Source organism: Haliotis rufescens, unplaced genomic scaffold (genome assembly GCF_023055435.1).
Source record: "Haliotis rufescens isolate VD_foot unplaced genomic scaffold, xgHalRufe1.0.p SCAF_2, whole genome shotgun sequence".
Lineage (NCBI taxonomy): Eukaryota > Metazoa > Mollusca > Gastropoda > Lepetellida > Haliotidae > Haliotis > Haliotis rufescens.
Window position 1 is genome coordinate 40,532,955 of NW_025963890.1, and position 114,171 is coordinate 40,647,125.

Consider the following 114,171-nt stretch of genomic DNA (forward strand, 5'->3'; position numbering starts at 1 on the left):
TTGTGAATATGTTCAGATGTAGCAAGTACTCCTTGCTCCTTACTCCAAAATCAAGCTCCTGTATTTTTACTGGAAAGTTTGAGTATATGCTGCTTGTAAAATGTCCAGTGTGTGTGACCTTACTTTCAAGTACGTTTTTGTCCGTCTTCGGAAAATATTGCTACCTTTAATTACACTTTAATGTCTTAATGTTTCCTTAATCTTTACATGCTTCTTGCATAAATTGTAAAAGTTGTTTCATAAAATAGACATATGATTCATAAACACATGCTCGTGATGTAGTTGGAATAGTACAATCGACTCTGCTTTCGTGTGAATATGGAAAGGGTTTTGTCGATTTTATTTGCTCCACATTTGAGAATGTATCAGTATTATATACGATGAGTAATTCGATACACAATACTTTGTTACATACGTCCGCAATCACGCACCCACTCATTCTCGTGGTATATTATAATGTGCCAACTGATGGAGAAACCTGTGATCACGTATGAACAATTAATGAGCTAAATCTTTGCATCAAGGGTTTGTTATCCACACAAATACAATTACGAAGTTGATCCTCGTGATCTCGGGAACCATCGCTACCAAATACACACGACGTCAAAGACAATGATTGTACCCACTCACAAGAACCAAATTATTAATTCGTGTAGTAAAATAGGTTCAATAGGTTCAATACAATTACATTCTGTTGCCTTTATTAAGTTATTTTTATTGTTCTTCATGCCATTGTTTCGAAGAATCCATTTTGTTACGATCTAATAGATTAGATCATGCTATTAAATTAATTCTTGTTTGTAAGTTTTCATTTCTAACAATACTCACTTCTTACAAGAGTGTTCGAGAAGGAGTGTAGATAGGCATCGTGTAACACATTGAACTGTTTTAATGACGTTAGCATCGATCAACAATGCCAATCAGTGTCATTGTTGTCAGAAGCAGAAATTAACGAGATGGATTGGGTGCGGTTATTTTTAATTGCATTTCTGAGGCATCCATGCGATAATCACGGTATTGAGTTTTACCAGACTCAAATTAATTATATATGATGTTTCGTCACCCTGTCACTTCTTGCATTTGAAGGATCTGTCCGCTTCCCACTGTGCTGTTCAACAGCATCCCATGAGGTCCGTATTAACAGCTTTAAACGGTCCTTCCAACAATGGGCGTGTGAACAAGAGGTCGTGCATCCCCATGATGTTTTCTCCCCTGTCACCATGATGATCAGTGAGCTTCAGACGTTGGTCAGGCAGCAGGAACGGAATGTATGTAGTGGACAAATAGAAACCTGTCACAAACGCATGCAAATGCAAGTCAATCGTTCACCTAAACAAGACACTCGGTCAGAAATGCTTTGTAATTTGATTTATTTAAAGTAAACAATAAGAATTTCATTCAAGCTGATATATACTCTTCCAAAAAAGGAACTTGACACTGACTTTCAAAATGTAATATAATGCGATTGTTTCAAAATAGGACACAGAAACCATAATTGAAACACTGTTTGAAGAGCAATGTACACAATGTTCAAAACATTAATCGTGTCACCTAGACGGACACACGTACACGATACAGTTAATGTCACAGGGGTACAGAAAATGTCAGTATCGGTTGTGCCCACCACGTGCATCAATCACCGCTTGACACCGACGACCCATAGATGCAATCAAGTTGTCAATAACACGCTGTTGGATGTGCTGCCATTCATGCTGAAGTGCATCAAGAAGCGCCGGAAGTGTTTGGGGCGGTGGATTCCTTCTGCGAACGCGTCGATCCAACTCGTCCAACAGATGCTCAATCGGGGACAAATCTGGTGACCGGGCTGGTCAAGGTAATGTCTGGATGTTGTTGTGCTGTAAGAAGTCCTGACAAACACGTGCAATATGCGGTGGAGCGTTGTCCTGCTGGAACTGTCCGCCATGAACGTTGACGTGAGGAAGAACGTAAGGCTGTAGGATCAAGTCTCTGTAACGCAGACCTGTCAATGCACCTGCCACATGTACGAGAGGCGTCCTACCACCGTGATGAATTCCGGCCCATACCATGACACTCCCGCCGCCAAATGGGACAACCTGCTGCACACAGTTGGGGGCGTAACGTTCACCCCGACGTCTGTAGACACGTGCGCGCCCATCAGCAGTAGGAGTAGGAAACGGGACTCGTCAGTAAACAGTACATTTCTCCACCTTGCACGTGCCCATCTAACCCTCTGTTGGCACCAAAGCAGACGGTCCGCCAGATAACGTGGGGTCAATACATGACGTCGAACAGGTCTTCATGCAAAAAGTCCAGCCTCCCTCAGTCTGTTGCGTACCGTTTGATCTGATATTCTGCGCACCCCAGGGATCTGTGTGGTTGTAGACGTGGCTGTGGTAGTGCGGTCTCGGAGGTGTCGCAGCCGGATGTATCGATCTAGTGCTTGGGTTGTCACCCATGGTCTTCCTGACCTTGGTCTGTCGTCAACTCTGTTGGTGTTGTTGTATCGGGTCCGAAGTGCGCATGCGGAGATTGTCTGTCTGGATACGCCAAAGTGCCTGGCCACTTCTTGCTGAGTTGCTCCAGCTTGTAATCTCCCAATGGCGTTGTTCCGTTGAGCTGCATTCAGTCTTGGCATTCTGTCACCGCCTCTACTGCCGTTATAAGGACTGCATGAACAGCCGTTGATGTGGATTTTTATACCCATTCAGCAGGGGGGCCTGCATGCCTAAATGCAGGATCCTGTGCTGCACGTTTTTGATCCCCAAACGCTACGTTTATGTGCTTTGCATGTGTTTTCGCGCATAATAGACACATCATCTTTCTGTTTGACTTATTTGGTTCTCATTTAATGTAATTATTTGGCAAAAAGTGGTTTTACATCTATGTTAAGTTTCTTTTTTTGAAGAGTATATTTTATATAATCACATGGTCTCCAATACATGGTGAGTTACAAATAGTCATTGTCATCATTACGGAAGCTTTTCTAAGTTGGTTTTGGTATCGTGAGTCACGCCCGCACAATGCCGCAATATCACGGTGTGTGTTCCATGTGGGGAATCGAACCAGGGTCTTCGACGTGACTAGCGAACGCTTTCATCATCTGCCCTAGAAAAATGTCCATGACGTTCACTTTGTTTACAGAGACCCTATGCACCAGAGTTTGAATTAATGTGGTTCGTAATTGAAAGATTGCCAAATAATGCTTAGTTGTGTTTTACAAAAGTCCAACTCCCAATACCATGTGTGTTATCAATGTCATAATGTCATATATAGATGTACGTCATAGCTCCACTGAATTATTCGAGGTCACCGTGTTCGTCGTACCTCTACTCAAATATTCGAGGGCAACGAGGTCACCAAAGTGACCTTGTACCTAATGGATCAGGTGGCCAGTCTCGTTGAATTGGTTGATTGCATGTGATCGTATCCCTATAGCGTGGATGGGTGACCATTATGGCAACCACTGACTTGAATATTTTCAGACCAACGTCATTTAGCTTGAGTATGGCGTTCAACAACAAACGGTCAAATTTACAAAAGCGGTAAAAGTGTAAGACCTGCACCATTTCGATTAAACAGGCTAGCTTTGAAACTGTTCAAATCGGCGATATACCAAACTCATTCATTCCTTAATGCCTGGGGAAAGACGTCCATGTACGCAATGTTCACAAGTTAGATAGCTCCTCCCTCCCGCGGTACTGCCTCCAATCTTAACGTGCACCATCGATTGCTTCAACACACGCCACTGTAGTGTTTTTGAACTACAACATGGTTTTAGGAGTATGTCAGACAGACCCTCACATGCGGACTTCCCCAATGTCCCTGGGCCCTAAGTTGGAGTTCAGCCTCCTGTAACATGTGTTAATGGGGCATTTGTGAGCGTTCGTGTCTCTGCTGTTTTTCTTATAAGCTTGCTACCATTGGTTAAGAGGATATACTTTGTCATAACCAATGGGGATTCCGCTTATAGCATTGGTCCCCAGCAACCTACTTTGATTGTGATGGAACAGGTAGTCAGTGACTCAGTGACTCGGGTACGATGACGCACAATCAGCCAAACCATCCAGTGTCACCAACCGATCCATTTGGCCACGTATTATGACATGAGTAGGTTACTTCACGGGTCAGTCCTACCATTGATTGGTGATAAAACGCATCCATTCTAATAGCAAATGGCCTATTTACTACTCTGAACGTAAGTGCTTTCATCACACAGCTTACAACTTCTTGAATTATTCTATATTTGTCTACAGAAGCAAAGGTATCTGCTGAAAGAAGTGTAACAAAGTGATCGACCGAACATTTGATATCGGTACCTAATGAGGAGGTGCTCCAAGATCAGCGACAACGCAGAATCGACGCAGACATGACATCCTTGACAAACCTACTTTATACCATCGTGTGTTTCCTTTTGGAAGCCTTGGAGGTAACAGGTAAGTATTGGCTATGTTTTTGCGCTCAAGTTGAATATGTTACGTTACTCAGAAGTTAGTTGGGTTTTTTAAAGCTTCAACGTCACCTCTATGTTGATGGATGGTTTGTTGCTTAACCCTGCACTCTGCAATATTCCAGCTATATTACAGCGGTCTTAAATAATCGAGGCTGGACCAGAAAATCCAGTGAACAACATCATTCGCATCGACCTACCAGTGTGCGAGTTTAGCTTCAATTGTGTAATTGATATCTTTTCCGGTAATAAACAAGCCTCTTTCTCAAGTGCGACCTACATACATCAAAGATAGTTTGCCTGCTGACGACAGGATAACTATCTAGTCTCTGTCAACTGGACAGACAGAGGTTTTTCTAAAACAACACTTTGTTTTATTGGTGTTCAATGTGACGAAATGTATTCACTAAATATTAATGCTTTTTCACCTGAGTGATAATGTTTATAAATTGCATGATTAAGGCCATCTTTGGTAAGTATTCCCAACTGTATCGGTACCTCTACAGGAACTACATGGGCTACCATAATGATACCATATCTTCTCCTCTTCTTTTGTTTCTACTTTCTACCTGATTTTTTATGACATAAATAGAGGATATGATATGAGTGTTCATGTCATACTACGTTCACGATACGAGTGTCTAAACATAGTATGACATGAACACTCATATATTGTTATACTTAGAAGATGATGTCTACATGTGCACACAGAGACGAATTTTAGTGTTTACCTACAAGGGCAGCATGTCGCAACAGCAGCTGAACCACAATTTGTCGAATGACGTCTTCAGCTATGACGTCGTTTCTAGTGTGACGTCATTCCGACCTCAGGTCACAATATGATTCGAATGACGTCAGCAATGCCGTCCGGATGACAGAAACAAAACACTGTTGTCTCATGACGTGATTAGACCCTAAGGCACATATTATTTTTATTAACCTCGATATGTTTGCCCTCGTAGGTAATAAATGTTCATACATTCACAAGAAACAAATACCATTAATGTTTTAAAGTTCTACATATTAATAATTATAATAATAATGCACACACTAGCTCACATGGTACAGAGGTACTCTTGATATTTTCCACTTGAGAATTCATTAGTCTAAGAGTGGTCGAAATTTCCAATATGTTCATACCTCTACACATTTCCAGTGGTGTTAGTTGGAAGTAGCATGATGACGATAGACAGTGAGTAAAACACATGGTATTCCAAGTAGGTGCCAAGACAATAACAGATACAGCACACAATTTAGCCCTGATTGAGCATAAAAATGCAATATCCAAGGTATAATCCAAAAGGAATAATCCCTAACAGTAACAATGATAATCTGCTACCTACCGCAAACGATAAGTCTGAACCAATCATTTTACTGACTAAGGTCACGTGACTACTTCCGGTGTTGTGAAGGTTTACTATTCCTAATCAAACTAACGAACCAATACATATTTGAGATTTAAGTTCTGATTTATTTAAGCGCAAATGTCTGTTCAGTGTGTAACATTGACAAACCGTGTCCAGACAGCTTAAGACAGAAGGAACCAAATGTCAAACACCACAACCCGTAAACCATCAGTTTAGACCCCCATAAATTAGACCCTCAATGACATATCAGTCAAGACAAATTAAAACAGATGGTATTGAACTGACCTAAAGTAACATATCTGTAAGTGGAATTTGATGGTATCAGTAAGGTGCAAGATTTATTTATTTTCCTTCTTGGTCACTTCGAGGGGGAATCTGGGGAATGTCATTTATCAAATTAAAACATGTTTACAGTTGTAGCTTCTCCTATTTTAGTTGGATTTGGTAAGCTTAATGATCAGTGATTGCAGGAAACGTGGGAATTAGTCCCTCCTCTTCATGAGATAGATAAAACCTGTACTTTTGTGAATGACTTGACCCTGTGAGAGAACATTTTGAGGTCACGTGACTTCAACCAACATGTTCTCACCGCCTATACAGTGTATGAATGGGTTATATTTTGGTATTATTTTGATACATTGACAAATGATGTCATGTGAAATATATGTTTGTATAGGAACTGTCACTTCCTGTGACAGGGGTTGTGACGTCTCTATGGTGCTTTAAGCATGGAATGTATTTATAAGCTATGTGGAGTGAGTGAGTATGGTTTTACGCCGCTTTTAGCAATATTCCGGCAATATCACGGCTGGGGACACCAGAAATGGGCTTCCTACATTGTACCCATGTCGGGAATCGAACCCGGGTCTTCGGCGTGACGAGCGAACGCTTTCACCACTGCGCCACCCGACCGCCCCTTAAGCTGTGTGGAACCGAGGCTTAGCAACCATCCATAATCTGTAAGCGCTGACATTGGCTGAGCCCGCACACCTCGCAATTGGGATACGATGACATGCATTATCCAAATCTGCGAGCCAAGGATTAAATGAGTTTAGTAAAGTGTCTTTTGGCGTTTGCTTTTAATAAAACAATATCCGTCTTCTCACAACCGAGGCAAGTATGGCATACCACCCCTTGCACGTGATGTACGAAGTCACGTGCTTCATGCCTGTTACAAGGTTGTGTTTGGGAGCTTATTTATTTCGGAAATGGTCTTGCAAAAAAATCACTTACTTTCATTGCCAGACATTGGAGTATTTTCATGTAGTTTCACATCAACACAAAATATCCTCTACTCTTTTGCATCTTATTGACGTTATATGAAGCACAGTTACGTTTTTTTCCGTTGTTATATACACCTCTTACCCGCTGTGACCAATGCGCTTATTGTTTTTAATTAATGAGTAAAAAACAATATCTGTTTTACCCAGATAGCATGGTATTTCCTTACGCCAATGCAAGTATGTAGTGTTGTTGGTCTTCAGAGTTGACAATTAACAGGAAATGTACACAATGTATGCAGATAACATTTATTCATAATCACAGCCTGACGACCATCAGTTCATGTATGCATTGGCGAAAACATATTCCGATCGCAAACCAAAAACCCTCTATAATAGCTTCTTAGCGGTGCTTTGTTTGTTTGTTGATTAACGCTGCACTCAGCAATACTCCAGGAATATGACGGCGGCTGTAAATAATCGTGTCAGGACCAAACAATCCTGTGATTGATATAGTGAGCATCGATCCACGCAATTGGCATACGATGACATGCATCAACCAAGTCAGCGAGCCTGACCACCCGATCCCATTTGTCGCATCTTACGACAAGAAGTGTTTAAGTGGAGTTTGTAGACAGCAACACGGCGACGCACTGGGCGACAAACTTTTACGTAGACTTTGCCAGCCACTTACAAGGACTACTTGCAACGTAACTTTATGTGTAGCATTAGCAGAATACGAGGCATTGTTAAAGCGTGTGCACGGTAAAATACTTTGTACGCACGATATAATGTATTTGTCCCAATGATGTCTGATCATTTCGTTCCCACGCTTTAGTATCTCGGGCGCACTATATGTAAAAACTTTTTGCTCCAATTCATGGCCCTTCAGCGCTTCCGTAGGCAACAACTTTGATGCTGGAAACGGCGCCTTTTGGTAGTTTGGTTGTACAAAATATGATTTCCAGTTTCAATTGCAGCAACTTTGACTTTGGCTGGAAATGGCAGTAGTTCCCACTTCAGGAGCAGAGTTTGGAACCGTACAATATTTCTTCACCAAACTTGGCACATAAATGGGTCTGGTGTTGAACTGGTACCTTTTGATAATTTGGGATTTGGGGGATATCGATGACTTTGTCGCCTTGTTAAACTTGTGTCAATGGCAGGTGCTACCAGTAGAACAAGCATGCGTATCCTTGTCGCTAACATCTTGTATCATCACTAATTGTCAGTGATCCTTTCATATAATTTCATGACTATTTTGGATTTTACGCCCAATATAATCTGTTTCGGCAGATAATCTTGACTGGTTATTCTTGCACTGACAATTCATATTTGATAGACATACAGAAAAAAAACCATGCTCTCGTGAACTTTTTTATGGATAAAGAAGTAATGTTGTAATCCATAAGAAGTTCCATGTCTTCATACACCAATGTAACACTTGAATCATATCATTTTAACGAAGACGAACCTGATCACAAGCTAATTAACTACACCCAAAATAGAAACGTAAACACACAACCTTTGTTAAAAGAATAGAACATTGTTGCTGCCGTTATGCTATGGCGGAGATTTTACATTCTCCTTGTTATGGGTAATCTTTTCCATCATTAGTGTAACATAATTACCATTGAGGTGTTAAGTCTTTGAATGATGTTACGGACCAAAGGTTCCTGTTATTCTCAATACGTTTGGATTTAATTGCATACAGGGTTATCAAGGCACACATTAATAGTTTGGCTTCTTATATCTGTATTGTTTGATTACATCCGTTGACGGATGACAAAGTAGACTCAATTTATGGATAACAACTTCTTTCTTTCAACTTATTAAGCAATAATCACCCACCTATGTATTCAAATCCTGTTTAATTGGTTCCTCACGTGTTCTCTGTCCATCATGTTAGTACAATATTATCCTTATTATCCCGTTAAGGATAATACTGTAGCAATATGATGTATCCTTATTATTATCCTGTTGTTGGAAAAGGCGACTATGCTTGTCGTAAGAGGCGACTAACGGAATCGGGGGGTCAGGCTCGCTGACTTGATTGAATCATGTAATCGTATCCCAACTGCGTGGATCGATGCTCATGACATTAATCACTGGGTTGTCTGGTCCAGACTCGATTATTTACAGAGCGCCGTCACATAGCTGGAATATTGCTAAGTACAGCGTTAAACAACAAAACCAACCAACCAACCTATCCAACCATATTGCGCAGATGACATGATATATCCTCCACTACGTACGAGTCTCATCAGGCCATATCTGAATAACGGACATGAAGTAGTAACATATAGTTACATGACGTCATAACATTTAGGAAAACTATGACCTTACGATACCAAGGTGACAATGGAAAAATAACTTACGCCTTTACATTCAACTTATTTAATGAATGAAATGTTGCTCTTTTTGCTACAATTTAGGTTCATGATAAAAATTTAGCTGATATAGCGGGAAAACTAAAAAGTTTCCGTTTCCACATGCTTCTAAATGTTCACTGAGTGGAATCGTGCGGTTGTGTGGCTGCTTTGTTTGTGAACTGTGAAGATTCATTCTTCTTTCAAACACACGATTCCACTCAGTGAACATTTAGAAGCATGTTATGTAGTTATGGCCTGATGATCATGAGACGCGTACGTGGTACGAGTTGAAAGCGCTACCCTATTTAAACTGTGTTCAATCTTATATATATATTCTGTTCCAAGTTTATTATTCACTCTTGGATGATATACAGTACAATGGAGGATATACAGTAATGAGACCACGGGATAATATCTTTGTTTGTTGTTTAACGCTGTACTCAGCAATGTATCAAGCATATAGTGTATGTACCAAGTTCATTATTCACACTTGCTTGACAAAGCTACTGTACCGAAACATCTCCATCCACCACTCTTAGAATCTCCATCTCTTTGTTGCATGGAGTCGCACGGGAATACTCGCACTGCCATACAACGGCAGCTTGTATACAAACCAGACAGTCGAGTGATAACGAATTTCTACATGTCTGTATTGTTCATAAGTTCATAAGTGTTGGACCAGAAAATCAAGTTACACGATGGCGCATTTACTGAATTGATTTTAACTAATTTAAAACGGTATGTTAATTTTGAATAACGTACGCTCTGTACAAGTGAAGAGAGTCTGCTGCTTGTCATTAAAGAAAAAAAGAAGTAAAGAAACTGCAACACAGGCAACAGGTCTTGTGGGTTGTATTTGTGCTTTATATTTAGTTAAGATCAGCTAACACATGTGAAGCTATCAAGCGAGTGGCTGAGTTGCAGTATAAGGTTACGTGTAACAGTATGGCATGATCATCACTGCTTGAAAACGAAATTGGGAAGGACAGATCACAAAGATTTAGCTTGTTTAACCCTAGAAATACAGCGGTATTAAACTGACATTTTGGGTAACTAAGCAAATATATAATATAATATAAAGAATTTCGTCAAGAGGGACAATGCAAAAGTCAGGTCTATAGACGGCAGTACATACAATTGTTGCCACTGTGATCCGATCTTTCATCTTCAAACTCACATTAAGCATGTATCCTAAATAGGTTCGGAGACACCTATCACTTTATCATGGGTCTTGGCCATGCCTCTCAAACTAAAATAGTATAAGAATCGAAGCTGTTCTTGCTGATGAATATTTATTATGCTTCATATATGACTGATGATATATCCAAATCACCAATCCAAATGGCACAGGGCTGTTTAGGATTTGAAATTGAGATAAAAGATGATACTTATCCAGAAATTTATTCATTAATTGATATCCCAGGGAATGACACTATATTTGTAAAATGCGGTTACTCACATGCGTACGCAATATCGGGAGCCATATTGTAAGTTCACCAGACCCGTGAAGACTCCGGGGTAGAATAGGTCTTCAGCAACCCATGCTTGTCGTAAAAGGTGACTATGCTTGTCGTAAAAGGCGACTAACGGGATCGGGGGGTCAGGCTCGCTGACTTGGATGACTTGCATGTATCGATCCCAACTGCGTGGATCTATGCTCATGATATCAATGACTGGATTGTCTGGCCCAGAGTCGATGTTTTACAGACCGCCGTCATATAGCTGGAATATTGCTGAGTGCGGCGTTTACCATCAACCAATGTAAGTTAACCACATCGCATGTTCCTCCATAGAAACTGAATCGAAACATTGTCATATACGTATCTCGAAATATATTCTATGTTTTACAGTGCCCGTTCAGACAAATATAGCTCAAGGCAAACCAACCATTCAGTCAAGCACGTACTACAGTTTTGCTTCATTCTATGCTGTGGATGGTGTAACAGGTGGAAACCTCAATACTGACGGCTGTATGCACACACGTGGTGGTCACGTCTGGTGGATGGTGGACCTTCTTCATGTGTACAATATTTCGAGGATCACTGTTTTCAGGAGAACAGGTTCCCTGGGTAAGTTGGGAAGATTAGCAAACATTACAGTTTAGCTTCCATGAAATTAGTACAACTTGTCTTCGGAAAGGATTAATTGGGGCAAAAATAAATAATATTTTTTGCAAATGAAAGTAAATATAAGCAATAAAGCATTTCTCCATAATCTTAAGAAATCTCTTCTGAAATAAGAATTCCATTTACAATTCCGACTATTCCGTGATCATGTGAATTTGATATGGACAAAATACTCTTGGTATTGAACTTTTTCATAGGGATATTGCGGATGATGCCGTCTTATGTAAACACTGTCATGTAATTGAGGATGAACTTCATGTAATATATTATTGTCCTCCTTATGCAAGTCGGCGGGAAATGTATATCCCATAAACAGTTAATCTTCATTATTTTTGTTTAGAAAGACTCTGTCAGTTATCATTATGATACAATGATTAACTTTTATACATTCTAATGTAGGTGTTCTAAAAAAAGAAGTATGAATCAGGTAACTCTTAGACAAAAATATATAATGTATTTACAATGAACAATGGGTCAATTGGCCTTCGTACAAATATATCTGTCTGGCTGTGTTTATGAATTGCTATCAAATAATGCTGATACCATGATAATAGGTCACCGCTCACAAAGACACGCAACGGTAAGGCCATTTTCACCTATAAAAGCATGGGAACATATGGTACCAGTCAAAATAGGGAATTGCATCGGGCATACTTTTGGTCAGTTGATCAGATAACGACCAAACATTAGTTGGACGCATAGGGAGGAATTCGTATGAAACTATTTGCTCGAGATAACACTCCGTTGTATGAATCATATGTTTTTTTAGGTCGCCCAGATCTTTTTAAAATCGTCGGCTTTGATCTGCATCCTACACTCTGTCCTCTGTCATCCCCGAAAGTCTGCGTCAACCAACTCGGCAGTTTCACAGGTCCATCAAAGACTGTGTCTTGTGAACAGGAGGTCATGGCCAGATATGTAAAAGTTTCCTCCTCTACTCACATGATGATGTGTGAGATGCAAGTGTTTGGACAGAATATAGGTGAGACATTTATAAATGGCACTCTGGAAAATTTAAACTTCCCTGAAGACAGGACCAAATGTTTCTTTTACAAAATCGAAATGTATTTTATTTCACTTTCAAAATCGGGACAATGAAAAAAGATCAGAATAAATGTTATTCTAAAAAAAGGTTTGACCACAGTGACATTTAGGTAACTATAAAGGATACTATTAACTAGGGTGTGGCTGTTTATACTACTTGTATCACATCAACGTTAACTAACAAGTAACATAAGTCGCAATAGAATAATGCTAAGATTGGGACCGGATGGGACGCTTCTGGCTGCTTGAGTGTCATCGATCAGTGTTCTTCAGAAACTGGTTCAGAATGTCCTGGTGAACATATTTCCATGACTGAGCTGGAAGTGTGCTGAATGGCACAATGAGTCATTAGATATACAAATTTGTATACGAATTGAAAATTACAGGTGGATGCTTGAGGAATAAGTTACAAGTGAAAGAAGGCCACAAACTGGATGACTCCTCTATCACCATGCTACGTGGTAATGCCTCAAGTCTCGTGGAGTGCAGCATCAACTGTTACAGACTCCACAACTGTCTGTTCTTCAACTTCAACAGACTGACTGGAGAATGTCAGACAGGAAGTGGCCAGGAAACTTCCGCTTCTTCCTCGGGAGCTGGCTGGGTCTTCGGCACATTTTGTTAAAGGGTTGTTTGTCCTACCTCTTTTCGATATGTGTCCATATGTTATGTGTATGATCTGGGCAGGAGAGGCGTGTGACTACTGAATTTTGTCAGATTTGGAACTTATACAATCCAACATCAAATTAAAATCTCAAACGATGTTATATATATGATTGTGATTATTAATATGTTCAATGAAGTTATACAGGCCATATGTATATGAACAGATGTTTAATAAGTCATGGAGAAACATGGTATTCAACATACCTATAGACATTCATTATATGGACGATAAAAATGCTTGTGTTCTTATGTGTATCTTATAAACATATCTAAACACTTTCTCTGATTTTAGAGATGAATGTAGACCTTGTGACTTTGCTCAGGCCTTAGGAGTCTTCAGAAAAATAACCTGAAACTTTCACAGTTCTTATCTACACATTTTTGTATTACCGCGTTCGTGAAATGGCAAAATGCAAACACTAAGTTGATCAAGGTCAGATATTCAAGTACTGATCAATGTCGTTGCGATAGGTTGTTGTCGCTCTTTATTGCACGGCCTATTCCTACACCTGTATCCAAAATTCTATACGTTCTCAAATCTCCAAATTGGACCCGTTTGCCGACACAGCTTCGTTTCGGAAATGATGACGCCAGCTTCAATTCTAGATCTCTTATCACGAAGCACATTTTTCGGTTTCAGTTGTCATGTCGACTGGTATTTTTATCTTACCAATTGTTTCAATCATAAGAGAAAAGTGTGAAGTGATTGGGCGTCTATTACAAGACTCAAAAGAAATGTATGGTGACCAATGGGTCCAGCGTATGTACAGTAATAGAATTAAGATTAAATATACTGGATGATCACTTCTTTAATTTCAGTAATCTTAGTTGATATAGCATCAGATTAAAAAACATTTTTAGTTAGAAACGAATCTCAATAATCATCAAACGTGACAAAAGACATTTCCATTATAAAAAAATCTTTATCACTGTCCAGAGTACGATTCCTACCAAATCATAGTATGTATTAATGAAATGCTATCAAATAATGATGACACCATGTGTTCGCGAAACGGTGAGTGGATCTAAATATGAAAAAGATGAGGTGGTGTCTCTGGTCTCTTTTATTTCTAGTTCAGTGGGTAAATCAGTGGAAGGGAATTGGCTATTTGACTGTTACTGAACGATATGAGATCAGGTCTTTGAAAGGCATTAAGAAGTGATACACATGAGGAAGAGAATATTCGGATGTCAACTTCTTTATTATGAGGAGGTCCCCTGGGATATATTAAATCACTGTGCTACAGCCTACTGCTTCATATTGATGTTGTACCGTTGTGCTTCGGAAATACTTAATAGATAATATAGGTGTTAAACCCCTCACACGGTTACACGTTTAAATGACAAGGACCTGCTCGACCTGCCCCACATCAACCTCGCCATGACGAAGCGGGTTTGTTAAACCCAGTCCCCTCACACATTTATTCACTCTTAAAAACTTTCTACCATTGGTCACGTTGGTGTAATTTGTCATGTTTTAAGCATTATGACCTGCAGACACTGATAACACATGTATCCAAACCCATTCAAACAGCTTGTGAATATTTCTCTTTTTCAAATTATTATTAAGAACTATCTCACTTACTATTGCAAAGGCTTTTGAAGGATTGGCACTGTATGCATGTAGAAATTGGTCGTTTTTGTAATAAACATTGCTTTTAAAACAACAACACACGATCTGTCAATAACGTTTGTCATTCCTGAGTCCATTACTCACTGAAAATGGCGACTGTAACTCATCGAGGTCATGGAAGTATGGGATTGGTGTTGATAAAAAGAGATGTATCATTAACAGAAGAACTATTCAATATTCGAACAACTGTAGTGAATATAGCTTCAAGCAGCAATCTTGGGCTTCAAGTGCTGCTTCCATATATTTGATCATTCAGTTTGACACGGAGGTCTATTTGGAGGGTCCAGTTTTGGAAAACACATGCTTACCTATTAGCTGTTAAAGCAGAAAGTCTCATATTTCAATTAAGCCCCCACCCAATAAAAAGACTAGGAAAACAAAGATGCAACATACCATGCTGATATATAATGTCAACTTTCAAATGTATAGAATATAGTCATAGCTTACCTCAAAATCAAGCTTGGTCGGGATCTTATGGACGCATGTTCTGCCTTACCCTGTTGGCTTTCCTTGCCATGTTGTCTGGTCGTGAGAGGCTGATGACATCTGCATCTCTTTGTGTCATCAGAGTGTCTTCCACGATGTGCATCGCCCCCTGGTGCAAGTAGGTACAGGACAATGAAATTCCGTTAAAATCGAAATGTCTGACTCACTGCTCGGTAACTGGAACTGGGTCCGTAAAACCTCTTTGGGTGAGTTGAAAGGAGGACGATTCGTGTGATACTTCAACTGTCAAAAGGAGAAATAAATATTCTATAAATACTAACACAAAAACCTATCAATACCAATCGCACACAAAAACTCATTGAGTGAAGATCTGGGTTAGAATAGGTCTTCAGCATCCCATGCTTGCCGTAAAAGGCGACTATGCTTGTCGTAAGAGGCGACAAACGGGATCGGGTGGTCAGGCTCGCTGACTTGGTTGATGCATGTCATCGATCCCAATTGCGTGGATCGATGTTCATGTTGTCAATCACTGGATTGTCTGGTCCAGACTCGATAACTTACAGACCGCCGTCATATAGCTGGAATATTGCTGAGTGCGGCGTAAAACAACAAACCAACCAACCAACCAATCGCTTCGAACGACTACCAAGTGTCTAACTGTACAATATAAGCAGTCGTGTTCATCCCTAATGTATCACCGAATCACGGAACATATTTTTCAGGACATGACTAAAGATACATCATTGTTTCGGCAAATAGATATACTGTCCATACACCAGCGTGAACGATAGAGGTGGGGCCTACACTAGTTAACAGTCTAGAGGTGTGATAGTAGCACGTGCCGCTCATATCGCGCATACAACAGTTTAAAATTGAACCGACCGGAGCAGCGCACCAAGGGGATTAGTGAAGGGAAAATCAATTGAAAAAGATCGCCCATGTAGGAATATGAACTTTGGCATGCGTGATTTGCTTATGATGACATAATATTTCCTTTAAATCATTATCTCTCTCCTTACTCTCCTTAGATGGTATATAAGCATCAGTTGAAGCTTTAGGAAACGTAAATATAGTTGTTGTGTTTTGAAAAAAATAATACATTTCTCTACATTTTTCAACAGAATGGATAATTATTTCTATTCCGCAAAATGTTTCGACTGTTCAGTTGCCAGTCAACTGGCTAGATTGTACATATTGTTTGCAGCTGACAGTGTGCTTCTGATGTTCGCGTTTAACGACAACAAAACATGTTAAACACATTAGACAAAACAATAATAGTTTCATTCGTTTATAGGAGGTAGTTTTCGTTCTCGGGTTAAAATCCACGGTTATCTCATCGAGTGCCCCGACAAAAGTGATATTGTCAATGGCTCGAATGAATGACCTGTATTTCCACCAATGATTTAGAGTAGTACATGCAGTTACATTACATGTGATTCTTTCATATATCTGAGTCTAAAAATCATAATATCAATGTCGTATGCTGAGGTATACCGGTGTAGGACGATCAGGTCACTCCTCAGGTAACGCAAGACTGATTTCATCCTAGGACCAAATCACTCCCCTGAAGATCATAACGCTCCCCCTTTGTAGGATAAAAACACTCCCCTTATACTTTCTGCATACTGTATTGGCGATACACGGCGCCTTCCCCTAATTAATCACTTATCCAAACCTTTAAATTGGGTATATATATACACAGTTTAAGTACTTCATTCATACGTCAAAATGTAATACACAAATTCAACCCTAACATGAAAGCTCTATTAAATGTTATGCGCAAGAAAATAAGTATTGAGAGATATTTATTGATTAAAGGTAATAATAAAAATTCCTTGCAAGAATGGACATTTAAGTAAGCTGTTGTCATGTCATCTAATCTATATACTTATAAATGTTATGTATTAAATGAATACCAGTGTTTCATAAAACATTGTTCAAATCAAATAAGTCAGTCGTTTAGATTAACAATGATGATGGCTTGCTATACATAAATGCATAAAGTGTCTTTTCAGTCGAGTGAACCGTCGATTACCATTTCCAGATGGTTAACAACATACTAAAGAGAGGATATTTTTATTTTCATGACCATTAACTTCATTAAATCTCGTCACTTGACATTTACATTAACGACGCAGCCACGAGTGAAATTATCAACTTTTTTCAAGTGACAATCTTCTATTTATTACAATCTATTATTTATTCTTTAATTGGAAGTAATAGTAACAAATAAATGTCAATGAGGCACGCTGAAAGACCTTCGGAAAAAATATAGCTAATGTAATTCACTTGAAAGTATTAAAGAGACGACGCTGCACTTGTGTGTGTATCTCTCCGACAATGACCATGCAATGGAAGCATACAAGTATCAAGAATTCAACTCCATATTTTTTAAAAACTATATTCAACACTTGACAACACGTCTTCATGCAATTGATATTTACCATTAACCAGCTACCCCGCCGTGCATACCGAAGTTCACGGAGTCCATGAAGGGTGCAGAACTTGAGAGGTGACTGGGTGCTTATTGCGAAGTAAAAGGCAAACTGGAGGTGAAAATTACATGAATGGATCACTGAAAAGCAGTGATGACACCAGGTGTTCGCGAAAAGGATAAGTGTGTCCTGCTCAACTGGTAACACCCCAATCTCATTTAAATCAGGTCTTAGTTCTTGCTATCGCTAAACAAAGATCTGAGGACATCCCATTACGGGTCACGTCAGAACTACCCTTCATCCAACCAATCAGAGCGGAGCTTATCAGATCATGAAAGTGACAGTCGGAATGTGTTTTCTAATCATGCAACCACGATATAATTAACACGGGGTATTCCGGACGACAGTTACGGGTTTTATTATTATATCCATACAATCTAGGACATCTATAAGCCATTCCAGAATGTTCTTCTTATCAGTTTTAAAATTTTTAATCGAGAATACGTCAAAATATGTTTCGAAGCGTAGTCGCCAGTTTGAAACTTGTGTCGTAAAGCTCGAGAAAGCTACCTTCTGATAGGCCAATGTCGGTTTCTTGTCAGTCATTTCATTGGTCGATCAAATGCAAAGGTCGTTCTGACGTGACCGGTAATGGGATGTCCTCAGATCTTTGTTTAGCGGTAGCGGTTTCTTGTCAATCATTTCATTGGTCGATCAAATGCAAAGGTCGTTCTGACGTGACCGGTAATGGGATGTCCTCAGATCTTTGTTTAGCGGTAGCGGTTTCTTGTCAATCATTTCATTGGTCGATCAAATGCAAAGGTCGTTCTGACGTGACCGGTAATGGGATGTCCTCAGATCTTTGGTTAGCGGTAGCGAAAACTAAGATCTGATTTTAAAGATATTGGTAACATCCGCCACTCACACAATTTGCATGAGAAAGTAAGTGGAATAATGTCTACTCATGTTTGGCGCGACAGTATCTGGTTCCCGGGCGGTGACAGTGACCCTGGGGTAGAATAGATTGGGCAGTAGCTGACGTTCCAACCAGGCAATGAACACATCACCATTCAGATCCTTGTGGTAATCACCAGTTTTCCCTTACGCCTTGAAAACTAGCTCACGTCCACCAATAAGCCCCAGATCACGGGTCCAGGCGTGAAAAACAATGACACGATGGCCTATATTTTATGGTACCATGGGTGCTTTTCGTCCATCTGAAGGTAGTCACATGTAGTCAGTGGAATGATTCTTATTCACCCAAGTTTTATCAAGGTAAATGATCTTTTTAAATGATATTTTCCCCTGAAAACTGCTCCGTCATCGCCTCGTGCAATGTATCGAAATCCAATCTAGTGGAGACCAATAATGAATGTAGTCCTGAAACATCAATTGTGTCTATAATTTCCTCCCGAATACTACAAGTCGGGAGTACCTTCTGCTCATAGAGCTTGTACCCTCGACGCCTAATCACCCCTTATTAAAGCTGTCTTATATCCTTTGACGTTCCGCTTTTGTTTTCGAGACAATCACTACCATCTGTTTTTTTTTATCATACAGCAGACTTGTTGGTATGATGTGATGTCATGTTTGTTGTTTAACGCCGCACTCAGCAATAAGCCAGCGGTCTGTAAATAATCGAGTCTGGACCAGACAATCCAGTGATTGACATCATGAGCATCGATCCACGCAATTGGGATACGATGACATGGTTGACCTACTGGGATGGCCTTTTGGATTGAAACGTCGCATTTTAATAATATAGAATAGAAATATGTCACGTTGAAATCCACGATTCACACTTATCGTCAAAAATGTAGAGATAAGTGTTTCATCTTGATATTTTGGAAAAACAATGCGGAGGAGGATACGTTGATCATGACCTATCATCTCTATATTCCGGTGATCCTATCAAATATCTTTGTTTGTTTGGTGTTTTATGCCGCACTCAGCAATATTCCAGCTATATGACGGCGGTCTGTAAGTAATCAAGTCTGGACCAGACAATCCAGTGATTGACATCATGAGCACCGATCCACGCAATTGGGATCGATGACATCCATCAACCAAGTCAACTTGCGGTTTTCGTTCGTTTTTTTCTCCTGTACAAATTGACGATGGGACACCTTGTGACTGAAATACTTGACACCGCAGGTAGGTAGATCGGCAGTTACTCGATATTTCAATAGCAAAAGTCTGTGAAAAATTCTATCATGTTTTAACGGGCAAAAAGCATTTTTCTAGCATTTCCGACAGTAATTTACCAGGGATGATCCACATATTTATTGATGCTTCTTGTCATTGTGTCTAAAGAAGCGTCAATAAAATATGGATCACAGCATCGTTCAGCTCCTCTGTAGGCTACGGAGGATCGGAGCTACACAAACAAGTGTTTTAAACCAGTTAACAGTTACTCCTTTCAGTTTTAAGCGGTTAGAAAGCTTAGTCCAAAACAGCTGCCAAACCACTGAAAAGAACAAAGTTAGGTAAGTATTTTGTTTATATTATTAGTCATATCAGTCCATAATTTTAGTGTTTACTAGATATACACAGGGTACATACACATTTGATACTAATGTCTATTTGAGCTAACACAGATCGCAAATACAGTCCACGGAGGTCAAGGGTAATTTCATGTTTTCAAAATTATACACCCACTGCAGAAGAGCTTTGCCACAACGTAGGCACGGGTGACCCAGACGTCTTAGGCGCCGCGATTCGCTGTGCAGAACTGTAATACTGTTAAAAGCGGCGTAAAACACAACTCACTCACTCACTCACTCACTCACTCACTCACTCACTCACTCACTCACTCACTCACTCACTCACTCACTCACTCACTCACTCACTCACTCACTCACTCACTCACTCACTCACTCACTCACTCACTCACTCACTCACTCACTCACTCACTCACTCACTCACTCACTCACTCACTCACTCACTCACTCACTCACTCACTCACTCACTCACTCACTCACTCACTCACTCACTCACTCACTCACTCACTCACTCACTCACTCACTCACTCACTCACTCACTCACTCACTCACTTTGCCACAACACCGTGAGGGCAGAGAAGGGGGCTATTCGTACATTTCTGTTCGGCGTCTTTCGGTATCTTCACTGAGTGTTTCAGATAAACAACAGCTGACTGAAACACCTCAAATACAGTCGCCAATCAACGTTACTTTTGACATGCACCCAAGAACAAAAACATATAATGTTGACAAACAATTTCAGCTTTGTTTTGTCCCTACACAGATAAGAGGACGATTATATTATACGTCGCATAAGAGCCATAATATCCTATCCATCTCAACTTTCGCAAGTTTTGATATTTTATAATTTGAAGTGCTGTATAATATTAACTTAAAGAACACTATGCATATATTTCACAGCGAACAAATACACATTAATTCATATATTTTTTAACGCAAAAGTAATTATCCTTCTTCTCATTTACAGAGAAATATTATTTTTATGTAAGAGTATGTTCTGTTCTCCATCAGTAAATTAAGTTGGCGTATTCTGATTATTCTTGACTAAAGTTTTCACCGAAAGGAGGGATCACATACTTGAGTTGGTTGGTTGGTTGTTTAACGCCGCATTCAGCAATATTCCAGCTATATGACGGGGGTCTGTAAAACTTCGAGTCTGGACCAGACAATCCAGTGATTAATATCATGAGCATCGATCCAGGCAATGGCGATACGATGACATGCATCAACCAAGTTCAGCGAGCCTGACCACCCGATCCCGTTAGTAGCCTTTTACGACAAGCATAGTCTGAGCTGAGATCATTTCGCATTTCAAATTATACATATGGACGGAATGTTGAAATTTTCTCACTATCTACTTAAATATAATTTAACAGTACAGACATATGTGCTTTTATAACAATCCACGTATTTCTGCGTAAAAAAGAATTGATTGATGTTTGGCCCTATTTACCTATTGGATCCCCCGCCCCTAGGCCAAGTTATCGAAACAAATAGCAAATGACACCGCTCAATAGTGCTAAGTAGTACGTACTTCCTAAAAGGCAATAGTGTTTTCCTACAAACAACGCTTATATCAATGCTTATTCTGTTTGCGGAGTAGATGTAATCAAAGTGGACGTCCTCACCCAAGCAATGGTAATACTACCGGATGTCCATTATGTAATTTCTAGTTTTTGGATGACATATTGTTCTCAGTAACCGTAATGTGGAAATAGATAGTTGATTGGTTTTATATTCAAGTTGGTATTTCCGCTATTCAAAGTGTTCAGTGAGGCCGTCTTATCAACAGTCATTTCTGAGACATAAATGCAAAGTATAATTGCCGTATTCGACGTAATAAGCGCCCCGCTCTAATAAACGCCCACGGCAATATTTGCTAATATATTGGCTGGTGAACAACCCCAATTAGCACCCCTTCCGATTGATTAATGTACACAGGACTTATTTATTCGCGTATAATAAGCACTCGTTATATGCACACTTAATTATGGGCAATTAAATTCGGGAAAAATATATCTGTCGTGCATAAACATTTCTGGCTGTCAGTATAAACCACGAAATTCATCTTTCAACTCAACTTTTTTTTTACACCAAAATAATATCCTGGGCGCTTATTACGTCGAATGCGATAATTAAATCTACGCTAATTTGTTTGCATTTTTTATTAACTCTAACGTTAATTTCAAGATTTACAGTACATACTATTCAAAAGAAGTTAAAGAACACCCGATTCCTTCATATGGCTATGGTTAGTCAATAGAGGAAGCGATAGAGCGGGAAAGCGATAGAGCGAGAAAGCGATAAAGCGATAAAGCGATAGAGCGAGAAAGCGATAGAGCGAGAAAGCGAGAAAGCGATAGAGCGAGAAAGCGATAGAGCGAGAAAGCGATAGAGCGAGAAAGCGATGTCCGCTCTCGGCCACCATACAGATCACAACATTCATTCCCTTAGTTCACATTCTACAGTAAATAAATGACCTAACGGTTCTATCTCTAAATGATTTGGTACTATGTGGTCCTGTCTCCTTGTCACATGATCTGTGTCAAGAATTTGATTGGACACATGGACATTGACATGGTCATAGAACAGCCTGGTTCGAAGTAACAGGAATTTTTGGACATTGAATCACTCAAAAACTACTTTCTAACTAGGTACAGGGGATTCATAAAATTTACTACAATATTAGAAAAGCACCCATTTGGAAAGAAAATGAAAAACATCATTTTTGGTCAAATGTGGACATATGACCATCTGGTTTTTACACTTTTTTAAAGCGAAAAACAATCTGCAGTAAAATCCAGTTGGTCACCAAACAAAGTCAGATCATAGGTTGGTGAAGGACGTATTGAAACCATATATAGAAAGTATGGAATCATTTCAACAAGTATGTTGAAAGGAGGACAGTGTTGATACATGTACAAACCTAAAATACAAACTAACAATCTTGAATCAAATGTGGCTTCCGAAGTACATAGCTGTAACTGGAAACTGGTGATACTAACATTTGTCATGGCTGTCAATTTTTCAGTGAGCAGTTGAGGAGCAATAGGTTCAAATTAGTTGTTCTCAATTAATTCTGTTTTAATTGTTTCCTCTTTGTCATGCGAGTCATATTTCTCAATGCACTCAACAACCACATTCTACTGTTACGTGTTGATGCCCAAATTGAAACTCGAAGTTTAACCTAGAAATCGGAACTTACAGAACTAGATTGTGAAATCAGCAAATAACTACACAAGATCAATGAACGATTGACAAAATTTATTGATATACACAGGATAAAGATTACAACCATGTTAGGCCAATGGGTGAGATACATGACACACTGGTCAAAACATATCAGACAGCAGTAATATACAATAATAAACCCTCGTCACTAAGTGCACGCACGAATGTCCAGTAATTGTCACACTTGAATAGACTGGATGAGGCACGAGGTCCCACTTGAAACTAGGAAGTGCCGGAAACAGGCAGAAACATCAGTCTTTTCCAATAGCTATCTTGTCCCCGATGTCAGGTCGTGGAAGGTTGGTTGGTTGGTTTGTTGTTTAACGCCGCACTCAGCAATATTCCAGCTATATGACGGGGGTCTGTAAATAATCGAGTCTGGACCAGACAATCCAGTGATTGATATCATGAGCATCGACCCACGCAATTGGGATCAATGACATGTTTCAACCAAGTCAGCGAGCCTGACCACCCGATCCCGTTAGTCGCCTTTTACGACAAGCATAGTCACCTTTTACGGCACGCATGGGTTGCTGAAGACCTATTCTACCCCGGGTCTTCACGGGTAGGATCTATACCGAAACGTCGCTTTTCACAGTATTAAAGAAGTTATTATCCATTAAATTGTGTCTACCTTGTCATCCGTCAACTTCTAAGTAAATCCTATCAAACAATTTGAATAGATTGGATGAGGCACGAGGTCCCACTTGAAACTAGGAAGTGCCTGAAACAGGCAGAAACATCAGTCTTTTCCAATAGCTATCTTGTCCCCGATGTCAGGTCGTGGAAGGAAGGTCTCGAGTCTTCCTCGTCTTGCTCTTATATAGGCCCAGGGGGCGTTCCAGAAGGTACTGTCCATGGAAGAGACTGGAAGGTAGCCATATTTGTGGAAATGACGACACAATAGTGGCGTTCACTCATACCTGAAGGGTAGCGACGATGTCAAGTTTTAAATATAAACAAAAGACCTAGAGATCTCTCTGTATATCTAGGTCACCACACAACAGTATACGAGTTGCCATGGGAGCCTCACCAAAGCCAAGCAGAACTTGTCATTCTATGAGCGCATTCACAAATTGCTGTCAGCTAGTCCTTATAAATACAGTTAGAATATACAAAATACAATATTTATTGCCAAACAATCAAGCAAGCAAGCAAGCAATCTCCCATGGGAATTTGTAGTTTTTGCAATAATAATATTATTATTGAAATACGTACGTCTTACAAAAACTTTCCAGTATTAATGCATCAAAACAACGTCTGTCTCTTCCCATTTCAGACACCGCATGCACCGCATGCACCGTGAAGGGGTGAAAAGCAAGAAATCCTTATGGCCCTCGCTTTGTTGGTGACGTTCCTACCCGGATGCTGTCACTTCCGGTGTAGCAAAACTGAACACATATATCTTGTTTCAGGAACTAAAGAGCATTTCCGGTTCAGTTCCTGTTTTTTCCTGGTGCGAAAAAGAGTTGAACAGTTTATGACATAGTTATTGCAGGAACAAGGACAAACTGTAAGACAAATACGAGAACCTTTTGGAACACAGTACCAATAAGGAGATTGTCTTAGGCTGACATTTTTCCATTTTTTTTTATATATTACTGTTTTGGAGTTATTTCAAACGTTTAGGGGGGGGGGGGGGGCACGAGTGGCACAGTCGTCTAAGGCGCCGCGATTCGCTGTGCAGAGTTGCGTCCCTTGGGCACGACAGAAAGCTATGACTGTGGGTTCGAATCCCGGTTCGCCCCGATTATGTTTCTAGGTTTGTCAGCACCATACCCGTGCTCGTGGGTTTCACCCAAGTGGAAATAGTCTGAGACCTGCATCATTTCGGGCTTTCCTCCCTCATTAAGCTGACATGCCGCGATATAACTGGAATACTGTAAAAAGCGGTGTTAAACCCAGCTCACTCACTCACTCACTATTTAAAACGTTTGGGCACGCAGGTTTATCAATAAATCTATTCGTACAGAACTAAATTGTGGAATCGGTGAGCGGGTGAGTGTGAATGGATTGGACGCCACTTTTAGCAATATTCTAGCAATGTCACGGCGGGCGACACCAGACATTGGCTTCAAATAACCAGGCCAATCGGGAGTCGGGTTCGAAGCTGCCAGGATGTCAGTGTTTTTATCCCCCGCCCAACAAAGTTGGCGGGGGATATAGAAACGGGCTCCGTCCGGCCGTCCGGCCGTCCGGCCGTCACGTTTCGTTTCCGGAGCATTACTCAGAAAACTTTCAATATATTTTCATGAAACTTTGCAGGTTTGTCAGGTACATGCTGACCTGGTGCCTTTTGCTCTTTAGAATTTTTAGAAATTTATATTTTTTACGTGTCCATGGCAACAAGATGGACTTAGGTTCCAAACTCTTCTTTTTTTTACAATTTCAATGACAAGTTCCACCTCGGTTAAAAAAGGTTAGGGTTTGTTTGGATTTAATTGTGTGATAAATTCTGCAACAGGGGCGGGGGATATAGCCACGTTAATGGCAAACTCTTGTTAGATTGGTATCCCATCCGCGCAGGGCAAGTATATAAGACGCATGTCAGGTCGGTAAGGCCTCGAATCCTCCAGGCCTTCTATGCCTTTTAGAAATTTCCCATTCCAAAACTTTCGAATAACAACGAAAATGAAGTAATCCTAATTTACTAAAGCACACTTCCAGTGGAGGTATTGTACGACCACTTCATTCATTTGCTGCTACTCACAGTGAGTGAGTGAGTCAGTGAGTATGGTTTTACGCCGCCTTTAGCAATATTCCAGCAGTACCACGGCGGGGGACACCAGAAATGGGCTTCACACATTGTACCCATGTTTGGAATCGAACCCGGGTCTTCGGCGTGACGAGCGAATGTTTTAACCACTAGGCTACCCAACCGTCCCTCATCACTACCTGCAACACTATCTATTGCCACATAACGTTACCAAGAACACGGAAAGTCCAATACCACATATTCATACACCATGAATCATGCAGATTTACTGTTGGGAACGGTTGCAGAAATCAAACTGTCTAGATACTTAAAGAGAAACTGAGGCCAATAGTAGAATCCAATATAGCCGCTGTTGAGAGTGAGAGAGAGTGAGTGAGTGGTGCTGTATTTAATGTTGCTCATATTACGGGCACTAGCATAATGATGGGGGGAAATATAATAACGTATGTTACAGATGTGTGCCACCTTGGCAGATCAAGGACCCTAACAGATGTGACTCAAAACCACGACAACCAGATCCTGATACGGCTAAGGGGCGTAACTCTCCATTGTTCAATCTGTTCCTCAAAACGAGTAAGCTACTGACACTGGGTTCTTGTTCTCGGGAAATAACTCATGATAAACAATATTGAATACTGGAAATAAGTAATATTGAGTAGAGTAAGGAGGCTTGTTGTTGTTACAGACATCAGTCATCAATGTTCCAGCTATACCACGGCGTAATTTAATAATCGAGTTTGGACCAGGCAAACGAGTTGTTGATATCATGAGCAATATCTCACGTCGTCAGGTACGATGACACACGATCAACCGCGAGCATGGTACTTGTTGTTACCCTGCCTGACGCTCGATATATAAGGGGTTAAAACCAGGACTGATCGCCTCGGATTCAGTATTCTGCGTTTCAGTGTGGTATTCATATTAAACTGCACCATGGTATCTCAGTGGGCTAACACTATAAAATCGGCACTCGCCTGGGCTAGTGCAATCAGACACGCACGCACGCACGCACGCACGCACGCACGCACGCACACGTCGTTACGCGACGTTAAACCCAATTTCACCTCACCTAATGTATGTACTGAAAAGTAAATCAAAACGAGATAACATAGTGTTACCAATGATGTTACCATGTATATCACACACTTAAAAATACATCATCTTCATGAGAGCTTAGGTTGATATACATGTTCCATAAATAAAAACTTAATGACTTGTATTGTATATACTAATGAGGCCTGAAGTTGCAACACAACAGACCATCTGACAAGTAAGTGTACTATTAACCGGATGTCCTAAGTGTTACCGCATGCGCCTAGCGTGGTGTTTGCCCTGTCAGATAACGGCAGTTCCGGTCACAGGACGAACGCCAGCAGTAGCCTTCCTCGTAGCTGTACATAGCGACTGGGTCGGGCAGGGTGAGTACATGTAATAGAACACGCCATGTTGTAACGAACAGTGTCATCTCACTGACATATATTGTTCAATGATGGAAAAGAACGGGGCCATCTTTAAAGTCAAGCGTTTATATTTAAGAAATAAACGACTCGTGGTGGTTCTTTATCGAACAATAAAACACTGCTGCGTTCCTCGTGGTTTATTCACCCGGTGTTTAATTGTACGATAAACAACGACCACGGGTCGTTTGTTTCTTATATGAGATATCAACATTATGTACAGCCTCTTCAAGGGTGTTGATAAAATGTACAAGCTTTAAAAATAGTTTCCCATATTTTAATAATGATGACTCACTTTTCTGAATCCGAACCGGACATGTCGGACTATTCCATTTTAAGAACAGGCGGGTTAAGTTTGGGTTTAATCTCCGGAAGTGACGTCATGATGGAACAATGTTTTATCGTGAAATAAGCCACGCTTCGTTATTCATTGTTCTTTGTGATTATCGCGTACTTATCTTATATAATCATTCAAACAGCGATTGGCTTGCTCTGGCTTATTGTACGCAATCTAGGTGATCGGAACTGAAGGCTGAAACATGACGATGGTGGTGAATATATCTGCATCATGTTCGAGGACATGTCCGTCTCTCATTTCAATCCTGCACTTATATCCCACTCTTCACAGGCTTTTCTTGTTCCCTGTGGATATATTGTGCCGACATAAGGCATGGTTGCTTAAACTGATGGTAAAAACCAGAAGGTTTGTACATCGTTACCGTAAAGACGCTCAAAAGATACAGTATTAATAATTCATATATTTCTGAGCCGTATTTTGAAGCTGTAGTAAAAACTAAGACTGGATTGACCTTCAGGGTTGACCTTCGGGGTTGACCTACTGGGTTGACCTTCGGGGTTGACCTACCGAGTTGACCTTCTGTCTTGACCTTCAGGGTTGAACTACTGGGTTGACCTTTTGGATTGAAACGTCGCATTTTAATAATATAGAATAGGAATATATCGAGTTGAAATCCACAATTCATAATTATCGTCAAAGATGTAGAGATAAGTGTTTCATCTTGACATGTATATGTGAAAAACATCGTGGAGCAGCGAACCCTCACCTATCATCTCTCTATTCCCGTGATCCTATCAAATATCTTTGTTTGTTTGTTGTTTTACGCCGCACAATATTCCAGCTATATGACGGCGGTCTGTAAATAATCGAGTCTGGACCAGACAATCCAGTGATTAAAATCATGAGCATCGATCCACGCAATTGGGATACGATGACATGCATCAACCAAGTCACCGAGCCTGACCACCCGATCCCGTTAGTCGCCTTTTACGACAAGCATAGTCGCCTTTTACGGCACGCATGGGTTGCTGAGGACCTATTCTACCCTGGATCTCCACGAATATCTTTGTAAACGTTCTTGTATATAACAGTAATGTCATATCAACATGTATCATACACCTCAGGTAAAAGGAATCATGGGGAACAAAATTACAAGAAAGAAAGGGAAGTCAAAGGTCAAATCGAACCCTACTTCGGAATGTTCCTCGGCTCATGATCTGGAGGCAGCTCGCAGAAGCCTGGAACCCAACATTGGCGATGGTATCGAACGTACTAGTTTTTGTTTGTTTGTTGTTTAAAGCCGCTCTCGGCAATATTCCAGCAATATGACGACTGTCTGTAAATAATCAAGTGTGGACCAGACAATCAGGTTTTTTCCATCATAAATATCGATCTACGCAATGGGGATACGATGACATGCATCAACCATGTCACCGAGCCTGACCACCCGATCCCGTTAGTCGCCTCTTAAGACAAGCATAGTCGCCTTTTACGGCAAGCATGGGTTGCTGAAGACCTATTCTCTTCCCGGTTCTAACGTACAAGTATACGTCCTAGTATACCAATAATAAATATTGTACAGCTAAGTTATGTATTTAATCGTGTTTACATATGTGATATGAATATATTATATATGTATAATCTTGTATACATTTGTGATATAGCAGTAGTATATGTAATATATGTACAAAAGAGGGGCAGTATGCCGAATTTGTTATGTAACTGAAAATTGAGAAATGTTGTTAAATTTGATTATGTCTATTTTACCATCACTCATCCCTGCAACAGGTTGTAAAATAGAATCTGTGTCTGGGTAATTGTGCGTAAAATGTGTTGGTTCAATGAAGACAGGGGTATGAAATGAATTTGCAACCACGTTGAAATGTTGTATATTTGACCCGAAAAAAATGAAATTGATTGGTTTTCAAAGATAAGATGTCTAGATACCCATCAACAGGTGTGTATTATGCGAATTGTCTTTTTTAAATTTTTTAAAGTTTTAGATCAAAATATATATGGGTTTTTTAAATTAACATTTAGAAGTATACTTTGAGTGCTGACTCAGTGCTAGTACAGTTCATGTTTTGGATATAACATATGATAAAATGAACTGAGAGGTATAGTTTCTTTCACCCCTCGTTATAATCTCGTTACATATGTGATACAGCTTTGGTATGCGTGACATTAAGTATACATGCGTGACATTGCTTTTATGTTACTCCTTATTCACTCCAGGGCCCGCTTGCACAAAGCGATCTTAGCGCTAAGATGATCGTAACTCCCATACTTTAACATAGGCTTACAATAGTCGTAACACTAAGATCGCTTTGTGCAAGTGGGCCCAGGTCTATACAAAAATACTGCATGTGCCTATAAACATCTTTGTTCTTTGCTGAACTTCTCACAAAGCAATCTATTAAACCAATACATTGAACTATCGTGTAAACTGTTTCTGCATTTTATGAAAAAACATTTTGAGTCCGAAAGCGCAATTAAATATCATTTCAGAGATTAAAGACTGTACAGCACTATTCGACTTTGAAGGCTATCATGAATGCGACTTGGCCTTCAAGAAGGGGGATCACTTCTACCACGTCCGCTCTTTGCGGTAGGTCTTGCTTGTGTAGCAGGGCGTGGAGTCGTCCGACAGATGACATCCTTACCTTGTCAGCTTGTTGACGGTGTTAACCTTTTTGGTCATGTGGACAAGGCGTCCGACCTCGGATCAGAAGGTCCGTGGTTCGAATCCCATCACGGGACTCGGAAATTTTATGGCCGCTCACTTGGCGCCCGTCGGGTACCATACATTGGCGCCCAACGTGGGCCTGAGCCTGTTCATATTACATGAGCAAAATAAGCCTCAGTGCCCTACTTTGCGGCCCGGGACGTGCCTTCTGTTGACGGGGTTAACCTCTTTGGTCATGTGGACAAGGCGTCCGACCTCGGATCAGTGGGTCCGTGGTTCGAATCCCATCACGGGACTCGGAAATTTTATGGCCGCTCACTTGGCGCCCGTCGGGTACCATACATTGGCGCCCAACGTGGGCCTGAGCCTGTTCATATTACATGAGCAAAATAAGCCTCAGTGCCCTACTTTGCGGCCCGGGACGTGCCTTCTGTTGACGGGGTTAACCTCTTTGGTCATGTGGACAAGGCGTCCGACCTCGGATCAGTGGGTCCGTGGTTCGAATCCCATCACGGGACTCGGAAATTTTATGGCCGCTCACTTGGCGCCCGTCGGGTACCATACATTGGCGCCCAACGTGGGCCTGAGCATGTTCATATTACATGAGCAAAATAAGCCTCAGTGCCCTACTTTGCGGCCCGGGACGTGCCTTCTGTTGACGGGGTTAACCTCTTTGGTCATGTGGACAAGGCGTCCGACCTCGGATCAGTGGATACGTGGTTCGAATCCCATCACGGTACTCGGAAATTTTATGGCCGCTCAATTGGCGCCCGTCGGGTACCATACATTGGCGCCCAACGTGGGCCTGAGCATGTTCATATTACATGAGCAAAATAAGCCTCAGTGCCCTACTTTGCGGCCCGGGACGTGCCTTCTGTTGACGGGGTTAACCTCTTTGGTCATGTGGACAAGGCGTCCGACCTCGGATCAGTGGGTCCGTGGTTCGAATCCCATCACGGGACTCGGAAATTTTATGGCCGCTCACTTGGCGCCCGTCGGGTACCATACATTGGCGCCCAACGTGGGCCTGAGCATGTTCATATTACATGAGCAAAATAAGCCTCAGTGCCCTACTTTGCGGCCCGGGACGTGCCTTCTGTTGACGGGGTTAACCTCTTTGGTCATGTGGACAAGGCGTCCGACCTCGGATCAGTGGATACGTGGTTCGAATCCCATCACGGTACTCGGAAATTTTATGGCCGCTCAATTGGCGCCCGTCGGGTACCATACATTGGCGCCCAACGTGGGCCTGAGCATGTTCATATTACATGAGCAAAATAAGCCTCAGTGCCCTACTTTGCGGCCCGGGACGTGCCTTCTGTTGACGGGGTTAACCTCTTTGGTCATGTGGACAAGGCGTCCGACCTCGGATCAGAAGGTCCGTGGTTCGAATCCAATTACGGGACTCGGACATTTTACACTTGTATTCCCATGTTTTAACAACATACAAAACCTACAGGTAGAACAATACTGAATGTGAAACTTGACACATACATATCATATTCATATGATTGATGTTGATAACTTCCTATTTTAATTCTAAGTGAAATATATTTTCCAGGGATCGAGATGATTGGCTGTTGGCGACACATTCGAATAGGCGAGATCGAGGCTTCGTACCACGTGACTACGTCTCTGAGGATTCCGTGCCAAGGTAAAGACACATGAATTCAGATCTGCTAAGCCACGTGACAATATCACAAGGTGAATGTTTGGCTCTAAGGAGTTGGTGTTCTCCGAAACGGAGACCCAAATATTAGTTGACTGTCAAGCAGTCTACAATCTGTGCATTACACAGTCTACTTAACTATACATATTTTAACACTACATGCCCCCTCCTGTTAGATACATGCCTGCATGTGCCACCTTTTGAACGAACGTTAGGTTATCAATTGTAATATAATAGTTGATAAGACAGTGATAACATTCCTACCAGCTTATATTCTCATGAAACTGTATAGTTGGTTTGTTGGTTTGTTGTTAACGCCGCACTCAGCAATAGTCCAGCTATATTACGGCGATCTGTAAATAATCGAATCTGGACCAGACAATCCAGTGATTAATATCATGTGTGAAGCCCATTTCAGGTGCCCTCTGTCGTGATATCGCTACATTCCGCGTAAAACCCAACTCTCTCACTCACAATTACAGATATGTTATTTTTAATTATTATTATTTCATTAAGTATGTCATTAGGAAATGAAGAGGCGTTGGGGTAGCTTAGTAGTTAAAGCCGAAGACCCGGGTTCGATTCCCCATATGGGTACAATGTGTGAAGCCCCTTTCTGGTGTACCCTGCCGTGATATTGGAATATTGCTAAAAGCGGCGTGAAACCATACTCACTCACTCACTATTAAGAAAGGAGACATAACTGTAAAATTATGGACCACAGACATCCTTGACACGCCACGCAGGGTTAAACTGACTTACTAGGAAGACGCGAGGGACTATCGGATCCGTGATGGGAGATGGAGAGTTATCTCCATAGATTTTGTCTTTGCAGCTACTACAGGACAATGGGAAAGCTAGAACGAGAACGACTCTTGCTGAGTGAGGGTGTATCGGACGGAACATACATCATCAAACAGGCTTCAAGTAGGAAGATGCATGTTATTAAAATAATATTATTTAGCAAATTCAAAATACCATGCGGAGAACATCGTATTATTTCCAATGCTTTAATTAATACTTCACGTGGTATTAGTATCTCAGTGGAGCGGAACTTCACATAGGACAGACAAGCTCTGGCTAAGGAGATAATATACAATATAGTTTGATTGTTGATATAAGTTCCTGTGAACCTGCCCTCACGCTGCTCATAATGTTATCTTGACACTCCCGCTGTTCATGTCGTCACCAAAGTTCTTTCTTGGTGTTTATTCACTGAGGATGTTCGATCGAATTCTTGATGTTCTGACATTTTCAGTGTTTATTGTGTCATCTCTACAAGCATCTTCCCGAGGCAAGGGCGTTATCTGACTATAAAAGACCAGTTTCAACCCTTCCCGAACCAGGCTGGAATTCCTGGGCTCGATCGTAGCGCCACCAGTGGCTATTACGAGTTATGTCCCTTCTATGCCTCTCCTATGGACCAATCAGATTCCATCTCTCGTTTCACTTGGCGTGGTCTGGTATCTGTAGACCTTGGGGTGACGTAATCTGGCATCTGTAGACCTTGGGGTGACGTAATCTGGCATCTGCAGACCTTGGGGTGACGTAATCTGGCATCTGTAGACCTTGGGGTGACGTAACCTGGCATCTGTAGACCTTGGGGTGACGTAATCTGGCATATGTAGACCTTGGGGTGACGTAATCTGGCATCTGTAGACCTTGGGGTGACGTAATCTGGCATATGTAGACCTTGGGGTGACGTAATCTGGCATCTGTAGACCTTGGGGTGACGTAATCTGGCATATGTAGACCATGGAGTGACGTGATCTGGCATCTGTATACGTTAGGGTGATATAATCTGGCATCTGTAGGCCCTTGGGTCATGTAATCTGGCATCTATAGGCCTTGGGGTGACGTGATCAGGGATCTGCAGACGTTGGGGTGACGTAATCTGGCATCTGTAGGCCCTTGGGTCATGTAATCTGGCATCTATAGGCCTTGGGGTGACGTGATCAGGGATCTGCAGACGTTGGGGTGACGTAATCTGGCATCTGTAGGCCTTGGGGTGACATAATCAGGCATCTGTAGGCCCTTGGGTCAGGTAATCTGGCATCTGTAGGCCTTGGGGTTGACCTAATGAGGGATCTGCAGACGTTGGGGTGACGTAATCTGGCATCTGTAGGCCTTGGGGTGACCTAATGAGGGATCTGCAGACGTTGGGGTGACATAATCTGGCATCTGTAGACCTTGGGGTGACATAATCTGGCATCTATGTTCTGGATATTTATTTCGCAGCTGAGTACGTTCTTGGAATTTATTTCGCAGCTGAGTACGTTCTGGATATTTATTTCCCAGCTGAGTACGTTCTGGGAATTTATTTCGCAGCTGAGTACGTTCTGGATATTTATTTCGCAGCTAAGTACGTTCTGGATATTTATTTCGCAGCTGAGTACGTTCTGGATATTTATTTCGCAGCTGTGTACGATCAGGATGTTTATTTTGGCAGCTGTGTACGATCTGGATGTTTATTTCGGCAGCTGTGTACGATCTGGATGTTTATTGTGGCAGCTGTGTACGATCTGGGTGTTTATTTCGGCAGCTGTGTACGATCAGGATGTTTATTTTGGCAGCTGTGTACGATCTGGATGTTTATTGTGGCAGCTGTGTACTATCTGGATGTTTATTTTGGCAGCTGTGTATGATCTGGATGTTTCTTTTGGCAGCTGTGTACGATCAGGATGTTTATTTTGGCAGCTGTGTACGATCTGGATGTTTATTGTGGCAGCTGTGTACGATCTGGATGTTTATTGTGGCAGCTGTGTACGATCTGGATGTTTATTTTGGCAGCTGTGTACGATCTGGATGTTTATTGTGGCAGCTGTGTACGATCTGGATGTTTATTGTGGCAGCTGTGTATGATCTGGATGTTTATTTTGGCAGCTGTGTACGATCTGGATGTTTATTGTGGCAGCTGTGTACGATCTGGATGTTTATTGTGGCAGCTGTGTACGATCTGGATGTTTATTGTGGCAGCTGTGTACGATCTGGATGTTTATTTTGGCAGCTGTGTACGATCTGGATGTTTATTTTGGCAGCTGTGTACGATCTGGATGTTTATTGTGGCAGCTGTGTACGATCTGGATGTTTATTGTGGCAGCTGTGTACGATCTGGATGTTTATTGTGGCAGCTGTGTACGATCTGGATGTTTATTGTGGCAGCTGTGTACGATCTGGATGTTTATTTTGGCAGGTGGGTACGTCCTGGACGTCCGCCACACAGATGCAGTAAGGGAGGAGACTGGAGTGAAGAGGTATAAGATCCGAGAGGGCAGAGACAAGTCCCTGTTCATTTCTCCGCAGAAAACGTTTACGTCCGTCACCCAGCTCCTGGATTATTACACAGGTAATCGGCGGCGCATGTTTCACCTGGAATTATCCGGGGTTACCAAAATACAGTAAACAGAGACTGCAGTAGTGTTGGGGTTTTGTGGCGACTAAACTGCTGCTCTCTCTACATCGAGAAGTGTTGTGTTGGGTGGTTAAAGCAACTATGATGCTGGTAGCGAGGGATACAAAGAAATAAACGCCTTTCTTTTTTAACCCACTGTTCCGTGGAGATTATCGGCCGAAAATGAATAGTTCTTCTCTGTTTTACACGCAATCAATAAAGATCTATAGAGGATACGTTTCGATTAATTTCCTATCACGTTCTTTCATGCTTTGTTTGTTTTGTTTGTTTATTGTTTAACGCCGCCTCAGCAATATTCCAGGTATATGACGGCGGTCTTTAAATAATCGAGTCTAGACCACACAATCCAGTGATTGACGTTTTGAGCATCGATCCACGCAATTGGGATACGATGACATGCATCAACCAAGTCAGCGAGCCTGACCACCCGATCCCGTTAGTCGCCTTTTACGGCAAGCATGGGTTGCTGAAGACCCATTCTACCCCGGATCTTCACGGGTCTTCTTTTATGCGCCAAAAGAAAGGAATAGACCATCGTTTACCAAAATAAGTTGCTTAAATGATATTGTAAATATATATGGTTTCAGAAACTGACGGATCCATGTGTTGCCGTCTACAAGAATGTCTTTCACCGCCTAAACAAACAGTTGGGGCCAGGGACCTGGACACTAAACCTGCGTCCCTCGTCGTCATGGACGACATCGGCAGAGGCACTTATGGACAAGTGTTCCAAGGTAGTATGCACATCTAACTATGAACGCCAAACACCTTCGTTTGGTTTCATATACAGTAAACTACAGTCATAACGAACTCAAAGGGACCACTAAGTTTAGTTCGTTATAACCGTTGTTCGTTATAAGCATATATACAGCATATACACAGCAAATGGCCGGGACTAAAAATAAGTTGACATTTAATCGTTACAATGACAGTGATGCGAAAATCGGTTCCATATATTTGGGTCACATATTGCAAACTGACTTCCCTTTCATATATGCATATTAAGGGCATACCTTTTGAAGAGGACACGTGAAGATCCGGGTAGAATAGGTCCTCAGCAACCCGTGCTTGTCGTAAAAGGCGACTAATGGGATCGGGTAGACTAACATCTAGTCTCTGAAATGAACACATCTTACATAAAAAAACAGTTGTTCAGTTATCTTAATAAAAATATAATAAAAAGGAGCCCAGTGACTCTCTTCATTTTCAGATACTGCAGTGATCTAGACTTGCCAAACATTATAGACTTGCATGGGCTGTATTTGATATATATTCGTATCAGGGTCTGTAAGACAGACTAGGGATCGGGTGGTCAGGCTTGCTGACTTGGTTGATGTATGATATCAATCACTGCATTGTGTGGTCCAGACTTGATTATTTACAGACCGCCGCCATATAACTTTTAAAGAGTACATCGTACATAAGGTGCCGAGCATTTGATAGTCAAGAATTTTCTGGCACAATGTTTTTTGTTCCGATAAAATCCCATGCCCCAGCCCCAAGCCCCCAGCATACAGTCCCCAGCCCACAACCCCCAGCCCCCGGCATACAGCCCCCAGCCCACAGCCCACAGACCACAACCCCCAGCCCCCAGCATACAGCACCCATCCCACAGCCCACAGCCCACAGCAGACAGCACCCATCCCACAGCCCACAGCCCACAGCCCACAGGCCCCAGCCCACAGCCCACAGCGATCCTCCGGAAACCCAAATGGTGGGTGCTTAAAGGTAAAATCGTCATTTCTTTTTCCAGCATACTGAAAATATTGTCAGAATGTACGATTTTACAGAGTCGGTTTCAACCTTTTAAAACATTGATTTCCAACATTCCGGGTTGATCCCCAGACATATACTTGTCGTAAGAGGGGAGTAAATGGATCCAGGAGTTAGACTCGATGACTTGGTTGATCACTCATCCTACCCTGACGGCATGGGACGAGGTTGCTTATAATATAAATCACTGGGTTGTCTTGTCCAGACTCGATTGTTTACAGGTCACCGCCATATAGCTGGAGTGCGGCATTAAACAACTAACATGCTCTTCTTTGCAACAGGGACCATGAAGGGGGCGTTGTCCGTGGCTATAAAGCTGGTCGATATGGAGATGTTTACCTCAGTAGCACCAGACATCCTCATGTTGGAAATTAAGAGAGTGTCATTGCTCCTTTCAAATAAAAGGTAATTATATAATTACTGAATACGGATTCTGAAAAACATACTTCAACCATAAAACCACAGCTTGTTTACATATTCTGTTATCGTCCCGTCATAAGAAGATGCCATAACTTTAGCAATGTGTGTCAGTGTATATAGAATATTTAAAATCGAAATATTCCCCTGGGGATTCCGGTAAGAATTATCCCCAGCAACCTTTGCTGGGTGTCAGGGGTGACTTAATGGACCGTGTTGAGACTCAGTGACTTGTTGTTTGCGTGGCTTCGAACCACGACAGCATTGATCGTTGCTCACTATATCGATCCCTGGATTTTGTGGTCCAGATTCGAATATCTACAGGTCACTGCCATAGCTTGAATATTGCTGAGTGCGTTTTTAAACAACAACAAAGAAAGACTACAGCGTCCGTTTGTGTTACTTTGCTCATGTAAATTAATTTGATTTGGGTCTGCAGTCAAAATGCGATTAAGCTATCCTTTAAAGTACAATAAGTACGGGATAGAATAGGTCTTAGGTCTTGTCGTAAGAGGCGACTAACGGGATCGGGTGGTCAGGCTCGCTGACTTGGTTGAAGCATGTCATCGATCCCAATTGCGTTGATCGATGTTCATGATATCAACCACTGGTTTGTCTGGTCCAGACTCGATTATTTACAGACCGCCGTCATATAGCTGGAATATTGCTGAGTGCGGCGTTAAACAACAGTATAGCTTTTTTATTTCCTAAAGTTACAGTGTAAGGTGTAAAAGGTCACTTTGTATAGTAGTTTCACAGCGGAATGGAGCGGAACGCAATGGAATGAACCAAAGACTTGTTGAACTGGGTTTGGAACCGTACCAATTGATGGCGTTGATTCCCAATCTTCAGGCTTATATTTCATATGAATTTTGTTGTCATGTTCCACAAAACAAAGATCATTTGGAAAATTGACATGCAAAAGAGTAAATATTACCACGTATTTGCTATTCTTTCATGTCATGTTTACATCTCAAAGGTTTACTTTAGGAGTAGGACTTAGTCTTAGGTAGAGTTACTAGCGTTGTATGAAACTAACCACACGCCACCCCTTAGTTGGAGACCCGTGAAGATCCGGGGTAGAATAGGTCTTCAGCAACCCATGCTTGCTGTAAAACGCGCCTATGCTTGTCGTAAAAGGCGACAAACGGGATCGGGTGGTCAGGCTCGCTGACTTGGTTGAAGCATGTCATCGATCCCAATTGCGTTGATCGATGTTCATGATGTCAACCACTGGTTTGTCTGGTCCAGACTCTGTTATTTACAGACCGCCGTCATACAGCTGGAATATTGCTGAGTGCGGCGTTAAACAACAAACCAAACCAAACCCTTTGTTGGAATGATGATAGACATGAAATGCTCTACTTCAGTCATTCATCTCTGTTCTATCCTTTCATCGTTTCATCGTCACTATATGGCTGAGATACTGCCGATCTGCCGTTAAATATTAACTCTCACACTTTCATCGCATCTTCCCGAGGCAAGAGAGTAAACTGACTATAAAAGTCCACCCTTGCCGAACTAGGATGGTATAATGGAGTTAGACTTTGGATGGACTAACGAGTCTTGGCATAATCCAATCAAAATCGCGCAATATAATCGAAATCCGGTTCCTAAACTGTCGTTCAGATTTCGGTAGATTGCATGATTTGCAAAGCATGTGCACCGCCAACTCGTTGTCAGCAGATATTTTCCAAATTTTCTCATGTTTTTAACCAAGGTGCTCACGTGATTTGATTCACTTCGCGATGTGAGGCCCGTTTTATCACAATATACATCTTGATTATTGATGAGATTGTCTTGACTGGGCCCCGCCATTTTGTTTGAAGCAAATGCAAGTGATACGAGAGGTGGAATCTAATTGGTCCATAGGAGAGGCATAAAAGGGACATAACACGTAATAGCCACTGGTGGCGCTACGATCGAGCCCAGGAATTCCAGCGTATTTCGGCAAGGGTGGAAACTGGACTTTTGAAGTCAGTTAACTCTCTTGCCTCGGGAAGATGCTTTCATCGTTTCTGAAAGGATAATGTTAAATTCTTTTTCAAGTACTGAGTCATTGCTATTCTTGAAATGATAGTTCCAGATTTGTACAAATTCTGGGGGTCAACATGATCACCACCAACATGTTCCAGCTAGTCTCGGAGTTAATGGTTGAGGGCAACCTCAGAGATTTCCTACGTAATGACCAAGGGCAGACAATCCACTTCCAACAATGCGTGAACATAGCCAGCCAGGTAAACGGATTAAGTGAACATTATTGTGAATCGCACACATTTTAAAAGTTTTGAAAAATATACAAAGCAGTTCTCAGGGGGGAAACATCAGTGAGTGAGTGAGTGAGTGAGTTTGGTTTTACGCCGCTTGTAGCAATATTCCAGCAATATCACGACAGGAGACACCGGAAAATGGGCTTCACATATTGAACCCATTTGGGGAATCGAACGACGTGACGAGCCAGCCCTCCAACCACTTGGCTACCCCACCGCCCGGGGGAGAAACATCAAATTTCCACAAGTAATGGAGATGTTCGTGTCTGCATATGAACTGATGAAGGAACTCGGATGGTGGTTGTATCATTATAAGGTACAAAAAGTATATTAGCCATTTTGTTGGTTTATATTCAACATACAAAAGTGGAAATATCATGACTTATGTATGTGTATTTTTTTGTGTAGAAAAATAACATATTGTAAATTTGTTTGTTGTCTTGGTGATGTACCTGAATCAATAGTGAGAATAGTAAATAATATTTCACCAACGACCTTGATGCCATCTGAACTCGAAGTTAAACAAACCCAAAAAGGATTCGGGTTAGAACTGACCCCTAGTAAATTATGCTTGTCGAAAGGGGGAGCCACATTGGATAGGGAGGAAAGTCTCTGCGACTTGGCTGATCGAATGTCTTCGTGCCCGGTTGGTGTGGATGATGCTTAGAGTGGGGCTTGTCTGGTCCAGGCTCGATGGGTACAGGCCGCCGTGATACAGTTTCATTATTGATGGTTGCAACGTAAGCATCATCCAATCACAAACTCTATTTTCCTAATATTGCTTTTATACGTTTTCTTTTCAGATATGTGAGGGCATGGCTTTCCTCCAAGAGCACAAGGAAAACCTAAACTGTGGACTGAGATGTACCAGCGTTCTTGTCGGCGAAAATCTAGGGATTAAAATTAATTCTTTTTCACTTGTTAAAGCACCTTTCACGAGAGGTATGTAATGTTTCCTATCTTGAGCACAAGCTCTGTTTATAATACCAAATCCTTGTCCATATGTATTTAGATAGTGTACTGTTAGTATGATGCCGTGAAGATCCGGGGTAGAATAGGTCTTCAGCAACCCATGCTTGCTGTAAAAGGCGACTATGCTTGTCGTAAGAGGCGACTAACGGGATCGGGTGGTCAGGCTCGCTGACTTGGTTGATGCATGTCATCGATCCCAATTGCTTGGATCGATGATCATGATATCAATCACTGGATTTTCTGATCCAGACTCGATTATTTACAGACAGCCGTCATACGGCTGGAATATTGCTGAGTGCGGCGTTAAAAAACAAATAAACAAAGACAGGCGGAAGTAATATTTGACACATTTGTCTTAAGAGGCAACTAAGTGGATTGTGTGGTACCCTGAAGGCGTGGTGAGGTGAAATTGGGTTTAACGTCGCGTCCAAGATTATTGCACTTATATAGCGACGTGCATGTACGTGTGTGTGTGTGGCTGCTTGTACTAGTCCAGACAAATGCCGATTTATAGTGCTAGCTCACTGAGATACCATGCCGCAGTTTAACATGAATACCCCACTCAGACACAGTATACTGACTCCGCGCCGACCAGTACTTGTTTTAGCCCCTTAATGCCGAGCGCCAGACAGGGTAACAACAAGTACCATCTTTTAACGTTTTTTGGTATGACGCGGCCGGGGATCGAACCCCGGACCTTCCGCTCTCCGGGCGGACGCTCTACGGAGGCGGTCCTGAAGGCGTGGATGTTCATGAGCTCACTGAATTGTCTGGTCCATAATCGCATTTTTAGAGACAGCCGCAATTTTTTATTCGGCGGGTCCATGATCTGAGCATCTATGAGACCCTATCCTTAAGTAATATGAAACATTATTTTAACTTTTCATTGTGTAGCTGTAAATATTTTGTGCGTATTTCATAACCCTTACAGACAACCAAGCTCTCCGCTGGACCGCCCCTGAATGCTTGAAGGAGGGCTGCGAGTTCACCCCCAAGTCTGACGTTTGGTCGTTTGGGGTTGTCATGTATGAGGTCATCACGTTTGGAGGTCTGCCGTTTATAGGTTAGTGAGTGAAGAGAAGTCCAGTTAGGTTACTGGGTGTCCGTTTAAAGTGGCTACTCTATCTCGAAGTAGTGAGTGATTCAGTCGGGTGTAACGCCGCTTTTATCAGTATTTCAGTTATATCACGGCATGCCAGCTTTTGGAGGAAAGCCCGAAGTGATGCAGGTCTCAGACGTTTACCACTTCCGTGAAACCCGCGAACACGGGTATGGTGCGGACAAACCTAGAAACATAATCGGGGCGAACCGGGATTGGAAACCACAATCATAGGTTTCTGGCGTGGCCAAGGGACGCAACTCTGCACAGCGAATCGCGGCGCCTTAGACGACTGGGCCACCCGTGCCCCTGTCTCGAAGTAGTGTATGGTCGTAGGCGATTAGGGACGGTCAGGTAGCCTAGCGGTTAAAGTGTTCGCTCGTCACGTCGAAGACCCGGGTTCGATTCCCGACATGGGTACAATGTGTGAAGTCCATTTCTGGTGTCCCCCACCGTGACATTGCTAGAATATTGCTAAAAGCGGCGTAAAACCATACTCACTCATTCACTCACTTGGCTGAAAACAGTCGCCAAAACAGTGCAAAGTTTAAGTCTAAAACACAACTGTAATACCCGCATCAGATATATCACCATCGAATTACCCTTACTTGTTTGTCAGAGCTTTCGCCACCACCAAACATGGGGTATACTTTCTTTTGCCCGGCAGTTTACTTTGATGGTTTTCCAACACCGAAATGAAACAGATTCGATGAAAAAATAATTTCCTTCCTGAACTTATTTCACATTTATCAAAAATGGCTTTATGATGATGATGATTATTTGCTTCAGAAATACCCCCAAAGGACCTGATGTCATATATAGCAAGTGGGCAAATCATGCCACAACCTGTAAGCGGGATCCCTTACGATGAGGACTTCTGGTATGGCGTCATGCAAAAATGTTGGGATCTGGTCCCAGAGAAGCGGCCGTCATTCGTGGCACTGAATAACATGATGGACAACTATCGCTGTAGGCTGAGTCGAGTGCCTTACTATAACTGATTAAAGTGGATAAGGGATTTGAAAGATGACAGCAACATCTAAACAATGGCAATGTTCTAGGGATGTTTCTTGTGACGACAAAAGAAAGGAACGTAGATAAGAACAATGGAACCCCGTTAATGCGAACCGTACCGATCCTCGGGAAATCGTCCGTATTAACATATGTCCTGATGACCGAAACGTTGTTACGAAGTAATGTACTCTGTGTATACATGTACATGTATGATAACATCCATGGAGTAAACGTCCAGATAGACAAGTTCCGGACTATCGGGTCCGGATTAATGAGTTTAAGAGTAAATAAAAAAGATTGCAAGTGATTCCGTGCCATTTGATTGGCTAACCAAGCTTTTTTGGCGTTTCTCTCCTTAACCTAAAAAGAGACACACCCACTAACGGACTATTGATCGACTGATAATGGCGGTGAGGTGAAATTTGGTTCAAAGTCGCGTCCAAGATTATTGCACTTATATAGCGACGTGCATGCACGTGTGTGTGGCTGCTTGTACTGGTCAAACAAAGACAGGCGGAAGTAATATTTGACACATTTGTCTTAAAAGGCAACTAAGTGGATTGTGTGGTCAGACTCGGTGACTAGGTTGATTTGCAAGTACGTACCCTGAAGGCGTGGTGAGGTGAAATTGGGTTTAACGTCGCGTCCAAGATTATTGCACTTATATAGCGACGTGCATGTACGTGAGTGTGTGGCTGCTTGTACTAGTCCAGACAAATGCTGATTTATAGTGCTAGCTCACTGAGATACCATGCGGCAGGTTAACATGAATACCCCACTCAGACTCCGAGCCGACCAGTCCTTGTTTTCGCCCCTATATGCCGAGCGCCACATTCGTGACAAAAAATACCATCTTTTCACATCTTTTGGTATGACGCGGCCGGGGATCGAACCCCGGATCTTCCGCTCCCTGGGCGGACGCTCTACCACAAGACCACGGAGGCGGTCGACTGATGATGGAATGAGCTGAGCTTGTGTTTCATTGCATTGAACGATCTTATTGATTTCGAACTACTGTCTCGAACTACTGTTTTGTGAAGTCTGTGAAGTCATTATTGTTGATGTATATATTTATTAGAATTGACTTTTTAACATACACATGCAGTATAACAGAAAACACGGGCGGAAAAAAAATATTCAAATTACAGCATATTCCAAACAATCGTGAATATGTTTTAGGTGCCTCAAGGCTCTGTCCTTGGCCCAATACTTTTCACCATCTACACCATACCAGTAGGAGATACTGAGCTCTTGATCATCAGCTCTAAACAGATGCAGTCCAAAGTACGATTTCCTGGTTTGAAAATTGGGGACTGTACGGTTGAGCAAAACTCTTGTGCCCGAAATCTAGGCGTGATCATTGACTCAACACTCAGTATGGATAACCATGTAAGCAGTATGTGCAAGACAGCTTACTTTCACATCAGGAACATCAGACAGATAGCAAGATACGTAGACACAGCATCAGTCAAGTGCCTAGTCCATGCATTTGTAACATCAAGACTTGACTATTGTAATAGTCTTCTGTATGGTACCCAGGAGCAGCATCTGGATAGACTATAGCGTGTGCAAAACACTGCTGCCAGACTCATCACACGGAAGTCAATGCGTGAACACATTACACCCGTCCTGAAAGAGCTGCACTGGCTACCTGTGAGACTAAGGATCGTGTTCAAGCTGATCATGTTTGTCTACAAATCGATCCATGGGTTATCCCCAGTATACCTCCAGGAACTCACTGCCCTTTACCAACCTGGCCGAACACTGAGATCTGCAAACAAACTACAGCTTGTTGTTCCACCAACCAGCAGAACAACATATGGCGACAGAACCTTCCGAAAAGCAGGTGCAACTCTATGGAATGCACTGCCAATTGATGTCAGGGGATCTGAAGAGGTCAACACCTTTAGATCAAAACTCAAGACCATCCTCTTCAAAAGAGCATACGACTGAGCGCTCTTGAGCAGGCAGTTGTCTGGATAAGTAGCGCTATATAAATGCGTAATTTAATTTAATAATTTAATAAGGTGTTTTTTTCTCTATATATGCCATCTTCCCAAGGCAAGCGTGTCCACTAGCCTATATCAAAGCCTAGTCTCTACCCTTGCCACATCAAGGCCACTTTTCTTGGCTCGACCCTGGCGCCTCCTCGCGTAGATCACGAGTTGTGCCCCTTGTAATGAAAACGCGATATCAAATCAGATCGCTGTTTTTTTCACTACCATACTTGACGACCTAGTCGATCAGATAACGAAAACATTCGCGATTTCATCCCTGACCACAAAAACAGAGGCAATCGTTTGGGGGTTTAAAGAAGAAAAAGACTTGTCAACAAAGACAGGCAGCGGTAAATCACTTTTATACGAAGGTGAACCAGTCGTGGATGTGAAACGTTCTCTGATTGGACTCGACATGTGCGATATTCCAATCATATTTAGCACAGGAATGTGGGCTTGATGTGGCAAGGGTGGAAATCAGACTTTGATAAAAAATCTAGTGGACGCTCTTGCATCGGGAAGACGTATATAAGTGGGCGAGTATGTTTTTACGCCGCGTTTTGCAATACGTCAGTAATATCCCGGCTGGAAAACAAGACATGGGCGTTGTTCCCATGTGGAGAATAGAACTCAGGCGTTACGAGAGGACGCTGTAACCAGAGGGCTACCCAAGGGGCCTTTAATATAGGAACTTACGGAATATGATTACCTGATACCTTATTCCGTCACTAATAATCAGAATGTCACATGAGTTTGCATAATTAGTCGGATTTTACAACAAAAAATTGTTATACAGGAAGTGTAATGTGTAGATAGATATACTATTTTCCATCTTAACCTGTCAATCAATACGGAGCCATCATTACACACACCGCCTTGTGTTCTGCAGGCAGTGGGGTCTTGCAGGGCCGTTGTCACGACGCTTGTGTCTGCATCCTCTTTGTTTGTTTCTTTCTTTGTTGTTTAACGCCGCACTCAGCAATATTCAAGCTCTATGACTGCGGTCTGTAAATAATCGAGTCTTGATCAGACAATCCAGTGATTGATATCATGAGCATCAATCCATGCAACTGGGATACGATGACATGCATCAACCAAGTCCCGATCCCGTTAGTCGCCTCTTACGACAAGCACAGTCGCCTTTTACTGCAAGCATGGATTGCTGAAGACCTACTCAACCCCAGATCCTCGCGGGTTGTGTCTGCATCCAAGAAATGGATTATGTCACACGGAAGGGCGTATTTAGAACCGACGCTGATTCTAAACAATATGATTTAAACATGTTTCTAACACCAACAAATGTTTTAAACTTTCTTCATTTTACAGCGTTTCATGAGAAGAAATATCAAATTTCACATTCTACATATACTTTAACAAATGTTATATTCGGTAAAACACTTTCTTTGTGAAGTGGGGCGGTCGGGTAGTCTGGTTGTTAAAGCTTTCGCTCGTCACTCCGAAGACCTGGGTTCGATTCCCGACATGTGTACAATGTGTGAAGCCCATTTCTGGTGTTCCCCGACGTGATATTGCTGAAATATTGCTAAAAGCATCGTAAAACCATACTCACTCACCCATTCTTAGTGAAGTACAAATTCTAGTACTTTTTTTTACCACTTTCTAAAAAGGCATTGTGTATTGATACAACTACAGCTGGTCACCACGAAAGCCAAGTGGTGTCACTTAGGTAGCATAATTATATTTTTCCTTAATCGAAATTGCTCGGTATTTCAATTATTGTTATCTCGATTTTCTCGCATTTTCGATTATTTATCGTTATTTCAAGTTTATTTTAAAAAGTCGAGGCAACGAGGAAATAATCGAAATAACGCCAAATAATCGAATTTTTTAAATACACTTGAAATAACAAGAAAATATTCAAAGTAATGAGAAACAAACTCCAAGTAACGAGAAATAACTGAAATTGCGAAAATACAATCGAAGTAACGAGAAAAAAATCGAAATTTCGTGAAAACATACAAACAATTGAAATTTCGATTTTAAAAAAAAAATTTGCGGCACCATTTTGCTTTTGTAGGTCACACCCGTTAACAGTGGTCTAAACAATAGCCCGAAACATCATTTACTCAAAAGCAAAACGGAAAGTATGTAATATATCATTTAACAAGGAAAGAGTCACTTGGCTCTTCAAGTGCGATTGTTCTCTAATTCTCTGTAATAATTATATAACGCTATGTGGCTGTGGGCGTTATATACAACTATGATTTCATTATGCCGTGGTCCACTTGTAATAGTTTTCGAAAACGTCCTTGGAACTGATGGGTAATTGGATATAAAGTACATGCATTTCTACTCTCTTTTTTAAACAATTGTCTACATAGCTTAAACTCTCCGATATATAGTTATTTGTTTAGTTTAGTTTAATTAAAACCCTGAAATGCAAGATATTTGTTAGAAAGTTTACCACAATAATGGGAGAGGGGCGTCAATTGCAAAGCTTCGCTCGGCGACCACGTGGCCTGAATAGGCTGCTACGATCATTTACTGTGAAATAACCGTGTTTATCAAATTCAGTTTGTAAGGGAGGTAATCGCATAATGGTGTAAGATGCAAAACAGGAATTGAATTGAAACTAATGGAAAGCCAGGATAAGTTGAGTTGAGTTGTGACCTGACAATTAACCCCGTATGTACGAGGTCCGCCAAACTAGCGCGTACCATTGTGAAGAAAGGGGTAGCGGGTGGACCGCGACAAGTAGTACGATTGATATGTGTGTGTGTCCTGTCTCGGCTAACAGCGAGTTATAGTGGCGAGTTCAATAACACATTATATAACTTGCTGACGTGAGGTACCCGGTGACTGTGAAAACGGTGACAGAAAATGTTTGTTTATTTGTTTGTTGTTTAACGCCGCACTCAGCAATATTCAAGCTATATGACGGCGGTCTGTAAATAATCGAGTGTGGACCAGACAATCCAGTGATTGACATCACGAGCATCGATCCACGCAATTGGGATACGATGACATGCATCAACAAAGTCAGCGAGCCAGACCACCCGATCCCGTTAGTCGCCTTTTACGACAAGTGTATAGTCTATACTCGCCTTTTACTGCGATCATGGGTTGCTGAAGACTTATTCTAATCCGGATCTTCACGGGTCGACAGAAAATGAGCATAGATAACAACAACTGACAAGCATCGTGACAATGAAGGGAATTCTTTTGCTGTAAATATAGAATACTTCTTTTACCAAAGAGAGCAGTAATGAATTCATCCAATGATTGTGAAGAAGACCTGAACGTAGTGATAGTTGACTCAAAGACATACTCCTTAATTAATCCCATATTTTGTTTGTTTGTTGTTTACCGACGCACTCAGCAATATTCAATCTATATGACAATCCCATGTGATTGTTTAAACGCAATACTGGTAGCTGGATTTATTTGAGAAATAAACGCCGAGAGGGAGTTGTTTATCGTACAATAAAACACTGGAGGGAGAATAAGGTAAGGTGAAATGGGGTTTAACGTCGCGTCCAAGATTATTGCACTTATATAGCGACGTGCATGTACGTGTGTGTGTTTGTGTGGCTGCTTGTACTAGTCCGGACTGATGCCGATTTATAGTGCTAGCTCACTAAGATACCATGCCGCAGTTTAACATGAATACCCCACTCAGACACAGTATACTGACTCCGAGCCGACCAGTCCATATTGTAGCCCCTTAATGCCGAGCGCCAGACAGGGTAACAACAAGTACCATCTTTTAACGTCTTTTGGTATGACGCGGTCGCTCTACCACTAGACCACGGAGGCGGTGTGCAGGGAGAATAAACTATGAGGGGCGCACTCCCGAGTGGTTTATTCTCCCTGCGGTGTTTTATTGTACGACAAACAACCACGAGTCATTTATTTCCCACATGAGATGTCAACATTATGAACAGCCTCTTTAAGGATGTTGATAAAATGTACACATATTAACCCAAATTTTAATAAAGATGACCCTCTGAACAGAATCCGACCCCGGGAATGTACGTCGGACAAGTCCATTTTACGAACAGGTGGGTTCAGTTTGGTATCTCCCGCATATTCTCACAACTCTCACGTCGATTATCTGACTTTTTCTCCCAATACCGATTGTCATATCTCTCCCACTTTGGGATGCGATCGTTCGGCCACTTCGTTTATCTACGTACCCCCTCTACATCTATGGGGAACAACTTTCTAGATCTTCCCTCTAAAAAATAACGTCGTCCAATATATCAATTCATTACCCACGTGGTGAAGATACAGGTGGTAAGATACAAAATCCGTACGTCACACGTGTATGGTACAAGGTTTACCTCTTTTATTCGTTTTGATTGGATAAACGTGACCTCTGTCACACCGGAACTACTTTATTCATTCATTAAAAAAATGGCGAGACGTCATTCTATTTGCAACTACAAGGCAGAACTGAAGCAATCTCATGAAAGCGAGAGACATTTACACACACTTTACTAACCAAACAAGATAGTCACACGCATCAACTTCGCTTTGCAATGTGTATTAGTTATGCACAGAGCTACTACAGGCATTATATAATCGAGCTGTATCCATTTGCAATGTACTACTACCCATCAATAGATCGAGGGTCCCCATGAGTGTGACGCACCCAACCACTTTCTCGACTTTCAGTTTGCTTTAACATAAAAGGATAAGCGTGGTGAAATGAAGTCAGTTTTAACTATCTTGGATATATATCTGGGCTTACGTTGGATGCTCCGGTTGTGTCACCAGTGTCCCTTTCGACACTTTCGCTCGGTCAGATACCATAGAAAGTCCACTCTTTTCGTAAAAATGCTATCTAACGAGAATGAGTGTAGTATTCTCTATATATGACGTCATCAAGTTGCGAGTGCATATTCGATTCTCCAGAAATGACGTCATGATAGAACAACGTTCGTTCATCACTGTTCTTTGTGATTTATCGAGTATTTATCTTATATATTTAGATAACTGGATATCATAGTTGACGGTACAACAGGGGACGGTACAACAACAGGGGACGGTACAACAACAGGGAACGGTACATCAACAGGGGACGGTACAACAACAGGGGGCGGTACAACAGGGAACGGTGCAACAACAGGGGACGGTACTTCAACAGGGAACAATACAACAACAGGGGACGGTAAAAACAACAGGGGACGGTACAACAAGGAACGGTACAACAATAGGGAACGGTACAACAACAAGGGACGGTACAACAACAGGGGGCGGTACAACAACGGGGCGGTACAACAACAGGGGACGGTACAACAACAGGGGACGGTACAACAACAGGGAACGGTACAACAACAGGTGACGGTACAACAACAGGGAACGGTACAACAGGGAACGGTACATCAACAGGGGACGGTACAACAACAGGGAACGGTACAACAGGGGACGGTACATCAACAGGGGACGGTACAACAACAGGGGGCGGTACAACAGGGAACGGTACATCAACAGGAGACGGTACAACAACAGGGAACGGTACAACAACAGGGGACGGTACAACAACAGGGGACGGTACAACAACAGGGGACGGTACAACAACAGGGAACGGTACAACAGGGGACGGTACATCAACAGGGGACGGTACAACAACAGGGGGCGGTACAACAGGGAACGGTGCAACAACAGGGGACGGTACTTCAACAGGGAACAATACAACAACAGGGGACGGTAAAAACAACAGGGGACGGTACAACAAGGAACGGTACAACAATAGGGAACGGTACAACAACAAGGGACGGTACAACAACAGGGGGCGGTACAACAACGGGGCGGTACAACAACAGGGGACGGTACAACAACAGGGGACGGTACATCAACAGGGGAAGGTACAACAACAGGGAACGGTACAACAACAGGGGACGGTACAACAACAGGGAACGGTACAACAACAGGTGACGGTACAACAACAGGGGGCGGCACAACAACAGGGGACGGTACAACAACAGGGGGCGGTACAACAACAGGGAACGGTACATCAACAGGGGACGGTACATCAACAGGGGACGGTACATCAACAGGGGACGGTACAACAACAGGGGGCGGTACAACAGGGGACGGTACAACAACAGGGAACGGTACAACAGGGGACGGTACAACAGGGGGCGGTACAAATGGTTGCCCCTGTTCCTTACATCCCCAGTACCACCAGCACCACTGTCGCTCCCATCTCTACCATCACGTCAACCAGTTGTAGATCTGATGAATTACGTACGGTCTGTAGTCCCTCGTCGACTCATTCTGTGAGGGTGAATAGTCGCTGATTCACGACAGTGAATACACTCCGTGTCAACGATACGCACCAATGTACTCAAGTTTAGATTAAGATATAAAAAAATTATCTCACTATAGCTTTACCAGCACTCAATAGGTCGTGTGGGCGTACTAATGAATAAACAACTGACTGTTTACACGTACAGCGGGTAAGGGCTACGTTCGGGTTACCACGATCACCAGTCTCATTCATGACACTGCATGGTGACCTATAAACTTCAAAGTGTGTACAGAGCGGAAAGTCACCGGCTTTGATATATTCGCTCATGAAGCTGGTCATCCGGCCATTGTTCTAAATGGGTGCAGGCTAAAACGGCACCTCAGCAAAACGTCACCGATTTCTCTGGCGAAAACGGCACCGCATTTGGCGAAAACGGCTACTATGTGTCGGGCGAAAACGGCACCTCTATTTTTAATAACGATAACAACGATTTTTGTGGTAATATATATGGTTTATTTACATGGTATTTGATGTATAGGGTACATCTGAAGCCGTAATGTTAGTCTGTCTTACAGACCCTGATACATTTATATCAACTACAGCCCATGCAAGTCTATAATGTTTGGCAAGTCTAGATTACTGCAGTACCAGTACCTGAAAATGAAGAGAATCACTGGGCTCCCTTTTTATTAGATTTTTATTAAGATAACTGAACAACTGTTTTTTCTGTATGATATGTTCATTTCAGAGACTATATGTTAGTCTACCGTAATGTGAATTTCAGATAGGTTTGGTACTCTCATTTCTTCAGCATCTTCTGACTGGAAACTGACATCAAAGCGTATAGTGAATAAAAGTCGGTGAGTAAATTGGAGTAGGGGGCTAATTTCTTATTTGTTTTATTTCACAATTATTTGTGTTTGTAAGAGACGATGTGAGTTTAATTTCTATTATCTTTCGTCAAAGCATGTTATGTTTTCACCATACGTTGAGTTGCGTATAAGCTAAGTTGGATTATAGTTGGAGCAGAGGCTACGGTGGCTACCGGTGACGTTTTGCTGAGGTGACGTTTTCGCTATAACCCGTTCTAAATCCTCCAAAAACCATCCGTCAATATTTACCCGCTCCATATTGTACCCCGTCGTCTCTCTATTCATTGGTCTGTTTGTTTAGAGGATTTCCCTATTCTTTTCATGAAGTTATACATTTTACACTACTCATATATTTGTTCATTATTATGTTAGATCTATTATTTCTCTTCGATCATCTCGTCTCAGAATTACACAATAAAAGATGCGAAGTAAGCCCTATTGGTACAGAATTAACAGGATAATCGTATAAGGTTGAACCAACGGGGTACCTGGCATGGATTCTATTTTTATGCTTTTTACAAATAAAGTAAACAGTTAATATCCTGTGATCACAATATTGAAAAAAGGAAGGAATGGTTTGGTATCCGTGGTTTTGATGCCAAAAGCGATAAACGTCTTCGACCTGCAACACTTTCGATTTGCCTGCCACATGAATCCACACACGGGACCGTGTAACTACTTCTAATAATAAACAAATTCACAAAAAAAACTCTTGGGCGAAGCCTCGTCTGTTTGTTATTATGATAGTTACACATGGTCCTATGCACGCAGGGGGCATAACTCTCTTTTTTCAAAGCGGATCCTCTAAACATTATCTACACTGGATAAATTGGAGAAACTGATATAAAGCACGATATACATCATGAGATTTAAAAAAAATATTTAAAGATAAAAAAAACATTATCTACCTGTAGAAACAAAACCCGGTAGTAACTGCGAGTCTACAAAGTAAATATGGCGTCCACATACAAACTGCGGTGTAATATCGTTGGCCATCAGAAAGATGTCCGCGCTGTTGCCTCGACAATCTTCCCAGAAGGAGGAATTGTGTCTGGGTCAAGGGATGTCACATCTAGAATCTGGGTTCCGAATGAGTAAGAAACCAAGTGAATTATGATGTAAACATACATCAATTGAACGTACGTTCGGTATTCGATCACAAGGAACGCGTTGTTACATCTGTTTCAAAAAGGAGCTACACTTCATACATCACGCAATGATGTGCGAAGTAACTCACACAACAACTCACAAAGCAGTTTTAACTAGTCAATGCTGTCTTTCATTGCTAAGCCTTTTACCTGAAACAATTCGTACACACTTGAATGTCTCAGAACCAAGTACTCTGGAGACCATATCTGAAGTTCAAAAATGATTAATTTGGAAAATAATCAAAATATCACAATTTTCAAGATTTCATATGCTTCGAAGGTAAAGCATTAACCTGTTTGATGTATTACATGTCGACTGACATATGTACACCAATCTGTTTATCCCCAAAAATATTATATCTTGCACGCAAACATACCACTGAATAGACTCAAATAATGTTCAAGTCCTTGGGGATTCTAAATATTTGGCTGTTTGTTAAATTATTAAACTAATCTAAATTGAAGATAGCATGTTACATTTATGAATTAAAATTTAAAATTCGAGTAAGAAAAACACAAAGTTTAGAGTGTCAGTTCTTGATTTTCCTCAACCTATTATCTAATTTTAAAATCTCCATCTATGATAGTCTAAAGACTTCTGAGTATGTGCGATGAAATGGTATCAGTAAACTTGCCACATAACAGACTGGGACCCAAAATAGACTTAGGTTAAACCCTGTGTACAACATCTGTAACTACCGTATATGACCGCAGAAAAGCCGACTCTGTAGATAGGTCAGGGTATTAACTTGACCATTGAAATATGAAAGAACATGATATGACAGTAGATAAGCCAAATGAGGAAGTGAAAGGCAATGACACACTGGAAGTCCGACTGCAAGACTGTGCCGATACTTGCAGATATTCAATAATATCAGATGAAAAACGTAATTATATTGAAATTATAATTTCTAATAAAGATTTAACAGACTATTGATAATTTATAACAATAATGGCTGTAGTCGTGGCAGCTTCAAAACTTTCAGGAAGTTGTAGTCTATCGGACCATCATTCAGGCAATGTTTCTGACAGATCACGATCTGAAAAATACTATCATGAAAGTGTATCCTATGGATAAGCTGACCCCTTTCAATATAATCTTTTTTCTGGTCCTCAAACTTGGCTTATCTGTGGACATATATGGTAACTCAGCGAAGAATTTCTCATACCCATGAGAGTAGTCTCTTCATGTTGACTGTGCCATTCTTAATCAGGCTCAAAACTAATGTATGGTGATAAATGGGTCCGGAGTATTTATATGCATAGAATGGAGATATGATACACTGGATAATCAAGAATTGTTAAATTTGTTGTGGCAATAAATGGTTAACAGGTTTAATTATGATGATGATGATGATGATGATGATGATGATGATGACAAATTTATGTTGTGTCTATTTCTGTCAATTGTTGCTCAGTGGTGAGGTACATATCAAATAAACAGGTTATGAGTCAGAGTATGTTGTCAAATGCTTTGTGGAACAGATACCTTTTTAAGAGTGTTCAATGGTGCAAACGGTTTTCATGTTGTTTCAACTTATCAATTTCATCAAGGATTGGTTGGCTTTTCTTCCATGAAAATTGAATCTTTGTTTGAATTCCCATGTTTTCATGTGTATCATTACTTGTGATATTATACACATGGCGACATGAATAATGAATATTGACATTTATTGGTGTGGGAGAATATTGAGAATGAATACTCTAAAGTAATTGTGAAGCAATGTATATTCAAATTATAATGATTAATGATTATAATCTATCATTACTTGCTTATTCAAAACAAGGTCATCCTGGAAAATTGTGCCAGTTCTCAACACCAGTGTAGACGATGGTTTCATTGTTTTTGAGCCACATGATAAACCATATCTGTATGAAATGGTATTCTATGAAATGTAATACCTATTTATTGCTGGGGTAACAGTCTGACAAAACCTTCATTCTATTTTTCTTCCATCTTCCCGAGGCAAGCGTGTCCACTAGCCTATATCAAAGGCTAGTTTCTACCCTTGCCACATCAAGGCCCCATTTCTTGGCTCGACCCTGGCGCCACCTCGTAGATCAGCGTTCTGCCCCTTGAAATGAAACGTGATATCCAATCAGATCGCTGTTCTTAGCTCGTGTAGCTTCACAAAGATGGCAACTACCAAAGGCAATGACCTGGTCGATGAAATAACGAAAACATTCGGGATTTGATCCGTGACACAAACACATAGGCAATCTTTGGGGGTTTTAAGAGATGAAAAAGACATAGTCGTGTGAACAAAGACAGACAGCGGCAAATCACTTTCATACGGAGGTGTGCCAGTCGTGTATGTTGGTTTTGTGAAACGTTCTCTGATTGGACTGTCGATATGTGTGATAGTCCAATCATATTAAGCACAGGAAAGTGGGCTTGATGTGGCAAGGGTGGAAACAAGACTTTGATAATAAGGCTAGTGGACGCTCTTGCCTCAGGAAGAGGTTTTTCTTATTAATCATGTTAATACAAATAATTATACATGATATTTTAAGCTGCTTTTGATGTTGCAGACACAATCCCAGTTTTACAGAAGGACATGTGATGAGTGGCCATAGCAACTTCGTGGCCAGTGTGTGTGTGGTCCCCCCTGATGACTCGTACCCTAATGGTCTAATCATCACCGGCAGCAACGACAACACCATCCTGGCTTTCACTCTGGAGTCCCCACAACCAGTCTTCAAGCTTACTGGCCACACTGGCACTGGTGAGTGAGTCCATGTCAAGCATCTGTCAAACATCTGTCAAGCATCCGTCAAGCCATGTACTGATGAAATGATATATAAAATCTCACCTGACTGTCTTTTGATATCAAATATATCAACTCGAGTTGATGAAATGGGAAAACTCTGAGGCTTGCCGAGGATTTTTTCCACTTTTATCAACGAGTGTTGATATATTTGATATCAAAAGACACTCGGGTGAGATTTTATATATCATCCAACATCATTCTTCCAACTTTTTCAGTCTGTAGACAGTAATAAGCAGTGTCTTTAGTGTAAAAAGTACTGCTAACAGCTTCAATAGCAGAGCCATTAGTGATGTCATTTGATTGTGACGTCATAGTAACCAATGATGTCACAATGGTCTGCAAAGCATTGTGATGCAATTTTATTGCAGCGATATCAACAGTGTAGATATCGTTTGATCTCACCCAAGCGATATCTCCTGTGGGAGCCAGTTTTGGATGATAAGTACCGGTATATAACAGATCATTTCAGGTCATTAGCAATTTGAGGGATACCTTTCAAATCTGACTTTCAAAATGTTTCTCAAGTTGAGGATCCCCATGCGCCTGTTGATACCCCGGTGGTTCCTCAACCTACTGGCCAAGGACAGCATCCCGTTAGTAGTTACGATGATCACTGCCGACAACCCTCCCAGTGTAGCCAGATCCTCAGCTGTGAGTCGCCCGTCATCCCTCGCTTCTCCGTGGGATGTCCAAGTGGTTGCCGAAGTTGCCACCAGTCACCTAATACAGTCGCACCCCAGACACCTCAGCAACAGCCACCACCTAAGAAAATCGATGTATCTATCTCTCGCTCCCCATCACTACAAGGATTGAAGAGATCGAAGACGCCCTGCCAAAACTGATCTACAGTGACACTCGAAGAAGCGACATCGATCCAAGAAGTGTGGGCAGTCGCAGAAAGATACCAATGACAGAGGGATGAGGAATGTCAATCCCACTCGGATCAATACAATCAATACAAGTATAGATCTTGTTTCTCAGATTCGGATTCACAGCAGCATGTATATCGACACTCATCTGAACATCGACTTCGACACAGCGACTACAGGGATTGACATCACAGCCGGGATAGGCATCAATACCTCTCCCCAGCGGATTAATATCGGCACATGTGCTTCTTCCCATATGCATCTCCTGACCATGACGCAGATCATCATTGATTCCCTCTCTATGCCTGAATATTACCAATATACACCTCAAAGGGAGTGACACCAAGATCGACCCGGGTCGACGTCGATACCCGGATTGACATCAATACCCAGATCGACATCGATACCTGGATTGACATCAATACCCGGATCGACATCGATACCCGGATTGACATCACCATTCCTTACACCCTTGAGGCACCTCCCCTGTTGTCAGCCATCAGGTTCGACAGTCTGGAAGCAGATCACGAGCCCATACTCCATCGCCTGACTGTACAATGGCCCCAACCTGTGGATGCCTATTAGAATAGATCCACCCTTACCTCCATCATGGTATCATCAGGATCAACCTGTCCTCTCATCCACAGAGTTTGAATCACTTCTGCAGACCGTGACTACGACGTTCCAACATAGGACTGGCCAGCAGACCATACCTCCTTGGGACACCACGACGGGTTCTTCGGTTTATACTCAAGATGTTCCTCCGGCCGCTACTCTTCCCCTCTCTAGATGCTACAACAGCACAGCCAGACATAGCCACTAGTAGTCAAGCCTCCCTTATTTCTTAGACAGGAAGTTTTGACAACGTCGACAGATATGCTTCCGTGGATTGTGGACAAGCTCAAGTTGCTAAAAAATCGATCCAGTGAAGATCATCTGACGGGCTCCATCGTCTGTAACTCGGCTTCATCGTCTGTAACTCGGCTTCAACGTCTCTAACTCAGCTTCAACGTCTCTAACTTGGCTTAATCTTCTCAAACTCCGCTTCAACGTCTCTAACTCGGCTTCATCATCACTAACTCGGCTTCATCGTCTCTCCCTTGGCTTAATCTTCTCTAACTCGGCTTAATTGTCTCTAACTCTAATTTCGGCTTCAACGTCTCTCCCTTGGCTTAATCTTCTCTAACTCGGCTTAATTGTCTCTAACTCTAATTTCGGCTTCAACGTCTCTCCCTTGGCTTAATCTTCTCTAACTCGGCTTAATTGTCTCTAACTCTAATTTCGGCTTCAACGTCTCTCCCTTGGCTTACGGTATTTTCTTGACTATAGGGCGCACCAATGTATAATGCGCACACCCCTCTCGCTGATTCAATATTTTGGAAAAAAAGAAATTTGAATATTATGCGCAGAAAAAAATTACACAGTACCCCTCAGCGAAGTCCGGCAAACGAACGGGTGATGAGAAACTTTGTCAGTACAAATTGGAAATTTGAGATAAAAAAATCACCAGACATGTTGATTTACCGTATTTCTCTAACTCAACTCTAACTTCATCGTCTCTAACTCGGCTTAATCATCTCTAACTCGGCTTCATCATCTCTAACTCGGCTTCCCCACTATCACTGTCACTGTTTGCCTGGGAGTGAAATATACACTACTCATGGGGAATGTTGTACATGTTTTTATTGTCAAAACCTGTCTTCTGCGGGAAATAAAATGACATCACACATCTCTTTGCCACTGAAGCTGGTTAGCTGTTCATTTTACACTCTAGACACTGGTTATTACTGTTTACAAACTGAAAAGATAATAAATAGAATCTCAGCATCATGTCTTTTGACATCAAATATTTCAACACTCCTCAGCTTTTCAAACTTTATTTACTTATCAATATTCAACATTCTAACAAACACGCTTATAACGAACTGACCGATACAAAGAACCTATTTTTTGTCCTGGCCGTTTGTTGCACATATGCTGTATATATGCTTATAACAAACAACGGGGCGGTCGGGTAGCCTAGTGGTTAAAGCGTTCGCTTGTCACGCCGAACACCCGGGTTTGATTCCCGACATTGGTACAATGTGTGTACCCCATTTCTGGTGTCCCCTGCCATGATATTGCTGGAATATTGCTAAAAGCGGCGTTAAACCATACTCACTCACTCACTCACTATAACAAACTACGGTTATTATGATCTAAAATTAGTGGTCCCTTTGAGTTTGTTATAACTGTAGTTTACTGTATTTGATATCAAAAGACACGAAGCGAGATTCTCTATGTATTACATGCAGATTGTTTAATATTGGAATCAAATGTCCAGAATGCCCGTAAACCTGCCAAAACTCTTGTTGCAGTGTGTGCTGTTGCCTCAGGAAAGTTTGGCTTCCTTCTCAGTGGCTCCTGGGACAAGACTGCCAAAGTCTGGCTCAAACAGAAATGTGTGATGACTCTAGAAGGTGAGAACAGCACTGGTTTACCGATCGGAGACTGCATCATCTGCCATTACCAGATCATGTTATTGATTCAAAGGGTAAACTGTACAATTAACATGATAAACTGGACATGTGTGAAAATTAGACCAGAAAAGGACAGGACCATGTAACTAATATTCTAGACTAACGAACTGTCAGACACAAACCATGTAACTCAAAGGCCTTGTCTGTGAGTTTGTTTGTATTGAATATTAATTGCATGGTCCTGTGAGCATGGTGAGCCAGCAATCTCATTAAAATCAGATCTTAGTTCTCGCTATTGCTAAACAAAGATCTGAGGACATCCCATTAGGGGTCACGTCAGAACGACCTTTCATCCAACCAATCAGAGCGTCGCTTACCAGATCCTGAAAGTGACCGTCGGAATGTGTTTTCTAATCATGCAACCACGATATATTTAACACGGGGTATTCCGAACGACAGTTACAGGTTTTATGATTATATCCATACAATCTATGCCATCTATAAGCCATTCCAGAATGTTCTTCTTATCATTTCCTGAGATCTTTGTTTAGCGGTAGCGAGAACTAAGATCTGATTTTAATTAGATTGGGTGAGCCAAGAAACAGAATTTGATGTTTAACAATTCCAGATACCATCTATAAATGTTCTTACTTTACACTGCTGGTTTCTATTTACGGTATTGATAACCCGTCCATGACAAACTATTGTCTTGTTTGAAATGTTTTGTTCATATAATCCTTTATGTGCCTTGCAACACCATTTTCTATGGAGAATTTTGTTGTTGTTGAAGACTTTTGTTTTTCGAAAAGTTGAAATATTAAAGTGGTGTTCTTCTGCGGAAAAGAATCATAAGCTAGTTGTTTGCTCACAAGGAATGAAACTTCATGAACGACGGGAAGGATGTCAGAGGTTTGTGTATTTTGTCTCAGCAGATTTAAAATGCTGGTTAGAATGTTTTCTGATACTTTTGTCATCAGGGCTGTGGGCTAGCCTCCTGGTTAAAGTGTTTGCTCGTCATGTAAAAGACCCAGATTTCATTCCCCACATTGGCACAATGTGTGAAACCCGTTTGTGGTGTCACCTGCCGTGATATTCCTGGAATATTGCTAAAAACGGCGTAAAACCATACTCCCTCACTCACTTTAGCAGGTTGTAGGTAATGATCTCTAGCTATAGTGAAACCCTGTTTGTGTGGAAAATTTGCCTTCTGAATTTCTGTTTGAGGAATGTGTCCATATTTAAACAGATTCAAGTTTTCCATTATCATTGCTTGTGATTGCTTTGATAATTGTGACCAACCAGGAGAACAGGGACATTATGGATGCTTGGAAACAATTGTGTTCTGACATCATAAAGAGGGAGGTTTGAGGTCAACTTACTTCCGTAAAATATGGCCATGTGTGCGGACTGTTCTCTCTCGTTAGTTCGTAATGCAATAAAAACAATATTTTAAAACATTTCAATTTTCAGCAGACGTGTCAATTAATCAGACATATCTAGAAACTGCAGTTATTACATAAACTTAGTTATAAGTCTGAAAATAAATATAAACTGAAGCTTGTGAATTGTATTTTGGTGTTTCTTGGATACTGTAGTTTTAGAATATAATGAGGAGTCAAAATGTGTTGTTTCACCCATAAGGTCCCTTATCTCATGGGTGGTCACAATTATTGAAATTTCTTTTCTTTCTGAGTATGTACAGCTGAGTTATATGTATATTACACCAGAATATTTGTTTCCAAGTGTGAGTGGTGTGTGAAGCGTGTTTAGTTACCGAAGTGCGTCTGTGTGCAGGTCACGAGGCAGCCGTGTGGGCAGTGGCGGTCATCTCGGAACATGGAATGATGCTGACTGGCTCTGCAGACAAGTCCATCAAACTCTGGAAGGCTGGGAAATGTGAAAAAACTTTCCATGGTGTGTATGTCAAGATTATTTCGTCATATGAGATAGCTATGCAATAAATCACAAAGAACCAGGAATGAAGCGTGGTTCATTTCACGATAAAACATTGTTCTATCATGACTTCATTTCTGGAGATTCGAACATGCGCTCACTACTTGATGATATTGTATATTGGACGATGTTATTTTTTAGAGGGGAGCGTCTCGTGAGTTGTTCCCCATAGATGTAGCTGTTCAACGCAGATGAACGCAATGGCCGAACGATTGCATCCAAAAGTGGGAGAGACATGACAATAGGTTTTCGGACAAATGGTACAGATAATCGGCATAAGGATTGTGAGAATATGTTGGAAATACCCACCTGTTCATGAAATGGACTTGCCCGACATTGCCATGGTCGGATTCTATTGAGGGAGTCATCATTAATCAAACAAGGGTATATATTTGTAAACCTTGTACATTTCATCATCATCCTTAAAGCGGCTGTACATGATTATGACATCTCATAATAAAAATAAACAACTTGTCATTGTTTCTCGTATTCTGCCCCTCATGGTGTACCCCTCGTGGTTTCTTCCTGCAGTGTTTTTTGTACGATAAACAACTCCAACTCATCATTTATTTCTCATCGAACTCATCATTCACCACAGCCAGGAGATTAGAATTGGGTTTGTTATATTTCATAATGTCCAGATTGACCGATATGTGGAGAGTATCTCCCCCTAATGTAAATATCTTGCTTCGTGTCGTCACGAGACCCCAACATCTGTCGAAGGTTGCACTGCCGAGGTCAGGTATTGGTTGAGGAAGATTTTCTTGGCCAGATGTTAAATTAGTGATTGATGACATATTTACCTTTAGTTCAGTGATGACTTGCTAATTGTAGGTATTTTAAACTAACTGTCTACAACATGAGTGGTGCTGTTACTCTTGAAATATGAAAAGAAATTAGCATTGGATGTTTTCGAAATGTTAGAAATTGTCATTAATCCTCCTATCTCAGTATAAGTAATGATAAAATATATGGATGAACAACTTCTTTATCATAATTAGGAGCGGGGTAGAATAGGTCTTCAGCAACCCATGCTTGCCCTAAAGAGCGACTATGCTTGTCGTAAGAGGCTACTAACGGGATCGGGTGGTCAGGCTCGCCTACTTGGTTGTTGCATGTCATCGATCCGAATTGCGTGGATCGATGCTCATGATGTCAATCACTGGATTGTCTAGTCCAGACTGGATTATTTAGAGACCACAGTCATATAGATGGAATATTACTGAGTGGGGCGCTGAATTACAAATAAACAAACAAACAAACAATTAGGAGCAATGTTTTGGTGTAGGTTCTAACACCGTTATCAAGCAAGTGATCACTTGATTGATAACGGTGTTAGAACCTATCACCATCAAAAGTGGGATGGCATATTTGTTTCAGTCATTTTATCAACTGAGATGCATGATTGTTTTCAGGCCATGAAGACTGTGTTCGAGGTTTAGCGGTCATGAACGGTGGTGAGTTTCTGTCCTGCTCTAACGATGCAACGGTCAAACGTTGGCTGCTGACCGGCGACTGTGTCGCCACCTACTACGGCCATGCCAACTATGTATATAGCGTCGCTCTGCTGCCCAACGGCCAGGACTTTGTGACCAGTAGTGAGGACCGCACAGTGAAGGTGTGGCGCGGACCAGAGAGTGCCCAGACCATTCCCCACCCCACACAGTCAGTCTGGTCAGTGTGCACGCTACCCAATGGCGACATAGTCACAGGAGCCAGGTATGTTATTAAAGGTGTTATTGTTAATGCTGCAAAAAAATCTGATTGGTTGAAAAATATTGTTAAATGGAATTGGATCCCGGAAATATTTTCACTGCATATGAAACGCTTTTTAATTTCCTACTCATTCTCAACTTGAAGAAAAACATGCCATTGGGCTTAGCGAAATGGCTATTACCTTATTCGACCCAATAAGCGCCCATGTCCCAATATAAGCGCCCCGTCCGGTTCCGAAAATTTATATACCGTATTCGACATAATAGGCACCCAGGGCGCTCTCAAAATTAGAAATAGGGGGCTCTTATAAGAATATTTTTTTGGTGAAAAACAACAGAGTTCAAAGAGCGTAAATTTCGTGGTTTATGCTGAAATGTTTATGAACGACAGATATATTTTTTCCAGAATTTAATTGCCCATAATTAAGGGTGCATATAACAAACATATTATGCACGAATAAATAGCCTTGTGTACATTTATCAATCGGAAGGGATGCTCATTAGATTTGTTCACTAGCCAGTATATGAACAAATATCGCCGTGGGCACTTATTAGAGCGGGGCGCTTATTACGTCGAATACGGTACTAATTATTTCGTTTTAAATGAAAATCGTCCGGGAACCGATGTTTCCGGATATTTGAAGTCTGTATAAGTGGGGCATGACTGTATTCTGTTTATTTTAGATATTTGTGACTTTGAATATTATGCACTGAAAAAATTACACCGTACCCCTTCAGCGAAGTCCGGCAAACAAATGGGTGATGAGAAATTTGTCAGTACAAATTCGAAATTTGAGATAAAAAATCACCAGACATGTTGACTTACCGTTTAAATTGTATTTTTTGTTCAGCTAGGCATTGTTTTATATCCAGGGATTAAGATTAACTTGTGTATTTTCTCGGAAACTAAGCTGGACACAGTATTCAGCTGAACACACGTTTTCTTGGAATCTACCGGTGATTCGGTCAAGACACACCCAATGATATGACTTTACAGGATTTTAAATGCAAGGATCGGCAAAAGTTGTATCTGAAACTATTTTTTTATCAGGAATAATATATTCCAATATATTGTTAATTTAGATTCAGCTTTTACTAAACATATTTAAAATAATAATAACCCTAAGCGAAGCAGCTGATCACTATTGCCGGGTATTACTTTTTACATGGAACCAGTCTGACCAGTCACCTTCAAGGCTCCCGTGCACGTGATCGTGTGATCGCGTGATCGCGAGAATTACGTGTTGACATAGAATCATCCAACAAAAACAAATATGACTTTTAACGAATCAAAGTATGGCATTTATGATATATGTATCCATTCTCTGTCAACTAAATTTCGTTTCAAGGTGTCAATAGCGGTAATCTGACCTTGGTTGCTGTTAACAACAGTGAGTTGTGCGATCTTCCGATCGCTTCACACACGATTTTGCCGAAATTAATTAAAACAATGTTAAAAGAAATTTTGAATAAAATTACTGAAATAAGTTACAAACATAAGTCAAGATGAACAAAGAACACTTTTTATAGCCAGACAGTGTAATTACATGAATAATTTGCGAACTTCAGTATGGATTTGTTGACATGGTATTTCCGGTGTTACGTGCTCACAGTAATGTCTTTCCATGGGGGAAAAAACATCAAAACTCATTAATTCGTGTATAATGCGCACCCCCTTCTACACAGCTGTGTTTTTTGGAGAGAAAATGTGCGCACTATACTCAAGAAAATACGGTAAGGCCTACTGATGAATTTACGCCAATTTGACTCTGAATTGGTCCCAATAAGCGCCCACCCCTTCTGTCTTTATTTTAAGCGCCCTGGGCGCTTATTGGGTCGAATACGGGTTTGTTATTTAATAATAAGTTTGATCAAAATTTTGTTTTTTACAATGTTGATAAACATTATATTTTTTTATATTTGTTATTGATTATTTGACAGGGGTTCAAAAATCCCTTTGTCTGTCAGGCAGGACAAGTAAATCTTTACCTTTTTTACATTCAGGCAGACAAAACTTTCTGTCACGACTTGTCTGTGAACGTGTGGATTATCTTGTCATTACACTCTCTGGTTGTAAAGAGTGTTCCACTTATATCTATCCGTCTAGATGTTTTTAATCTATTTCATTGATTTTATGTAAAATTTCATTCAATGTTGTTTATATTACTTCGGCAAAATCGTGTGTTTTAGGGACCAGAAGGTCGCACTGACTCATTTTTTACAGCAACGGTTGTTTGGTAGTCAGGAATAGTTACATATATTATTAATGTCATGCTTGGACTTGTGAATGGCATTTAGGGGTACACAAAGTATGTGGTCTAGACTACCAGTTGTCAGACTTTCATTTTTGTAGAAGCCTTGCAGACTGAGTGGGTTAAATCGCTGACTTTGTGTGCTGGTGATTAGGTGCCTCACTCTGGCAGTTTGGGTTCAAATCCCAAATGGGACTCAACCCAAAAAAGTACAAAAATCTGTACTTTACTTAGAAAGTGTTATCCCAAATGTAACATTTGTTGTTATTTTATTGTATGTCAAATGTTGTTTTTGAGATTGAGATTGCCAGACGCAGAATGCCTTAATGTCACGGTAGTTGATTGTTAAATCTCAAATGGTGATTCGTTAAATTGATACATGTGTAAAAACTAATGGTAATACGCAAAGTGCTACACGTGTTATTATTTTTGTTTTAAACAAATTCATTAAAAGTAACAACTAAAAGAACAAGATATTAGAATGATATATCTGTTAAATAATATCGGGATTGGGTGGTCAGGCTCGCTGACTTGGACACTTGTCATCCTATCCCGTGGATAGATAAACAACAAACAAACAAGCAAATTAAATAATAACCAGATTCACTTGGTTCAAGATCAAAATAGGAGGGCAAGGATCAATATTATGCATGATGAAGTCATCATTCAATATTCATGTGGGTGGCCGACTCATCTTCAGCAGCACAATTAGCTGTTCAAAGCTTCGTCCCTGACTCATGTACAGTGTCACAGAAACTTTTGATGGTTTCTAGATATGTCCTCACCATTCTAGTGGCTCTCACTGAAGTGGTAAACATCTTATGACCTGCATCACTTCAGGCTTTTCTCCCGCATCAAGGTGTGACAGAAACTTTGATCGTGGGTCAAATCCCTGATTTGCTGTCCTTATGTTTCTAGATTTGCCACACCATACTAATGGGTTTCACCGAAGTGGTAAACATCTTATGACCTGCATCACTTCAGGCTTCTCTCCTGCACCAAGCTGACATGCCATGATATAGCTGTATTACCGTTCAAAGTGACGTTAAACCAGACTCGCTCAGTATCTTCCCGAGGAAAGAGACTTAACTGACTATAAAAGTCCAGTTTCCACCCTTGCCGAACTAGGCTGGTATTATGGAGTTACATTTTGGTTGGACAAATGAGTCAATGCATAGTCCAATCAAAATCGTGCACCAAAATCGAAATCCGTTTTGTAAACTGTCGTGCAGATTTCGGTAGATTGCAGGATTTGCAAAGTATGTGCACCGCCAACTCGTTGTCAGGAGATATTTTCCAAATCTTTTCATGTTTTTAATCAAGGTGCTCGCCTGATTTAATGCATTTTGCGATGTAAGACCCGTTTTATCACAGTATAGATCTTTATTATCAATCAGATTATCCTAACTCGGTGCCACCATTTTGTGTGATGCAAACGCAAGTGATACGAGAGGTGGAATCTGATTGGTCTATAAGAGAAGCTTTTAGAAGGGACATAACTGGTAATAGCCACTGGTGGCGCTACGATCGAGCCCAGTAATTCCAGCCTAGTTCTGCAAGGGTGGAAACTGGACTTTTAAAGTCAGTTAACTCTCTTGCCTCGGGAGGATGGCCTGTAGTAGTCCTGTACCCCAGTTTTTGTTTCATGTTAAATATGCTGTAAACATGATGAAGGCTTATTATCAAATGTGGAACACAGTGCTAATCCAGGTTAGAATAGGCCTCCAGGACTTGCTTGTCTGCTTGTCGTCAGAGATGACTAACTTGGATGGTGTGGTCAGATTTGATGACTTGGTTGCTTGTGTTTCATCATACCCTGACATAGGGGTGACTATTGAGGCATTTTTGACTATTGCGATACTATTGCGATAGTTAAAACAACTATTGCGATACTATTGCGATAGTGGCCCTACTATTGCGATAGTTTTCACTTGCAATTATAGCAGGCTTTCGCAGCATATATTTCAGCATTTTGACTGACACCATCAAAATAATTATAACTTTCTGATACTATTTGTAAAGAAAACAAGAAATGAAAAGAAAACAAGTTCAAATTGACCCCTCAAAAACATTTTAATACAAATATCTGGGTGCCATCTTGTCAAGTGGTCGGTCAGATTAGTAGTATTTCCTGATTACTTAGAATTATCCGACAGATTCTACAACTTACTTTTTGCTTGTCTATCTCGTTTTGAAAGCCAAAATGGTCCCATACCCACGATTTGCCTGCCTTATTGGCGACAATTTCAAACTGACATGTGGCGTCCGCCATCTTGTCAATGTTGCCTAGCGACGAGTAGCTAAATCAAGCAGACAAAGTAGTGCAAACGAAAGCACGACAGAGGTTAGATGATCATAGGAGTCATATCGAAACTATCGATAGGTAGACAAACTATCGCCAATAGTATCGATTGTTTCAAGTTGCAATCGATAGTGTACTATTGTGAGACAAACAATCGCAATCAATCGATAGTTCTATGTATCGTTATACCACTACCCTGACAACATGGGATGTTGCTCATTATATTGATCACTGGTTTGTCATCCCAGACCATACAGGTCACAAGCCTGTTCAATAGTTTGATTTGTTGTTACACCCATGATTATTTGTTGCACCCCTGAATACTCCTTACACCCCTACTAACCTTGATCCTGCTTGCTTCTGTGTAAGGGGCAGGGGTAGCCTAGTGGTTAAAGCATTCGCTCGTCACGCTGAAGACCCAGGTTTGATTCCCCACATGGATACAATGTGTGAAGCCAATTTCTGGTGTCCCCGCCGTGATATTGCTGGAATATTGCTAAAAGCGGTGTAAAACCATACTCACTCATTCTTCTGTGTAGTGATGGAATCATACGAGTGTTCACATCGGCGCCTGAGCGGATGGCATCGGCTGATGAACTGCAAGCTTATGAGGAGCAGGTATCTGCATCCACAGTTCCGGCACAGGTGGGAGACATCAAGACAGAAGACATACCTGGTCCTGAGGTGCTAATTAATCCAGGTAACACACCTGTTTCACTGCTTTGATGTTGTAAGATTATATGATGTGGAGAAAGTCTGAACACACTGAATATGACATCTAACGTAATGAGTGACCATGTTTTGTCCTATGTAACTGTGGCATGAGGATTAGGTCTGTTATCAACAAGGGTAATCAGTAGGGCTGGGACGAGTCCAAAAGTACTACCCGGGTACCCGACCTCCTATTACCCGACCCTACCCGGGTACCCATTGTAGGTCTCAAGAGTTGAGTACAAAATAACTGATTGGCAATTGTTTGGCATACAATTGTTTGGCCCTTGCAAAAACTACTTAGATATATGTATGAAACACTCAGATCATGGGTACACTGAAGTTGACTGAAGCTTTATCTTTACTCAAACACATACAAGTCAAAATGAATGTGTGCATTGTCAGAAAAAAATGCGAATATCCACGACCTGTGGTGTAACCACTGAGCTACAGTGAGTTTTTGTCATTAAACAATATGTCAGCAAGGGCAGATACTGGACTTTTACAGTCAGTTAACACCCTTGGCTCAGAAAGATGTTTGTTTAAATGGACCCTGGCCTAGCAGTTATAATTAACACACTCTCATGATATTACTTGAACATTACTGGGTGGTACATGAAATAACAAACCAATAAAAAAAACAAAAAACACAATTGCTGCACTGTATGTTGTGTGTTTCCAGGTCGCAAGGACGGGCAGCAGAAGATGGTGCGACAGGGGGACAAGATCGAGCTGTACCAGTGGGATGCAGCTAAGACCAGCTGGACTAAGATTGGGGATGTTGTTGGCTCCAGTGGAGGGTCACAACAGACTTCGGGCAAGACGCTTTATGAAGGCAAGGTAGGACAGGATGGAGGAGATTTTCTATTGCTTCTGATCAGAGAAATAAATTTAGGATCTTTCATGTAGGTTTTATCCCAGATTCCAGAACTTTCCTTTTACATTTAGTTGACACGTTATGATATAAAGAACTGTGTGTCCTGTTGAACCCATCTCACTCACTACTTGTAGGAATATGACTGTGTGTCCTGTTGAACCCATCTCACTCACTACTTGTAGGAATATGACTGTGTGTCCTGTTGAACCCATCTGACTCACTATTTGTAGAAATATGACTGTGTGTCCTGTTGAACCCATCTCACTATTTGTAGGAATGTGACTGTGTGTCCTGTTGAACCCATCTGACTCACTGCTTGTAGGAATGTGACTGTGTGTCCTGTTGAACCCATCTGACTCACTATTTGTAGGAATGTGACTGTGTGTCCTGTTGAACCCATCTCACTATTTGTAGGAATATGACTGTGTGTCCTGTTGATCCCATCTGACTCACTATTTGTAGAAATATGACTGTGTGTCCTGTTGAACCCATCTGACTCACTATTTGTAGAAATATGACTGTGTGTCCTGTTGAACCCATCTCACTATTTGTAGGAATGTGACTGTGTGTCCTGTTGAACCCATCTGACTCACTGCTTGTAGGAATGTGACAGTGTGTCCTGTTGAACCCATCTGACTCACTATTTGTAGGAATGTGACTGTGTGTCCTGTTGAACCCATCTCACTATTTGTAGGAATATGACTGTGTGTCCTGTTGAACCCATCTGACTCACTATTTGTAGGAATGTGACTGTGTGTCCTGTTGAACCCATCTGACTCACTATTTGTAGGAATGTGACTGTGTCCTGTTGAACCCATCTGACTCACTATTTGTAGGAATATGACTGTGTGTCCTGTTGAACCGATCTGACTCACTATTTGTAGGAATGTGACTGTGTGTCCTGTTGAACCCGTCTGACTCACTATTTGTAGGAATATGACTGTGTGTCCTGTTGAACCCATCTGACTCACTATTTGTAGGAATGTGACTGTGTGTCCTGTTGAACCCATCTGACTCACTACTTGTAGAAATATGACTGTGTGTCCTGTTGAACCCATCTCACTCACTACTTGTAGGAATATGACTGTATCTCCTGTTGAACCCATCTGACTCACTACTTGTAGGAATATGACTGTGTGTCCTGTTGAACCCATCTGATGCACTACTTGTAGAAATATGACTGTGTGTCCTGTTGAACCCATCTGACTCACTACTTACAGGAATACGACTGTGTCCTGTTGAACCCATCTGACTCACTACTTGTAGGAATGTGACTGTGTGTCCTGTTGAACCCATCTGACTCACTACTTGTAGGAATATGACTGTGTGTCCTGTTGAACCCATCTGACTCACTACTTGTAGGAATATGACTGTGTGTCCTGTTGAACCCATCTCACTCACTACTTACAGGAATACGACTATGTGTTCAGCGTGGACATTCAGGAAGGAATGCCGCCTCTCAAACTTCCGTACAATGTCAGTGAAGACCCATGGTTTGCCGCACAGAGGTTCCTTGATAAACACGAGCTCAGTCAAATGTTCCTTGACCAGGTGGCTAAGTTCATCACAGACAACACCAAAGGAGTAACCCTGGGTACAGAACAGCCAGCCTACTCTGACCCTTTCACCGGTCAGTAACACCACCATGGCTTCGTCCATTTCCATATCTAGACTCTATAGACTATTAGCCATCATACACATAGGGGAATGGATAGCCAGGAAACATTTTCATTATCAGATTATGTCACAGTTTACCTAATCCTGACTTACACTTTTAGCTTATCTCTTCTTATTCCCGAAAGGTAGTGGAAACTTCTTGCTCTGCGTTCCGGAGAACAGGAAACATCTCACCCAAACACGACCCTTCCTCTCTCAGATGCACCGGAACCAACCTGTCTGACTCATCACTCTTGGGGGCACGGGTGGCCCAGTCGTCTAAGGCGCCGCAATTCGCTGTGCAGAGTTGCGTCCCCTGGGCATGCCAGAAACCTATGATTGTGGATTCCAATCCCGGTTGGCCCTGATTATGTTTCTAGGTTTGTCAGCACAATAGCCGTGCTCGTGGGTTTCACCGAAGTGGTAAACGTCTGAGACCTGCATCTCTTCGGTCTTTCCTCCCACATTAAGCTGACATGCCGCGATATAACTGGAATACTGTTAAAAGCGGCGTTAAACACAACTCACTCACTCACTCATCACTCTTATTTTCTCCTAGCCTTCTTAAGTCAAAATCACATCAGAGAGAGCGGGGACGGTTGGCCTGGTGCTTCAGTATATCAGTCACTGGAACCACATGACCAACCAGTCTGATCATCACTCTCTTATTTTCGCTCCGAGCTAGTTGGGAATTTTTTTTAGCTTTTCCTGCTTTACTGCTAAATGCATTTATTGCTTGTTTTTACAGAAAGAAGAAGCTGTGTGAGGTCTTGCTGAAGAAAAAGTTGTTCCAACTAGTTGTGTGGCTAATCCCATTACACAGTGCCCATGTGACCAAGAAAGTGATGATGTCACTGAACAGCACATTGCTGCTATCACTCAGAACAGTCCTGTTTTGAGTGTTCCAGCTATCTCCATTGCAATCCTCTATGTGTTATTCAACACTTTTGTATTGTGTGATTTATATCCTTCCTATGGTTTGTGTCTTCATGTCTTACCTACTATTTTTGCCATTGCATTAATATTTAATGCTTGATGATGGCTTTTTGTCATGGTAAATATGGGACGTATTGTTGTTCCAATTAGGCTTTTGAATTTACCTCACGGTCACGTTTTTTCGTGTCAAGCGTTTTGTATTGTTTGTGTTGCTTGTTACTTCATTTGCGTTGTTGTATCTTTGTTTCCTTATGGTTATGTAAGTGGCTTTTTTGCTTTCTTGTGTGTAAACTTGTCCTTTAAGCCTCATGGTTTGGATTGAGATTATATCATACCTACACAATCGGGTTCGGAAGGCATGATGATTACACCTCTGCTTCATTGCAGATATATGCCCCATTGTACTAAGCGCCATAGTAACAAGTCTGGCTGGGACCCTCATCCCTTGTAACTGAACTGGACTGACATTTGCTCAACAGCTACTAAGTGTAGCGCTTGTCTACCACTCTCTCCCACAGTACCTGAACGTATCACGTAAATCGTGGACGCAACATGCTTGTAAACTAGCACTCAGGATATGGATTCTTCTGAGCCTACCACTCCATCACCAGCCTTGACTACCTCTTCTTCTGTGGGCTGGAAGCCCCCAGCATCTACCCCTCTATGATTGGCTTCGTCAGAGAATTCTCTCTCTACTACCGCCTCACCTATTCAGGTGTTGGGCACCACAACGGTGATGGATCAGGCGCCGATGACTGTTCTACCAACAGCGCCTGTCTACACATCGATGATATCATCCAGGACCTCGCTGAGTCGAATTCTAACCAAGTTGATCATCTTCCCATCGTCATGACCTATCAACAGCGCCAGATTGATCTCTTGTGGAATCATGTGCGAGCTGCTTTGGTCAAACTTGCTACTACTCGACGCCTTGGTTATCTGGCCCTTACAGAATGGGATTCTGAGTTTAAGAGCGACTTCCTCTGACAACCATGGTCCTCTTCCTCTCTCTTCAACAGCCACGTCTCCGCCACTCCTGTATGTCCAGCGGTCGGGGAGCCTAGTGGTTAAAGCGTTTGCTCGTCACACCGAAGACCCGGGTTCGATTCTCGACATTGGTGCAATGTGTGAAGACCATTTCTCGTGTTCCCCACCATGATCTTGCTGGAATATTGGTGAAAGCGGCGCAAAACCATACTCACTCACTCACTCACTCACTCACTCACTCACTCACTCACTCACTCACTCCACCATTAGGGAAGGATGGTTCTGGAGATCAAGACTCTGTCTTTACGAATCATTACCTCAAAGGTTTCACCACTGAAGACATTGCTGACATACATCAATCCATCCCATGGGCAATAACACAGTAACTAATGGTGCCTACCAGAAGACATTCGAGTGAATGAGTGAGTATGGTTTTACGCCGCTTTTAGCATTATTCCAGCAATATCACGGCGGGGGACACCAGAAATGGGCTTCACACATTGTACCTGTGTCTGGAATAAAACGCGGGTCGTGGGCGTGACAAGCGAACACTTTAACCACTAGGCTACCCTACGCGCGAGTGAAGACATTAGAGGTACATTCACCCACATATCACTTCTTGTGGACATCAGCTTACTGTTCCATAACCAACAACGAAGAGTCCATGTCCCCCTGTGTTACAAGATCCCTCAGAGCATGAGTGATAACGACCGTGCTAATATTCAACCTTTTCTTAACACTAAAGTAGTTTATTAAGAAAGCTTGAGTGATATTCTATGCACGCTTTATCAAATCCATAAAATCTTAAGATTTGCTCCTTTTTCCCTGAAAGGAGGTGGTTCCCAATGATAGCGGAGAAGAACAACAATAGAGCCTAGAAGATGTCTGACCTCGTTCCCATGGGTTTCTACAGAACAGACAGTGTCAGACCCACACACTCAGGCGAGACCCACTACCATCAGTGAGATTCAAGCAATTAGTATGAGTCAGGAAAAGGTGAAATATGTATTTTTTAGACTAAAAATATCATTAATGCATTTCCTGACTTATACGCTGAAGCACCCGCCAAACCATCGCCTCTGATGTGATTTTAACTTAAGGAGGCAAGGAGAAAATAAAACCGTGATTATTCAGAAAGGTTGGTAAAGTGGTTCCTGTGAGCCTTTGTATGACAGAGGAGCGTTTGGGTGAGATGTTTTCTGTTCTCCAGGAACACATCAAAGGACGTTTTCCACTACCTTTCGGGAATAAGAAGAGATAAGCAATTAGTATGTGTCAGGATAAGTACAATTGATATATTTACTCTAAAAAATAAAACATTTTTGCTTTGTGGACTGTCATTTGTCTTGAGTGTTTGTTGTCTAATGTTTTGTTGACTGATTGTTGACTCTTTTTGTGAAGGTGAAGGACGATATGTCCCAGGGTCCACTGCTGCACCAGGAGCCGGAGCAGGAGTTGGAGACACACATGGAGCTGACCCCTTCACTGGTAAGAAAACCGTCACAGTGTCAAACACAATACAGTCATTTTCATCTTTACTGGATTGTGTATGCAGTCAAACAGTCCTTTGGCCTCGTCAGGTTTAATTATTTACAGGCTGCTGTAAAGGCAATCTCATTAAAATCAGAGTTCTTGCTGCCGCTAAACAAAGATCTACGGACATCCCATTACGGGTCACGTCAGAACGACCTTTTGCAAATTTTGACCAACCACTGAAATGGCTAACAAGAAGTCAACATCAGCCAATTAGAAAGCAGCTTTCTTGAGCTTTACAGCACTCGTTTTAACCTGGCGACTTCCATTTCAAACTACACTTGAAAAATATGTTGACACATTTCTCGATTTAAATTTTGAAAACTGAACAAACAAACATTCCGGAATGTCTAATTTATGGTTGAGATTGTATGGCAGTGCTTCCCATGTACTGTTCAATGCCTCTTCCATTCAAATGTTTATCCCACGGAAGCGAGAGATAGACGATAATTTTTACAGAATCAGTCGTACGGGTCGTAACTGTCGTTGGGAATACCCCGTGTTGACATTTTCAAGGTTGCATGATTAGAAAGCACATTCGGACTGTCACTTTCATGATCTGGTAAGTGACGCTCTGATTGGTCGGATGAAAGGTCGTTCTGACGTGACCCGTAATGGGATGTCCTCAGATCTTTGTTTAGCGATAGCGAGATTGCTGTAAAGGAGTTGATTGTGGTTGAAAACAATTCACTCACTCCACAGGATCTAATCTGTACATCAAGTACATGCTTAATGAATGCTCTTACATAATGACCTGGGGGTGGCCGAAAGTTCCTACTGCTTGTTGCTAGTTAGGCATGTTATGTCACATCATACTCCATCTACATATTGGGTAAAGGGTTTGAAAGTAGTAACTGTTCTCTGTTGACTATCTGCAAGCTTAACCGACATTGTGTTTCAGGCTCTGGCAGTTACAAACCAGCTGGCAGCAGCAGCAGCAGCAGCAGCACCTCCACCTCCAGCAACTCCTTCTTCCCCCTCACCTCCTTCCTCACCTTCGACCAGGCCAACCCCACACAGATTATAGGTACGTTTATTATCAGGTGGTGATGACATCATATTGTTTGATGAACTTAAAATGTATATTGCTAGAGAACATGAAAAATTGATTTATATTGTTTTTAGGAAGGTACTCTATTTTTTATCAAAACATGATACCGTATATCGCCATGAATAAGGCAAGTTTTTCAAACCTAGAATTAAGGGGGTTTCAAGGGGGGTCGCCTTATACACACGGTTGAGTGATCAATAGATCGTACAACTCACCGTTATTTACAGCAACCAGAGTCAGATTTTCACTATTGACGCCTTGGAACAACATTTAGTGGACAGAGAATGGATATATAAATATCATAAATGCCATACTTTGACTCTTTAGAAGTCATATTTGTTGTAGTTTGACTGTTGTATGTCAACATAAAGTTTTCATGAGTGTGATCACGAGTGGGGGAGCATCAACAGTGATTGGTCAAATTGTTCCATATGAAAAACATGTCCGGCAATAGCAATCAGCTGTACCAAAGTGCTATGCTTATGGTTATTAACTTATTTCAAATGTATATAGTAAAGCTACAACCAAAATGACATAACACTGGAATATATTATTTCTGATAACATAATAGTTTCAGATGCAATTCTTCCGATCATTGTATCAAAATTCTTTAAAGTTATTTTATTTGGTAATTTTTAACCGAATCACGGTAGATTCTGAGAAAATGTGTGTACAGCTGATTGCTGCTTCCGGCTAAGTTTATGAGAAAATAAACACAGTGATCTTATCCTCTGCATATAAAACAGTGCCTAGCAAAACAGGAAATACAATTTAGATGGTAAAACATAATGTCTAGTCATGTTTTATCTCAAATATCATGGGTACAATGTGTGAAGCCCATTTCTGGTGTCCCCCGCCGTGATATTGCTGGAATATTGCTAAAAGCGGCGTAAAACCATACTCACTCACTCACTCAAATTTCAAATTTGCACTGACCAAGTTTAATTGTTATCATATGTTTGTTTACCTGAATTTGCTAGGGATACGATGTATTTTTTTTCTGCGGAAGGCAAACACGTTTTTATTGCAAATGAATTGTGTATGCGCTGGTGAAGTGCTTCATTTAGATTCGCTTTATAGACGGGGTATATAAATTAGCATCGATTTTGAAGGTTTTTACAGGGGGGTTGCCTTATAGGCGGGGTCACTTTAAGGACGGCGATCTACGTTACCTGTACCTAGCCTTGGTCAGGAGACCTGCTGAAGTAATGAGGTTTTATCAAGTGAAAGCCACATTCTGTTTTCACTTTGACATAATGCTAATTACATTTACTTATGACCCGTGAAGACCCGGGGTAGAATAGGTCTTCAGCAACCCATGCTTGCCGTAAAAGGTGACTATGCTTGTCGTATTTTTTGCTTGTTTTGTTTGTTGTTTAATGCCACACTCAGCAATATTCCAGTTATATGACAGCAGTGTGTAAATAATCGACTCTGGACCAGACAATCCAGTGTATGAGATGCATCAACCAAGTCAGCAAGCCGACCACCCAGTCCGGTTGGTCACCTCTTACGACAAACATAGACACCTTTTACGGCAAGCATGGGTTGCAGAAGACCTATTCTAACCCTGATCTTCATGGGTAATGCTTGATGTAAGAGGCGACTAACGGGATCCGGTAGTCAGGCTCGCTGACTTGGTTGATGCATGTCATCGTATCTCAGTTGGGTGGATTGATGACTGATGTCAATCACTGGATTTTCTGGTCCAGACTCAATTATTTACAGAACTCTGTCATGTAGCTGGAATATTGCTGAGTACAGTGTTATTTTGTCGAGCTAATTCAAGGCTGCTCATAGTGTGTGTAATTATTACCCAGGTCAGTAGATCAGTGTTTATTCCATTTAATAGGGTGTGTACACATTGACTGCATATGCTAGAATCTGGTCCTGTAGTAATACTGTCTTGGTTTTGTTCAGGCAAGATAAAGGAGTTAAATGGGACAGTGAGTGACAGCCTGAAGGTGCCGGACTCCAGAATAGATGACCTGTCATCACTCATCTCGGGTCAGTCAGCCTCACAACAACAGTTGCAGACAGTGCAGAGTCTGCTGGCCTGGCCGTCAAGTGAGTAGCCTCTCTGTTTGTGTTGATGTGGAGGTGTGTCCTAACAATTTACTTGTTCCAAGTGTTGTTACCTGGTGTTACCGATGTTCAGCACTGATTCAGTGAGTCCTAACTACTGACTGATAGTTACATCTTGTCACTGATGTAGTGTTCACCTAAATGTTCAGCACTGATTCAGTAATCCTAAATACTGACTGATAGTTACATCTTGTCACTGATGTAGTGTTCACCTAAATGTTCAGCACTGATTCAGTGAGTCCTAACTACTGACTGATAGTTACATCTTGTCACTGATGTGGTGTTCACCTAAATGTTCAGCACTGATTCAATGAGTCCTAACTACTGACTGATAGTTACATCTTGTCACTGATGTGGTGTTCACCTAAATGTTCAGCACTGATTCAGTGAGTCCTAACTATTGACTGATAGTTACATCTTGTCACTGATGTGGTGTTCACGTAAATGTTCAGCACTGATTCAATGAGTCCTAACTACTGACTGATAGTTACATCTTGTCACTGATGTGGTGTTCACCTAAATGTTCGGCACTGATTCAATGAGTCCTAACTACTGACTGATAGTTACATCTTGTCACTGATGTGGTGTTCACGTAAATGTTCAGCACTGATTCAATGAGTCCTAACTACTGACTGATAGTTACATCTTGTCACTGATGTGGTGTTCACCTAAATGTTCAGCACTGATTCAATGAGTCCTAACTATTGACTGACTGTTACAATGTTGTTACAGATGTGGTGTTCTCCTAAATGTTCAGCACTGATTCAATGAGTTCTAACTATTGACTGATAGTTGCATTGTGTAACTGACGTTGTGTTCACCTAAATGTTCAGCACTGATTCAATGAGTTCTAACTATTGACTGATAGTTGCATGGTGTTACTGACGTGGTGTTCACCTAAATGTTCAGCACTGATTCAGTGAGTCCTAACTATCCACTGACAGTTACAGTGTTGTTACAGATGTGGTGTTCCCAGCCCTGGATGTGGTGAGGATTTGTGTGAAGCATCCCCTGGTCAACCAAGCCTTCAGCAACCAAGCCACGATACAACAGCTGATTTCCTTCATCACCCCAGACAACCCACCAGCCTGTCAGATGCTGGCCCTGCGATCCCTAACTAACCTGTTCTCCCAATCCCAGGGTAGAAAGGCTGTATGTGAGAACAGAGACACTGTCTTAGGCTCTGCACTCAGCTGCAGGAAAACTAACAAGAATGTACAGATAGCCATTGGCACTGTCATTCTGAACTATGCAATTGCTCTACGTGGAACAGAGGATATCGAAGGTAAATCACAATGCCTTTCCGCTGCTCGAAATGTCCTCGAAGCCTCACCAGACCATGAAGCCAGTTTTAGAGTCCTTGTTAGCATCGGTACTATCTTGTCTGGGGATGAGGAAGCATTCGCACTAGCTCAGTCTCTAGGCCTACAGGATCCTATAGTCAAACTAGGGAGAGTGACAGAGCCGAAGAAGGTACCGGAGTGTGCTCAACTGGTTCTTAACATTTTGAGAGTTTGAATGCATGTATTTGATATTGAATGGATGTGATATTTGTAAAGGGAAAAGTATTGCCTTAGGCATGTAATGTGTGAGCAAAAAGGCACAATGCAAGATAACTGCATCTTCCCGAGGCAAGTATGTCCACTAGCCTATATCAAAGCCTAGTTTCTACCCTTGCCACATCAAGGCCACTTTGCTTGGCTCCACCCTGGCGCCACCTTGCATAGATCACGAGCTGTGCCCCTTGTAATGAAAACGAGATATCCAATCAGATCGCTGTTCTTATCTCGTATAGCTTCACAAAAGATTGGCGACCAAGTCAATCAGACAACGAAAACATTCGCAATTTCATACCTGACACAAAAACATTCACAATTTCACAAAAATCTCTGCAATCGTTGGGGTCTGGGGGGGTTGTTAAAAGATGAAAAAGACATATTCCAGCAGTAAATCACTTTCATACGAAGGTGTACCAGTCTGATTGGACTATCGATATGTGTGATAGTCCAGTCATATTTAGCACAGGAAAGTGGGCTTGATGTTGCAAGGGTGGAAACAAGACTGATAAAAAAGTCTAGTGGAAGCTCTTGCCTCGGGAAGATGAGATAACTGAAACTCTACTTGCACTGTTCAAATATGCTAAAGAATTGACAATATTTGCTGCTTTTATGGAGGCATAAAGAACCGGTGTGCACTGTGTTAACCAGCAAATTGCATTTATGCAAAGAGCGCACACAGGATATTAGGTTGTACCATGATAAACACAAACAAACAACACTGAAGTCAATTCTTATGATAAAATAACTTCACAGACTGCCTATTGCATCATTAACAAAAAAGACGAAGAAAATACGAAACCAGTGACATCGTTAAGCGCAATAATGCAACAAATGTATCTACTGGTGCATGTGACATCATTGCTCTGGAAACAGAGAACCAAACAATTCCTTGCTTGGTTAGCCTATCAAACGCTATGGAATCGGTTGCAATTTACTTGTTTATCTTGAGATGTCAGATACAAGGCTTTCTTAATCAAATAATATGTGATCAGTTTGGTTGATCTTATGAAAGATCCCAAGCTAAGTTAAGGAATATATTTAATAACATGAATAACACCTACAGGGTTAGAAACTAACAGTTTTCGTCCACTAGTCCTTATAATGATAACATATAGCAAAACCCTTAAAAAGGGCAAATTTCTACTAGTCCTTATGATACCTTTACCATTGGGCAGTTTGGCATGGACTACAGGACTAGTGCCAATTTCTAACGCTGACCTATTGTTATTATTCATAATTATTGTACATTATGATGTTTTTACAATAAGACCTGGTAAATAGCTGCTTCATAAATGACATTCTAACAGCAGGTTTATTTAGAGACATTTGTGTCCAACATAGCATGTAAATGCATATTTGTTAGGCTACAAAAGATAATAGTCTTGGTTCTCAGCCACCGCCTGCATCATCATAAAGTTCACCGCACGTTTCATTTTTATTGCCATTTTTACAAAAAAACAAAAAACGGTAGTCAAATACTGTATTCCAGTATTTTACTCATTAAGGAATACATTTATGTAGGGAGGCCCTTTCCCAGTTTGATTGTACACAACTGTTTATTTGGTTACACATCTGTTTATTTGGTTACACATCTGTTTATTTGGTTATATACTAGTTTGAACAACAACAACAAAAACACCGCCCGCCTGCACTATATTTTCAAAAGTCATTGTCTGAGAACCAATTCTTTTATTTTTTTTAGCCTTATCTTTCTTCCATCATGTTGATGATGTTGAAATAGATGAATCTTCTCAGGTCTAGACAAGGAATACTTCTGGATGCATGCTTTTACCTACAATACTGAATGGCTTAACAGACTTGATGACAACCTATTTCATAGGAGAATGCCTGTATTTCTATTCTACTCCTCACTTCCTTGATGTCACTGTATTCGACGTAATAAGCGCCCAGGGCGTTCTCAAAATACGAAAGAGGCGGCTCTTATTAGAATATTATTTTGGTGAAAAAAACAGAGTTGAAAGATAAATTTTGTGGTTTATGCTGACAGCCTGAAATGTTTATGTACGACAGATATATTTTTCCAGAATTTAATTGCCCATAATTAAGAGTGCATATAACACACGAATGCGTATTATACACGAAAAAGTAAGTCTTGTGTACATTGATCAATCGGGAGGGGTGGCAATTGGGATTGTTCACTATCCAATATATTAGCAAATATCGCCTAGGGCGCTTATTAGAGCGGGGGCGCTAATTATGTCAAATACAGTACTCCAGTTAACCCGCAATGCCATTGTTTGTCTATTGTATTTTTTATTTATGGTTAACGTTGAAAATGAATGCATAGATATTATACAATAAACTATCTCATTCCATTGACGAGACATGTAGTGCTTCTCATCCTAATCAAGGCGTCAGTCGCCTCCTTGGTCTAGTGGATAGAGCATCTGCTTAGAGAGCAAATGGATTGGGGTTCGATACCTGGCTGCTTCATACCAAAAGATGTTAAAAGATTGTACTTCTTGTCACCCTGCCTGGCAATTGGCATTAAGGGGCTAAAACAAGGACTGGTTGACTTGGAATCAGTATACGGTGTCGGAGTAGGATATCCATGTGAAACTGCAGCATGGTATCTCGGTGGGCTAGCACAAAAAAACTGTCATCAGTCTGTACACAACGTTAAACGTCATCTCACCTTATCATGGCATCTTCATTCCAGATCATTAAACCTTGGGGATTCTGGGTTGGAATGGGTCTCAAGTACCAGTATTTCCTGCTTGTATGAGTGAGTCAACTGAAGTTGATGGTGTTCCTCCTGTGTCACAGTGGCATGTAAATGATCAAGTCTGAACCCATCTTCCTGAGGGGGCACGGATGGCCCAGTCGTCTAAGGCGCCGCGATTCGCTGTGTAGAGTTGCGTCCCTTGGGCATGCCAGAAACCTATGATTGTGGGTTCGAATCACGGTTCGCCCCGATTATGTTTCTAGGTTTGTCAGCACCATACCCGTGCTCGTGGGTTTCACTGAAGTGGTAAACGTCTGAGACCTGCATCACTTCAGGCTTTCCTCCCACATTAAGCTGACACGCCGCAATATAACTGGAATACTGTTAAAAGAGGCGTTAAACCAAACTCACTCACTCTTCCTGAGGCAAGAGTCTTTATCAAAGTCTTGTTCCCACCCTTGCCACATCAATCCCACTTTCCAGCACTAAATATAATGGACTATCGCACATGCCTGTCTTTGTTGACACGAATATGTTTTTTCATCTTTTAACCCCCCAACAATTGCAAAGGTTTTTGTGAAATCAATGTTTTTGTTGTCTGATCGACTAGGTCATTGCTTATGGTAGTCGCCATCTTTGTGGAGCTATACGAGATAAGAACAGCGATCTGATTGGATATCCCGTTTTCATAAGGGGCACAACTCGTGATCTACGCGAGATGGCGCCAGGGTCGAGCCAAGAAAAGTGGCCTTGATGTAGGAAGGGTAGAAACTAGACTATGATATGGGCTAGTGGACACGCTTGCCTCGGGAGGATGGTCTGAACTACACAAACCATCTCACGCAATTAGAATCTAATCAATTAATCTCAACTTAGGTTTGCTCTTACAACAAGCATGAGGTACTGGGGACGTGTTATGAAAACAATAAATCTGAAAACCATTGAAAGGTCTCCTTCTCTTGGACAACGATGCCCTGAAAAGCCAAGATATTATGAGCAGTGATCCACACCATGGGTACGATGACATTCATCCAAGAAAATCATCGAGCCTTATCACCCGGTCCATTACGTTCCCTATTGAAACAAATATAGGCTACTAGGCTGAATTCCCAGTGCAGCTTTAGTGAGCCAGCTCATTGTGTTTTGGGTTTAGCCTGATGAAGCAGGGTTCTTGTTTGGATCAAAATGACATCGCTGATATAACAGTCATATTATGTTGGGTTCAGGACCGAAAAGTTGGAAGTGTTGTCAATGAAGCGAATATGAAAGACAAGTTATGATGTCATCTGTCTAGTGGTGTCTGTGGTTTACACAGTCATGCAGACAAATGTGGACAAGGAGGCCAGGATGTAAGTTTACTTGTATAAACAACGAGATGACAAAGTCTTCAATTTCCTCCCCCACCCCTTTTAAATATAAGCATTAACTTAAACAAAATATGTCATAAACCTCACAATACCCAAAACAGGTTAATCCTAAGCCTTTTGTAAGTGAATACGCAATGCTATTTCAGATATTAAGTAATGTTACACGATTCAAAAATAGTTTAAGATCACCGAGTTCTTTCATATTACTAAAGTTAATCTGTCATGGAACACCCCACTTCGAAGCAAAACACTCTACGCTTGTTCCTAGTCAATGAAAGGTGACAAAGCACAAGTTAACCTCAGCTTAATTTGACAGCTGGTTTCTATCATTTTTGAACTTGTTTTAATTCTTTTACAATGACACGTAAGGCTTAAAAAAAATAAAAGAATTGGTTCTCAGGCAATGACTTTTGAAAATATAGTGCAGGAGGGATTTTTTTAGTTTTTTTAGTTGCTTGTTCAAACTTGTATGTAACCAAATAAACAGTTATGTGCCATAAACCTGGGAAAGGGCCTCCTACATAAACAAGCTTGCAAACTCCTACTTCCGCCATGACCATAACATGAGATGCGCAGTAAATGGAAGTAACTGCATGCTCTATTGTATCACCTTGTTTAAGTACATTGTATTAGCATTTTTACATGTTTTTAAAAATGGAAATAAAAACGAAATTGCGGCAGACTTTATGGTGATGCGGGTGGTGCTTGAGAACCCAGTGAGTAAGTGAGTGATGGAGTGAGAGAGTGAGTTGGGTTTAACGCCGTTTTTAACAGTATGTCAGTTATATCACGGCGTGTCAGCTTGATGTGGAAAGAAAGCCCGAAGTGATGCAGGTCTCTTTACCACTTCGGTGAATCTGAGAACCAAGACTATTATGTGTTAGCCTAAGATACATTTGTTGACAGTATCACTCAAGGCACATCACTCGACTCACCACCGGCTTCTGATACTGCTACAACTTATAGTGTGCCCATGTATACCCTTGAAGTCGAGGTAAAGCATCAGCAGCCATGAACTCTATTGACCAACAGAACATAAGCTGATGGGAGTCCTAATTTCAAAGGGGGCACGGGTGGCATCATGAGCATCGATCCACGCAATTGGGATACGATGAAATGCATCAACCAAGTCAGAGAGCCTGAACAACCAATCCCGTTAGTCGCCTCTTACGACAATCATAGTCGCTTTGCATGGCATTTAGCAATATTCCAGCTTCACTCATTGTACTCATGTGGGGAATCGAATGGCTTCCATGGTGACCAGCGACCCGTGAAGATTCCGGGGTAGAATAGGTCTTCAGCAACCCATACTTGCCGTAAAAGGTGACTATGCGTGTCGTAAAAGGCGACTAACGGGATCGGGATCAGACTCGCTGACTTGGTTGATGCATGTCATTGATCCCAATTGCGTGGATCGATGCTCATGATATTAATCACTGGGTTGTCTGGTCCAGGACTCGATTATTTACAGACCGTCGTCATATAGCTGGAATATTATGAGTGTAGTTTGACGCTGCTTTTAGCAATATTCAAGCAATATCACGGCGGGGAACATCAGAAATGGGCTTCACACATTGTACCCATGTCGAGAATCGAACCCGGGACTTCGGTGATGTCTATCACTGGATTGTCTGGTCCAGACTCGATCATTTACAGACCGCCGTCATAAAGCTGGAATATTGCTGAGTGCGGCGTTAAACAACAAACCAACCAACTATTACATAACACAAGGGTCATGTGTGACGTCATCCTGCTTACTGCGTAGTACTCTCATCTGGTACCTCCACAGAAGTTTCTGCCACATCTGTGGATTATCAAGGCGATGATGATAATGCAAACAAGATAAGATCAAAGAACTTTTATTAACATTCTGAAACCATGACATTGCGACACAGACATAGGTGAATTCGATTGAATCATTAGAGTGAGTGAGTATGGTTTTACGCCGCTTTTAGCAATATCACGGCGGGGGACACCAGAAATGGGCTTCACACATTGTACCCATGTCGGGAATCGAACCCGGGTCATCGGCGTGACGAGCGAACGCTTTAACCACTGGGCTACCCGACCGCCCCTTGAATCATCAGTACGAAGTAGTCAATCATGGATCTGTAATTTGATCTTGTGCATATTTATGATAACAGCTTTCTCAACTGGGTTTCTCAGACATAGATTAGATTTATTAAGAAAACAGTCACTCGCTATTCATTCAACGATATGGCCCAGTGACCGAATGGGTCATCGTGATATGACAGAAGAAAATGTTAATGCCCCCCTCATTATTCGTATTTTCGAGTTGGATAGTAATTTCCCTTGGCTCGGGAAGATGTCCTTGCAGACGGTAGCATGGGCGGATACAGCTTTTTTTAAAAGGGGGGGGTGCACAATTAAGATCTATTTTTTGTCTTTGTTGGTAATTTATACAGAAATAAAGATTTTTTGTTTCGAAATAAAAAGGGGGGTGCGCACCCCCCCACCCCCCCCCCCCCCCCCCCCCCCCACCCCCTCCCCCCACCCAAATTAAATTTCTATAAATAATTCAATCCATTCACCAGATAACCAATTGGTTAAATAATTAAGATAACAACTCATAAGTGAAAATATATATCAAATAATGCTTGTTTTCAACTAGATGAGACCCGTGAAGATTCGGGGTAGAATAGGTCCTTAGCAACTCATGCTTGCCGTAAAAGGCAACAATGCTTGTTGTAAGAGGCGACTAACTGGATCGGGTTATCAGACTCGCTGACTTGGTTGATGCATGTCATCGTATCCCATCCGCGTAGATCGATGTTCATGATGTCAATCACTGCGGGGGGTTTGCGAGAAAATCGACCCACGGCAGCTAGTGAGCCCTAGCGGCCAGTGTCAGACAGCCGAGAAGGACCCAGAGATTAGCGCCCCTTTGAAATATGTGTGTTCACTGACACAAATATCGTTCTGTATGCATAAACATTTACTGCAAGGACTGATGTTGAATTTGACGCTGCTTTTAGCAATATTCCAGTCACATCACGGCGGGGGCATCAGAAATGTGCTTCAAACATTGCACAATGTTAAACTGTGGCATGTTTTCTCAGTGGGCTAGCAAAATAAAACTGGCATTAATCCGGACTAGTACAAGCGGCCAGACACACACGTGCTAGACTAACGCTTAGTCTCTGAAAATATATAATTTTGAAAGAAACAAGCTACTAAATTTAAATTGAAAAGGAGCCCCAGGGGTATTCCGGGGTAGAATAGGTCCTCAGCAACTCATGCTTGCCGTAAAAGGCAACAATGCTTGTTGTAAGAGGCGACTAACTGGATCGGGTTGTCAGGCTCGCTGACTTGGTTGATGCATGTCATCGTATCACAACTGCGTAGATCGATGTTCATGATGTCAATCACTGGATTGTTTGGTCCAGACTCGATTATTTACAGACAGCCGTCATATAGCTGGAATATTGCTGAGTGCGGCGTTAAACAACCAACCAACCAACCAACCAGTGAGATGGGAGATCCTGAACTTGTGGAAAATATAGACTTGCTTCATTTAGGGCTGAAACATTACAGTTAAGGCTTGGCAGAAGGGACAATATTAGGATTGATGAGCGGAAGGACGTGCATGCACGTTGCTATACAAGTACAATAATTTTCAACGCACGTTGAACCCATCTTGTCTCAAACAATAGGTTGTTGAAGTCTATTCCAGACTGGGCCCCCACGGGGCTTTCAATAAGAATGTCGATTGGCGTACAGTTGTTATGGCGTTCAAAAGGTTACACAACGTATATTGAGGTATGAATGAGTTTTCATGATTTCTCAAATGAACAAACTCAAAGACTCTTACTGAGTGTTAAATGTCATTAAGACCACACCTACATTCAGCGGGTCACGCTTTTCATTCCCCCCTGCAGCAGACTGGACAGGCAGGCTCTTTGATTGATCAACAGTGGCTGAATCGGCACCTCGGTCAACGAACATGGCTGCTAATTGAAGCCGACGAGAGTCTGTTTGTCGCTATCTTGGTTGACTCCAATGACGGGAATGCATTGGCTTCTGGCAAGAAGATCCCAATCCAGAGATAATACGGTGTCGTTCGTCTTGATGGATGCCTTGGAGATATCTTGCGGCACGTCTCTGTTAAAATGATTTAACAGTAAACACCATGTTAAGCTATTCCACAACAGTAATGCTATTGTAGTGAGTGTGTGTTATTTTATGTCTCGTTTTAACAATATTCCAGCAATAACACAACAGGGAGAGGGACGAAATGAGCTATACACGTTGTACCTTGGGTGTTTGTTTGTTTGTTGTTTAACGCCACACTCCACGGCGGTCTATATATAATCGAGTCTCGACCAGACAATCTAGTAATTGACATCATGAGCATCGATCCACGCAATAACGACATGCTTCAGCCAAGTCAGCGAGCCTGACCACCCGATCCAGTTAGTCGCCTCTTATGACAAACATAGTCGCCTTTTACGGCACCATGAGTTGCTGAAGACCTATTCTACCCCGGATCTTCTCGGGTGACCCATGGGTGTCCCCCCATTGGTCAGACAGGTTATAATCACATAGTAAGTGGATTTACTAACTCATCGGCTGATGTCAATGCAATAGTGAGTGCGTGAATATGGTTTTACGCCGCTTTTAGCAATATTCAAGCAATATCACGGCTGGGGACACCAGAAATGGGCTTCACACATTGTACCCATGTCGGGAATCGAACCCGGGTCTTCGGCGTGACGAGCGAACGCTTTAACCACTAGGCTACCCGACCGCCCCTTCAATGCAATAGACTAACCCAAACAAGGTAGGCGACTATAAACGCAACTATTAAACAAATTGATTTGTTTTCATGACATGTTATATTCTCAAACTGTGTAAATAGATAGAGCATTCTCTCTATTTTCAGGATATATTATTCATGATATTGACACCATTCTCAAATAGCAAGGAATCTTAACAAAGTAGAACAATAGTCCTCACTCATCCTAACCCAAATCCTCGAGTAGGTTCTTGGTCAAGCTGGTTTTTTTAGTGAGTCCTCTCAGTTTCTAATCAAAATAAACTCTTCGGTAAATATAAACTGTTTGATCATCTAGTTAAATGTGTTTGTTTGTTTGTTTGTTTGTTTGTTGTTTAACGCCGCACTCAGCAATATTCCAGCTATATGACGGCGGTCTAGACCAGACAATCCATATTCTACCCCGGATCTTCACAGGTTACGTCATTTGTCATACACCCCAGTTATCACACAGGTCAACAAGGAAGAGCTTTGAGAAGTTTGACCGACCAATTATTACAAGTGATCAAACGCCGTGATATGACTGGAATACTGTTAAAAGCGTCGTTAAACCCAACTCACTCACTCACTACAAGTGATCAGTCCAGATAAAAAATCTCAATTAACACATCGTTCTTTTCATATGTTAAATCATTTTAATACTTTTCCCATATCATATTAAAATATACATATTATACTAAAAAATAAAAGCCATTTAACAAAAAAATAATGTTATCCTTTTCCATCTATTAAAAAAAGATAAATAAAGCCGAGCCTAATTAAAACTTTTAAATTAAATTTCTATAAATAATTCAATCCATTCACCAGATAATCAATTGGTTAAATAATTAAGATAACAACTCATAAGTGAAAATATATATCAAATAATGCTTGTTTTCAACTAGATGAGACCCGTGAAGATTCGGGGTACAATAGGTCTTCAGCAACTCATGCTTGCCGTAAAAGGCGACAATGCTTGTTGTAAGAGGCGACTAACTGGATCGGGTGGTCAGGCTCGCTGACTTGGTTGATGCATGTCATCGTACCCCAACTGCGTAGATCGATGTTCATGATGTCAATCACTGGATTGCTTACAGATTACTCGATTATTTACAGACCTCCGCCATACAGCTGGAATATTGTTGAGTGCGGCGTTAAACAACAAACAAACAACCCCCCCCCCAAAAAAAACCCACAAAAAACAACAAAAAAAACCAACAGAAAAGACAAATGAGGTAGAACCAAGTCACCGGGACCAATTCTGATTGCGAATCCTAACGGGGATATTTTAGTTATAGTGAATTTAGTATATTGAATAATTATATTAAATATGGATAACAAAAGCTGTCACGTTTTTGGCAGTGATTATACTCTCCTTCCTCAACCACCCCACTCATGTTATAATGATCGACGAGTGAGTGAGTGTAGTTTGACGCTGCTTTTAGCAATATTCCAGCAATATCACGGCGGGGGACATCAGAAATGGGCTTCACACATTGTACCCATGTCGAGAATCGAACCCGGGACTTCGGTGATGTCTATCACTGGATTGTCTGGTCCAGACTCGATCATTTACAGACCGCCGTCATATAGCTGGAATATTGCTGAGTGCGGCGTTAAACAACAAACAAACGAACAAACATTACAAGAAGAGGATTGTTATTTTGATGACTGATACTGTAAGATTTTGTTCCGTGCAGGTTACAAAGGAGGGTTCGGGTAGAATTCAAGCTACTTACATTACACAGGCCGTCATGGTAGCGAGACATGCCAACACGATAATGGTGAAAAGGGCGAAAACCGAGAGCATGAAATCTGCAATACAAAGAGTATATGTTGTAGACGATTTCTTCCAGGGAAAATGTTATACACCGCTATCCATATGAAACTACCAAGCTGCAGGTGCTTTGTTCCAGGTGTACATATGCTTTGTTTGTTTGTTTGTTTTTTAACGCCGCACTCAGCAATAGTCCAGATATATGAAGGCGGTCTGTAAATAATCGAGTCTGGACCAGACAATCCAGTTATTGATGTCATGAGCATCCATCCACGCAATTGGGATACGATGACGTGTCAACCAAGTCAGCAAGCCTGACCACCCGGTCCCATTAGTCGCCTCTTACGACAAGCATAGTCGCCTTCTACGGAAAGCATGGGTTGCTGAAGACCTATTATACCCCGGATCTTCACGGGTCTTGTACATATGCAACCTTGCGACTAACAACATCATTCATTCAAACTGAGCAAGGGGACACGGGTGGCCCAGTCGTCTAAGGCGCCGCTATTCGCTGTGCAGAGTTGCGTCCCTTGGGCACGCCAGAAACCTATGATTGTGGGTTCGAATCACGGTACGCCCCAATTATGTTTCTAGGTTTGTCAGCACCATACCCGTGCTCGTGGGTTTCACAAAAGTGGTAAACGTCTGAGACATGCATCACTTTGGGCTTTCCTCCCACATTAAGCTGACACGCCGCGATATAACTGGAATACTGTTAAAAGCGGCGTTAAACCCAACTCACTCACTCACTCAAACTGAGCAAGCATGGGGTAGTCGATGCTGGTCTTTCTGATTATCAATCACATGCACTTGTTCAGTAGTTCGAGTAGCCTAGTGGTTAAAGCATTCGATCGTCACGCCGAAGACCCGGGTTCGATTCCCGACATGGGTACAATGTGTGAAGCCCATTTTTGGTGTCCCCCGCCGTGATATTGCCGGAATATTGCTAAAAGCGGCGTAAAACCATACTTACTTATTTAGTTCGCCCGACGAAGGGATATACGTAGTCCCTCAACACCAACGACAGTGAAGAATCTGTCTTCTAAATTCGTAAATGTCTAAAAGACTTTAAATAAACCGACAACCAAATACAATTCAAAACGAAACATACTACAGATTTCTTACATATATTAGTGTCTTGTTCTACATGTAGGGCTTCGCTAACTGATGCTGTTAGAACTTGAAATAATCAATTTCTATCTGCTTCTTCTCATTTATTCCTTGTCTTATCATATACTGGGGAGTTTTTTTTGTGCCGTGCGCTTGTCCCAAATGAAGATTTAGAACCAATCTCATTAAAATCAGATCTTAGTTTTCGCTACCGCTAAACAAAGATCTGAGGACATCCCATTACCGGTCACGTCAGAACGACCTTTCGCGAATTTTGATCGACCAATGAAATGACTGACAAGAAACCGACATTGGCCAATCAGAAGGCAGCTTTCTCGAGCTTTATGACACAAGTTTCAAACTGGCGACTACGCTTCGAAACATATTTTGACGTATTCTCGATTAAAGTTTATAAAACTGATGAGAAGAACATTCTGGAATGGCTTATAGATGTGCTAGATTGTATGGATATAATCATAAAACCCGTAACTGTCGTCCGGAATACCCCGTGTTAATTATATCGTTGTTGCATGATTAGAAAACACATTCCGACTGTCACTTTCATGATCTGGTAAGCGACGCTGTGATTGGTTGGATGAAAGGTCGTTCTGACGCGACCCGTAATGGGATGTCCTCAGATCTTTGCTTAGCGATAGCGAGAACTAAGATCTGATTTAAATGAGATTGGTTTAGAACATTTTTTTATATTCTTTATTACTGATTCTCTAGGCGCTTTTGCAAAGTAAAAAAGTTTTTGGACAAATTGATTGTGTTAGTGTGTCTGATTTGTTTAGAAACGTGTAGAGATCTTACTCTGGAGATTCTTAGCAGAAGGGGCAGGCTTTGTTGGCAGCGGCGTCGCACTGTGCTCTGTTCCGTTTGAAGCAGCTTCTGTTTCATTCTCAGACAATACCCCTGTGCTGTTGGTTCGGGTATGTCGGAGCACATGTTCAGTACTGGTCTGTGCTTTCTGAAGCCAATCGTCCTCAGCGGTCTGACCCTCTTGAAGTGCATATCCGACATCGGTCTGTTCTTTCTCAAACCGGACTCCGCCATCGGTAGCGGTATTATGGCCTGTCATCGAATGTAAGTACATAGTCAGAAGGTAGATATGTAAGGACAAGTTTCATACATGTCTACGACTCGTAAGGAAGCATTCTCACATAAAAATATAAATCAATACATTGATGAATTGATTATCTCACATAAAGTGTTTTTAGCTGGCATGTTACACGGATTTCCAAAATATATACAACATATGGCCAACAAAAAGATCTTCGTGTCGCAAAACTAAATTACATAATGTTCTTTTAGCATGGTCAGTTTTATGCCACCATCCGGCTTCTACGGGTAGTGAGTGAGTGAGTTTGGTTTTACGCCGCTTTTAGCAATATTCCAGCAATATCACGGCGGGGGACACCAGAAATGGGCTTCACACATTGTACCCATGTCGGGAATCGAACCCGGGTCTTCGGCGTGACGAGCGAACGCTTTAACCACTAGGCTACCCGACCGCCCCTCTACGGGTAGTCTATGGTCAGACAGTCGAGAACGTGCGAAACATGCTCTTAGTTTATAAGGGGGCACGGGTGGCCCAGTCGTCTAAAGCGCCGCGGGGGAACGGCTGGTCCATTCGTCTAAGGCGCCGCTTTTCGCTGTGCAGAGTTGCGTCCCTTGGGCACTCCAGAAACCTATGATTGTGGGTTCGAATCCCGGTTCGCCCCGATTATGTTTCTAGGTTTGTCAGCACCATACCCGTGCTCGTGGGTTTCACCGAAGTGGTAAATGTCTGAGACCTGCATCACTTGGGGCTTTCCTCCCACATTAAGCTGACACGCCGCGATATAACTGTAATACTGTTAAAATCGGCGTTACACCCAACTCACTCACTTAGTTTATAAGGGATACAAGGTAGATATGATTCTAATAGTGGCATTTGTTGGTACTGGTATGGATATTAGTATTTGACTGACATCAGATAGCGGATGTACCTCCTGTTCACCGACGGCGATGACAAGAATCTGACCTTCTCAACTGAGGAACATTTGTTACTTCAAGCTCAACTGACACTATTTACATTGATGGCACCTCTAACTTATGCCGCACCCTGTGGAGTCGGGTATACTTTATTCATGCCACAACTGGATCCTCTCGCGTATGCACTGTTGACAGATATCCATATACATCATACTCTTAAGCTGGCTCCCATGCTTGTCGTAAGATGCGACTAACGGGTGGTCAGGCTCGCTGACTTGGTTGATGCATGTCATCGTATCCCAGTTGCGTGGATCGATGCTCATGATGTCTATCACTGGAATGTCTGGTCCAGATTCCATTATTTACAGACCGCCGTCATATAGCTGGAATATTGCCGAGTGCGGCCTTAAACAACAAACAAACAAACAAACATGTACGACGGATGGTTTGTGATTATTGTATCTTCCAATGTGACCAATGGCAGTCATATTTGCTTTCCGTTCAAGATGTCTTGATAAAACTTGGTAATACACAAGGTAATCATGTCTGTCCCTTTATCATTTCGCAGATATTTTGAAGTTTATTTGTTTTAAATCAGAGATGGCTACCTGTCAGCCATTTTGAAATTCCAATTTTTATGCCTTGACCAAACTTTAAACCTCTTATAGTAACCAATATTCACACATAATTATAGCTGAATCAATCAAGTCATTTCTGAGAAGCCCTAAACGTAAAAAAACCGTCAAAGAAAATATGAACGAAGGCGACAGAAGCTCACATGGCCTTTCAAGCCAGGTGAGCTAAAAAGACGGTCAAGTCGCCAAATGTGAAGAACTGACAACAACCTTGGCAGAATATGAATTTGATGTTTTCAATTTGTTTATTTACGGGAAACGACTGTCCTTTAAAATTGAAAATATTGTAAAATAAATATCACGAATAACATGATTACAGTTGCTTTTGTCTCTGAGAGTCTGAGAATTTTCTTAGCTACTTATATATACACAGAGATTTGTTTTGGATTTAATCTGGTCTCGAAAATACAGAAAAATAACAAGAGGCCCATAGGGCCTGTATCGATCACCTGGATATTTGCGCATTCGTGACAAAATCTACATTTGCATTGTTCATGTATAATACTGCAAATATTTCGTAATTTTGACTCTGTCAGCATTTAAAATGGATGGATGGCAAATCTGACAGCATGAACATGTATTTCTCTAGATACTTCTGTAGCATAAAGATCTGAACCGTTTCCATGTTATGATCCAGAATAAATCATATTAAAGGTATTACTCCCTTCATAACAAACAGATGGATACAGTGTATCTGTTTATTATAGGGTGGGGATAATATTGGTTTGCAGGTTATGGTCAAGGTTCTACCTCCTTTGGGAGTGCCGAATGCCGAATATACAGAAGGGCCAGTCCTGGTAGCATATGTGCATTCCTCTCATTATACTCTCAATTGTATATATGGTTATACGGTGGGGATCTTAACTGTGTCCAAATTATAAACTCTTTTTGGCCCCACCCCTCAGCCCCCGGGGGGAAATCAGCCCCTCCATAGTACAATTGTGAATTCCCACCACCTGAGAATACTTCCAACCAAATATGGTTGATGTCCATCTCTTAGATCCAGAGAAAAAGGCATTTAAAGCCATATCACCTTTTGAACACCGTCCCTCGGTCCCCGGGGGTGGGGGTGGGGGTAGGGGTAGGGGTATGGTTCAGTACCTCCATTTCTCCAATTTGAATCGCTACCATTGGAGAATGCTTCCAACCAAATATGGTTGATAACCATCTCCAGAGAGAAAGTCGTTTAAAGCAATAACGCCAAATTACCCCCACTTGGCCCCGCCCCTCAGTCCCTCCATTTGTACAATTTTGAATCCTCACCACCGGAGAATGCTTCAAACCAAATATGGTTGATATCTATCATTTAGTTCCAGAGAAGAAGTCGTTTTAAGCAATATAGCCAAATTACCCCTATTTCGCCCCGCCCCTCAGCCCCTTGGAGGGTCAGCCCCACTATTTGTACAATTTTAAATCCCAACCACCTAGGAATGCTTCAAACCAAATATGGTTGATATCTATCTGTTAGTTCCAGAGTGAGTGAGTGAGTGAGTATGTTTTACGCCGCTTTTAGCAATATTCCAGCGATATCACGGCGGGGGACGTTAGTTCCAGAGAAGAAGTCGATTGAAGCAATATAGCCAAATTACCCCTATTCGACCCCGCACCTCAGCCCCTTGGGGGGTCAGCCCCTCCATTTATACAATTTTGAATCCCCACCACCTAGGGACGCTTCCAGTCCCCTTTCGTCAATTTCCAATTAGGGGTTCAGAAGAAGTCGTTTGAATAAATTGTTGACGTACGGACGACGGACGGACGACGGACGGACGACGGACGCCATGGTATGGCATAAGCTCACCTTGGTCTTTCGTACCCGGTGAGCTAATATATTGTCCTAAGTTGTCCATTGCCTCAATCATAAACAATCATAAACAAAAACAAAACAAACACCAATGACTTGAAATGCTGGATGTTCGAATCATATATGTGTTGCGAGTAGGTAAAGAACATAATTGGTTTCTCCTTTCGGAGTATATATTCTATCGATATTTTTTAAAGATATATCCCTGCACTCGACCCCAAGCATATCAAACGGTTAGTCACTGAAATCACCTTGACGTCCAACAAACCACATGCAAAACCTACTTTAGAAATTTAGAAACTTTAGAAATAAGGATTACAAATACAAGAAATAATTTTCCTAAAACCGTATATAATCATTTCATTAAAGGGGAAGTGTACACGCAAAAATCACTTTCTTTCTTATTTTAAACAAAACGGAATTTTAGAATTAGTTAGTATCAGTGTTTGAAAATATACACTCATTTTTCTCACAGTCAATGTAGCGAGCTCACAATAAGTGTGAAAATGTCATGCCGTTATGAGGCCTTCGTTTTCCGAGCTAAACAGGCCTGAGTTATCCTCCTTAGATTATGACGTAATTGGTGCCAATTTAACTGGGTCCCTGTCTCGTCACAACGCAAAAAGAATCAAGAACCAGTTTATGGTGAGACAACATGGCATCCGATACCTTGCCTGGTCCGAAGAAGTTCCCTTGACCCTTCAAGAAATCGCAAAACCATACGATTTTGAACCAAAACGAGCAAGCTTCGCGGTATGGAAACGATGAAAATCAAGTGGAAACAAGAGAAGACCCACATCACCTAATTTGTCACCCGACCCCGACTCGACATCTACACAATTAGGCCTACCAGTGACAACGTGGTAAGAATAACACTTTGATGTGTGTATACCTAAATTACCTATATGCTCATTATTACGTTTTTAGAAGCGGAAATGTAATATTCTAAGAGATTTTTGTCACGCCTGGTGACCCGCATGCTTCGTCAGCAGGCCTATTCATCCTGTCCCACCCTGTTACGACCCTATCGCCGGTATCGGCATTGTCGTCAATCTGAGTTTGTCTGTATTGGGTGTAACTATTCCCACCACCTATAGGCTACAGATCAATGCCACTTGCCAATATCAAGAAACAAATATATGTTATCAGTGCATTGTTGTCTTCACAGTCGCGATTTTGGAAAACGAAATAATTTTAGAGTAATTGTGCTTAGCGTTGTATCTTGGACAGCTCGGCACCGAACAAACAATAGCTAGGCTGCGCATCTGAGAAGATAGAACCACACACCTACATACACCACGTGAAACGCGTCTAATAAAGTCTTATGACGTCATTCCTTTATCACTTGGCACCAATGACGTCATATTGCAAGGGGCATAAGCCATGGTGTGTTTATTATGGAAATAGAACACTCTGTAAATGTGAAAAATATGAACCGATTTTATGAATAAAATAAATTTGATACGTGTGATATTTTAATTGTTTTGCCTCCGAAACTACTAGGTAAATACTTTTCATGATGAAAAAGTACAAGAAAAATAGGTTTATTTTCGTGTGAACTTGCCCTTTAACGTCACATTTATCATGTCATTGTTGGCACATGGGGCAGTGTGATTTACAGACAATACCGTATTCGACGTAATAAGCGCCCCGCACTAATAAGCGTCCACGGCGATATTTGCTAATATATTGGCTAGTAAACAATCCCAGTTAACACCCCTTCCGATTGATCAATGTACACAAGACTTATGTATTCGTGTATAATACGCACTCGTATGTTATATGCGCCCTTAATTATGGCAATTAAATTCTCGAAAATATATCTATCGTGTTTAATACGCACAGCTTCTTCTTTTATATCATTTCAGACTGTCAGCATGAACCACAAAATTTAAATCTTTCAACTCTGTTTTTATCTCACCAAAATTATATTCTAATAAGAGCCCCCTATTTCTAATTTTGAGAGCGCCTGGGCGCTTATTACGTCGAATACGAATATTTCATGTCATTTTTAAAATGAACATTCAAAGGAGTAATCTAATAATTTTACCTTGAATCCTATGTCCCGTCAGAATACAGAGGATACACATTGGAATAAATAAATCCATACTGGCTGTGGATGTCACACAGTGTCCCCTGCAGCCTGACAAGTATTTGTACGGAGCCTTCGCCTATGCCACCCGAATGACTCTATGGAACTGCTGTGTCTTTTAATCTGTGATATGGTATCCGACGCTGATGTCCAGAATATTATGTTACTTATTGTCAACTACATGTGGCGATGCTGTGATTCCATGACGACGCGACAGAATAGGCTAATCATATTGAATTACTGATGGCGACACTGGCTGCTAATTGGCAAGGACAATACTGAGCTGGTAGCTTTCGTAACATATGTTCATCATTCTGTAGTTTCGTTTGCGCTTGTATTATTTATACAAGATTAATATCTGTTAAACTGCTACAGTTTGCTTAAATCCCTTGATTTGTTACAAGATAATGAGCGAGCATTTTCTTATCAGCCGCAATACGGCCGGGGTTTAAGCACAATTACAAAACGAATGCAATCAGTCCACAGTTCTTTGGAAACAACCAGTTAAAATCACGGCGTGTCAGCATAATGTGGGAGGAAAGCCCCAAGAGATGCAGGTCTTAGACGTTAACCACTTCGGTGAAACCCACGAACACGGGTATGGTGCTGACAAACCTAGAAACATAATCGGGGCGAACCGGGATTCGAACCCACAATCATAGGTGTCTGGCGTGCCGAAGGGACGCAACTCTGCACAGCGAATCGCGGCGTCTTAGACGACTAGGCCACCCGTGCCCCCATAACTTTCTGAAATGAACCAGTCCAGTGTCATTCTTATTCCAATTGATAGACAGTTTCTTTATTTTCCTCATCCAAAGTTATGAGTGAATGAGTGAGTTTAGTTTGATGACAATTAAAGGTTGGTTGAGAAAGAGATGTGACTAAACCTTAGTGCCCTTTGACCTTTTGCACCCTTGGACATAGAACTAGTCCAAAACACTACTTGTCATAAGCTTGACTAAACGTGATCGCTTGGTCAGCCCGATGACTTTGTTGACTGTCACTGGAAACCTATAGGAATATGTATGTTACTCATAATATCAAACACTGGGCTGCCTGGTCCAGAACCACCATCATATAGCTGGAGTGCCGCGTTAAACAACAAAGCAAAGCCTGGTCCAGACTCGATTAATTACAGTCCGTGATAAAGCTGGAATATTGTGCGGCGTAAAACAACAAACAAACACTCTTGACGAAAAATATAAGGTGTTGCTAGTGACCGTAGAAACATCAGTGGTCTCCTACCCAAGGTCAGCACGGAAAGGTGGCCACCTGATTTATTTACCTGGCACACCATTGTAACCTGACTACAGTCGTGGATTCTAATTAGTCTAGTTCTGTACTCGCGATTGTTCGCACTGCAAAGAAAACCACACGAAGTCGAGACAAAGGTAGCATTATCTTCCAAGAAGGTACCGGAGAAACAGGAAACAGGCCGTGAAATGGAAGACTCTACCACAAGAAATTAAGTGTTCTCGAACACAAAACCGTTTCAAGAGTGAAGACCAATCCAAACCGGCACCTGCTACCTGTTACGTACTACCTTACTGTAATGGTGCCTGATGGTCGGGCTCGGAGATTTGGTTGATTTTGCGTTTCATCGTACCTCTATGACATGGGTCGCTGCTCATGATATCAAACACTGGATTGTCTAGTCCAGACCCAAATGTTTATTGGCCGACGTCTTGTATCTGGAATATTGTTGGATGTGGATTTGGGCAACAAACACTGTTTTAATGAAAAGTGTTAAAGAGTGACTGGTGCCTCAGGGCAGGGCATGCTTACCCTTTTCGTGAACACCTGGTGAAATCACTCCTTTTCAGCCGTCCACTGATATATTTTTCATCATTATTTTGCCTTTTTCGATCAAGGAAATATGTTTTGTTGGTTGGTTGGTTTGTTGTTTAACGCCGCACTCAGCAATGTTCCAGCTATATCACGGCGGTCTGTAAATAATCAAGTCTGGACCAGACAATCCAGTGATTAATATCATGAGCATCGATCCACGCAAATTGGGATCGATGACATGTATCAACCAAGTCAGCGAGCCTGACCACCCGATCCCGTTAGTCGCCTTTTACGACAAGCATAGTCACCTTTTACGGCAAGCATGGGTTGCTGAAGACCTATTCTACCCCGGAATCTTCACGGTTCGTGGGTATGTTTCGATAGACATTCGAGAATGATTATTCCCTGGCTTAGACTTTTTGGACTTAAAACATTCTATCAGCATTTGAAACTTACTTATTTTGTCAATTACGATGAAACATATTGTCTGTGTAGATTTGGCGCTGTGTCAGTGATATTACGAGTGAGTGAGTTGAATTTAACACCATCCAAACTGTATTTCTCTAAAGAAGAGCCTTGATGGGATGAGTGAGTAAGTTTAGTTTAACACCCTTGTGACTATTTCTCTAAGGAAGAGCCTTGATGGGATGAGTGAGTAAGTTTAGTTTAACACCCTTGTGACTATTTCTCTAAGGAAGAGCCTTGATGGGATGAGTGAGTAAGTTTAGTTTAACACCCTTGTGACTATTTCTCTAAAGGAGAGCCTTGATGGGATGAGTGAGTAAGTTTAGTTTAACACCCTTGTGACTATTTCTCTAAAGAAGAGCCTTGATGGGATGAGTGAGTAAGTTTAGTTTAACACCCTTGTGACTATTTCTCTAAGGAAGAGCCTTGATGGGATGAGTGAGTAAGTTTAGTTTAACACCCTTGTGACTATTTCTCTAAGGAAGAGCCTTGATGGGATGAGTGAGTAAGTTTAGTTTAACACCCTTGCGACTATTTCTCTAAGGAAGAGCCTTGATGGGATGAGTGAGTAAGTTTAGTTTAACACCCTTGTGACTATTTCTCTAAAGGAGAGCCTTGATGGGATGAGTGAGTAAGTTTAGTTTAACACCCTTGTGACTATTTCTCTAAGGAAGAGCCTTGATGGGATGAGTGAGTAAGTTTAGTTTAACACCCTTGTGACTATTTCTCTAAGGAAGAGCCTTGATGGGATGAGTGAGTAAGTTTAGTTTAACACCCTTGTGACTATTTCTCTAAGGAAGAGCCTTGATGGGATGAGTGAGTAAGTTTAGTTTAACACCCTTGTGACTATTTCTCTAAAGGAGAGCCTTGATGGGATGAGTGAGTAAGTTTAGTTTAACACCCTTGTGACTATTTCTCTAAAGAAGAGCCTTGATGGGATGAGTGAGTAAGTTTAGTTTAACACCCTTGTGACTATTTCTCTAAGGAAGAGCCTTGATGGGATGAGTGAGTAAGTTTAGTTTAACACCCTTGTGACTATTTCTCTAAGGAAGAGCCTTGATGGGATGAGTGAGTAAGTTTAGTTTAACACCCTTGTGACTATTTCTCTAAGGAAGAGCCTTGATGGGATGAGTGAGTAAGTTTAGTTTAACACCCTTGTGACTATTTCTCTAAGGAAGAGCCTTGATGGGATGAGTGAGTAAGTTTAGTTTAACACCCTTGTGACTATTTCTCTAAGGAAGAGCCTTGATGGGATGAGTGAGTAAGTTTAGTTTAACACCCTTGTGACTATTTCTCTAAGGAAGAGCCTTGATGGGATGAGTGAGTAAGTTTAGTTTAACACCCTTGTGACTATTTCTCTAAAGGAGAGCCTTGAATGGATGAGTGAGTAAGTTTAGTTTAACACCCTTGTGACTATTTCTCTAAGGAAGAGCCTTGATGGGATGAGTGAGTAAGTTTAGTTTAACACCCTTGTGACTATTTCTCTAAGGAAGAGCCTTGAATGGATGAGTGAGTAAGTTTAGTTTAACACCCTTGTGACTATTTCTCTAAAGAAGAGCCTTGAATGGATGAGTGAGTAAGTTTAGTTTAAAACTCTTGTGACTATTTCTCTAAAGGAGAGCCTTGATTGGATGAGTGAGCGAGTGAAGTTAAACACCTTGTTAATGTATTTCAGTTACGAAGAGCCTCGATTGGATGAGTGAGTGAGTTAGGTTAGTTTAACACCCTTGTAACCTGAAGAAGAGTTTAGATTAGATGAGTGATTTAGGTTACACCATTATTAGTGTATTTCAGTTATAAGAATAGCCTTGATTGGATGAGTGAGTGAGTTAGGTTAAACTACCTTGTAAGTGTAAAAAAACTAAGACAGCCTTGATTGGATGAGAGTTTTTAAACATATTTTATTGACATATATGGTCATTGGGATTGGGGAAAATTGGACATACATACATACACAAGATTGACAAGAAATGAGCCATCAGTAGAGGGCTGATGGTAATCCAATGTAAAAGAAAGAACATGAACGACAGGCACGGATAGTCATCGATTGATATTTATGCAATGGAAACAGTCATATATTTCAACGAAATAGGTCCAATAATAACACGTCTTGTATGTTCTTAAGATGTTATGCCATTCAAAACAGTATATTTTTTTGATTTGACGTTTACACGATATACGACGAGAGGTCGGTCACATGACCGCGAAATTGACGTTCATAAGTGTATGAACGACACAATTTGACGTTCATACGTTTTTCACGAGACCGTGTTCTTGAAATGACGTAAACACTGACGGACTACTTCCACATTCCTGGGAAAACCCCTGGGAATTCCCTAGCACGAAAACATACATAAGCATTATTTCTGATCATTTAGAACCTTTAATCTTGGTCTCAGCATTTCAGTATACTTTTAGAAACGTAAGAGAGCTTGACTACATGATTGTTCACGAATTTCCTCGCTACGGCCCATCCTAATGAACAAACGAAAAAATGCACATCCAAACTATCGTCAGTATCGATTCGATCTGTGTCTAGGCTGACAGTGACCGTCTCCAGCAATCTGCGAATTAACCTTGGTGTCTGTTTGACGCATCTTTATTCACCTTTTAATAATCGGCCAGTTGATCAATGATGACTAACACATGTAACCGCCACAGGTTCATTAACAACTTCGGAAATCTCTCCCGTCACGTTTATTGTGTCGGCCATTTTGACGTCATGTACTTGATGTACATTAATTACGACGCGCTGTCATTGTGCCTGACTTACTGAGGTAGTTCATTACAGACTTTTCTCATCTAATGAGATATTATATGAACACATGTGTTGCGTAAAATGTTTCTGATGAGCAAGTTGTGCATCCATTCGCTCATGTCACCTCTCGTTTTTGGGGAACGATTTTATTCCGCGATATAGCTGGTTGTTGTTTGGCTGTCAGTGTAAACATGAAGTCAAACGTACTAAATAAAATTGTGTATAGATCTTTGCCAGCATCCTTTGACGTAAGAAATTGTGATAAAAAGCTCCGATGTTCATACAGCTTGGCCCTCACTCTATGAAGATTCATACTCCAATGAACTCACGCAAAGTGAAGGTCAATTCTTAATACTTTTTTAATTTGACGTTTACACGATATACGGCTTTTCCATTAGACGAGAGGTCGGTCACATGACCGCGAAATTGACGTTCATAAGTGTATGAACGACACCAATTTGACGTTCATACGTTTTTCACGAGACCGTGTTCTTGAAATGACGTAAACACTGACGGACTACTTCCACATTCCTGGGGAAACCCCTGGGAATTCCCTAGCACGAAAACATGCATAAGCGTTCTTTCTGATCATTTAGAACCTTTATTCTTGGTCTCAGCATTTCAGTATACAGTTAGAAATGTCAGAGAGCGTGACTGCACAATTGTTCACGAATATCCTCGCTACGGCCCATCCTAATGAACAAACGAAGAAATGCACATCTAAACTATCGTAGTATCGACTCGATTCGTGCCTAGGCTGACATTGACCGTCTCCAGCAATCTATGAATTCACCTTTGTGTCTGGTTGACGCATCTTTATTCACCTTTTAATGATCGGCCAGTTGATTAATGATGACTAACACATGTAACCGCCACAGGTTCATTAACAACTTCGGAAATCTCTCCCGTCACGTTTATCGTGTCGGCCATTTTGACGTCTTGTACTTGATGTAAATGTATTACGATGCCCTGTCATTGAGACTGACTTACTGAGGTAGTTCTTTACAGACCTTTCTCATCTAATGAGGCTATGATTTGAACACATGTGTTGCGTGAGCTGTTTCTGAAGAGCAAGTTGTGCATCCATACGCCCATGTCACCTTTTTTTTTTGAGGAGCTATTTTACTCCGAGATATAGCTGGTTGTTGTATAGCTGTCAGTGTAAACATGAAGTCACAAATACTAAATACAATTGTGTATAGATCTTTGCCTTCATCCTTTGAGGTAAGAAATTGTGATCAAAATTTTTATAAGAATTGACTTTCACTTTGTGTGAGTTCATTGGAGTATGAACCTTCATAGAGTGAGGGCCAAACTGTATGAACGTCAGAGCTTGAAGGTCAATTTTTAAATAACAAATGTTCTACAGACGTTTTATCCAAAACGTTTTTAAAATAGGGAGTATTTGCGATTATTTACATTTCTAAATGTTATCGTGTCGGGGCTAACACTTGGGAAATACGTCGCTTCATAAATAAAGCGACAAAACTATATCCATATCCAACAGTAATCTCTGCCAAAACAGAGTTCATTGTACGATTCCGACTATATCATGAGCATGTGTTTATGAATCACTAGGTGATGACACCAGGTGTTCACGTCAAGATAGACCAGTGTAGCTTCATGTCGTTTCAATGCATATTGGGGTAGTTGTTGTTGTTGTTGTTGTTTTTGTTGTTGTTGTTACTGTACGAATTTAATTGTTCGAACAAACCAACTTCTGGTGAGAGCTTCCTTCTCAAATACAAACACTTTTATTCCCTGAAAAACCACCCACGGTGGTACATGAGATAAAATTATGTACAATTTTTATCAAGGTACAAAATGACAGCATTTAACAAGAATAATAAAAATAGGATACGTGGACACTCTTACAATTTATCAATTGTATTGTACACATTGTTAAGGGATTTAGATAGGCTTTTTAGATCTCATACACTGTTAGTGGTCATAAGTTTCTTTAACTGGGACAGGTTTAGAAACTTAAGATATAGCTTATTTAAGAGTTCATATCGCTGTTGGTAAAAAGCTTCACATCGAAATAAATAGTGAAACTCATCTCCCACAGCGACAGAATCACAGAGTGGACACTGGCGGTCTTCCCTGGAAAAGTTCAGCCATCGACCAGTTTCAACGGGTAATCTAGATCTATGGTTAGAAGTTTTGAATTTTAATATAAGGAGAAATATTGATTTTGAGAGGAATAGATATTTCTCAAATGAAGGTTGATTCTCCAGGTACTTGTAATACGACCTTTTGGAGCTTGATTCGTTAGTGGAGTTCCAGTTCTGAAGGAAGGAATGGTAGGTAGGTAGGTAGGTAGGTAGGTAGGTAGGTAGGTAGGTAGGTAGGTAGGTAGGTAGGTAGGTAGGTAGGTAGGTAGGTAGGTAGGTAGGTAGGTAGGTAGGTAGGTAGGTTGGGTGGTTTGGCGGTTGGGTGGGTGGGTGGTTGGGTGTTTAGGTAGGTAGGTAGGTAGGTAGGTAGCATGGGTTGCCGAAGACCTATTCTACCCCGGATCTTCACGGGTATATGCCAAAAGGAGATAACACGTTTATAAACTTTGAAACTGAGTGGTTCCCTACCCAATTCGCCATATAACATAAAGTCTGGAGTTGTGTTTTTCAGTCCAGTAGCTGATTTCAGAAATATTAGATGAACCCTTTCTATGATAGTAAGATTCTCGTATCCCCAGATTTCGACATCATATAATAGTATAGGGACGACTATTGCACCAAATGCAGTAAGAGGCAATCTAATAGCAAAGTAACATTACATTACATCCGGATCTCATCTTCGGTTGGCAGTTGGTTGGTGCGCTGCCACAGGTCTTAGTTGCTGATGGTGTTGGGCCAGTGGACCTGGAGGATTCTTCTCAGGCAGCTGTTGATGAAAGTCTGCACTTTCCTACTGGTTGTCTTTGTTGTCCTCCATGTCTCTACTCCTCCATACAGTAGCACTGACTTGGCGTTGGAGTTGAACAGCCTGATCTTCGTGCGAGTCAATACCACCTTGGAGCTCCATATGTTCTTCAGCTGCAAGTATGCTGTCCTTGCCCTGCCGAATCTTGCTCTGACGTCTGCGTCTGTGCCTCCCTGCTTGTCAATGATGCTGCCGAGATATGTAAAGGCCTCCATTTCTTCCAGTTCGCTTCCATGCAGTGTGACTGGGTCCTCGCTTTTCGTGTTGATCTTGAGGATCTTGGTCTTGCCCTCATGGATCTTGAGACCAACCTGTGGAGAGGTGGTTTCCAGCTCTGTTGTCTTGTCCCGCATCTGTTGGTGGCTTGGGAAAGCAGGACTAGGTCGTCAGTGAAGTCCAAGTCTTCAAGCTGGTCCCATAGTGTCCACTGGATTCCATTTTTGTTGTTGTGCTGTTGACCTCTTCTTTAGTTGTGTAAATCAGCTTCATCTCTCTCAGCTTGCTTCTCTCCATCTATTCCTCACTCATGAACATTCCACTACATCTGTTGGTTATTTGGCTTTGTTGTTTTAACTAAGTGTAGAGATTATTGCTTGTAGTTGATTTGGGTGACAACCGAAACAATTGCTACGTTAAACCCCATTTCACCCCATTTCACCTGTACCTGTCTCCCAAACGTAAACTTTTATAGTCAACAACTGTTCTAATTCTTGGGACTGCCTCCGTGGTCTAGTGGTAGAGCCTCCGCCCGGAGAGCGGATGGTCCGGGGTTCGATCTCGGCCTCGTCATACCAAAAGATGTTATAAAATGGTATTTGTTGTTACGATGTCTGGCGCTCGGCATTCAGGGACTAAAAACAAGGACTGGTCGGCTCGGAGTCAGTATACTGCGTCTGAGTGGAGTTTTCATGTTAAACTGCGACATCGTATCTCAGTGAGCTCGCACTATAAATCGGCATCAGTCCTGACTAGTAAAAAACAGGTCTAATAAACTGCATCTAAAACCATCCAACACCCAAACTAACATAAACAAACAACCATACTCCCCACACCCTTAGTCCCACCCCACCTTGGCACCTATTCCAAGTATCCAAATCTCAAAATTACAATTTAAGCAACCCTGAAAGCCCCATCCGGGGTTGCACAGAACCTTTGCTTCTTTTTTCTGACTGACTGACTGACTGACTGACTGACTGACTTGTACAAGCAGCCACACACACACACACCAATGCATGCACGTCGTTACATAAGTGCAATAATTTTGTATACGACGTTAAACCCAATTTACCTCACCTCTAATTTTAGGGTAAAACATGTCACAGCTCTAATTGCACGTGTTGATATTGTAATAAACGTTTCGTTTTATTATTCTGCAATCCATTTTTAGTATTACCCGCTGGCCCGGCCCGACTTTTCTTGGCCCGACTTTAAGGCAATCCCTGTTCTTTTTCACAAGACTGTCCAGCTTAAACCAGTTTTTCTCTCTATGCAGCCTCCAGATAAACTGTCCTATGTTATGATTAATTATCATTTTCCACAATTTGTTGCCGCAACACTTTGTAAAATGCTTATTAATAATAAACTTCCCCCTGTAATGGGGCCTTTACCCAGGATGGCGACCTTTCTGCCTCCCGTGTGCGAACATAAAATTTGCCAGGTCGTCGTTCGAGGCTCAAAGGAGGCAGAATGGTTGCCTAGGTCGTTCCAAGGTGGTACACAGGAGGTTCAGACATCGCAACGGACGCCATGTTCAAAACAGTCACACAAAGGTCGCCGAGGCGGTTTGTTGCTCAATGATGGCTCAAAGGAGGCAGAAGGGAGGCTCAAGCATTGCCGTTGTTGCAGAATGAAGGCACAGTGGTCGCCCAATAACCGCTCCCATCCACCTGTAGCGCGAGGGGTATGCCCTATTACATTGTGTGATGTTCAGGTTAATGTTTGTAATGAACAGGATATTAATCAGGTATCTCAAACAGGTAAGTTTGTAATAAATTAGAGTAGTTCGGCTTTGTCAATACACTTACATAGTTCGCAATATCAGGGCAGAGAGCACAGCCTAACTGACCTCCACATTTCCCAGAAATGAAACCGAAAGCGGGTGTGCTTCTTTTCTTAGAAGTCGTCTTGAATATCTAGCGTTCCCCTCTTACATAACGACCGCTGGAATGGATGGAGAGTGTGCCCAGGTAACGGAAGGTCGGTAGATCGATCGTCATACGAAATGCGTTGAAAGATGGTATTTATTGTAACACCGCCTGACATTCGGCATTAAGGAGATTAAACAAGGACTGGTCGACTCGAAGCCAGTATAATATGTCTGTGTGTGGTATCCATGTTAAACTGAAGCACCATATCCCAGTGGGGTAGCAATATCACCGGCATCAGTCCAAACTAGTATCGAAACACACATACACACGTATGTAATAAAAACGAAAATTTATTAATCACAAGTGAAGACAAAACTGTCATACCATAACTAGAGTCACATATTTCATACTTAAATGGCAATATGGATTGTACTATATGTGGTTCATGTTCTTCCCAGGAATACACAAGGAATTGATAATACTGCACCTGTGTAAGTCTGTTGTAAGAGTATTCTTAGAGCAATACTTCAAAAATTGTTGTTTGCTACATGGAAAGTAACACCTATGTGCATGATACTCTGAATGGCGTTATTTTATCATTGCAAGGTTTCCTTACAGAAATTATTATTACTAAATTATTTTTAGTAATTGCTCAGGATCTGTTTGCAACCCTCCTCCATTTCAAAATATTCATAATTATCACCTTCATCGTACTGTCACACGAAATGTAAGTAACTTTCACTTTGTCCTATTCATATATATCAGTCTCGTTTTTCAAAATAAAAATGCTGCAGAGAACGTTTGACTTAAATTTTTAAACCTACATTGTGTTACCCTATATTGCATAAAGTTCCTGACAACCTCAGGTAAACTTAGTAACAGCTCATCTTCCAAGGCCGGGTTTTGAATTGGTTCTCTTCCGAACCTGGGTTTGAAATGGGTCACTTCTAAACCTACGTTGAGGTTTTACATTTCAATTTTAATACCCAGTTTTACAATTGCCATTTTATTAACTGGGCTCTTAAGATAAACACAACATTCAGTTTTGATTGGTTAAAAGTCACAATTTTGGCAATCTCATTAAAATCAGATCAAAGTTCTCGCTGCCACTAAACAAAGATGTTTGTTTAGCGATAGCGAGAGCTAAGATCTGATTTTAAAGGGATTGCCATTTTGTTACATGAAAATTCCATGACTGAATCAAACCTAGAACCTCACATATCGTGTTTAGTTTTGAAACCCACTGTTTTCCCACTGAGACACAAGGGCAGATGATGAAAGCTTGTTTAAGTTTACATGTCTTCCAGCTGGCCCATGTTGCAAGTGTTTTTTCTCTCGCATGCTTTGATCGAATTCCTTTGGCCCGCGAAACGCTGTATTATTTCACTATAAGACATTTCGATGTTTTCTTAATTGTTCGGTATCTCTTGCATTTAGATGGCTCATAAGTGGGATAAAACACGACAGCGAAAATCTAAAACCGCCAGCGAGGTACCCTCGCTTTTCCCTCGCTCACGATTTTACATTTCCCTTGGAGACGTGTTTTATCCAAAACGTAAAGACACCGAGTCAGATGACAAGGAATGTTATTTTGGACAGACATTTTATACTCTACATACTTAATGTTTCATGGCTACTTCTTGCCCCTTCATCAGTTGAATGACAGGGTGTTGTTGTTGTTGTTGTTGTTGTTGTTGCTTTCCATGGGTCTAAGGGGTCGCCTTCTGCCCAGGGTGGGAGAACATGACCTATATACAAATGAAGGAAGTTTTTATTAGATACATGTATTTACAGCCAGTCATGAATAGATTCACGTTATACAGTTAAGAGTGATTGATCATATGCCAGTTATATCGCGGCGTGTCAGCTTAATGTGGGAGGAAAGCCCGAAGTGATGCAGATCTCATAAGTGGGATAAAACACGCCAGCGAAAATCTAAAAACGCCAGCGAGGTAAAAGCCGGAGGCAATCGTTTTTCCCTCGCTCGCGGCCTTACAGTTTCAACCAAAACCACGGAAGCGTGTTTTATTCAAACCGTAAAGACTCAGGATAAGACGCCCTTGAATGTTTAACACATTGAGACTCTTTGACACATTGGCACTTGTATAGAGATATGACAAGGAATGTTATTATAGACAGCCACTTTTATACTCTACATACATAATGTTTCATGGCTACTTTATGCCCCGTTATCAGTTGAATGACAGGGTGTTGTTGTTGTTGTTGTTGTTGTTGTTGTTGTTGTTGTTGTTGCTTTCCATGTGTCTAAGAGGTCGCCGTCTGCCCAGGGTGGGAAAACATGACCTATGAAGCCAGTTATTATTAGATACATGTATGTACAGCCAGTCTTGAATAGATTCACGTTATACAGTTAAGAGTGAGTGAGTGGGTTTAACGCTGCTTTTAACAGTATTCCAGTTATATCGCGGCGTGTCAGCTTAATGTGGGAGGAAAGCCCGAAGTGATGCAGGTCTCAGACGTTTACCACTTCGGTGAAACCCACGAGCACAGGTATGGTGCTGATAAACCTAGAAACATAATTGGGGCGAACCGGGATTCGAACCCACAATCATAGGTTTCTGGTGTGCCCAAGGGACGCAACACTGCACAGCGAATCGGAGCGCTTTAGACGACTGGGCCACCATTCCCCCAAACAGTTAAGAAGGAATTGATGGCGTGACCGTTGTTAAAGAAGAGTGTGACATTGTAATGATTAAAAGTTAAAGAAGATTTGAGTAAAATGCCCCATGAAAAACTCTCATACATTAAATAAATGATTCACCTTTGGTCAGTATTTCATATTTCATCACCCTGTACTGTATCAGTTGTCTCAATTATAATCTGTTTTCAGATATGTTTATGCGTGAAGTGATGTTCATTTAGATGACGATTAGCACATATATTGTATTGTTCTATATTTCAGTTCCCTGCTGTCATCGACTTAAATGTGGGTGGTCGTCATTTGACAACCTGCCTATCCACCCTCACCAAGTACCCTGACTCCATGTTGGCCGCCATGTTTAGTGGAAGGCACCCGGTAGCCAAGGACAAAGATGGACGCTACTTCATTGATGTGGATGCAGATGTGTTTGTTCACGTCCTCAATTTTCTGAGATTCGAAACAGTGCCTCCTCCCGGAGCAGCTGCAGATGTTCGGAAATATGCAGATTACTTTGGATTACACGTCCTGAAGAAAGGCATTATCAATGCTCATGGCATGCTAGAGATGCTCTATGACGCATGGAGGAGAGTGTTTCCTGATTACACTTCTCACTTGGAATACGTGAAAGGAGAAGTGAGGAAGTTTAACATTTTTTCAAGGTATTTTTATCTTTGCATACTTACCGCCAGGTGTTCATGTCGTGATTGTTCCCCGCATGAAGCTGATTTTCAGGGGTTACCTCGGATTGATATACATCTTCGTCTTGAGGATAAAAGGCGATCTTTGTTGCTTAGTCTTCTGGCACATGACTTACAATGTATGGATATCTTCACAAATGAAAAAGAAATAACAAGCGACTGTTACTGTATCGGTGCGATGAAACTTCGGTTTGGCAATGCACCCAAGTCTACACTGAATGAACTCAAATGATTAAACAACGCCACCAACAGAAATTCGAATTTCGTCTATTTCTGAAGAGAACGTAAATGTATGTCACTTTTACTTTCTTTCAAAGAGGGTGTAGACGATGATGGCGATAGGTCCGGTGTGGGGGTCAGGACCTATCACGTCAGGGTGGATATCAATCATTACACCACAAGGTTATTACATTGTTAACACAAATAACCTTGTTATTTTTCTACTTTCTATGCTTTGGAGACTGTTAGTGCCTTAGAATTATTAATACTGGCATGTGGATGTATCGGAATGGCTTTATAATGAAGACAATACAATATGCATGTACCCTGAAGTCGAACGGTTTTATATTAATGAGAAAAGACATTTCACGTGATTCCATAGCATATGATTTTATTAAAGCCATTTAGTTTTCGATTATGCTTCCATTAACCAAAAGCAAATTAGGCCACGCCCATAACCAACTAATGCTTCCTGATTGGCCGATCAGAGTGGGCTAGGTTTGTTTGGCATTATTGCGCTGATCGTTTTCACTGATTTTGTGTCCTTATATGCATTATTGTTATGTTAATGATTAAATAAACACTTGTGAAGTTAATATTGTTGTCTTATTTATTTATAAAATATGACTTCAATAGTTTCTGCGTGTTCGGAGGCATAAACATGGAATTGCATCGGACATCATTTTTTGGCACTTATGCATCAAACTTCTAAATATACTCCCCATGTGTATCATAAAACTTTCTGAAAGCTATACCGATGCTTTGAATGTTGATCAAACAACTTCTGAGCAAGGGTCATATGACGCTCTTTGAAATCTTCGTACCCAGATGGAGCGGTCGGCTAGCCTTGTGGTTAAAGCATTCGCTCGTCACGCCGAAGACCCGGGTTCGTTTCCCAACATGGGTACAATGTGTGAAGCCCATTTCTGGTGTCCCCTACCGTGATATTGCTGGAATATTGCTAAACGCGGCTTAAAACCATATTCACTCACTCGTTCCTAGACAGAGCATGCTCGGATTGACCTCAAAAGTTCTAAAATGTAGACACCAAAGGTTGGAGCTGCTGGAATATTGTTCCACATACAGGGCAAGATTAATATTTATCTTTTGCACGTGACCTGTCAGGGAAAACAAATAAACATATTCAATAATGTAACCTCTGGCAACCTTGACCGTAAACAGAGGTCAGGCACAATTTAATCAAATAGAAATCCAAACCTGTACATATAGTCTCCAGCAACCGTACACTGTATAGTGTCCGAAAGAAATGTTAAGATAATTGATGTTTTGAAGTGGATTTTTCCCTGGATCTTACACTGCCAGTCAGCGGATTTATGGTAAGCTAATTGACATCTTGTCGGACATTGGTCATGTTTCGTGGGAATTCCGGCGCAGAATACGTTCACAGTATCCCAGGGTGATTTTGTGTTGTCGCACGCAGACGGTGTAGGAAATAGGTTATAATATCAAACATGATTGATACTGAATTATTTACAGTCCGACGTTACAAGGTAGAGTGAAAGGACAATAAGTCCGCAATATCATAGCGTACCAGCTTGATGTTGGAGGGAAGTTCCAAGGCTGCACACGTCGAAGACGTTTACCACTTTGGTGAAATCCACAAGACCCGAGCATGGTGCTGACAAACCAAGGGAAATCTTCAGGGATAATCAGGGATTCGAGCTAATTAACAGATGATCCTGATATGGCCAAGGGTTATGGATCTGTATAAATCTTAACTTACTCATGATATTTCACGCTTCATAAACAGATCTTGTTTATCAAGTTATTATTTGGTATGTTATTATAAGTATTGGTGGATTATTTCATGAAAAGAGTGATGGATAAATCTTGTTACCACGGCTACTAAATTCTTGTCATTCGTCTCAAAAGTTGTAACATGTCTTCCCACGTAAACCGAGCGAGAATTGCTGACACCTATTATAACGTTATCCTTCATCAGGTGAATGAATGATATGAGGCAGAGGGCTAATTACCCTCGGCCTCCCATTGTCTGTTGTCCATTGCCATTTTCTTATCAGTGATATTCTATTCCTGGCTTCCAGTTGTCCATAACTATCAGCGCTAATTACTGTACAGTGTTGGCTTTCATTGTCTATTGCTAGTCAGCGCCAATTATCTGTTGGCTTCCCTTGTTAAGTTTCCACCTTTTGTTATCTTATTACTTTTGTTGTTTTAACGTGTACATATATATGCTCCCTTCCTCATAGCATTCATTCACCTGATGAAGGAGTAAGCACACACTCCGAAGGTTGTTTTCCTCATAATAAAGAAGTTGACATCCATAAATTCTCTTCCTGATGTGCTACATTGTATTAGTTTTTCTAATCTTACAAAGCCTTTTGAAACGGGTAGCATTTGGATAAGTGGACAATTATATAACACTTAGCACTGGATGTTCCTATCAGGAAAAGCTTTCCGAAATTGCAGCTGTTGTACACCAACGCGTGATGAGCCTGTGAATGCATGCCATGCCTCTTCCAGTAGTATAGGAATATCAGTGCGGACTTTAAATAATTGATTAAATAATTCTGGGCCAGGCAACCAGCTGCTTGTCAACATCAGTAAACAATCAATTTAAAGCTGTCCTCACTTGAAAGAGTGTACTATACCCAGTACCTCCAACTGTGTTAAACTGTTCATAGTCCATATAAGATATTCTTGTATGGTTTCTATCAATTCTAGGGGGCACGGGTGGCCCAGTCGTCTGAGGCGCCGTATTCGCCGTGCAGAGTTGCGTCCCTTGAAACATGTTCGTGCGGTGGGTGAAGTGAGTGAGTGAGGGAGTATGGTTTTACGCCGCTTTTAGCAATATTCCAGCAATATCACGGCGGGGGACACCAGAAATGGGCTTCACACACTGTACCCATGTCGGTAATCGAACCCCGGTGTTCGGCGTGACGAGCGAACGCTTTAACTGCAAGGCTGCCCGACCGCCCCGGTGGGTGAAGTGAGTGTATAGCAATGCGTGTATAGCAGTTGGCACCGGCTATATCAGGGAGACTTGTAAATGATCGAATCCGGACCAGGCAGACCAGTGGTTGATAGTGCGAGCATTTATATGCGGTCACCGCCTGTAACCAGTCGCATCTCCGTAAACATTCCGCTCTTACGAGAAGCATGGAGTATTG

At 41.5% G+C, this 114,171-nt stretch overlaps 5 protein-coding genes across 8 annotated transcripts; 4 read left to right on the plus strand and 1 right to left on the minus strand.

Annotated features, from left to right (window-relative positions):
• The first annotated feature begins 1,109 nt into the window (after positions 1-1,109).
• LOC124114484 (fucolectin-3-like) lies at positions 1,110-14,212 on the plus strand. The gene is made up of 5 exons (XM_046475066.2): positions 1,110-1,268; positions 4,236-4,415; positions 11,239-11,457; positions 12,284-12,496; positions 12,945-14,212. Exons 2-5 carry the CDS (start codon positions 4,349-4,351, stop codon positions 13,181-13,183), a joined length of 738 nt encoding a protein of 245 aa, XP_046331022.2. The 5' UTR covers positions 1,110-1,268; positions 4,236-4,348; the 3' UTR covers positions 13,184-14,212.
• A 13,300-nt stretch (positions 14,213-27,512) lies between these two features.
• LOC124114485 (tyrosine-protein kinase Lyn-like) lies at positions 27,513-43,562 on the plus strand. Of its 2 annotated transcripts, none has more exons than XM_048399959.1 (12): positions 27,513-27,605; positions 29,067-29,211; positions 30,451-30,550; positions 32,190-32,282; positions 33,133-33,224; positions 35,491-35,643; positions 36,297-36,443; positions 37,764-37,887; positions 39,980-40,136; positions 40,973-41,111; positions 42,073-42,204; positions 43,030-43,562. In XM_048399959.1, the coding sequence occupies exons 2-12, from the start codon at positions 29,079-29,081 to the stop codon at positions 43,239-43,241; spliced, it is 1,482 nt and encodes a 493-aa protein (XP_048255916.1). In that variant the 5' UTR covers positions 27,513-27,605; positions 29,067-29,078; the 3' UTR covers positions 43,242-43,562. The 2 variants fall into 2 exon arrangements, with proteins under 2 accessions (XP_048255916.1, XP_046331023.2); XM_046475067.2 differs by having other exon boundaries at positions 29,067-29,202.
• A 9,459-nt stretch (positions 43,563-53,021) lies between these two features.
• On the plus strand, positions 53,022-79,968 carry LOC124114486 (phospholipase A-2-activating protein-like). The gene is made up of 12 exons (XM_046475068.2): positions 53,022-53,434; positions 56,021-56,214; positions 59,486-59,587; positions 61,382-61,501; positions 62,956-63,259; positions 68,349-68,509; positions 69,203-69,360; positions 70,808-71,027; positions 74,378-74,464; positions 75,411-75,536; positions 77,481-77,627; positions 78,607-79,968. Exons 1-12 carry the CDS (start codon positions 53,295-53,297, stop codon positions 79,161-79,163), a joined length of 2,316 nt encoding a protein of 771 aa, XP_046331024.2. The 5' UTR covers positions 53,022-53,294; the 3' UTR covers positions 79,164-79,968.
• A 6,721-nt stretch (positions 79,969-86,689) lies between these two features.
• LOC124114503 lies at positions 86,690-97,515 on the minus strand. Of its 2 annotated transcripts, XM_046475108.2 has the most exons (4): positions 97,382-97,515; positions 91,732-91,992; positions 89,771-89,846; positions 86,690-87,379 (listed from the first exon to the last, which is right to left on the minus strand). In XM_046475108.2, exons 1-4 carry the CDS (start codon positions 97,437-97,439, stop codon positions 87,229-87,231), a joined length of 546 nt encoding a protein of 181 aa, XP_046331064.2. In that variant the 5' UTR covers positions 97,440-97,515; the 3' UTR covers positions 86,690-87,228. The 2 variants fall into 2 exon arrangements, with proteins under 2 accessions (XP_046331064.2, XP_046331065.2); XM_046475109.2 differs by lacking the exon at positions 89,771-89,846.
• Positions 97,516-107,226: 9,711 nt separating this feature from the next.
• LOC124114487 (BTB/POZ domain-containing protein KCTD7-like) lies at positions 107,227-111,615 on the plus strand. Of its 2 annotated transcripts, none has more exons than XR_007222259.1 (2): positions 107,227-107,549; positions 110,364-110,499. XR_007222259.1 is itself a non-coding variant. In XM_048399960.1 (2 exons), the coding sequence occupies exons 1-2, from the start codon at positions 107,519-107,521 to the stop codon at positions 111,030-111,032; spliced, it is 690 nt and encodes a 229-aa protein (XP_048255917.1). In that variant the 5' UTR covers positions 107,256-107,518; the 3' UTR covers positions 111,033-111,615. The 2 variants fall into 2 exon arrangements, 1 of the variants encoding a protein (XP_048255917.1); XM_048399960.1 differs by having other exon boundaries at positions 107,256-107,539; positions 110,364-111,615.
• The last annotated feature ends 2,556 nt before the right edge of the window (positions 111,616-114,171 follow it).

Bases quoted from the DNA above. Each gene is read 5' to 3' on its own strand.
- LOC124114485 (XM_048399959.1), top strand. From the start codon at position 29,079: ATGGGGAACAAAATTACAAGAAAGAAAGGGAAGTCAAAGGTCAAATCG. The intron at 33,225-35,490 runs GTAGGAAGATGC...TTATTTTGGCAG, and splicing joins CATCATCAAACAGGCTTCAA to GTGGGTACGTCCTGGACGTC. The intron at 37,888-39,979 runs GTAATTATATAA...TTGAAATGATAG, and splicing joins TTGCTCCTTTCAAATAAAAG to TTCCAGATTTGTACAAATTC.
- LOC124114486 (XM_046475068.2), top strand. From the start codon at position 53,295: ATGGCGTCCACATACAAACTGCGGTGTAATATCGTTGGCCATCAGAAA. The intron at 53,435-56,020 runs GTAAGAAACCAA...TTGATGTTGCAG, and splicing joins AGAATCTGGGTTCCGAATGA to ACACAATCCCAGTTTTACAG. The intron at 59,588-61,381 runs GTGAGAACAGCA...GTCTGTGTGCAG, and splicing joins ATGTGTGATGACTCTAGAAG to GTCACGAGGCAGCCGTGTGG.
- LOC124114503 (XM_046475108.2), bottom strand. From the start codon at position 97,439: ATGGATTTATTTATTCCAATGTGTATCCTCTGTATTCTGACGGGACAT. The intron at 91,993-97,381 runs GTAAAATTATTA...ATTCGATGACAG, and splicing joins GACGGGACATAGGATTCAAG to GCCATAATACCGCTACCGAT. The intron at 87,380-89,770 runs GTAAGTAGCTTG...TCATTTTAACAG, and splicing joins ACCATGACGGCCTGTGTAAT to AGACGTGCCGCAAGATATCT.
- LOC124114487 (XM_048399960.1), top strand. From the start codon at position 107,519: ATGGATGGAGAGTGTGCCCAG. The intron at 107,540-110,363 runs GTAACGGAAGGT...TCTATATTTCAG, and splicing joins TGGATGGAGAGTGTGCCCAG to TTCCCTGCTGTCATCGACTT.
- LOC124114484 (XM_046475066.2), top strand. From the start codon at position 4,349: ATGACATCCTTGACAAACCTACTTTATACCATCGTGTGTTTCCTTTTG. The intron at 11,458-12,283 runs GTAAGTTGGGAA...ATGTTTTTTTAG, and splicing joins CAGGAGAACAGGTTCCCTGG to GTCGCCCAGATCTTTTTAAA. The intron at 12,497-12,944 runs GTGAGACATTTA...TGAAAATTACAG, and splicing joins AGTGTTTGGACAGAATATAG to GTGGATGCTTGAGGAATAAG.